The sequence below is a fragment of the Vidua macroura genome, chromosome 24 (assembly GCF_024509145.1).
Source record: "Vidua macroura isolate BioBank_ID:100142 chromosome 24, ASM2450914v1, whole genome shotgun sequence".
Classification (NCBI taxonomy): domain Eukaryota; kingdom Metazoa; phylum Chordata; class Aves; order Passeriformes; family Viduidae; genus Vidua; species Vidua macroura.
Genome location: NC_071594.1, coordinates 2,702,704 through 2,805,047, shown reverse-complemented (window position 1 = coordinate 2,805,047; position 102,344 = coordinate 2,702,704). Strand labels below are relative to the sequence as shown.

Below are 102,344 nucleotides of genomic sequence, written 5' to 3'. Positions count from 1 at the left end.
CCATCCCCGGGGTGTGTGTCCAGTCCCGGAGCTGTGGGTGTCCATCCCTGGGGTGTGTCCAATCCCGGAGCTGTGGGTGTCCATCCCTGGGGTGTGTGTCCAGTCCCGGAGCTGTGGGTGTCCATCCCTGGGGTGTGTCCGCTCCCGGAGCTGTGGGTGTCCATCCCTGGGGTGTGTCCGCTCCCGGAGCTGTGGGTGTCCATCCCTGGGGTGTGTCCAGTCTCAGAGCTGTGGGTGTCCATCCCTGGGGTGTGTCCGCTCCCGGAGCTGTGGGTGTCCATCCCTGGTGTGTGTCCAGTCCCGGAGCTGTGGGTGTCCATCCCTGGGGTGTGTCCGCTCCCGGAGCTGTGGGTGTCCATCCCCGGGTGTGTGTCCGCTCCCGGAGCTGTGGGTGTCCATCCCCAGGGTGTTAACCCCGCCGGGTGCCAGCTCCCCGGGCCGCCGGGCAGTTCGGCCGTGCTGGCCCCGCAGCCCGGCTCAGCGCCAGCTCGGGGTCAGGGCAGTGCCCTCCCGGCCCTCATTACCCATTAACGAGCCGAGCGGAGCCACCGGGCCCCGGAATCGCCCGCCCACATCCCCAGACCAGCGTGGGGGTGCTGAGCACTTTTTGGGAGTGCTGAGCCTGGCCAGGGCTTCCTCCCCCATTCCTCCTCCTCACCCTCCTGCAGCGGGCTCTGCCGGCTCCTGCATTCCAGGGAGGGTCACAACCAACCTGTCCCCGGGGCCAGGGACACTGAGGGGACACGGACCGCGGTCCCGGCTCCACAGAGTCCCCACACGGGCTCTAGGGACCATTCCAGGACAGGCAGGCAGGCGGGGGGCTCTGATCCCGGGCCACCCCACCCCGACCCCATCCCCAAACGCCCCACAGGCAGCAGGGAGGGGTGTGAGCCCTGTTCGCCTTCACTTCCCCGAGGCTGCTCCCTTAAAATACAAGCTGGGAAAACATCAGCGTGTGGGTTAAAACCCCAGGGGAAAGGGCAGATAACGGGTTTTAACCAAAATCACTTTGTCTGGCCACAAAACGGCCTCTGGCCACCTAAATCCTGCAGCAGTTCCTCGGCCAAAACCCTGTCCCGGAGCCGCCGTGCCCCAGGAACCGCGGCCTCGGGGCCTTTCCGCTGCTTCTGCCCCGTCAGCAGCTCTGCGGTGCCCGCGGCTGCTCTGGGGAGGCTTCCCAGGGTGGGCAGAGCTCTCTGGGGGCTCTTGGGAGGGGTCTCGGGACATCTGGGGGGGTCTCCGAGTGCTTGGGAGGTTTCAGGGCAACAGGATGAGCCTGAGATGTCCCAGCCCTGACAATGCCACAAGCAGCAGGGCTGTGGGGGCCCCCAGGACCCCCGGGGTGGGTGCTGGTGACCAGAGTCTGTGCCACCCCATGCCAGCCTGTGCTTCAGGTCCCGTGAGCCTCTTGTTAATGCTCCCCTCATCCATCTTTTCCCCCAAACCCCCTGTTCTCGTCCCATCAAAGCACCTTTTTGCAGTACCAACACCCATTTGGGACCCCCGGAGGGACCCCCGGGTGCCCCACTCAGTCCCGGGATGGGGGGTTCTTTTCTACCCTCCCCTACGAGTGCCGAGGGCCAGGGATGTAGCTCCATGGGACTCCTGAGTGGGGACTGAGAGCAGCTTTTGCCCCCCAGATTGCAGGGGCTGTGGGGGGGAAGGTGCCCGGGGCAGGGAATCACATCCCTGCTCCCACACAGGCCAGCCACAGGGTGGGGAAAAGGCAGCAGCTGGGAACACGAGGAGCACAGGGACCCTCCTGGCCCGAACCTGAGGGCAGGGAGACAGTTTGGCTTTTTCCCTGCATTTTCCAGATGCTTTTACAGCACACAGAGCATCCAGAAAAAGTCAGGGATGAGGGACTGTGGGGTGAGGGGATGAGAGACTGTGAGGACAGGGGGTGGGGACTGGTGCTCCTCACACTGCCCAGCAGCTCGGGATGCTCCCAGCTCTGCCCCCAGCTCTGCCACAGCTTCAAGCTGCCATCATCCAGCCCCAGCCACCCTCTCCAGTGCAGCTGTGGAGCTGCCTGGTGCATCCTGGAGCATCCTGGAGCATCCTGGAGCATCCTGGAGCAGGCCAGGGACCCACTGCCCTCAGCACCCCCAAACCCGGGCACAGTGCCCACCCCTAAGAGCAGCTTCCGGCCTCAAATACCCCCCAAATGTGACCATAATGACCGTGGCATGGATCCAGCAGGATATATATAGGTCCCACTTCCCTGGGAAGGGGATGTGGACCTGGGAAACCCCCGGCTGCTGCTGGGGAGAGGAAGGGCTGGGCTGAGTCAGCTCCCCTCGAGGAATCCTGTTTGTCAGCGAACAAGGCAGCAGCTCAGCCCTGGCACTCACAGAAAGCTCCCAGATCCCCTCCTGCCCTTGCCACCCCCTTGGATGAGCAATGGGGGTGTTCACCCTGCACACCCCATGGGCTGGTAGGGACCCAGGGTGGTGTGGGAGCCCCTGGCATCCCCCTGGAGAGGCTGGATCAGTGCAGGGGGAGCAGGGTATGGGGCTCCCCTGCTCCTGGAAAGAAGGAAGGAAAGAAGGGGGAGCGGTGTGGGGGGAGGAAATGCCTCTTCCAGTGCTGTCACTCTAAGCAAAGTGCTCCAGGAAACTTTGCCTCAAGTGTGTTTGCTTTAAACAGCTGCTTCCCAACCATTCACACAGATTTTGGGGGGCCACAGCACCAGAGACAGTGCCTGGAGTTCTCAGCGACGCCGGCAGAGCTGGGGCAGGAAGGGCAGATGAATCCCTCTGCCCTCATTCCAGTGGCCATGAACTCCCACAAGCATCCACAGGGAAGCAGGGCAGGGTAACACTACCAGGACTCAGCCCCAGTCACCCCCCCAGGGACCCCAGGGCTGCAACAGGGGAGCCACAAGCTCCAGTCCCCCCTTGCATCCCAGACTTACACCAAGTTACACCTCTCTGTTTATTAATAATATTAAATATACAAGTTGTTTTCCATTATTTTCTTTAAATAGACTTTTAAATGCCTTTGTATAAAATATTTCAGGATTTCATTGTATAAAAAAAAAATGCATCCCAAAACCAACAAAAAGCCCCAACCAAACAACAAAAAGAACAAAAAAAAAAAAAAGGCAAAATAAATCCAACATGGGTAAAGGCAAGTTTTCTCCCCCAGGAGCAGCTCCTCTACAGTGTAAACTGGTGACCCACACCACCAGGAGTTTGGCCCCAGACTTCCTGCTGCATCAGGGCTTTTATCCTGATTCACACCAGTCCCTCGCCCAGGAACCCCCTCCTTCTGCCAGTCATAAATACACACACACACACACACACATATATATATATATATATGTATATAAACCCCCAAATTAATAGTGATGCTTTCTTTAAAAACAGTTGGGTTTGTCCATATTTTCATCCTTCATATAAAAATAATGCTTGAAACTCCCAGAGCAGCGCAGGCCACGCTTCATCCAGGGCTGGAGGGAGCCGTTGGATTTTGGGGTATCTCCATGGCTGGCGCATCCCAAACCAGGCTCTTCCCAAAGCCGGGGAGTGGGGCAGTGCCAAGAAGCCCCAGGGTGCCCAGCTGGGGCAGTTCCAGCTCTTACACCCACGTGGATCCCATCCTTCCCAGCTCCATTCCCTTCTCCAAAGCGCAGTCACCAAAGAAATGGAATCCCAGCGAGGCCAGCTCGCGGCGAGGACCCTGTGAGGGGCACACGGCCCCCCCAGAACACTTGTGCAGGATAAGGACTTTCATTCACTCTACTAAAAAAAAAAAAAAAAAAAAGCCCTAACAACAGGAGGATGGGGAGGGACTGGGATGGTGCCAAGGGTCACCCCAAACCCAGCCCCGTGCAGGAACATGGGCACGGATGGGATTTAAATATTCACAGTGTGAGGGTTTGAGTTGCAAGTCAGGGCTGGGGGTCTCAGGATTGGCCCCCCCAGAATTCAGGATGCTCCAGTTGAAGCCTCAGGAAAGGCAGGGTGAAGGAGGCGATGGGTGCTGCTCCAAACCCAGTCTGCTGGGGTGGGAGAAAAGCCAGAGGATTCGGGGAGCTGATCCCATCTATCTTCATCCAGCTCTGGCCGTGTCCAAGTGGGGTCTGCTTCCATCATCCCACATCCAGCACCTCCACGGTCCTGTCAGCACCGCAGCGTCACACCAGCCACAGCTGCCGTCCTCCTGCAGTCATGGTCCCAACGCCTTCCAGCCCTTCACTTCCCGCTGCCCGGGGGTCCCACTCAGGGCACATCCCCCCATCCTTTTGTCCCTGCCAGGGAGTTTTTTGCAGTCTCTGGCCATCGGCACGGGGCAAGGGAAGAGGGAGTGTCAGCATCACGGTGGGATCGCGGCAAGGCTGGCGCGTGCCAACCCTCCTTCCCTCCGCATCCGTCCCCCGAGCAGCTTCACATCCTGCCTGGGGCCCTGGGAAAAGGAGGAGGGAGATGAGCAGGAGCTGGGGCTCTGCCAGGGAGGGCAGCGTGGGGTGAAACACACGAAAACCACAGGAAAAAATACTATGTATATTAAGAAAGTGCCAGTAATGGATTAACGAGCTGCGAAACCACATGCTGGCAGCGCTGGGGCGCAGACCTGCTCCTGTCCATGTCTTCCCACCCAGAATTTCCCTGCCCATGGCCAAGGCCAGCACCAACCAGGGACACAGTATTGTCCTCACAGCTTGCACCGGAGCCCTTCAAGGTCCCACCCAGCCCCTGATCACCTCAGAGATCCTGAGTCTCCAGCTCTGAACATTCCCTTGCTCCCTGCAGCGCCCTGTGACAGAAAGATGGGGGGGGTTAGGGCAGGGCTGCCCAGGGTGGGGGTCCCCAAAGCCCCCCCATGCAGGATGCTGTCACACCCACCTCCTCTCCGGCTCCTCGGGGTCACAGCCTCCATCCTCCAGTGACCGCTCCAGGACCTGTGTGGAGGCAGGGAAATGGGGAGATGAGCCCTGGGCAAGGGGAGGAGGCTGCAGCAGCAGGGTGTCAAATCTCCCAAATAACATCCTCCCACCGCACTCAACACCACCAATTAATTGTCCCCCGGTCTCAAAATTATGGGGGAAATGGGGATCAACCCACACTGGCCAAGAGACGAGTGGGGAAACTGAGGCAGGAGAGAATGTTGGTGCCCGGGGAGGAGACGAGGCGGGGATCTTACCCTGGATTTATACTTGTAGAAGAGCAGCCCTCCCGTGGCCAGCAGGACGGCCACCACACTGGCCACCGTAATGTAGATGAGGGGCTCCTGGCGGCCCTCCCTGGCGGGCGGCTCCTTCCTGCGCTGCTCTGCGCCCAGAACAAAGCCAGAGTCAAAGCTGGGCCCGGCCCCGCCGCCATCCTCGGGGCCCCGCAGCCGGCTGAGCCCCCAGCCCCACGCCCTCGCCCTGTCCCTGGGGCTGCCCGGGGCTCGCAGCTCTGGGGCCATCCTGGAGAAGCGGAGCTGCGTGACGGGCTCGGCCGCCGCCGCGGGACGGATCCTGGCTCCGCCGCCCGTCGAGCCAGCGCTGCGCGATGCTGTCGGAGGGGTGGTCCTGAGCCCGCCGGGCTGGTCCGGGAGGATGGAGCCTCCCCACTGCTGGCCTGGATCCTGCGGCAGGTGGCCGGTGTCCCACTCCACCAGCTCTCCATCCCCACGGAGGACGGGGACGTCACCCCGGGCCAGGCTCAGCGTCCCGGCCGGATCCTGGAGGGCTTCGGCACTGCTGGCTGGAGCTGTCTGCTTCATCCCGGGGGCCAACGCCAGTGCTGGGTCACCTAGCCCGGCACCCAGGACCTCCTCGGTCCCTGAGCCCCCGTCCGTGCTACTGGGGGGCTGAGATGGGGCCTCTAAGTCAGCGAGGGTGGTATGGAGGAGGCTGGAGGGGACTTGGGTGCTAGCGGGTGCCATGTCCCTGCCAGTGGCAGCAGAGAGGGAGGGCTGGGTGGCAGAAGGGAGGGCAGGGGACAGGCAATTGCAGTCAGGATCTGTCCCCACACCTGAAAGAAGGAGAGAGAAGAGACAGCCGTGGGGTCACCAGCCTCCAAGAGGAGCACAGCCAGCAGATCTGAGGTCGGGGCACTGTCCCCGTCCCTCCCCGCAGCCCCGGGCAAGCGGGTCAAACAGCCCCTCAAAAAATGGGAGAGCAAGGGAGCGGCAGGGAACAGGCAGGAGCAGGCAGGGCAGCATGAGGGTGACAAGCAGTGGGTGGGATGAAGCAAACCCGAGTCACCGGGTCCCCTGAGCTGATGGCAGTGGGTTATTGACAACTTGCAGGAGCCAGAGAGCCACGTTTAACGTCCCCACGGCACAAGGACATGGCACAGCTCTGACACGAGGATGACAGTGTGACATCTCCTCCATGCAAACACAGCACGGGCGCTCGCGGAAGCGCGGACGGCAACACGGGGCTCTTCCACCCTGGCAGCAACACTCTCCCCAAAGGCTTGGCCAGGGGAAACTGAGGCACGAGACAGCTGAAGTGACGCAGCCAAGGTCATGCAGCGTGTTGGTGGCACAGCAGTCCCTCCATTTCTCCGAGTTATGCTCCACCCGGCATCGGGGCTTTGAGACAGAGCTGAGCCTGATGCCTCCTTGGTCCCCCTCAGCATCTCTCCCTTGTCTTGCTTCCAGCAGGATTTAGCACAAATCCCACCTTCAAATGGCAGCCAGGCCCTTCTCCCCTGACACTGATGCAGAGCTTGCTGACACAGGGAAAGGAGCCAAGGTGGACATGTGCCACACCCACAGACACACGACTCTTAAGGTGCTCCATGCAGGCGAGCCCAAGCTCCCCAGACTGGCACAGGTTTACTGGGCAGAGGCCAAGCCTTGTCATCTCACCTGGTGAGGATCCAGCGTTCCTGGGTCCCGGGCACACCCTGCGGTACACTCGGCTGCAATCCTTCTCAAAAGTCTCCTGGTTCTGCAGCAGATGCTTGATGTCCTGGAAGAAATCCTTCACCAGCACCAGCATCTCGTAGGGGGACGTGGTGAACTCCTTGAAGCACATCTGTGAGAGCTGGAGGAAGCACCAGGCTCAGCATTAGCTCCATGACCACCCAGTGTCACCCCCACAGATACCACAGTGCTCCCAAGGCAGGATTTCCTGGCTTCTAGTGGCTCCATGCACACCCCACCTCTGCTCTGCTCCACGGCCCTGCCCACACACCCACCCCAGGATGCTCTGCACACCCCATTTCACCCCGGGATGTTCTAGACACCCCATTTCACCCCAGGAAGCTCTGCACACCCCATTTCACCCCGGGATGTTCTAGACACCCCATTTCACCCCAGGATGCTCTGCACACCCCATTTCACCCCGGGATGTTCTAGACACCCCATTTCACCCCAGGACGCTCTGCACACCCCATTTCACCCCAGGATGCTCTGCACATTCCATTTCACCCCAGGATGTTCTAGACACCCCATTTCACCCCAGGATGCTCTGATACCCCATTTTACCCCAGGATGCTCTGATACCCCATTTCACCCCAGGACGCTCTGCACACCCCATTTCACCCCAGGATGCTCTGATACCCCATTTCACCCCAGGATGTCCTAGACACCCCATTTCACCCCAGGATGCTCTGCACATTCCATTTCACCCCAGGACGCTCTGCACACCCCATTTCACCCCAGGATGCTCTGCACATTCCATTTCACCCCAGGATGTTCTAGACACCCCATTTCACCCCAGGATGAGGACCCAGGCCCAAACCCCCACGAGGCTGGGGTCACTGTACCATTCTCTCCTCATCATCCTCCTCCCTGATGCAGGGGTCCACATTCTCATCGATGCGGTTGTACATCTTGCGCACCATCTGCATCTTCCGGGCGTTGGACGAGTTCTCCTTGAACTCCGTTCTCTCCAGGATCTTGCCCATCAGGGGAAAGGCAGCTTTCACATAGCAGATGGAGTCGTTCTGCAAGTGACAAAAAGTGACAGCGGTTACCGGATGGGCATCCCGCTCTGCCTGGGGGAAACTGAAGCACGGAGGCACAAAATGCCTTTCTACAATCCCACAGGGTTCCCAAAGTGGGACTTGGAAGCCACCTGGCCAAGCAGGATGGGTCCCTCCTGGGCTGTCTCCTGCAAAGGGAGACCAGAGGGGAGGCTGGGGATCTGGGGACCTCCCAGCAGCCAGCCTGCTTCCCGTCCCCTGATGTCCCCAGCAAGAAACCACTCACCAACTGCATCTTGTCAATGAACTTGAAGGAGACCCTGCCCGGGTGCTGCATCTGGGTGTCAGCCTGGAAGGACAAAGCAGGATGTCACCCCACATCCCCAGGGACAGCGCTGGGGCTGAGCAGCCCCAGATATGCCATGCTTTGGGCATGGTGTGCCTGAGACCCCCAAATCCACAGGGCTAGGAGGACTTAGCTCCCATTCCTGCTTCATCCCATCCCATACTCCTCCTCCTCACACAGGCACATCCCTAAGGTTGATGCAGTGGCAGGAGTGAGCTCAGGATTCCTGCTCCCATCAGGATATTGTACTCCCCAATTCACAGACCTTCTCCTGCCTTTCCCTGCCTGCTCCCACCCCGCCTCTCTTCCTCCTCCTCCTCCTCCTCTTCCTGCCAGCACCACAGCAGAGCCCAGCCCTATTTAATTCTCCTCGGGTCTCCCCCGCACCACTCTCTCCTCTAAATCCAGGCTGCAAAAGAGCATCCTGCCGTGCAGGAGGTGGCTGTGACACCGGGGTCACACATTCTCTGGGATCACACAACGCCGGGGTCCCACACGCAGCGCCGCCGGCCGCCCATGCCACGACCCTCTCCAGTGGGAGGAAAAACCCACCCTAACCAAACGCTCTCCCTCCGGGCTGGCATCCCAGGCTGGGAGGGCGAGGGCTGGCAGAATTGCCGACCGGCAATTCTCCTCCTAGCCTGGGATGCCGTCCCGGAAACAATTGCTCCATTATCCTGCAGGCGCTGGAGCGAGGGCCAGCTCCTCCATCAGCGAGGAGAGGGCTGCAATCCCCAGCAGGAAAGCCACATCTTCCATTCAAACCTGCTCCGTCCCCTTTCTCCCACAGCCGCGGACCCAATTTTAATCCCCGGGCGGAGAGCAAAGGCTCCGGGGATGTGTTGTGCAGAGAGGGCTCGGGCAGAGGAAGCCGAGCTCGCCCAGAGCGGCTCCTGGCCCCGCAGCTCGGTGGTTAAAGAGGAAGAGGTGAGGCGAGCCCGGACACGGCGGTTACACAGAGCTCGGAGCGGAGCTCCCGGGGACTCGGAGGTGCCGCTCCCGTCTCTCGCCCGCACACCCCTCTTGCTGCAGGCAGAATTTAATCTGCGACAACCCTGCAAATCCCTGCGTGCCCCCGATTCCCGCTTCTCCCCTGAACATCCGCGTGATTCCCCGCTCGGAGGTGAGCCAAGGGCCACGAAGAGAGAGATACGGCCCCGGCAGCTGTATCCGCTGGGGCCAGGCCAGCACCCAGAGCTGCCCACGGGCCACACGGGATGACGGCCCCATCGCCCAGCCCGGTCGGCTCCATCGCCCGGCCGGGCCCCCCTCGCCGCCTGCCACCCACCCACAGCCCCGTTGCCAGCCCAGCTTCCAGGCAAGCAGCTGGACTCAGGAATGCAGCCGGATTCCTCTGCTTAACCCCTGCGCAGCCGCCCAGAAAGCACCACAGCCCGCAGCGCCGGCCCCTCCACTGCTTCCCCAGCGCCCCTGCACCCATCCAGCCTCACTCCTGTCCCCTTCCCGGCCTCGCTCCTGCTTCCGTCTTCTCTCGTTCCTCCTGTCGTCACTTTTCCATGGTCAGCCTTGATAAAGGCACGACATCTGTCACCCCTCAGTGCCCACTTGTCCCTTGTGCCCATGGATGCTCAGCTCCTGGGTACCATCACTTCACTAGAGGAGCTGAAGATCGCCCCATTTCCTTATTTCAGCACTAAAAAAGAGCTGCTTTGTGCCCATCTGGCCCCAGATGAGCCCCCATCCCACAGCACAGCCCCGGGAGGGCACTCACCAGCTCCTCCAGCTCGGCCAGGTGCCTCTCTGTGATGATCTGCTGGCAGTAGCTGTTCTGCTCCGTCTCATGGATGCGGAGCAGGAGGAGGAGGAGGGACAACAGCAGGGAGCAGCGGAGCAGGCACACCTGAGCACGACACAGGAAGAGTTTGAAGCAGGGATAACCCACACACATGCCAAACCCCCTGCCCCTCTCCACCACCCCCCAGCGTGACCACCTCTTTGGTAGCCAGCACTTGGCCACGGTCCAGCAGGATAATCCCACTGTGGTCCTCCAAGCCCGTGCCTATCCCCATCCTGCTATTTTTAGGAGCTCCAGGTCAGCAGGGAATTTCCCAAGGCCCGGTGACACAAGCCTGGATGTGGCTCTTGGCCACCTCCACATTCCCGATCCAGCCCCTCTCCCCTCTCCCGCACCATTTCTCCGTTGCTCCTGCAAATCTCCTCCTCCGCCCTGGCTCTCCAGAGCCCATCTGACACACTGACCCACCCATCCCCAAAAATCCTCTTCCCACCCTCCAGACCCCCCCAGCTGCACCCGCCGGGCTCTTTCCATGCAGCAGCTCTGGCCTCGTCCCAAATTTCCCTCCCAATCCCCCTCCAAAGAAGCGGGGAGGCCCCGATCCGTGGCGGGAACCCGGTGAGAAACGGGGCTTGTCCCAGAGCCAAGAATCCCGAGGTGGGGGTAGAGGGGACCCTCGGGTGGGTGTGCACCCCCGTCTCCCGGGGCACCGGCAGGGAGAGGGTGCCTGGGTGATGACTGGGGCGGGGGGGGGGAATTTCCCTTGGATGATATCCAGGAATCCTCCCCTCTTGTGAAACTCCAAGATGCCGCCCGGGCCACCGCCGAGATGTGGCCACGGCTGAACGGAGCCTCACCCCACCGGGAACGGGCTGGGGACGGGGCTGGAGTCGGGAACGGGGCTGGAGTCGGTGACCGGGACGGGGCTTCACCCCGCGGGTCCGGGGCTGGAGCCGGGCTGGGGATTGGAGCCTCATCGCGCAGGTCCGGGAATGGAGCCGGGGCTGCAGCATCCCCCGCCGGGGACGGGCTGGGGCCGGGGACCGGCCGGGGCTGAAGCCGGGGCCTCCCCACTCCCGGTCTGGGAACCGTGACGGGGCTGGAGAACCGGGAACCGGGGCTGGAGCCGCGGCTTCACCCCGCGGGTCCGGGGCTGCCACGCCAACAGAGGCGGGGCTGGAGCATCCCCCGCCGGGAGCCGGGACCCCCAGAGGAGGGGACCCACCACGAGGGCACGGGGACACCCGGGGCTGCCGCTCCCGCGGGGGCCCCGCACAGGTGGCAGCGGGCGCCGGGATGGGGGGGGGGTCTCCGCGGCCGTGGGTAGCGGGAGGGGCCGCCGTACCTTGGCTCCGAGGCGGGGCATGGGGGCTGCCGTGGGACCAGGGCCGGGCGGAGCGGGCGAGACGGCAGCGGCGGCGGGGCCGAGCGGGGCCGGGCTGAGCCGCCGCCGCGGCCGCGCTCCCCTTTATAGCGCCGCGGCAGCATGTGGTTTATGAGAAAGCCCTGGCGGGCGGCCAGGCCCCGCGGGGCCCGGCCCGGGCCAGCACCGGGAGGGCACCGAGCGGCACCGGGCGGCACTGCTGGGTCCCGTGTGCACGGCTGGGGTCCGAACGGAACCTCTCAGGTCCGATCGGAACCGCTCGGGTCGTTCAGTCGGTTCGACTCGCTGGGGTCAAATCGGCGCCGTTCGGGTTGGGCTGGAGCCGCTCGGTTACGATCGGATCGGCTCGGCTTTCCTGGAATCGGCTCGGCTCGGCACCGCTCGGCCCGCGCGTGCGAGCCCCCGTGGTGACAAACACACGCGTGTGTGCTCACCTGGGCACACACACACACACACACACACACACACACACACACACACACACGTCTGCATAGATGTGCCAGGGACAGACACCAGCCCCGGATGGCCACGGTCACCACGGGCACCGGTAGCCATGGGCACACACACAGCCTGAGCCTGGCACATGTGTGTACACACACACAGCCTGAGCCTGGCACACGTGTGTGCACACACACACACACAGCCTGAGACTGGCACACGTGTGTACACACAGACACACACACAGCCTGAGACTGGCACACGTGTGTACACACAGACACACACACAGCCTGAGCCTGGCACATGTGTGTGCACACAGACACACACACAGCCTGAGCCTGGCACACGTGTGTACACACACAGCCTGAGCCTGGCACACGTGTGTACACACACACACAGCCTGAGCCTGGCACATGTGTGTACACACAGACACACACACAGCCCTGAGCCTGGCACACGTGTGTACACACACACACACAGAGCCTGGCACACGTTTGTACACACACACATAGTCTGAGCCTGGCACACGTGTGTACACACACACACACACAGCCTGAGCCTGGCACACGTGTGTGCACACACACACACACACAGCCTGAGCCTGGCACACGTGTGTACACACACACACACACACAGCCCTGAGCCTGGCACACGTGTGTACACACACACACAGCCTGAGCCTGGCACACGTGTGTACACACACACACAGCCTGAGCCTGGCACACGTGTGTACACACACAGCTGTGCACACATGCACACACTGGGGACTCCTCGGAACGTGCACGTGTGCTCACACGCCCCCGTGTGTGTGTATGGTCACCCCTGGGCACTTGTATCTGTGTGAGCATAAACACAACCCCCCTGGATGTGCAGGGACACCCCCTCAGAACACACACAGAGCTCTGGGCCTTGCACGTGTGCGTGCTTGCTCATCCCTGGGCACACACATGCACACATGCACATATGATGGACACCCATCAGAACATGCGGGGATGGATGCATCAGCAAGGGTGTGCATGGACAGATCCACGAGCATTGGTCAGCCCACGTGTGCACAGGCAGATCCATCTGCACGGATGGACCCACACGTGCACAAGCAGATGCATTTGTAGGGATGTGCATGGACAGATGTCTGCATACGTGTGCATGACAGATCTGCACGGACATGGACAAATCCCTGTGCAGGGATGGGCCCACATGAGCATAGACAGATCTGGGGGCATGGATGGGCCCACACGTGCATGGAGAGATCCATGTTTGCATGGAGAGATCCATGTGTGCATGGATGGATCCACGTGTGCATGGATGGATCCACGTGTGCATGGATGGATCCACGTGTGCATGGATGGATCCATTTGTGCACAGATGGATCCCCACGTGCACAATCAGGTCCATTTGCACAGGTGCAGATAGATCCATGGATAGATCCGTGCACAGGGATCTGTGAGGGGCTGGATCCGGGGCCAGCAGAGCCATGCAACAAGCCCCATTCCCAGCTTTGGGATTTTCCTCTTCGCTGCCTGTTTGTTTTCCAGGCGACTGGAAGTGATTAGTGGCCACGAGGTGATCCATGGCGGTGCCAAGCACTCGGCACTCTGACAGGAAACCGAAAGCAAACTGCTCCACAGACACAGCGGGATGCGGCTGCAACCGGGGATGGTGACAACGGGGCCAAGTGTGGGTGACAGCCACCACATCCGAGCTTCCGAGGGGCCAGCGGGATCTGCTCCCCCGGGCCGGAAACCCTGCTGGGGTTGCAGAAGCTGCTGAGGGGTTTTCTTGGAGCTGAGAGCTGATGCCAATAGTGGAGGGCTGGGATCAGTGACCTGGTGGAGGAGATGGGGAAGAGCTGGGAAGCAGCCGGAGTTGGGGGCAGCAGTGACAGCCCCGAGATAGTATCAGACTTGCACCAGCACATGGGTGCCACAGGTCTTGTCACCCTCAGTGTCCCTTAGCAACAGCAACAGATAAACATCTGAGGGTGCTGAGGGTGACAGGCTGGGGAGGGAGGGCTCTGGTTTAGAAATCAGCTGTCCTCCCAAAATAACCCCTTTCTCCCCAAAACTCTGAGATATTTTTCATCGCGAGCTATTCTGGGAGCCTCACAGCCCCCACGGTGGGAGGACACCGGGGTGGACACCAAGGGACACGGCGGGTGACGCCAGCACCAGGGGTGACTCACGGGGACCCTGTGGCAGCGCGTGAGGCCCTTTCACACCGGCTGAGACCATGGGCTGCTCATGTCCCGCACACTCATTCCCCTCTGCTTTAAAGGGACAGGAAAAGTGTCATATGCTGGGTCATGGGACAAGCTATGGGGCAGTGGGACAGGAACAAAAGGAGAGCAGGACAGAGGGATGGCAGGATGGAGGGACGGGTTAATATTAATCTGCCTCATGCATGACAGAGGGCGAGAGCAGCATCCGCCTCTTTTTTTTTGGCAGGGAAGTGGCTTTTGCCCCTCCTCCCTTCCCAAACCTGCCGAAATCCCTGAGTCACGGGGCAGAAATGGGGCTGGTGGCAGAGGTGGCAGAGGTGGCAGCAGCTCCGCGCCCACACTGTAGCCAGAGAAACTGGGGGAGGCAAAATTTAGGGTGGTTGTCCCTCTCCCCATTGCAAACTGGGACCAATGGCACTGTCACCACGCTGGTGCTGTGCAGGAGTTGCCCCTCTCCCCCCACAGCCACTGTCAGCCAAGGGGGAAAGGTGGGATGAGGCTGTGGGGCTTCCTGGGCATCCCAGGGGTGCCCACGTCTGCTGGCCCCAGCACAGAAGGATGCAGGCTGGAGGCAAAGCAGGGCAGGATGGTCCCTGCTCCAAGGGGTCTGGAGCAGACACTAGCACCACCCCCATGCAGCCACATCTCCACCGTGGCCAAGGCTAGAGCATCCCTGGAGCTCAATTCCCTCTCCTCCCACTCCCCATGGGAGCGAGAGCACATCCCAACCAATCCCTCATTTCGGGAAGATTTTTCCAGCCAACAAGCCCCAAAGCAGGGATAAAACCTGTGGCATATCCAATCCCTCCAGCTGCATCCTAGAACCAGCCTCGGGCTGCCTCTCTGGAGAAAGTTATTTCCAGCACGAAAGTGTTGCAAGGTCTTAATCAGTTCCTTCCCGGTGATTCACCGTAGGGCCAGGATGCTCTCCCACAGTCTCCTGGTGCTGCAGCCGAGCCAGGATCCCACCAGCACAATCCAAGCTGCAGCGATGTGTGCCCAGGCTGGAAATCCCCGTGGGAAGGTCCCGAGCCAGTTCCCTCAGGAGTGGAGGAATGCGGGTTGGAAGGCACTTCCCCCCAGCCCGCGGCCAGCAGGGGGGACTCAGGATGTCATGATGAGGCTGGAGCCTTCATCCCACAGCAAATCCCCCACTTCCCCCCCTCCATCGCTCTCGTGCTGCCTGCTCCACACGGGGACACAGGAGCATCCCACCAGCTCCCATCACCGGGGGATCTCAGCAGCCCCCTGGCCACAGGGTCAGCACCCACGGGAGCAGAGCGCTGCCTGATGCAGGCCCAGGGAATTCAGCCAGGCTGGGAGCGAGGGAACCGCAGGGTCAGGCTGTGTCCGGCGCCTGCGGAGAACATCCCTCCTCAGAGTTATCATAACCCGGGCTCCCCGACCACAGAGCCTCTCGGGAGACCTCCCACCACCCCAGCACGTGCTCGGGGGTCCTTGGGCACAGATAAAGCCCAGCCCTGGGGTCAGGGAGGAGTGCCCATGCCAGGGGGGATGCAAGGTGGTGTCAAGGGACAAAAGGCAGGTGACAGCCCCGCGTGGGTCACTGCCATGTCCCCAGTGCTGGTGGCTGTGGCTGAGTCACGTCAGGCTCCAGCTTCACTCCTCCCTCCACCAAGGAATGTGGCAGGGCCAGAGCCAAAAACCTTCCCAGGCAGCTGCTCACGGGCACCCACAGTGTCTGGGGGAGACACAGGGCAGGAGGTGCCACCAGCTGTGGCTTCAGGGTGGCAAGAGGACGATGCCCACCCTGGGGCAATGTCCATGTGCTCATGCTCTGGGGGACTCCCCAGCATCCCCAGTACATCCTGAACGAGTGTCTGCAGGGCCACCGTGCCCAGTGTGCCCCATTCCCTGCTGGGCATCACCGGGAGCTCACGGCACAGCGCAGTGTGGGTGCAGCCCTGGCACCCTCCGGCTCAGCCAGGAGAGTCCTGACCCATGGCTGGGGGTTCAGGGGCTGTGCCAGGAGCAGCTGGGCACAAGTGGGGGCAGCTTGGGAAACAGCTTGGGAATGCCCCGGGGCAGCCAGGCCTCAGCACCACCTGGGTGCTTCCTGTCTGTCACCATGGCCAGGAACAAGGTGATATCCAAACGTGCCAAACCCTTTCTGGGATGCCCCAGCCCTCGGACCGTGTGATGGACGGAGTCAGCACTGCCCCTGACCTCAGCACGTGCCCGAGGGACTAAATCCCACTTTAACGCCCCAAACTGGGAATGTGATCCCCACACATGTCTGGCTGCAGGCTGATGGGGTGACAGCCCTGTGCCACCCCCCGGCACGGGGCTGGAGTGGCTGTTTGGAGCCATCAAGCCCGGGCCATGGAGCGGCTGCCGGGGCGTCGCAGGCAGAGTCCGGAGCCAGAACAGAGGAGCTGTTTGTGCTCCCGCCGGGGCCGGTTGTTTATCGGCAGCCGGAGCTGTTTACATCAGCCACTGGCCCCGATCTCTGCCACAGACACCCAGACGTGGGGGCCGGCCCCGGCTGCACCCCGCGGTCCCCAGGTGCCGGCGGGGCTCTGCTGGGAAGGAGGGGAAGCAGGGATGAGGGCTGAGGCTGAGTCACGGCCTTATCTTGCTCCACGCCCGGCAGCAGGATCCAGCCCCGGGAGCTGCTGAGCTCCTTTCCCTGCTTGCCCCCATCCTTGAAATCTGGAGGACCCCCAGCCCTAAGGGACACCCTTGGCAGCCAAAGGGACGCCTTGGGGGACAAGGACTGTTCTCACAGGGCACGGTGAGGCTTATGCCCATCATCTTCCTCACTGCGGATGGAGGGGGACAAAGATGGACAGACAGATGGACAGACCCCCAGCGGTGTGTAATCTCCACCATTGCATTCCCTGATCCCTGAAGGGCAGCTGGGGGTTAATGGGGACAGGGGGGACAGCAGTGCCTTGCTTGCTGGAGAAGGAGCCCTCGCCTCCCAAAAGGAAGCAGCTCCTGCCAGGAATTCGAGGCATTACTCAGCTAGCAGCCATAGATCAGCTGTTTGGCTGCTTGGAGCCTGTTTTTCATTAGCAGCAGTGATTTTAGCACCGTAGAGCTGCCTCCTCCCTCCTGCCAACAGCTCCAGGATGGCCTTGGAGAGCAGGAGCCCTGCCTGGCAGGTGGGATGCGATGGCAGGTCAGGAATGCCAGGAGTGGTTTATCCCTGATAAGCCTTGGCCGTGGGAGCTCACCTGGATTCATCCTTTCCCATGGCAAGGAGGAAGTTCAGGAGGGTTTTTGGAGGGATGGTGGTTCTGAGGAAGCTGGTTGTGGCTCCACACCTGGATTCATCCCTTTCCCATGAGAGGGATGAAGTTAAGACTGGTTTTTGGAGGAATGGAACTTGCAGGGAAGCCGCCAGTGGCTTCACACCTGGATCCATCCCTTTCCCAACACAGGGATGGTTTTTGAAGAGATGGAGCTCCTGGGGGAGCTGCCAGGACACACACGCTGCCCCCTCAGCTATGCTGGCAGCCCTGGCTGGGGCCAAGTGGTTCATTTTGGGCTGAAAACAGGAGATTTTGAATTGGCAAAGGCTGGTGGGGGGAGGGTGGTGATAAGGGGGTGAAGAGGTGTTTGGGGTCTCACAAAGCCCTCTCCAGCCTCGCACTTCTCCAGCTAAACGCTGCCCTTGGGAAGGGTCTGGAACCCACTCAGGTTCATTAAAAGCATCTTTTCACCTCTGAAAAGCCAAATAAATGTGATACAAGTATCAACTCCAACTCCCTGCTCCCAGGCAGCCCAGGTACCATGGGAAGGGACACACCAGGATGGAGCATGGACAGAGCTGCGCCAGCATCTCCCGGTGCAAATCCAGCAGCGCCTGCCGCTCCCACGCTCCCAGCCAGCGCCGATGCTAAATCCGGCCTTTCCCATCTCCCTCACAGCTGGACAAGGAGCTCCCGTCTCCATCTCAGTGGCCTCTTCTTCACTCCCAGGGGACATTCCCCATTCTCTTCCCCCTACTCATCACGGTTCCATCCCGTGCCAGAATGGAGCTGAGCGGCTCGCAGGAACGGGGTGAAATGGCTCCAGCTGCTTGTATGTGATTGGAGAGTCAAATTTTGGTGTGCTTGCTGCTTTCTCCAAGAGAACGAATGGTCCTTCCAGCAGGTGAGCTGCTTCCCTGCTCATCCAAGGATCAAAAGCCTCGTCCAGCTCTGGGTGGTATCGGTGCTGTGGATGCAAAGGGGTGGGTTGAGGACGGCTGAAAAGTTCTGCTCATGCAAAACTGGCAAGAAATAGGGTCCCACGGCAGTTTGGGGGGGCTGCAGTCATGGTTAGGACAGGAGATGTCTCGGGATAACCAGGATCACTCCGCTCCCGGCCGATAGCAGTGAGTGTGCCCGGAGGCCGCTCTTGCACCTACGCCAAGAGCATTGGATCATCTCTGGGACAGCACAAACAACCTTCAGCCACCACCAGAAAAACACAGGCTGATGCATCTTGGCATGTGCTGCTGCGCCTCCGCCCATCATCCCGCCCGGCAGCCCTGCCGGGATCGCCGGCTCCTCTGGCCCTCGGAACCTCGGAGCAACCTGCCATCCCAACGGGGGGAAATGGTGCCCAGAGAGGCTGAAGAGCACAAAAACATGATAAAAAACCTGCCTGGGCTCTTGGGGCCCCAGAGAGTGGGCAGTGCTCAGGGGAACCCTCAGCTGGACCCTGAGTATGGGGCATCTTCCACGTGCTGGCAGGGGGAAGGATGCAGGATTGGGGCTGGGCTGCTCAGGGCATCCAAGCCATGGAGAGTCAGCAGCTCCCAGAACTATTCCTCACACCCAGAGGAGTGTAATGAATCAAGGATCCCCAAGGGTCTTGGAAATGTTCAAGTTTAAGGCCTGAAATGAACCAGACAAGTCCCAGCTGCACAAGGAGAGCGTGAGGCAGAGCCATGACCCCCCAAACCCATTTCCAGCCAGGGAGAAGGGGCTCCACAGCGCTGCCCAGCACTGCTGCAGACTCGATCTGCTGCTGCCACCCCACTTCAGTGCTCATAATTAAGGATAATCCATCAGGATTTCATCCCATGGCTGCTGCTGCCACATCTGGAAGCCGGTGTGGGCTGCTCGTAGCTGTGCAGTATTTCCAAGGAACCACAGGAGTTTTCCATCCTCTTTTCATTAGCGTGTGGTTCCCGCCCCAGAGCTCCAAGCAGGGCCAGCAGCCCCACACTCAGACAGGAACCTCGGGCCTGAGAGGTCCCCAAGCAATCGTGGGCTATTAAAATTCATGGTGTCCCCGTGGCTGGGCTGTGCCACCCCCTGGGGACAGCTCAGCTCCTGCTGGAGGGTGGTGGCACAGGAGTGGGGACCTGGATCCTGTCAGCAAACGATCCTGCTTCCCAAAAAAACAGCCCCAGGATGGCAGTCAGCAGTGGGAATTGCCCCGTGCCCTCTGAGGCTGTGCCACACACCAGGGCTGAGGCTCCACAGCCTCTCCCCAAGGACTGGGGAGCCCCTGGGTGTCCCTGTCACCCCTTCCTTGGGAGCATCCCCCTGCAGAGAGCACACTGTCACCCGACAGGTGGGACAAAACCCCCAGGAGCTCCTGACTCTCAGGCCCCGGACACCGAGCAGGTCCCTTCTGCTGTCCCCGTGTCCCCGAGCCCTGGCCAGCCCCGCTCAGCAGCAGCAGCTGCTCGGCCACATCTGGGGCTGATTTTGAGCGCGGAGCCGCGGCCGCCGCTGGGAGGCTGAAACCGCGCTGGGAGAGGCGGCGGAGCGCCGGCAGCAGCCCGAGGGCTGGCTCAGGATGTGGTGGCTTGACCGGGAGGAAAGTGGCGCTGGAGGGGTAGTGGGGCCCGAAACTCCCCCCAGCACTGGCCAGAACCGGCTGTGGCCCTGGGGACGGGATTACGCCGAGCCGGAGGCATGTCCTGCGGCAGCCCAGCGCTCCATGACCTCACCACCACGTGCCTGCGACGAGGAAGGAAAAGAGGAAACTCTACTTTTTTTCAAGAGTAACTTTTGCCTGAGCTTTTCCTGGGGATGAGGGTGCGACCCGTGGCCAGCACCACTCACCTTTTCCACGAGAGCATCACTCTGGGGTGAGGGCCGAGCCTCCCGGCCCACACACATCCCAGGATGCGGGGATGGACACAAAGAGCTGCAATCCACTTCCCCAAATGCCCCTTGGCCTTGTCCCAGCAGCACAGCCACCCTTGTCATGGTAGGGGCTGCCACCCATGGGTGCTGCACCCCCGCCCACTGCACATCCTGGGTGTCTGTGGAGAACTTGAGTCCTTTGTGGGGAAACTCAGGCAGGGGAAGTTGTGCCCAGGCTCATAAACACATCGAAACCATCTGTGGTTTCCACATGGGTCACATCCTCCTTGTCCCATCCCTGCGTGGTGTCCCCAGGGGTCAGAGCCACTGGTTGAATCCCCATCCTTCCCCAGGGCTGGAGCCACCAGGATGCAGGAATTAAAAATAGGAATTAAAAATAGGAATGAAAAATAATGAAAATATTTAGAAGGGCACAGGCCTGGAATGGAGCACACCCCAGGGATGCAGCCCAGCTCCAATTCTAGGGCTGGACCCCACCTCCACCCTCAGGGCTGGATCCAACCTCCAACCCCAGGATGCAAAAGTTCCACCTGGCTGCAGCAGAGACCAGGATGGGATTTGGAGCAGAGACCCCCTGGTTATCCCAAGCAGCTGGAAGAGCTGTGAAAAAGCAGGACATGAGCTGGGATCCACTCCCTGGGAAAAGCCCAAACCACCAGAGCTGCTGGCTCCTGCTGCCCAGTGCCAGCTCTCCCGGCCAGGACAGCCCAGGCTGGTTTGGCTTCACGTCAGCCCTTCCCTGGCAGCCCTTCCGTGCCACTGAGGTACCTGATCCCAAAGCAGCACCTTCGCTCTGGCATGAGGAAAACCAAGCCAAATCCCAGGAAAGCAGCAGACATTGGCAGCAGCATCACCCCCAGGATACAGACTGAAAAAAGAACAAATTCAATCCATACTCAGGAGCGTGAAAATGAGCTGATGGCTGCTCCATGTGCAGGGCATGAGCAGGACCTGAGCTCATTGCAATAGGGAGATGGATTACAGTTGGAATTAGGATTGGGATAAGAACCCAACAGCCTCCCTTCAAGCCTTCAAAACCTTTCTGCTGAGCCAGGGAGGCAATTTTATCCTCCTTGGTATCAGGACTAATGACAGTTTTTGGCTGCTTTTTCCTACCTCTGTCGAGGTTGGGATTGAAGGCACTTGAGATGATATTTCATGTTCAGACTCAGGTGTTTATTGTTTTTTATCAGTGTTACAGTCTCCCAGCAGTGAGGTCTCCAGTCTTTCACTAACAAGGCACAAAATGGCCAACTATCCCTTGTTACAAGGTCTTTTAAGGCTAAACTATCCAATTAAGAAGTTACACCTAAATTATTTTCACTTTTAACCCAATAACTAATCACTCAAAGTCAGCAATGAGGACTTTTCTGTCCAACTACAAAATACCACCCAAACCCATGGAGAAGAAGGTGAAGAAGAACAATCAGCCACCACCCTAAAAGCTCCATCTTGCTTTATCTATATTACTATATTCAAAACCCTTAAACTCTGAGTTTTCCACCTTGTAATATTACACACTTCTATTCAAACTCCACCCCCACAATCCCAGTTCTACCATTCCATTTTGGAAGCCTTCTCCACGGCCTCAGGTCAATGCAGCGTTCTCTTGGGGGTCAGTGCCTGCCAGCACAGAAAGTGTCAAATTCTCAGCACCCAGAACTCCAACAGCCCAACCCCTGGCAGCTGGGTCCTGGCAGCTCCCGGGGATCAGCAGGGGCAGGATGCAGCCAGGCGCCACCAAAGCACTTCTCCCTTGGAAAGGAAAAGCAGATCCAGGGGGATGAATTTGGCCTTACCCAGGAAGGGGCTGGATTTGGAGGTGTCCAGGCAGGTGTGTCTGTGCCAGAGTCACAGCCCACCCTCAGAGCCCCAGGATGCTGCTTTTGGGTTGTTTTCCCCCAGTCCTGACACATTCTAGCTGGGCTGGGCATGTTTGGCTGAAGGAGGGACGTGGGACCTGCCAGGGGTCTCGGGACCTTCTGGCCTCCTGCCCCCACCACAGGAGGAGACCCACAGAACCTCCCCAGGGAGGAGCAGCACTGGGTACCCCAATCCCAAAGCACCCTCGTTAATGGGGCACCCTCATTAATGGGACACCCCAATCTTAGGGCATCCTCATTAATGGGGCGTGGTGTGGCAGGCACATTCTTCTCTCTCTCAGGATTTTTTCATAGAGGAGCATAGAGAGAATAAAAAGAAAACAATTTCTGTGTCTGCTCCTTGTTTGTCCCGTGTGGAATGTGTTTGGAGAATTGTTTACCTGGGGTGATTGCTTGGTTGGATTCTGGTGAGGATTGTTTGGGCCTGGTGGCCAATCCAATCCAACCCAATCCAATCCAATCCAACCCAATCCATCCAATCCAACCCAATCCAATCCAATCCAATCCAATCCAATCCAACCCACCTGTGGCTGGACTCTCAGAGAGGGTCACAAGTGGTGAGTGGGTTAGATATGGTAGTTAGAAAAAGTAGGTTTGTAGTTTTAGTATCACCTTTAAATAGCATATTAATGTATTATAGTATAGTTATAATAAAGAAATCATTCAGCCTTCTGAGCTGGAGTCAGATATCAGCATTTCCTCCCACCGGGTTCACCTGCATTTACAATAGTGTGGGAAATGGATTTGTAGAGAATTCTCAAAGCTTGACAGAAGGCTCACACAGTGTGCATCTGTATGGAAACCTTGAGATAAGAAATGCTGACTTAGAAATGCCAAGAAACACTTATAACATATTGCAATTAAGAAATAGTTGGCTTCTAATTGTAATGGCATGAAGTATAACATCTGTATTGCCTCACCCTTCACGTGAGAGTAAAAATGGAATAAAAGTTTTTAAAATGCCTCTCAGTTGCCCCATCTCTGGGTCAGAAAAGGGCTTAATCTGACAATGGGACATCCACATTAAACAGGCACCTCTTCCTTGGGGTGCCCTCATCTTTAAGGCACCTCCACTAAGGTGTTTTTAGGGCCATCCCACCTCCATGACACCCTCATTAAGAGGGCACCCTCATTAATGGGACAGCACCATTAACTGGGCACCTTTGCTTCTGGGGTTCTCTGGTTTCCAAGGTGTCCTTATTAATGGGGTGCCCTCATCTCTGGGGCACCCTCATTAATGGGGCAGCCACGTTAATTGTGGATCCTCACTTCTGGGGTGCCCCCTTTTCTCCAAGACACCCTCATTAATGGGGCAGTCCCATCTCTGGGCACCCCTATTAACAAGGCACCCTTATTAACAGGGCAGCCCGACTGTGGGACACCTCCCAGGACACCCACCCGTCCCTTGGCACCCCCCTTGTTTTGGCAGCCCCACAAGTGCTGCATCCCCACAGAGCACCCCATGGGAACGGGGCTGGGCACCCCAAAGGCAGACAGAGCCGTGCAAGGGGTGGGGGGCACCCATCACCTCTCTGCCCCCCCCATTCTGAGAGCTCCAGGCCTGGCTCTGTGCTTGTAGACCCGGAAACCAGCTGTGGTTTGGAAAAAAAAAAAAAGAGGAAAAATTGAGTTTTCCTCCTCTGTAGGAATGAAACTGGGGGAAGGAGAAGCGGCTCTGCGTCCTGGAGCTGTTGCTGGACTTTCCTCCCTGGGGGAGGATTTTATTCAGCTGATACAAACGATATCTGGGGCTTTTTTGATTCTGGTTTCCTCCCGGCAACGGGTGGAGATGAGTCAGAAATCCAAAATAAAGATAAATAAGTTTAAAAATAAAGGGAAGCAAAGGCACAACTCCCATCCCACTTGTAAATAAATGCCGGAGCTGCTGGATGGAGCTGCAGAGGCTGGAGGCAGAGCAGGAGCCCCGGGAGCCGGGCGGTGTCCCAGGACAGCTCCTGAGGGATGCTCGGTGATGCCGGGCTGCGTTCCGCGCTCCCTGCGGGCCGTGGATCAGGCACCGAGCGCCGCTCCTCAAGGGGAATACCCTGCCTGGATGGAGGTTAATAATCCAGGAGTTTGGACGACCCTGGAGCAGGAGTTTGGCAGGGTGCCGGGCTTTGCTCGGAGCCGCCTCGTCCCGCGATTCGGCGAGATTTAACCCTTCCGTGTCCGCGTCCCGGGCTGCCCGCTCAACATTCCCGCTCGCTCCAGCGCCACCGGACACTTCCACGGCCCAGGAACGCCCTGGGCGGGTGGTCCCGGCAGGGATTTGGGAACAGCAGGCATGGTTTGGCCAGACACACTGCCCGGCGCTGCTTCTCATCCTCACCGCCACCACAAACCCCTGGTGGCTCTGCTGAGTGACCCCGAGGCCGCCTCCACCGCTGGATCCCGAGCCAACATCTGGGCAGCGCCTCTCCCAGCTTCCTAATTAAGGAATTCATTAAAACACCTCCCGGCCGGGGGGGTAACGGCGCGGGTGGCGTGCGGCACCTCCAGTGACGCTCTTTGCAGCCCCAAAATTCGCACCACGGCCGTCGGCGCTGGATTTTGGCAGGAGCAGGCGCTTACGCAGTCTGGAAATGAGCCGGCCTTTCCCGGGGCAGAGCCCGCGTCCCTCCGGCCGGCCGGGCTCCAGCTCAGATCCATAGTCCCAGCTCAGATCCACAGCCCCAGCTCAGATCCATAGCCCCGGCTCAGATCAACAGCCCCGGCTCAAATCCATCTCCCCAGCTCAGATCCATCTCCCCAGCTCAGATCCACAGCCCCAGCTCAGATCCACAGCCCCAGCTCAGATCCATCTCCCCAGCTCAGATCCACAGCCCCAGCTCAGATCCACAGCCCCAGCTCAGATCCATCTCCCCAGCTCAGATCCACAGCCCCAGCTCAGATCCACAGCCCCAGCTCAGATCCATCTCCCCAGCTCAGATCCATCTCCCCAGCTCAGATCCATCTCCCCAGCTCAGATCCACAGCCCCAGCTCAGATCCACAGCCCCAGCTCAGATCCATCTCCCCAGCTCAGATCCACAGCCCCAGCTCAGATCCATAGCCCAGCTCAGATCCACAGCCCCAGCTCAGATCCACAGCCCCAGCTCAGATCCATCTCCCCGGCTCAGATCCACAGCCCCAGCTCAGATCCATCTCCCCAGCTCAGATCCACCTTCCCGGAGCCTCTTCCCTCGCGTGGGTGCCCCGTGGGTGCTGCTGGGTCCTGGGCACCTGCGATCCCGGGTTCCACTGCTGGAGCCGGGTGGATCCCGCTCCTGCCTGCAGCAATGGGATGCTGCTGGAGAATTAAATGCAGAAGAGGAAAAAAATCAGCAAAATAACAAAAGGAAACGGCTCTAATGGTGACGGCAGGGACGGTGCCGCATGGAGCATCCACAGGGGAGGGGTCCATTATGGAAAGGATCTGCTCTTCCTCTGCCCCATGGACCTGAGTCCGTGTAGTTCCACCACCCTGGAAGCTGGAAACAGGTTGCATTTTATTTTATTTTATTTTATTTTATTTTATTTTAATTTTATTTTATTTTATTTTATTTTATTTCTATTCCACTCTAAGTTATTTTTTTATTATTGTATTGTATTGTATTTTTAATAAAATTTATTTTTATTAAACTATTTTATTTTATTTATTTCATTTTATCTTATTGGTCTAATTTCTTTTTTATTTTATGTACTTAATTATATCTTTCTTCATTTCATTTCCTTCATTTTCTCTTATTTTATTTTATTTAAATGGCAGCAACTGCTCAATTTCAGCCTCTAGACCCAGAAATTCCTTTTTTAAGAGCTGGGGTGTCTCCGAGTCCAGACCATCCTGGCTGCTGCCCTCAACCCTTCACTAAGGGCCCCACGAGAACCCTGCACCTGCAGGGGCTGAATCCTGATTCCAATCCCACCTCCAGTGCCAGACCCTGGGATGGCTCAGGGATTGTCCTGGGTTGTAAGATGTGGTTTGGGGCTGTTCCATCCCCATCTGTCAGAGCTGGGGAATTCTCTGCTGTTCTTTGGGCAGTTTTCTTTATCTCTCCCACAGCCAATCCTCCCTCCAGGAGATCTCTTCTGTTCATGGCCATTAATTATTAATTATCTTCTGTTCATGGCCACTGAGTGTCCCTGCATGGCTGAGAAAATTCCATCATCCCATGGGGAGAGGCTCTGCCCAGGGGAGCAGCCAAGCATTCCTACCTGGATCCAATCTGCCCTTGGAACAGCACAGCAGCCTTTGCCCACTGCATTCCCAGAGGAGCAGCTTTCTGCCCCACTGCATTCCCAGAGGAGCAGCTTTCTGCCCCACTGCATTCCCAGAGGGAGCCCAGGCCCATCTCCAGCAGCCCTGGAGCTCCAGAGGAAAACTCCAGCCTTGTCCAGGATCCTGCTCCAGCAGAAGCACAGCTGGCACTGCAGGAGGGCTGAGCCCCCATGGAATGGCACTGCTGCCACCACCCTGACCCACAGCCTGCCAGGGCCTGCTCTGACTCTGGCAGTGGTTTGTTTTCTTTTTTTGTACTATTGCATTTGTATTTTTAATTTTCCTAATAAAGAACTGTTATTCCTATTCCCATATCTTTGCCTGAGAGCCCCTTAATTTCAAAATGATAATAATTTGGAGGGAGGGGGTTTACATTTTCCACTTCAAGGAAGGCTCCTGCCATCCTCAGCAGACACCTGGTTTTCCAAAGCAAGACAGGGACCCTCAGCTCTCTCCTGGCCCCTGGCCCAGCCTTGGCCAAGGTGTCTCAAACCAGAGCTGTTGGAGGGTTGAGGAAGAGGAGGCACCAGCTCGGGTCCTGTGTTCCCCCAGGACCACCCACATCCTGCAGAACGACCAGGATCCCCCTGGGAAGGTGCTGGGAGCATCTCAGGAGGCATCAGCCACATCCCAGCTCCATGGACCTTGGCCTTCAATCTTCGCTGTCCCTCAAAAGCCACTTTGAGACTGAGCCAGGACTGGGGGATGTCCGGGTGACAAATTCCCCCCTAGGGATGCAGATTCCTCTGGCCCCTCCTGACCAGGGAATGGGCACTCTCAGGGATGAGCTGTTTCTCAAACCATCCGTGAATCATCCAGAATCTTCCAAAGCAGGGTGAAAAGTCACAGGATTTGTGTTGGATTCAGGCTGGAGATGCTGCCTGGGCTGGCAACCCATGGACAAAGCCAGAATGAGTGTTCATGACTCCAGAAGCTGGATACTCTTCTTCAAAAAATTCACATTTTGGACCAATTTTAGGACCTGATCAACCTGTTCCTGGACAGAAAATGGTCCTGGATATTCACGTCATCCAAGGGCACAACCCTCCTGATGTCCAGCAGAAGCTGCACTGGCTGGAATAGGATGGGTTCCTCCTCCTGCCCAGCCTTCCACAGGAGCCAAACAACAGGGAAGGTCAAACACTTTCCATTCCTAATATTTATCAATGGAATTATGCTTTCTGGCAGGACACAGCTGCTTTTCGGGGGGAAAAACCAGCTGTTTGTATGCCAGTAAGCCTGGACCATGTTGGAAGCAATGCTGAGGGGCCTGGGACACCTGCACTCCCATCCTGTGACTTCTGTGGGGTGTCCAAGTGTGAGAGATGGCACCTGAGGGCAGGAGCAGCAGTTGGAGTTTTGCTAAAACATGTCACATGCATGTTCTTTGCTTCTTTTTGCCAGAGTCGGGATTAAATGTGTGAGATGGTGTTTCTTGTTGGGACTCAGATGTTTATCAGTTCTCATCTATGTCACAGTCTCACAAGCCCTGAGTCCTACAGCACTTCAACAAACTAAAAATGGAGCCCTGTCTCTCTCTCTACAAGGCCTTTTAAGGATAAACTGTCCAATTAAGAAATGACACCTAAATTACTTTTACTTTTAACCCAATAACCAACCACTGGTGCCTGCAATGTGGGCTTTTTTATCCAAAACCACAAAACCATCCAAACCCATGGAGAAGAAGGTGAAGAAGAACAACCAGCCACCACCCTAAAACCTCCATCTTGCTTTATAGATATTACTATATTCAAAAACCTTAAACTCTAAGTTTTCCACCCTGTGATGTTACACACTTCTATTCAAACTCCACACCCACAATCCCAGTTCTATCTGTTGTGGTGTGTGTTTTTGTTATATTATTGTTTTCCTTACGTGGTTTTGTACGCCCCTCCCTGAGGTTTTGGTTCAGTCCCTGCTGTCAGCCCTCCCTCATACCTACCCCTTGTTCCAGAGAATTCCCTGTCATTCATGTATCCCTCGCTGCCCCATTGGTTTAGTTAAGCTGTTCCCCTCCCCTGTAACTCCCTATTGGATCAAACATTGTAATCCCCACCTTATGTTCCTCCCCTACCACTTTGTTATTGGTTCCTAGTCCCAAGCTCCACCCTGGTCCTGTCCCTTAAAACCCACAGCCCTGGCTGTGTCATGGTCCTTGCCTCTGCTCTCTATTTGTGTTATGGGTGCTTTTAGTTTTGCCCTTTTGGTGTAATGAACGATCCTCAGATAAGCAAGCCAGGCCCATCTCGCCATTCCACCTTGATCCGTCGGTGACTGCTTGGGAAGCTCGGGGTCCTGGGGAGGTGTCGTGCCCCCTTCGGGCGCTCACACCCAGCGCCGCTGCAGCTGTCGTTCCATTTTGGAAGCTTCTCCATGGCCTCAGGTCAATGCAGTGTTCTCCTGGGGGTCAGTGCCTGCCAGCACAGAAAGTCTCAAATTCTCAGTATCCAGGGTTCCAGCAGTCACAGTGCTCCTCACCGTGTCCAAACAGCCCCCAAACACCTCCTGGGAGCTCTGTGCCTTCTGCAACCCCTTCCTGCCCAGCGCCCACGCCGAGGGAGGAAGGACCCACAGACAGTTCCGCTGACTTGCGAGGAGGAACCTCCCACCTGACTCCCTGGGAAGCTCCTCCGTGGGCTCTCCCCGCCCCACACCCCACTGAGGGCATCTGCTCCCCCTTTCACAACTTCCTCCAGAGCTTCTCCCTCGAGTGCAACACCCCTGACCCGTGCTGGGTGTCACGTTCTGCACCCATCCCCCTCCCAGGGACCTCGTGTGGGTTCCTGGCTGCTGAGAATTTCAGACTTTCTCTGCTGGCTGGCTCTGACCCCCAAGAGAACACACTGCATTCCACCTGAGGCTGTGGAGAAGCTTCCAAAATGGAATTATAGAGCTGGGATTGTGGGGGTGGAGTTTGAATAGAAGTGTGTAACATCACAGGGTGGAGAGCTTGGAGTTTAAGGTTTTAGATATAAGGCAAAATGGAGGTTTTAGGGCAGAGGCTGGTCCTTCTTCTTCACCTTTTTCTCCATGGGTTTGGGTGGTTTTGTGTAATTGGATAAAAAAGTCCACATTGCAGGCACAAGTGGTTGGTTATTGGATTAAAATAAAAATAATTGAGGTGTCATTTCTTAATTGGACAGTTTATCCTTAAAGGCCTTGTAGAGAGAGAGACAGGGCTCCATTTTTAGTTTGTTGAAGTGCTGTAGGACTCAGGGTTTGTGAGACTGTGACATAGATGAGAACTGATAAACATCTGAGTCCCAACAAGAAACACCATCTCACACATTTAATCCCGACCCTGGCAGAAAAAAAGAAGCAAATATTCCGCAGGTTCCCAACCCAATCCCATCCCCCACGGGGTCTCCAGGAATGCTGACTCAGCAGCACATTCCCATGGGAAGGGAACCCAGCCATTCCCCCCCACCACGGCATCGCCCTCCTGGCTGCAGCCTCCACAGCCCGACCAGCTCAGGGCCACGAGGCTCGGCCACCACCTTCATCCTCCTCCCTGGAAAGATGCTGTGGAAATGGTTTTTTTTTTCCCTAGATAAACTACCACTTGCACCCTTGATGCCATTCTGCTCCCCATCATGGCCACAAGCTCAGTGTGCCTGGGTTTGTCCATGGGGACGGTGGGTTTGGGGCTCTGAGCAGCTCCAGGTGCCCCATCCAGCCAAGGAACTCACCTTGTTTTCTTCCAGGGAAGAGTTGGGATTCCTGAGCTTCCCTGAGCACCTTTTGCTGCCATTCCAAGTCCCCAGTGGGTCACTCGGATCCCAGGATGGAGGATTTGGGGCTCATCCTTAAATTTTGGGGGATTTAGAGTTGGAGGAACATTCCAAGATCCCACTACTAGAGAGGTGCTGCTCTGGCAGAGCATGTCAGGAATCTTTTGGATTAGGTTTGCCCCTGCGTGTGGAAGCGATGAGGAGGAGGGAAGGGCTGGGAAGTAGGATGGAGGGGTAAAGAAGACACCAGCTCTTTCATGAGGGTATTCATCCCAAATGCCAAAATTGGAGGAGAAAAGGCCAATTTCCTGCTTTCCTTGGGCTCACTTGGATCCCAGCACATGAGAGGATCTCCAGCATTCCCCATGCTGGAGAGGAACATGGAATAACTGTGGAGCTGTGACCTCCCTGACCGCCCTCCTTGCCCTCTCCCACCCAGCCATGGCTCCCAGGCCGTGCTTACCCCAACATCCAGCCTTCCCTTGGCACCCGGAGCGTGGGAAGCACCTCCAAACCCTCTGAGGATTCTCAGGGGCTTGGCCACCCCCGAGCAGGATTTAACCTGCTCATTTGCATGCCCTCATCACCTCTAATTAAATCTGTGTGGTGCCACAGTCCTTTCAGCCCCCACTACCCCTGGAAATCCCCGGGCTGTGCTGCCAGGATGATGGATGGTGGGAAGGAAACAGGATGGGTCCCACACATAGGAGTGGCCACGGGCACGTTGGTTTTTCCCTCTTCACGCTAAAAATAAGAGGGTTGTTGCAGGTTTGTGGCCAGAGCCATGGGGCTGTGGAGGAAAACCAGCTCTTTTTGTGGCCATAGGGCTCCTGGCCTGTCCCTGGCCTGGGATCATATCTCAAGATCACCCAAGTGATGGGTCCCCAACGCTCTGCAGCACGTGCAGCTCCCTCACTGAAATCCAAAAAAATTCTATTTCAACCTCCTCAAAGCAAAAAATCAATGGTGTGAAGGTCACAGGGCTCCAGCCAGGAGTCACCAGCTGTGGACACCCCTGGCTGAGCCAGACAGGGGCACGTCACTCCCAGAGTGCCCCAGATGTCACCTGCTCACCACCTCCATCACCCTTTGGAAATGGGAGAAGGGAAACAAATCAGCCTCCAAGGATGTCACCGGGGGGCTGGGGAAGCCAAAGGGTTAAAAAAGCCCCACGGACTTTGTCCTGTTGCTCTGAAGAGACGGGATCAGCAGCACACTGGGAAAATCAGGATAAGCCAGAGCCATGTGGGCCAGGAGCCCACAGGCTCAGGGCTGAGACCCCAAGGGATTGTCTTGGGGTGACCCCAAGGGTGTTCCCAGGGAATGAGGGGTTTGGTGGCAGCACTGAGACGGCACCTTCAGGAATGGGAGATGCAACACCCAGGGACAGCCACCACAAAGGGACCATCGGGGTGACAGGGAGCAGCAGGGTGCTGGGGACCAAGCAGGGGGACAGGGAGCAGCAGGGTGATAGAGGCTGGCACGGTGATGGGGACCAGCAGAGCGACATGGGACCAGCACGTTGGCAGGGACCATCAGCGGATTGTGCCAGGGTGACCATGCCAGGGTGACCATGGACCAGGGCTGGACCAAGCAAGATGTATGTGGAGGCAGGATGACAGTGAGCTGTCACCAAGCATCCTCTGCCTTTTCCTGTGTCACCCCAAAACAGCGTGTGAGCCCAGCAGCTGTGACATTGGCTTGTCACTGCCACCACCAAGGAGTCCCCGTGGAGGGCAGGACTTGTGGATTTGAGCATGTCTGAGAGGCACAGCCCTGGGGCTGTGCTTTGTGCCATGACATCCTTGTCGTGCCACGCCACTGGTCTGACCCCGGAGACTGATCCAAGAGTTCCCAGCCCCTGAGGGGTTAAATGTCCCCAGCCATCCCCCAAATGACGAAGAGTCGCTGGTCCCCAGCAATTAGGTGACAGATCCGGGTACACCGCAGCCCGGGCTGTGACGTGAGGACGGATCCAGGCTGGCTGGTGGTTTGTCCCTGGCGGGCACCCAGCCCCCGGAGCCACAGCTGCTTCCCGGCCCCGCGGCCTCATGGCACCTGGCCGGGAGCGATGTGTCACCGGGAATTCCAGACTCTGCTGGCTCTGGGGTCCCCCTCTGCCTGGTGACCCCACAAAATGCCCCGTGTTGTGTCTGGGGTAGGGCAAGATCGGGTGTCCCCCGTGGGAACAGGATGATGTCCCCACGGCTGTCCCCGTGCTGGGTGCGGAGTGCCCTCCCCAGGAGCAGAACAGGGGGTGCAGCTTGAGGCCGTTTCCCTCCCCAAAGCGCTTTGGGGTTAATTCACAGATTTTGCACATTTTGATGCTGGGGGTTTCAAAGCCTGAAATGGGGAAAGATTTCTGTGATTCCAGAAGGCTCCGAGTCCCTCCCGGGCTCTTCCCAAGGGGGTTGGTGTCCCCTGGGGACTTCCCGAGCCTGGGGAAGGGTCAGGGGGATAGAGCCGGGTTGGGGGTGTGCAGGGAATTGTTGCCTCTGGCTGGGAACTGAGGAGAAAAACAATAAAAAGGGGGTTTGTAGTGAATCTGCAGCCCGTGCCGATCCCAGCTTGCCCAGTGGGGTGACTGGGAGGAGCTGGGACGGGGCGGGGCGAGCACTCTGTCCCTGCCGGGGGTGGGAATGGACGGGCCGCGCTCCTGCCGTGCCCTGGGCGCTGCCGGGGGGGTTCGCAGCACTAAATGGGGGGTGGGGGGCTTGGCTTTTGAGGGGATGCAACCCGAAACCTCCCACGGGGACCACAGGCGGCCCCTTGTGCCACCCTGCCCCGAGAAGTGTCACCCAAATGTCCCCAGCGCCAGGGACGCCGGTGGTGTCAGAGGCGCTGGCAGGACACGGGACCCTGCACATCTGGGTCCGCATCTGGGGGCGCCACATCTGGAGGCATCGCACATATGGGGGGGTTGCGCACCTCGGGGGGTCGATCACACATCTGGGGAGTGCCACACACCTGAGGCCCCCCATGCGGGGATGGTGGCTGCACCTCTGAGGGGGCTGCACATCTGGGGGGGTCCCACATCTGGCGCTCGCCCCATGCGGGGTCGCACATCTGGGGGGTGACACATCTGGGGGTGACACATCTGGGGGTGACACATCTGGGGGATGACACATCTCGGGGTGACACATCTGGCGGGTGACACATCTGGGGGATGACACATCTGGGGGTGACACATCTGGGGGTGACACATCTGGGGGATGACACATCTCGGGGTGACACATCTGGCGGGTGACACATCTGGGGGACGACACATCTGGGGGGTGACACATCTCGGGGTGACACATCTCGGGGTGACACATCTGGGGGGTGACACATCTCGGGGTGACACATCTGGGGGTGACACATCTGGGGATGACACATCTCGGGGTGACACATCTCGGGGTGACACATCTGGGGGGTGACACATCTCGGGGTGACACATCTCGGGGTGACACATCTGGGGGGTGACACATCTGGGGGGTGACACATCTCGGGGTGACACATCTCGGGGTGACACATCTGGGGGGTGACGCAGCGGGGAACGGGTGCGACGCGGGTACGTGCTGCCCCCTCGTGGCCGCAGTGGGGACTGCACCCTGCCCCTCCCCGACAGGGGAAACTGAGGCACGACCGGCACCCCTTCCCCGCCCCCTTTGGGGGGAATTCACAGCTCCCCCATAGCTGCTCCCCCCGGTTCTGCCCGCGCGTGTCTGCCGGCCGTCCCCGAACACTCCCAAAGGGGGTCGCCTGCTCCGTGTAACACCTGAGGGATGCCAGACGCCAGGGTGCCTCCGTGGGGGGGTCGGTTTTGTGCACAAACCTGGGAAAAAAAAGGGAGATTGAAGATGAGCAGGGATGTGACAGCCTGAGGGACTGGGGAGCACAGATGGGACCCTCGGGGACACAGGGGACACGGCCCAGCTGATCCATCGCCTCCTAAATTGCACCAGAGAAGCCAAAGGTCTTAAAATGAACACAAACCTCACAACCCCGTGCCGGGAGAGGTGGTTCAGAGGGTCACTCCAACCCCACAGACACGACCTCCGGCCACCCCGTGTCCCCCCAGCCAAGCTGACCCCACGGTTCTGGGGATGATGACTCCCTGCACCCATCCTTCACCCAAATCCTGGACTCTCAGCCTGAATCCGGCCCCTTCCTCGGTACAAACCACCCTGGGAGGATTTGACAGCTTTGGTGAGGCCGGGACTACCCCGCGGGCAAGGGCACAGAGTCCTGCGGGTCACAGGGCTGGGTCCTGCCAGGCGGGACGTCACCGACACCCAGCCCCGGGCCGGGGGACCTTGGGCTGGCGACACCCCGGGCCGCACTCCCCGCTGGATGCCCCGGGGCCAGCACGCCCTGCGCGGGGTGGGGGGGGCCAGGGTGATTGCGGAGGTGGTGGCTGTGCCAGGTGCTTTTGTCCCCGCCGTCCCTCCCCTGCTTTAACGAGAGGGCAAAGAGCAGCTGGGTGCGGTGCCGACGACAAGCCCTGTCCCCTGCCCCTGTCACCCTCCGCAGTCGCGGCCCGAGCAGCAGAGCCAGCCATCGAGGTGAGCGGGGGGGACAGCCCGGGGCAGCGGCCCCATCTCGGGACATGGGGATTCGGCTTCGGCCGCCGGGCGAACCCCTCGGGGCTGGGATGGAGCGGGGGAACTGGGGAGGGAGGGTCAGGGCGGTCCCGGTGGCCACCAGGGCGACGACACCGCCCGGGTGGGGGGTTGGGGACAGACTGGGGGGACACAAAGACCATGCTCAGTTTCCCACAGCAGGATCGAGACGCTCTGGCTGCTCCCCGGCAGCATGGGGGACCCCTTCGGCCGCTGGAGCAGCAGCCCGTCCCGGTGAGCGGCCAGCGGGGCGGGCGGGTCCCCACCCTGGGGACCCCCGAGGGCTGGGCGGGACAGGAGGGCAGGGGGTGTAAATGTCCCTCTGTCCGTCCAGGAGTGAATATGACGACCGGACCCCGCTCCGACATTCCAACAGCTTCATCCGCCTCACGGGGAAAAGCATCTACAGTGAGTGCACCCCAAAAACCCCTTTAGTCCCCCCCCGCTACCGCCCCCAGCTTGTCCCTGTCACCTCACCCTGCGTGTGCCCTCAGACCAGCGCAAGGACTACGGGCAGACCCTGCTCAAGCTCCAGAACGATTTCCAGCACCACGTTGAGGTAGAAGGCCCCCCCCCCAAACTGTCCCGCGCCCCCCAAGCTTGCCAGGGGCCCGTGTGACACCGTGTGACACCGTGTGACACCGTGTGACACCGTGTCCCCCCCAGCACCTGCTCACGATGCCCCTGGAGCGGGAGCTCCGCAGCGCCGAGGACTGCCTGGGGCGCCTGAAGGACCTGGAGGAGCAGGGGCGGATCTGGGGGCAGGATGTCATCCTGGAAGTCAAGGACCAGGAGCTGGTGCTGAGCGATGTGGAGAGCAAGGTACCCCCCGGCCAGGGCACCCCCAAAGCCTGGTACCCCCTGAATACTCATATCCCCCGAGCAGGGCACCCCCAAAGCCCAGAACTCCTCAGCCAAGGCACCCCTTGATTCTCGGTACCCGCCGGCCAGGGCAACCCCAAACCCCGGTACCCCCTGGCCAGGGCATCCCCTGAATCCTGGCACTCCCTGGCTATGGGAACCCCCAAATCCCAAACACCTCCTGTCCAGGTATCCCCAAACCCAAATACACCCCACTGCCCGCCACCCTGGCAGCTCCTATAGCCCTGGCACCCCCCAATCTGGGCAACCCCCCAGTCTGGCACCCACACCCCTTCCCCACCCCCAGACTCTGCTATCCCCCTCCTATGCCACCCCACCACCCCATTAAACCTCACACCCCACAAGCCCCAACCCCACAATCCCACTCGCACCCCTTTAACCCTTTCCTAGCCATTCGGGGACTGAGCACCCCGTTTTCCACCCTGCAGGAGGAGCTGGAGGCTTTCCCGCTGGGAAGCGTGCAGGGATGCTCCGCCGGCCTGGACAACGCGGTGCTGGCCGTCCGCGTCCAGGAGAGGAGCCCGCCGAGGAGCAGCGTGCTGCTCTTCCAGTGCCAGCGCCTGGGGGTGAGCCCTGAGGGGGGAAAAATGGGGGGCAGCCCCCCGGGATGGAGTCTGATGGCAGCGGGTCCGTGCCAGGCAGAGACGCTGAGGAGCAGCCTGGAGAAGGTGTTGAGGCAGAGGAAGGAGGAGCAGAGCAACCACTACGGGCACAGGTATGGCGGGTAAGTGGCCCTGCGGCCCCTCCCTGCAGACAGCTCGACTGGGGCCCCAAGTCTCGCCCCCCAAAGTCGTGGTGAGTCTGGCGATGGGGTCTCCTCGTGGGTCCACAGTGCCCCAAAGCCCCCCCTGCCCGTGGGCACACGCCCCCAGCTGAGGGGTGAGGGAGGGACTCTTTTCCCCAGTGCCCCAGCTCCCGGCTCAGCCCCCCCATCCTGCCCCACGCCATGAACACAAGCCCCCCACCCCACCCACGGGCTCAGCCTCCCCCCCCCCCACTCCATCTCCATGGGCCCAACCTCCTCACCCCATCCACAGGCTCAGTTCCCCCCCTCCCACCCCCTCTTCCTCATCCCCGCGGGCACAGAGCCCCCCCACGGCACCCACGGGCTCGGTGTCCCCTCCTCCCACGGGCACAGTGCGCTCCCCGCCCTGTTTCCCATCACTGCGCTCCTCCTCCCTCTGACCCCACAGCCCATTCTCGGAATCAGCCCCGCTCCCACCCCATACCCACACACAAACCCCCCTCCCCACCCCGCACGGCCCCCCAGGCTCTCCTTCCCCTCCCCATCCCGCTGGCCCCGGAGCAGCCCGGACTCGCCACCGAGCCCGGCCCCGCCGTACGCGGCCCCGGAGCGCTGGGCAGAGCCCCCCGAGCCCGACTCCTACGAGCCCCCCCGGCGTGGGGCGCCCCCCCAGCGTGGGCTCTCCTCGGACTACCGTGAGTCTCGGCCGGGGGAGGGAGGGACCGCACCGTGCCTCAGTTTCCCCGGGAGCAGGCGTGATGCTGGGGACCCTGTGGTGTTACCAGGTGCGCCCGAGCCCCCGCAGATGCCACGGAGCCGAGCCCCCGCCCAGACCGTGTCCGAGGCGGAGCGAGATGTTGTAAGTCCCGACCCCATCCTCATCCCCCTCCTCACGGGTGGGCACACCGCAGCTCCCACCCAGCACACACCGCCCCCCCCGCACCCACAGGAGATCCTCAACCACGTCCTGGGCGACTTGGAGCGCTTCATGGGCCGACTGAAGACGGCCCTGAGCTCGGCCAGCACGAAGAAGAAGCTGAAGAAGCCAGGTAGGAAGGGAGGGGGTGTCCCGGGGGGGCTGCTCGGGGTTCTGCCCGGTGCCAGCCCCCGGCTGTGCCCCTCCAGCGCTGCCCCCAAAGGATGCGTACACGGATTTCTTCCAGAAGGTGAAATACGCCCTCAACCTCCTGGTAGGTCCCGTTGGGCTGGAGGGGGCGGCTGGGGGTGGGGGGGATGTGGGGAAGGGGCTAAATGGGAATGGGGGAGGCTGTGTGGGGAAAGGGGGGCTGTGAGGGTGGGGGGCTGTGGGGATGGGGGCCCCGTGGGAACAGGGGCGGTGTGGGGATGGGGGATTGCATGAGACTGTGGGGAGTGGGGTTGTGTGGGGACGGGGGGCCATGGGGTTAGGAACGGGGAATCTCTGTGGGGTGGAGGGGCTCTGTGGGGTGAGGGAGATGAGGGTGAGCTGAGGGGCTCTGTGGGGACGGAGGGGATGTGTGGGGCGGAGGGGCCATATGGGGACAAGGGTCTGTGTAGGGATGAGAGGTGTGGGTGGGCTGGGGGGCTCCGTGGGGCTGGGGGGGCTGTGTGAGGACAGGGGGGGCTCCGTGGGGACACCCTTCCCCCCCCCACAGGGACGGAGCCACCACTCCGTGACGGACCCCGACCCCCTCGAGCTGCTGCGCCTCATCTTCTCAGCTCTGTCCTTCGTGAGTGCCCCCAGAGCGGGTCCCACCCCCCAGGACGTGTGACACGGGTGGGGATCACCCCTCACTCCCCCCATCCCGGGGGGACAGCTGCTCCATCCCCGTCCCCTCCAGGTGCTGGGCCACTGCCCCAGCCCCGGCCTGGCCCCGGCGGTGCAGAGCCCGCTGCTGCTGCCGGAGGCGCTGGAGTTCCTCGAGGAGGGCCTGGGCGATGACGACTACGGCGTCTGGAAGAGCCTCGGCCTCGCCTGGAACAAGTCCAGGTGGGCTCCAGCCCCCCGACACCGAGAAAGGGGGGTCTGGATTTGAGGGGGGTCACAGCGCCCACCCCGGTGCCCTCCCCGATGTTGTAGGGCCGAGTACCCCGACAGCGCCCTGGTGCCCGCGTACATCCCGGTTTTTTCGGACGGGTGGCTGCCCCCCGTGATGGAGCAGGAGCGCCGCAGGGGCCTCCAGGACGCCCCACCGCCTGCCTCAGTTTCCCCAGCTCACTTGCGGTACCCTTCCCCGTCCCTGCCCCCCGCACAGGCACCGGCCACCGGCTGGAGGGACAATCCCAGCCAAGAGTAAGTGTCGCCCTTTCCCCACGCATGCGGAGGGTCGGGGTAAGATTTGGCTCCTGGCTGGGCACTGATCCACGCCCTCACCGCTCCCAGATCCCCCCTCCCTGCCCAGGGGCTGGTCCGAGCCCTGTACGACTTCCAGGCTCGGAACTCGCAGGAGCTGAGCGTCAGGAAGGGGGACACGCTGCAGGTACAAACGGGGGCCCCTCCCTGGCTGCTCGTGGGGAGGACGCAGTTGGGACCCCCCCTCCGGGACCCTGGCCCTCCCTTGTCACCTCCCCCAGGTCTTGGACCAGCAGAGGAAGTGGTGGCTGGTGCAGGACGAGCGGGGGGACAGGGGGCACGTCCCCGGCAACATCCTGGAGCCCCTCCCGGAGCCGGGGCACAGCGCCAGGCAGGTGGGAGGCCTCTCTCCGCTCCCTTCCCCGCGCCCCCCACCAGGAGAGGGTGGCCGGCGGCTACCGCGATGTCCCCTCCCTTTGTCCCCCCAGGACAGTCCCCCCACCCTGGAGCCCAGCTCCTCGCCGGCAGAGGTGACGGCCTGGCTGATGGACAAGGGCTTCTCGCGGATGTAGGTGGTCCCTTGAGCCCCCTCCCCCGCCCAGAACCCGCGTGGGTCCGTTTGGGGCTGGGGGCGAGCCCGGCTCACGCCCGCCCGCCCGCAGCACGGTGCGGACTCTGGGGGTGCTGCGGGGCCACGAGCTGCTGCAGATGAGCCCGGCCGAGCTGCGAGGTGTCTGTCCCGAGGAGTGGCGGAGGGTCCTCTTCAAGCTGTCCCCCATCAGGACATCCCTGGGGGTGAGGCACTCTCACTGCCGTACCCCCACCCCATCTCGGGACCCTCAGCCCCGCGCCCCCTCCCCACCCCCGGGGCTGGCCTAGCGGGACCTCCACCCCCCGCCCCAGGGTGTCCCTGGGGGTACGGGACCCCCGGCCCCCACCCCCTCCTCACTCCTGTGGGTGAGGAAACCCCGCCCCAGCCCGGGCTGGCCATGGGGGGAAGGGAGGGACCCTCATCCCCACGCCCCCTCCTCTCCCCCCCCACTTCTCCCATCCCCTTCTCTGCAGATCGGTCCCCGGGACTGAGCCACCGAGGCCACGCTGGTGTCCCCATCACGTCCCCGGCCCGGATGGAGCACCCTGAGAACGGCTGGACTTGGGGGCGAACCCCAAATCCCCCCTGCCCCCCCCAAGACAGAGAACCACTCCTTGAAATTACAGAACGTCCCCGGCAAAGGAAGGAGGGGGGCAGGCACCCCCTCGGCGGGGTCAGGCGCTGGGACGTGACTTTGCACCCCCAAAATGTAAAGCGATTGACGTGGAGAATAAAAGTGACAGCAGTCGGGTGTGCGGAGTCTGGGGGGCACCCCGGGGGCAGGGAGGGGGACACAGCATTTCACCCCCCCGCAGCACCCAAGGCACACTCCTGGTGCCCAACTTTGCGAGTCGGTGGCAGCGAGGGGCCCCAGGGGACAGGGCTGTCCCCAGCCCAACCCGCTCAGCACCCTGGGTGGGCGGCAGGGCACCAAGGCTCCCTCCCCCCAGCCTTTGTCAGGGCTGTCTCATTAGAGCTCATTAGGAATGTGCTAATGAGGAGCGGGGGCGGGAAGAAGGGAGGCACGGGACTCCTTTCCCTTCCCCAGGGCAAGAGGGAGGGCTGTGGGAACAGCTGGGGCAGGGAGCCCCCCCCTCACCCCACACTCACCAACCCCCAACCATGGGTGGGGGGCCCCCAACACCACAAGGCTTGTGGGGGGCTCAGGGAGCCACATCTAAAAAGCATTTTATTGTCTTGGGGGGCGTCATGCCAGTGGTGCTGTCCCCCCCCACAAGGATGGAGGGTGCTGGAGGGGCTGGGTCAGGACTCCCCCCTCCCTCTGAGCCCCGTGCTGAGCTCCTACAGCTTCTTGTTGCCCCACTTGGCCATCTTGTTGTTGATGGGCATCTTCTGGAAACGGCTGGACTTCAAGTAGGCAGCCACCTTCTCCAGAGCCTGGGGGCACACACGGAGCGTCAGGGGTGCCCCCACCGCGGCAGCCCCCACCCAGGGGTGACCTCGGGGTGCCCCTGCTCACCCCAAAGCGCTCCACGAAGTCCTTGAGGTTCTTGAAGGGCTCCAGGCACTTGGGCTCGAAGATGCTGTTCTGGTCCAGCACGTCGAACATGAGGAAGTCCACGAAGGTCAGCTGGGGACATCGGGGGGACACAGTGAGGACAAAAACCCCCTCCCCAGCCCCTCAGCCCCCTCGGGGGTCCTGGCAATACCTTCTCCCCTGCAAACCACTTTCTGTCCCCCAAGAAGTTGGAGAAGAGCTTCAGCTTCCCCGGGAGCTGCTCCAGGTAACCCGGCTTGAGCTTCTCCTGAGGGAGAAAGGAAGGGATGAGGATGGGCAGCCCCAGCCTGCCCCCCTGGGGATCAATCACCCTCCCTTTATGGGGTCCCCAGTGCTGGCACGGGGTCCCCAGTGCTGGCAAGGGGTCCCCCAGCCTGCAGGACACTCACAAAGTCAGGGTTGTAGCAGACCATGACGAGGCTCATGCGGAAATCCATGATCTGGTTCTCCAGCATGTCCACACGCAGGATCTCCTCCTCTGTCTCACCACCTGCACAGGGGGGTCAGCACTGGGGGCCCAAACCCTCCCTGACCCCAGCTCGACTGCTGGCTGTGGGTCCATTTAACTTCAGCTCCAACCCCACGCTCACCCCGACTCCAGCCTGTACCCCAATCCAAGTCCAACCCCAAACCAAGCCCAACTGAACCCCAATTCAATTCCAACCCTACTCCAATCCCATCCCCAACACTACTCCAACTCCAGCTCCCAACCCAACACTAAGACTAACCGTACTCCAACCTCAATCCTACTCCAACCCCAACTTTAATCCAACTCCAACCCCAACCCAACCGAACCCTAATCTAATTCCAATCCCCCCTCCAATCCCTGCTCCAATCCCCCTCCAACCCCAACTCCAATCCCCCTCCAATCTTCACTCCAATCCCGCTCCAACCCCAACTCCAACCCCAACTTCAATCCCTCTCCAATCCCCACTCCAACCCCACTCTGATCCCCACTCCAACCCCAGTCCGATCCCCGCTCCAATCCCACTCCAATCCCTCTCTAATCCCTCTCCAATCCTCCTCCAATCCCAACTCCAATCCTCCTCCAATCCCAACTCCAATCCCACTCCAATCCCCCTCCATTCCCAATTCCAATCCCCACTCCAGCCCCTCTCCAAGGCACTCACACATGTTGTGCTTGCGGGCGATGTAGCGCAGGATGGCGTTGCTCTGTGTCAGCTTGGTGGGGCCGTCGATGAAGTACGGGAGCTGGGGGGACAGAGGGACGTGGGGACACGGGGACACCCCCAGTCACAGCCCCCCCAGCCCCAGAGCACCTACGTTGGGGAAGTCAAGGCCCAGCTTCTCCTTCTCGTTGATCCACTGGCTCTTATCGTAGTCGGGAGCTGGAAGGGAAGGGGGGTTGGGTGATGTCCTGTTCACCCCAAAAGAGGTTGAGGGTGGTGTGGGGACGCCCTGAGCCCCCCTCACCTTCCCCACAGCTGTAGAGCTTGTCCTCATAGGGTGTCTCCGTGTACTCCAGGAGCAGGCGGATGGCGTGGGCGAGCTGGGGAGTGGGATCGGTGAGACGCCCCAAAAACAGCCCCCAAACGTGAGCCCACAACTGGCTCACACGTGGGGAAACTGAGGCACAGGGGAGGGCAAACTGCACCCCCTTCCCAGTACCCCCAGTCAGCACCCCCTGCACAGGAGACCCCCCAAAAAGCAACATCCTCCCACCCCTAAGTGCAGCAGGACCCCACAAGACATCCCAAACCCCCCCCAAAGACCAGAGGGGCTCCCGCAGCTTCTCCCAAAGTTAGGAGGACAGCCCAAGGCCTCCCAAAAAAACAGAGGGACCCCCACGGACTCACCGCAGCCCCCCAAGGGTGGCCCCCTGCTGTCCCCCCCAAATTAATGGTCCACCCCAGCCGCCTCCCCCAAAACACCGGAGGGACCCCCACAACATGCCCCAAAGACACAGGAGACCCCCGAAGACCCCCCACAAACCCCCAGAAGCCAGGGGAGACCCCGGAAGACACCCCACAAGCCCAAAGCGACCTCCCGCAGCCCCCCACAAGATAAACGGGACCCCCGACGACCCCTCGCTGCCCCCTAAAAGCTCAGAGGGACCCCCACAGCCCCCCCAAGCCAAAAAGGAACCCCACAGAGCCCCGCAGCCCCCCCCAGAGTGCAGCGGAACAGCCACGGCCCCACCCCCAAAACCAGAAAGGACCCCACAAACCCCCCGAACATCCCCTGCGATCCCCGAAAGACCAAAGGGACCCCCCGAGACCCCCCCGTAACCCCCCCAGAGAACCTGGGGGAACCCCGAAGACCCCTGAAGTCCCCCCAAAAAGCGCAGGGGGACCCCCGGACCCCCCTCTGGGGTCCCCGCAGCCCCTCCCCCGCGCGGGGGTGCCCCTCGGGGGTGGGGGGTCCCCCCGGGGGTGGCGGGTCCCCACTCACCCCGCGGATGTCCCAGTACCCCAACACCGCCATGGCCGCGCGATCGCCGCCCCGCCCCCGCCGCACAGAGACCACGCCCTGCCGGGGGCGGGGCTTGGGGCGGGGCTTAACGGGACCGGGCCCCACGGGGGTTCCTCTCATCCCGGGGGTTCCCTTTATCCCGGGGATTCCCGTTATCCCGGGGGTCCCCCTCGTCCCGGGGGTTCCCCTTATCCCCGGAGTCCCCCTCATCCCCGGGATCCCCCTCATCCCGGGGATTCCCTTTATCCCCCCGGGATCCCCCTCATCCCGGGGGTTCCCCTCATCCCGGGGATTCCCTTCATCCCGGGGGTCCCCCTTATCCCCGGGATCCCCCTCATCCCGGGGGTTCCCCTCATCCCGGGGATTCCCTTTATCCCGGGGGTCCCCCTTATCCCGGGGGTCCCCCTCATCTCGGGGGTCCCGCTCACCCCGAGGGTCCCCGGGGGTCCCCCTCACCCCGGGGGTTCCCCTTCACCCCGGGGGGTCCCGCTCACCCCGGGGGTCCCGCTCACCCCGGGGGTTCCCTTTATCCCGGGGGTTCCCCTTATCCCCGGGATCCCCCTCATCCCGGGGATTCCCTTTATCCCGGGGGTCCCCCTTATCCCGGGGGTCCCCCTCATCTCGGGGGTCCCGCTCACCCCGGGGGTCCCCGGGGGTTCCCCTCATCCCGGGGGTTCCCCTCATCCCGCGGGTCCCCCTCATCCCGGGGCTCTGTGGCCCCCCAGGCTCCATGGGGTCCCCCTTAGCAGAGCGTTCTGTGGCTGCCCCCCGTCCCCACGGAACCCCCTTATCCCGGGGACTCCCCAACCCCCCAAACCCCATGGGGTTCCCCGAATCCCGAGAGTTCTGTGTCCCTCCCATCCCCATGGGAACCCCCTTGTCTTGAGGGTTCTGTGAGCAGCCCAAAGTCCATGGGGACCCCCTTATCCTGGGGTGTCTGCGGCCACCCCAAGTTCTATGGGGGTCCCCCTTAACAGGGGGTTCTCTGACCCTCCCCATCCCCGTGGCTTTGCGACCCCCTAAATTCCATGGGGTCCTCCTTATCCCAGGGGTTCTGTGACACACCCCATCCATCCCGACTTGATTCTGGGGGCACTGCAACCCCAAAAACTCCATGGGGTCCCCTTCTTCTGGGGCTCTGCAGCCCCTTAAATTCCATGGGTTCCCCCTTTTCCTGTGGGAAATTTGCACCCCCCCCCAAACTCCATGGGAACCCCCTTATGCTGCGGGGACATCACCTCTGTGACCCCCCCACTCAAGCTTCATTGGGGTCCCCCCTTTCAATCCCCTCAGCTGCAGGGGGGGGGTCTCACTATCCTGGGGGGGACAGGGACCCCACCTCGGTCCCCACAGCCTCCACGGGGGTCCCCCTTATGCTGGGGATGCAGGGGGGGGAGTGGCTCCCCCCATCCCGGGATCCGGGAGGGTCCCACAGCCCCCAGGGTACCCCACAAATGAGGGGCTCCCCCAGCTCCCACCGCGGCAGCTCAGCGCACCCCACACAGCACAGACAAGGGGGAGCCCCCCGTGATTTATTGGGGAGTTCTGGGGGTGACGTGGGGGCGCGGGGGGGCTCAGCCCCTCACTCCTTGGTGTTGCACCACTTGGCCACGCGCCAGAAAATCGGGGTTTTCATGAAGCGCCCCGAGCGCATGTAGGCAGAGACCTTGTCCAGGGCCTGGGGGGACAGGGACACGTGGGGACAATGGAGACACCACGGGGCAGGGGTGGGGCCACTGGGGTGTCTGGGATGGGCACAGGGACACCGGGGTGTTGGGGACAGGGATGGGGTCACTGGGATGACTGGGATGGGGCCAGTGGGATGTCTAGGATGGGGACAATGGGATGTCTGGGATGGGGACAGGGACACTGGGGTGTTGGGGACAGGGATGGGGACACTTGGATGGGGACAGGGACACCGGGTGTTTGGGACAGGGGTGGGGACACCACAGGGTCAGGGATGGGGATAGAGATGGACCCTGGGGTGTCAGGAATTGGGACAGGGGCATTGGGGTGCCAGGAATGAGATGGGGACATTGGGATGTCAGTGATGGGGACACTGGGGTGTTAGGGACAGGGACTGGGACACCAGGGGTCAGAGATGGGGTCACAGGGGTGACAGGAATGGGGATGAAGACAGAAACACCGGGGATTTAAGGATGAGGCTTGGGATGGGACAAGGACACAGCACTGAGGTGTCAGGGATGGTGACGGGCACAGCGGGGGTGCGGCATGGGGACACTGGGTGTCGGGGATGGAGATGGGGCCGGGACACCGCGGTGGCCCCGGGCTGTGCCCTGCCCCTGCTCACCTCGAAGCGCTGCAGGAACTGGGCCAGGTTTCCCTTCAGCTCGGGACACTCAGGCACGAACATGCGCTGCTGGTCCAGCACGTCGTAGGCCAGGAAGTCCACGAAGGTGAGCTGGGGGAGGGGCGGGGGGGTCAGACCCCACAGGGACTCCCCAAAACCCCCCAGCATCCCCCACCTACCTTCTGCCCTGCAAACCAGGGCCGGGAGCCCAGGAACCGCGACAGCTCCTGCAGCTTCTTGGGCAGCTGCTCCAGGTACGCCGGCTTCAGCTTCTCCTGCGCGGCCGGGGGGGCACAGTTCGGGGGGGGCTGCTCCCCCCAGCCCCCCAGAACCCAGGGGCATCACCCCCTGACTGCAGCCAGCTGAGCGATGTGCCCCAACGCACACCCCGTGTCCCACGGGGGGGGACAGCCCCGGGGGCTGGGGGGGATCCGTCCCCCCGTGACCCCCCCGGGGGCACTCACAAAGTCGGGGCTGTAGCAGAGCCGGGCGAAATTCATCCTCAAATCCATGAGCTGGTTTTCCAGCAGGTCCACGCGCTGCTTCTCCTCCTCGGTCTCACCGCCTGTGGGGTGGGGAGGTGTCAACCCACCCCCCCCCCCCCACAAACCCCGGGCCCCCCCCGGGCGCGGGGACCCCCCCACTCACACATGTTGTGCTTGCGGGCGATGTAGCGCAGGATGGCGTTGCTCTGTGTCAGCTTGGTGGGGCCGTCGATGAGGTACGGGAGCTGGGGGTGCCGGGGGTGGGGTCAGCCCCGGAGACCCCGCACCCCCTCCCACACCCCCTCCCACACCCCCCCCATCACCTACGTTGGGGAAGTCGAGCCCCAGTTTCTCCTTCTCGTTGGTCCAGTCGCTCGGGTCATAGTCAGGGGCTGGGGGGCAGAGAGATTTGGGGGAGGGCTCCCACAGACCCCCTGCCCCACTCGTGGCACCCACAGCAATGGGGGGATGCGGGCATTGGGGGTGTCCCCCCCCCGCCCGGGGCAGCCGGTGACCCCTCCCGGGACAGATAAGGGAGAACGTTGCCCCTGAGAGGGGTCAAGGTCCTTTTATTGGGGGGGTTGGGGGGGGGACAAAGGTGACCCCCCGAGCTGGCAGGAGGGGTTGGGGGTGGCGGGAGCGGGACACGCTGCGAAGTGGGGGCGTCGCCCCCTTTCTGCCACAGCAGGAACGAGGGGGCTGGGGGCGGGGGTGGAGGGATTTGGGGGTCACACCCCCTTGCCCCCCCCTCACCTGGGCCAGGGCGGTACTGGCGCTCCTGGTAGGGCGTCTCCGTGTACTCCAGCAGCAGGCGGATGGCGTGGGCCAGCTGGGGGCACAGCAGCCGCTTTTGGCAGCCCAAAGCCCCCCCGGACCTCTCCCCCACACCCTGGGGGACAGCACCCCCACATCGCCCCGGGACCCCCAGCACCCCCACAGCCGTGCCCACCCCCGTCCGCAGCGTGCCACTGTCACCCCTCGATCCCACTCACCCCACGGATGTCCCAGTACCCCAGTGTGACCACCATGGTGACACGCGGCTGAGGTTCTGCGAGCACACGGACTGGGACGGACTGGGACGGACTGGGACGGACTGGGGCAGGACCCTCCCCTGTCCCCTCCCCGTGGCGTCAGCGGCCGCGGGCAGGCTGCCAGGGCGTCCCGCCAGCGCTGGCGCTGCCACCGCCGCTCGGAATCCGCCCCCTGACCCTCCCACATCACCTGGGGACCCCCAAACCCAAGCCATGAGAGGACACACAACCCCCTTCTGTGCCTCAGTTTCCCTCTGGGGCTGCGCTCCCTCCCTCCCCTCACTTCAATTCCAGTGTTTTACTTAAATACTTTTATTTTTCATGCTTGGTTAGGTTTTTTTTCTCAGAACTTTGTTGTTTTTATAGTCGCCATTAGGTTTTCCCGGGAATGCCGGCTCCAGATGCAGATGAGCAGCACTGGGATGGGAGACTGCAGGGATAGAGGGGGTAATGCCCCACCGGGATGGGAGAAGCCTGGCCCAGCCCGATCTGGGCCACAAACAAACAACTCCTGGGAGTGCTGGGGACAGGGACACATGTCACCTGCTCCCCTTTCCCTTCATCCCTGAGGTGGTGAGGATGAAAGATTCTCCATCCCACCCCTTGCCTTCCTCCCTGTGGTGATGAGGAGGGAGCATCCCCCAGCAGGCACCATCCCCCTGTCCTCTGGGCCACTGTGTCCCCAACAACACCAGAGACCTCAGGTCTGGGTTCCTTTGGTTGTCCCCACAGGGTGGAAGAACAGGCTGAGAGGGCACCAGGGTTAAAGAGCATCAGGAGCCAGGTGGGGCTGGGCTGGGACTCCCACACTGTCACCACACCAGCACCCAGGACCCCCGACTTGTCACTGCATCCTCAGCTTGGGAGGTAAATCCAGGAACCCCTGGCTGTGCACTCCCCTGTGTCACCTCCTCGTGCCATCCAGCCCAGCAGGGCCCAAGCCAGCAAGGAGACACCAGTTAAAAACAACAGAAAAAGACAAAAAAACCACCCATAAAATGACCAAACCAAGATGAAACGGAGAGGACTCAACAAACCCCATCCCCTGCAGTGGCACCGGCGGCACCAGGACAGCAGCAGGAGCAGCCCCTTCCCAGGGCAGGAGGTAGCGGGTGGGGGGACGGCGGCGGAGCCCTGGAGGGCTCGGGGGGGATCTGGGGGGTCAGTGGGTGCCCAGGGAGATGGTGAGCACGTCCTCCTCCTGGATGGGCTCCAGCTCAGCGCTCTGCACCGCCTGCGTGATGAGCGTCAGCTCCTGGCACAGCGTCTCGAAGCGGTAGCTGACGCGGATGTCGGGAACGTTGGTCCGGCGGATGTCGTTCCCCTCCGGACCCTCCTTCAGGTAGTTGGGACCCAGCCAGTAGCTCTTCACCTGTGGGAGGTGGGAGAGGGTCCTGTGGCTGCCTGGCACTGCCCAGTGCTCCCAGAGCACGTGGAGGGGGAATGGGAATGGGCAAATGGCAATGGGGGAAGCGGGAGTGGGAATGGGAATTGGGAATGGGGGAACTGGGAGTGGGAATGGGAATTGGGAATGGGGGAACTGGGAGTGGGAATGGGAATTGGGAATGGTAGAACTGGGAGTGGGAATGGGCAAATGGCAATGGGGGAACTGGGAGTGGGAATGGGCAACTAGGTGTGAATGGGAATTGGGAATGGGGGAACTGGGAGTGGGAATGGGCAACTGGGAGTGGGAATGGGCAACTGGGTGTGAATGGGAATTGGGAGTGGGGGAACTGGGAGTGGGAATGGGCAACTGGGTGGGAATGGGAATTAGGAATGGGGGAATTGAGGATGGGAGTGGGCAAATGTGGGCGTTGGGGATGGGAATGGGGGAATGGAGGCAAATGGGAATTGGGAAGGGGGTTGGGCAAATGAATGGGGGAACTGGGGAATGGGGAAATGGGGGCAAACAGGAACTAGGAATAGGCAAACTGCAGAATTGGGAATGAGGGAATGGGCCTCACCTTGTGGGAGAAGCCGCTCATAAGGACGCTGTTCCGGGCCAGCTCACACATGTCGCAGGAGCTGAGCTTCCACACCTGGGTGGCGATGCTGTACTCCTCCATCAGCGGCTCCTGGGGACAGACACGCCTCAGCTCCCGCCACACAGACCCCTCAGGCAGGACGGGGGTCATCCCCTCCTCCCATCCCCTCCACACCATCAGCACCCTCCAGAATCCACCAGTGCTGCCAATGGCCCCGCCTCACCACCAGCCACACTGCACCACCAACCCCACCCCACTACCGACCTCATCCCGTCACCCAGCCCGCACCCACCCCACAGCCCCTCCTGGGGGTCACTGGCTGCTGCCCCCCCCAAATGCTCACCTTGGTGAAGTGGAACTGGAGGGGATCATCGGTGGAGAGGGAGACCATGAGCCCCCGCGAGAGGTACTCGGGCAGGGGGTTGCGGTGGTAGCTCAGGAAGAGGCTGTTGTTGCTCAGTGGGGACATGGCAATGCCAATCTGGGCCAGGTAGTACAGGTACTGCAGCACAGGGGCCTGTGGGGCACAGCAGGGTAAGGGGGGGGTCCCACCACACCCCAGCCCCCCAGGCACCCCGTTCCCGCTCACCTTGCGCAGCAACAACCCGTGGGAGATGTTCTCTGAGACCATGAACCCCGACACGAGGTGGTGGATGGGACCAGCCTCACCACAGTGTGGGCGCAGGACAAAGGTGTGGAAGCCCCTCTTCCTGCAACGGGTGTTTGACCGTCAGCATCACCCTCTGACCTCCCCAGGACCTCCTGAGGGCCGCGGGTTCCAGGCCAGGGCTGTCCTTACCGCCGGAGGTGGTTGAGCACTGTCATGTTGGCATACATGTAGTACAGGTAGTAGGAGTAGGGTGGGTTGTCCTCCTCCACCCAGTTGCCCGGCAAAGGGCTATCCAGGTTGAAGATGTGATGCTCTGGTTTGGATTCATCATCCACGCTGTCGAAGCCGTCCACCTGCAGGAGAGACAGCCCCAGGGTGGGATGCCACCCCTCGCTCCCGCTGGGTTTGGGTTGGGGTGTCCCCAGGAGCAGCAGGCAGCACTCACGTGCTCCAGGAAGAGGTGCAGCTCTGGGTGCTGGGCAGGGTGGATCGTGGCCTCGTAGAGCGGCAGGAAGATATTCTCCAGCATCTCCTGGAAGTTGGCCAACTGCTTCTTCGTCCGGTAGATGTCACTGCAGGGAATGGACCCCACTCAGAGCTGGCCTTCCCCCCAGCAGTGGGGTGGCCTGCATCTCCCCAGCCCAACTGAGGGTTTCCTGTCCCCCCTTACTCACAAGAGCCGGGGCACTTGCACGAGCCAGCGGACGTTGTTGGAGTGGACGCGGTGGCTGACGGCCCAGCGGGCCAGCTTGTCCCACTCATCCCGGGAGCGGCCGTAGATCGAGAGACGCAGCTCCGCGTTCTGGTACTTGCTCTCCTCCAGGTCTGCCATCACCTCCTGATGGGAAGGGACAAGTGACCACTGTCACTGCTTGGCCACCGGGGAGGGGACATGGGTTGCACCGCCACCACGAGGAGGGTGCATCATCACCTTGATGATGTGGGCAAAGTACTTCCCCGAGACGCGGTTGTCTGTCTTGATGAAGATCTCCCGCAGGATGGACTCCCCGATGGGGTTGTACTTGGCGTTGAACTTGTCGAAGCGGTGGAAGGTGTTCCGGTCCTGAACGTGGGACAGGTGTGACCTGAGAGTCCTCATCACCCACCCCATCCCCATCCACAGCCCCCACCAACCCCCCGTGCCCTGGGAAAACCCCCTGGAGAAGATCCCATGCCCCAGCCAAGGATGGGCTGGGGGCTCCGCTCATCCCCAGGGTTTGGGAGCCTCCCATACCGCATGGACATCCAGTGTGTCCACACTCAGGTCGTAGGCTGTGAGGTTCATCGTCTCAAACACCTCCTTGAGCGTCTGCTCCTTCCCCTTCTCCACATGGACAATTTCATCCAGGTGCTTCTTCATTGCCCTCTTGATGAAGCGCAAGAGATGCTTCTGGTTCATGCAGGACGAGGCATGGATGTGGGTGTCCACCTGCACCAGTGAGGTGATGCTCAGCCCTGAGACCCTCCAAGAGCTCCCCAGTCAAGCCAGGAAGCCCCTGGGACCCAGGACTAGCTCGGGATCTGCAGGTACCTTGCGGATGTTGTAGAAGTCCCGATGAGGCACCTTCTTCTGGGCTGCCAACTCCTTCATCTCATTGAGCAGCACATGCATCTGGAACTTGTTGCTCAGGTACTGCAGCCGGCGGTAGCAGAAGGATTTGCTGCCCAAAACAGGGAAGAGGAGCTCAGTTTGGGGGTGAGGAAGAACATCCAGCCCCAAAAGGCTGGTGCCCCCACAGATATAAGAAGTTGGACTCTTGGACACAGGTGAGGGTGGACATGGGAGCTGCACCAGCACCGTGTGCCAGAGTCACTGCCATGTCCTTGGGGCTGTCCCTGGAGTCCTGTCACACCCCCATCATAAGATCCCCCCAGGGTGGGTCCCTCCCATGGGACCCTTCCCCTTACATGGGCCCATTGATGATCAAAGCCATGAGGAAATTCATGTCGGCGATAAACTCCTGCAGGTCGGGGTACGGCAGGTCCAGCTCCGTGCTCCTGGCGGGGGACACACGTGGGAGTCACACAGCCCCCCCAAAAAACTCATCACCCCAGTGAGTAGGACTCTCTCCCTCACAAAACTCACTTGTCAGTGATGTCCTGCTTGGTGTAGACGTGCACGACACCATCCACCATCTTCAGCCCGAAGCCCAGGTCCGCCGGCATGTTCTGAGGATCCCACTTCTCATAGGGGTGCTGCTCAGCAAACGGGGGGTGCACGGGGACATCTGCAGTCAGGAGACACCCAGCATCACCCCAAAAGCTCCTGCAGCACCCCAGCTCAGCACTGAGACCCCCCCCACCGTGCTCACCAGCAGCCACGGGGGTCTCGGGCACCTCCTCGTAGCCACGGGTCTCCAGGGGCTTCTCGGAGAGCTCCTGCAGGTAGCGGGCCGTGGTCTTGCAGAAGCTCTGGAGTGACAGTCCCATGTACTTCTCCCGCACAAACAGCGCCTTCACCACGCTCTTGGCCGCGTCCAGCAGGTCGGTGAAGGGCACCTGGAGAGGGGACACCAAACAAAAAACCACCCCCCAAGCTGGGGTTGGCAGCCTGGAGACCCTTGCCTGGGTTCCAGGGGGGTCAGGGGGAGGCTCACCCCACATTTCTCCTCCCCAGAGATGGTGACCCGCTGGAATTCTCGCTCCAGCAGTGCCTCCCGCTCCTTGGGGACATGGTCCACCAGGCTGTCATTGTGCTCCTTGAAGAGCCTGTGGGGACAGACGTGGCCAGTGGGACAATGACAGGTCTGCCCCATTCCCGTGTGCGTCAACAGCAGCATGAGCCCCGCGCCAGGGACTGTGTCCAGCCCTGGGGTGGCAGGACGGTGACGCTGTCCCCAGGGATGCCACCACGAGGCTGTGGCAGCCGTGCCACCCGCGTCCTCTTTGGTGGTGGCATTGTCCCCCTTCCCAAAACACATCCCTCAGCCCTGATGAGCACAATGAAAAGTGGGGAGAGGAGGAAGGGCACAAAGAACAAAAAAACTCACGACAGAGACAGCTCCCAAGCGGAGACAGGAGGGAGGGGGACACACAGCGTCAGACCCCCCATCCAGGGGAAGACAGGGCCAGGACAGGGCTCCTGTGCCAGCAGCAGAGCTGGGACCCCCAGCTCACCCAACCCCCCTCCCCAGGTGCATTCAGTGTCAGTAAGAGTGGCTGGGAGGGACCTCTTGGCTCCATGCTTGGGTGTGCTGGGTCAGAGCGGGGCCAGGTGGGTCCCCGATCCCCCCCGTGGCCCCGGCCGGTGACACCGAGCCGGACACTCACTGTAAGTCCGCAGCACTGTCAATTTTCAGGAAGTCCTGTTTGGCTCTGAGCAAAATGTCGGGCTCAAGTCTGGGGACAAGGAGGCGGCGGTGGAGGGGGGGGACAGCCGGGGGGACGAGGGGGAGAGAAATGGGGGGGGCCGGGGAGAGAAAACACCCCGTTAATGCCAAAACAACAGAAACCAGACAGAAACCAGCCAAAAACTCACTGCAAAGGGGACACCAAGTGCGACACCCACGGGAGAGGGCACACAGAGCTGGCACAGAGACAGCCTCTTGGGGCGGGGAGGTGGCCTGGCCCCATGCAGGGCTCCCTTCCAGCGATTTGGGGCGCTACGGGGGAACCCCCCAGGCTTACTTGACGTCCTGGCTGATCTGGCGCTCCAGGCGCTGGCGCCGCTCCTCCAGCTGCTCGATGGGGCTCTCCTCGGGGAATTCATACGGAGCCGTGCGCATCTCGTTCTCGGCCAGCGAGCGGCAAAACAGCTCCTGCCCAGAGCAGCCGTGCCTTGAGCTGAGCCCAGAGCAGCCCAGCTGTGAGCTGAGCCCAGAGCAACCCTGACATGAGCTATGCCCAGAGCAGCCCTGACATGAGCTGAGCCCAGAGCAGCCCAGCTGTGAGCTGAGCCCAGAGCAGCCCTGACATGGGCTGAGCCCAGAGCAGCCCTGACATGAGCTGAGCCCAGAGCAGCCCTGACATGAGCTATGCCCAGAGCAGCCCTGACATGAACTGAGCCCAGAGCAGCCCTGACATGAACTGAGCCCAGAGCAGCCCTGACATGAACTGAGCCCAGAGCAGCCCAGCTTTGAGCTGAGCCCAGAGCAGCCCTGACATGAGCTATGCCCAGAGCAGCCCAGCTGTGAGCTGAGCCCAGAGCAACCCTGACATTGGCTGGGCCCAGAGCAACCCTGACATGGGCTGAGCCCAGAGCAGCCCTGACATGAGCTATGCCCAGAGCAGCCCTGACATGAACTGAGCCCAGAGCAGCCCTGACATGAACTGAGCCCAGAGCAGCCCTGACATGAACTGAGCCCAGAGCAGCCCAGCTTTGAGCTGAGCCCAGAGCAGCCCTGACATGAGCTATGCCCAGAGCAGCCCAGCTGTGAGCTGAGCCCAGAGCAACCCTGACATTGGCTGTGCCCAGAGCAGCCCTGACATGAGCTGAGCCCAGAGCAGCCCTGACATGAGCTATGCCCAGAGCAGCCCTGACATGAGCTGAGCCCAGAGCAGCCCTGACATGAGCTATGCCCAGAGCAGCCCAGCTTTGAGCTGAGCCCAGAGCAGCCCTGCAGTGACCTGGGTGCAGCCTCAGCCCTGCCATGGGCTGAGCCCAGAGCAGCCCAGCTGTGAGCTGGGTGCAGCCTCAACCCCTGCGTGGGCAGAGAAAGACTCACAGAGATTTCCACACTCAGAGCTGAAAAAGTGGGAAGGGAGGAGGGTTTGGGGAGGATAGGAGTGGGAAGGATGGAGGGGAGACCCCCCCCCCACTCCCCCAACATATGCTCACCCCCCCAGACCTGGCAAACTTGGTGCCCCAGACCCACCTCAGCGATCTCCTTGTATTTGCCATCCATGGAAGTGCGAAGATCCACTGGGAAATGCTTCAGGGAATGGGGGGTCCCGGGCAGGGACCAGGCTGACTGCAGGGGTCGGGCCCCTGGCCCCCCCCGCAGCTCTGCAGGGAGTAGGACAACATCAGCTGGAGGGGTCTGGAACCCCACCTGGGCTGGAAGGGGTTAATCAGCCCCTCCACAGCATGGAACTGGGATGCTCTTCCCAATGGGGATGATGGGGAAACTGAGGCAGCTCAAGGGCAAGAGGTACCCCCCCACCTCTAATCCCCCTGGGAGGGCTGCTGGCTCCATTGGGGGCTGTAAGAAGCCAACAGTGAGTGAGGGGCTTAGGGCTGGGCTGCAGGACCCCCTTGGCAGGGGGGGCACAACGCTGGGGGGTCCACTCCCCCTGCCAGTGCTGCCTCCCTGCCCCCTATCCCATCCTTTCCATCACAGGGGGGCACATCCCCACACTGGGGGAGGGGAGGTGGCATCGTCCCCCCTCAAACACACCCCATTGCCCCGCGCCCCCCTGCTCCCATCAGCACTGGGGCCATCGGGCTGGGGGATGCCCAGTGGCACCCCAATGCCAACACCCTCCTCTGCAACCCCAAACCCACCACACACCTGCCCGGGGGGCACTGAAATCAGGTCCCACTGCTTAAACTGGGTCCACCAGTAAGAGCCCCTGCACCCAGCACAGCCTGGGCAGAGGATCCAGGTCTCCTGACCCCCAAACTTGAGCCTCCACCCCAAGGGGAATGGGGGGGCTGAGCTGGTGCCACCCAAAGCAGGGATGGCACTGGTGCCATCGGGATGTGCTGGTGGTGCCTCACCTCGGGCACAGCGACACCAAGGGTGCCCTGTGGCCCCGGGACATATCCTGTGCTGCCCACGTGTGACAGGTGGCAGCCCTGGTGGCACTCCGAGATCCTCCCCAACACGGGTGCCAGACAGATGACAACCCCAAAGTGCCACCTCGCCCACCTCGTGCCACTATCCAGGACACCCTGTGCCGCCCACCCAGGACAAATGTGGGTCACCAGAGCCAGGAGCAGCCCCGGTGACGCCCCTAGACCCCCCAAAAATACCAGCCAGGTGACAACCCCGAAGTGCCACCTAACCCCGGTGATATCACCACAAGCACCCTGTGTCACCACCACCATTTGCCATCCACCTAGAACACGTGTGCCACCCACGTGTGGCAACAGCCCCAGTGACGCGCCGAGACCCTCTCTCAACAGTGCCAGCCGGGTGCCAACCACAAAGTGCCACCGTGCCCACCCAGCGCCACCGCCACCCCACGTGCCACCCGAGATCGGCCCCGCGGAGCCCCCCTGCCCCCTCCACACCGGGTCCTCCCCCCCGCATATCCCCCAGCGCTCGCCCTCCTTCCTCCCCCTCCTCTTCCTCCGCTCTCACTGCGCCACCGAGGCGCTGGCGGGAGGGGACACACGAGGCCCCCACCGCCGCTGCCACCCCTCCCGGTGCCGGGACACGGTGTTGGCTCCCCCCCCACCAAAAACCCTCTGAGCAGCAAGGCGCCATTCCCCCTCCTCACTGATCCCCACACTCGCAGCATCGCGCCCCCCCGCGCTGGGCGTGACCTGGGTGTCCCCGTGGGCTGTGGGGGGGGGGGGGGGTATTTGGGGGGGGAGGTCTCACCTGCGGGGCTGGGGGTCTGCAGGCTACCCCGCTTCTTGAAGGGACACTTGGCCGGGGGGGCAGAGGACATGGCGGCTCCAGGGGGGCCGGGGAGGAGCGGAGGGGCTGATGCTGGCGGTGATGATGGTGATGATGGTGATGATGGTGATGGGGGCGGGGGGTGACGGGGGGCGCCCGGGGGACTCTTACGGCGGCGGGGCCGCAGCGGCCGCTCCCTCCCCTGGTTGATGATTGATGCAGGAACCCGGGAATGGACCAAAGTCCCCGGCGGGGCCCGGCCGGAAACCGGGACGAGGAAGAGGATGGGGCGGGCGGAGGATGTGGCGAGGAGGAGGAGGAGGAAGGAGGTGGCTGCGGCGCTGGAGGGTGGGGGGGGGGAGCAGGACCCGGGATGGGGCTGTGACACCCCTGGGCCAGCCGTGCCCCCGCTCACGGACAGCCCTGTACCCCCCCGGACAAACGTGACACCCCCCGGAGGAGCGCTCTGTACCCAGAGCTGTGACACCCGGGACAGACAGCCCTGTGTTCCCCCGGCCAGCCGGGACAGCCCCCCCAGGCAGCTCTGTACCTCTGTGGGACCCCCGGGACGGCCCTAAGCCCCTTCTCGGTGACAGTCGTTACCCCGCGGGTTCAGCCTTAACGTCCCCCCCCAGGCGGGCATCGTACCCCCGCGAGAGATGGGGTTGGAGCCCCCAAAGTGACAGCGATGCTTCCAAAATAGGGTGACCAATCCCCCTCCGGGATGGACATTACGCCCCCCCAGTATGGGCACTGCCCACGCCCGAACAGGCGCTGCTCCCTAAAAAGACAGGGTGTCGTTCTTCCCCATCCCGAGACTGGCCCCGTCCCAGTGGGAATCCGTGTGCCCCCCCAGCGGGCACCGTCACCCCGGAATGGGCATCCCCCTCCCCAGGGCTGGCGTTGCACCCCCAACACAGACCGTCACACCCCCCCCCGTTAAACATTGCACCCCCAAAGGCACCGGGTACCCCCGAAATCATCCAATACCCCCCAAAAATGGGGCATCGCCTCCTCCACAATGATTCCCCCCCCCATATGGTACCGCACCCCAAAAGAAGGACTCACACTCCTGCAGCACTCCCCCGACTCACACCCTGCTGGGGGCTGCCCTGAGCCCCCCTAGGAATGTCCCCAAGGAGCCCCTGCCCCCCCCAAGTCCCCCAACTCACCCCCAGCCAAACTTGGGGCCACCCCAGAGGCAGAGCCCCGCTGCGGGGGTGCCGGGGGTGTCACCTTTGCCATCGCCTCGGTCTCCGCGTGTCCCTACCTGGGCCGGGGCTCCCGGTGCCGGGGTGGCTCTGGGTGCCTGTCGGGCTGTGTCCCCTCCGAGCGCCCCGAGTGTCCCCTAAGCTGCCACCGGCGCAGGGGGGTATTTTTAGCCGCTGTTAGAGCGGAGGGAATGTCACCCACCCCCCCTCTGTGCCCCCCACCCCTTGTCGAGGGGGTGAAGAGACAGCGAGGTGACACCACCCACCAGGGCCACCGCTGTGCCAGGCTGGGAGGGCACAACAGCCACGGGGGACAGTGGGGACCCCCAGCCTGAGTCATGTCCCCTGCCCAGCACTGTCCGCACACCGCGGGGAGGGGGGGTGGTGTCTGGTATTTTAATTGGACCCCCCTCATTAGCGCCGAGTTCATTAGAGGCTCAGAAAGGGCTTTGTGCCCGCGGGGACAGCGGGAACAGAGTGTCCCCAAGCAACGGCGCTGGCAGGGAATATGCGCCCGGTGGGACGTGAGGACACCGGTGCGGGGACATGGAGCCCCCAGTGGCCCTGTGAAGTGCGGGGATTTAGGACACCTTAAACCCAAACATCGGGGACCTGCAGGACTTTTGGGGATCCCAAAGCCCACCCCGGGGCGGGGTCTCCCCCTATGATGCCCACCTAACGCCAGCCTCGTAGGAGGAAGGGGGAGGCACCCACCTGTGCCCCAGGGTTTGGGGGGACCTGCTGGGCTGGGGGATGGGCTGGGAGGGGGGTGCTGAGCCCGGGAAGAGGAGGAGGAGGAGGAAGGCTGAGCCACGATCCCATTAAAGAGCTTAGGCAACGGGAGGGCAGCATCCAGCGGGGCAGGATTAGGGGGCCTCATTACCCACCCCAAGGGTAATTAGCTCCCTTTTCCCTGCAGGAGGAATCCCCCAGTGCCATCACTGTCCCCTGCCATCACTCCCCTGCCACCACCCTGTCCCCCTGTGCCCACTCAGTCCCCTGCCACCACTGTGGAGCACCCAGGGGTGGGGGACACAAACAACCAGGGGCAGATCCCATCCTCAATGCCCTCCAAAAGTGGGGTCACAGCCCACAGACAGGAGCGACCCCCCAAATGATCCCTACTTCCCAAGTCACCTCAGGGGACCTGACCCCACGGGCAGGGGGTGTCACGCTGATGCCCACCCTTATGTAAAGCCCCCTGCCCACCTCCCTGAGATGCTCCATCTTTTTTTTTCTCCCTGAGCCCTAATCTTTGCCATCTTGGGCTAATTGGATTTCCTGGGTCACATGGCGAGATAAAAAGTCCCCAAATCCCACGGTGAAAAAAAATCAGGTTATCCATGGGGAATTAAGGGAGAGAGCGGGGGGCAGCCAGCTGCGAGGACCCACCGAAGAGTGCTGCCGGCTTGGGGCACCCCAACATCAGGGTGTGGGGTACCTAGCTCACCTTTTTTGGAATTTCTCTTTCATCTCCCAGTGCCCACCTCGTCCCCGAGGTGTGCGTGTTATCTCCTTGAAGAGCTGGAAAAGCCTGGGGACCTAGAGGAGCTTGTGGAGTTATTGGAGGAGGAGGAGGACGAAGCCATGGGGAGCGGGGCCAGTGCCGAGGACAAGGAGATGGCCAAGAGGTCCAAGGAGCTGGAGAAGAAGCTCCAGGAGGATGCGGATAAGGAGGCCAAGACGGTCAAGTTGCTGCTGCTTGGTAAGGCTGGAGGGGATGTCCCCTGGAGATGTCCCTGTGTTTCCACTCCGTTGAGGCTGAGGGGATGTGGGGATGGGGAGAGGGACAGGGAAGCCATGAGCCCCTGGGCTCCTCCTGCCCTGGCTCTGGTACCCCTCGGACAAGCCACCATCAGCCTGGAGAGGTTGTCCCACCACCAGGACGTCCCCAGGGTTATCCCTGGGAAGGGTTGGATGTGGCATCAGCTCTTGGGGATGGCAGGCGTGAAGGGGACAGCGGGGGGATGGGGAAAGGGACCAAGACACTGGGTCCTACCGAGGATGTGCCACATCTCAGGGGGGTCAGGGAGAGCCTGGGGAGCTTCTGCCACCAGCACCCCAAAACCTGCTGGTGGGTGCCAGGCAGCAGGAGATGGTTCCTTGGGGGTCCCTCCACACCCCATGGGGGCAGGGGGCAACCCTGTGTGGCAGGGGTGTGACTCCATGGGGCAGGAGCCAGCAGTGGGGCCTTATCCAGGTGGGGGGGCTGGGGTCAAGGCGATTAACACCCTAATTCTAAGCAGCTTCCTGTGCTGCCCTAAGCCGCTTACGGCCCCAAAGGCATCGCCGGGCACTGCCCACGGTGGGCGGGAGGTGTGGCACCTGGGGGACCTGCACCCAGGAGGTTCCCACCACACTGGGGGTCCCCAAGCTGTGATCCCACACAGGGTGCCAGGGGTGACAGGAGTGTGGGGATGACAGCAGTGGTGGGAAGAGGCCAGGCTGGGTGTCTAGGCAGGAGATGGGTGGGGGACAGTGGCTTTGGTCCCCATGGGGTGCTCGTCACTGCGGCAACAGGCCCTGATGGGCACTAAGGTGTCCCTCCCACCTTTTTCCAGGGGCTGGAGAGTCAGGGAAGAGCACGATTGTGAAGCAGATGAAGTGAGTATGGCCTGAGCAAGATGGGGAGGGGGAAGCCATAAGGATGAGCCACCAACTCTTTGACATGGGGTGGCTGGACCCCCAGTCACCCCCGCATGTCACCTGGTGGTGGCACCTGTGATTCCCAGTGTGGGGTGGTGATTCCCACCCCAGAGGGGATGTCCTGGGTTGGCCACTGTCCTGAGGCCACTGTGCTTGCCAGGATCATCCACCAGGACGGTTACACAGAGGAGGAGTGCATGGAGTTCAAGTCCATTATCTACGGGAACATCCTCCAGTCCATCTTGGCCATCATCCGCGCCATGTCTACGCTGGGCATCGACTATGCCGAGTCCTCCTGCGCGGTCAGTCCGGGTGGTGTCTCTGTCCCCCCAAACCCCATGACGTGGGGCCAGGGCAGCCCCCAGAACCAGCATCCACAGCAGCCCCATGTTGTCCCCCCAGTCCCGAGGGCACTGTGGGGGGACAGGGGCTATGGGAGGGTTGGTGATGAAGGTCCCTCTCACAGGATGAAGGCCGGCTGCTCTTCAACCTGGCTGACTCCATCGAGGAGGGCACGATGCCCCCCGAGCTGGTCTCCTGCATCAAGAAGCTGTGGAAGGACGGGGGGGTTCAGGCGTGTTTTGACCGCGCCGCCGAGTATCAGCTCAACGACTCAGCTGCATAGTGAGTGGGGACATGGCGGGCACAACAGGGACCAGCCTGGGGACCCCCTGACAGCTCATGGCCAGCTCCAACCCAGCCTGGCAAAATCCATCTCCTCCCTGCTCCTGGGAATATCCCGAGCCTGCCATTCTTCATCCCACCAGCATCATCCTCCATCCCACTGGTACCATTCCCCAATCCCACCAGTACTGTTCTCCATCCCAGCAGTGTCATCCCCCATCCTACCAGCACCCTTCTCCATCCCATCAGTGCTATCCCCTATCCCACTGCTGCCATCCTCCATTCCATTAGTGCTGTCCTACATCCTCCATCCCACTGGTGCCATTATCCATCCCACCAGTGCCATCCCCATCCCAAAAGTGCCTCTGACCTGCAGCCCCACCACCCTTGATGTCCCTCAGCTCCCCCAGGGATGTCATTGCCCTGGAGTCCCAGTGTTTGGCAGAGCTCAGCCCCACAACCATCCCCAAAAATCTGAGGGAAGGGGGAGACATGGGCAGCCCCTTGGCAGCAGGTCACATCCCTTCCTGTCTCACCAGTTACCTGAACCAGCTGGACAGGATCACAGCCCCCAACTACCTCCCCAACGAGCAGGACGTGTTGCGATCCCGAGTGAAGACCACAGGGATCATCGAGACCAAGTTCTCTGTCAAAGACCTGAATTTCAGGTGGGTGGGAGCCTCCCCCACCTCCACGCGCACTCCTCCATGATTCCCCCCAGCCCAGATGGCGGGGAGGGATTTTGGGATGACCCTGACACTCAAGGGATCACCAATGCCCTTCCACAGACAGTGATTCCTGCCCCCCCCTCCCTGAGGATGTGGCACTGGAACCATCACATGGGGGGTGTCAGGACGAGGTGTGTGTGTCCCTCATCCTTGTCCCCTCCCCAGGATGTTCGACGTGGGAGGGCAGCGCTCCGAGCGGAAGAAGTGGATCCACTGCTTCGAGGGGGTGACCTGCATCATCTTCTGCGGGGCCCTGAGCGCCTATGACATGGTGCTGGTGGAGGACGACGAAGTGGTGGGTTGGGGTCCTGGAGACACTGGGAGCTAAGGGGGAGAGGAACAGAGCTCTGAGGGGGCTCTGAGGAGGGAGGAACAGCACTCTGCTCTGTCAGATGCTCTGGGTGATCCAGGAAAGGTGTGGGAGATGTGGGATGGAGCTGGTTCCCACCCACTTGCACCCGGTGAAGGTGTTTGCACATCCTCTGGGTCATGAATCCATGGCTCTGCCTACGAGGAAACCCCCAAGTGCTCCTGAGCAGATCCTGAGCCACCGGAGAATGGCCACACAGGCAGTCAGCTGGAGCAAAGCTAAAGGGAAGCACAGGAAGAGCCAGGAACCCACTGGATGAAGGAAAATCTGGTCCTGAGGCACCTCATGCCTTGCTGGGCCCTCCAAGGTGAGCAGAGGGGATAAGGAGGGGCAGCTCCCACCCTCCCAGTGTGGGGGCACAAGGATGTGATCCAAAGTGTGTCCAGTGAAGGATGCACCAGCAGAGCCCTGGGAAAGCAGCTTGGAGGGCACAGATCCAGAGAGAAGGAACACAGAAGCTCCATAATGAGTTTTTCTTTGAAGAGATACGGGGTGAAGACAAGAAGAGCAGGAGTGGTTTCTTCCTGGCATCTCCTCCAGGTCCCATGGCTGCTCCTTGGGATCCAAACACCTTCTGAAGGTGGATCAGGGTCAGGATCTGCCATCCCTGGGCCCTGCCATGGCCTGTCAGGAGCTCACAGCCTTTTCTCAGCCATGTGCAGGAGAGCACCCTTCCCATGGGAGCCCTTGGGAGAGCTGGAATGCTCAACCAGTGCAGGACAGGGCAGGATTTGGGCAGAGGCAGTGCTCTGCATACAGAAAAGCTGCTGTGATGGGAAGCTGGATGAGGGAAATCCATCCCTGGAGAATGCACCTGCTGCTCGTAAAGATGGAGGATCCCCCTTATATAAAGAAAACCTCCCCACTGGACTTGGCTCTGCCTAGATGGATCCTCATCCCCTCAGCAGCAAACTAAGAACTCAACATCTGCTCTAAAACTGGAGTTTTCCTTTTCTCAGCTCCTTCCTGAAGCTGTGGATAATGGCCAGAAGCCACGGTCCAACACAAGCATCCCCCTGATGACTGGAATGGTGCTCACTGAGCACCTTCCTCACAGGCTGCAAGGTTTCCATGGATAATTTGCTCAGTGAAATCACTACAATTCTTCATTTCTGACAATCCCAGGAGGGACCGGAGCCAGTCCCTACCCTGAGCATCACGTGGATTTATCTATGATTTCGGGTGGGCAGGAGAGACTGGGCAGGCAGCAGGAGCAGCTGCTGCTGTGGCAAACAGGGAAAAGCTCTTTTCTTGGGAATGGGGGCTTGGGGATGGGCTGCAGTGGCCCAAAGGGGTGTCAATCCATGATGATCTGCTTCCCTGCAGAACCGGATGCATGAATCCCTGCACCTATTCAACAGTATATGCAACCACAAGTTCTTTGCTGCCACCTCCATCATCCTCTTCCTCAACAAGAAGGACCTTTTTGAGGAAAAGATCAAGAAAGTCCATCTCAGCATCTGCTTCCCAGAGTATGATGGTGAGTCTTGACCTTTCCTGGCCTTAACCCTCCTCCTTGAGACCCCCAACTCGACCCTTCCTGGCCCCAACCCTCCTCCTTGAGACCCCCTTGACTCCCCCAAACCAGGGGTTGGGGAGTTGTGGGGTCCCAGCAAAGACACAGCAACTCGATTTTGGGATATGTTGTGATAGGGCTGGGGAAGGGAGATGAGAATGATGAGAACTGGCTCTACCCCAAAAAAAGGCTGGGGAAGGGGATGAGGATGAGCAGAAGCAGCTCCATCCTGCTCTGTGAGGTGGTGAGTCAAATCCTGGGAGACTGGAGCTGAGGAGAGGATGGATGTGGCCTCAGGAAGGTGTTTGGAAGAACAGAAATGGGGTAAAAAGGAGTTCTGTGCTATGCATGGTCACCACTCCACCCTTTTCCTCCAACACCCGCCCCCATGGGAGCAGCTTGGAAGCATTCCCTCCCTCCACAGGTCCAAACACATTTGAGGACGCAGGGAATTACATCAAGACCCAGTTCCTGGATCTCAACATGCGGAAGGACGTGAAGGAGATCTACAGCCACATGACCTGTGCCACAGACACACAGAACGTCAAGTTCGTCTTCGACGCCGTCACAGACGTGATCATCAAAGAGAACCTCAAGGACTGCGGCCTCTTCTGAGCACCAGCAGGTACGGGAGAGAGGCTGGAGCCAGAAAATAGAGATAGGAGAGGGCAGGAGGGTGGTCAGAGCTGGATCCACCCCAAAAAGGGCTGGGGAAGGGGATGAGGAAGAGCAGAGCTGGCTCCATCCTAGAAAAAGAGCTGGGGAAGGGGAGCAGAATGAGCAGAGCCAGCTCCATCCCAAAAAGGGCTGGAAAGGGAAGGGGGATGAAGAGGAAGATGATCAGTATTGGCTCCATCCCAAAAAGGGCTGGAAAGGGAAGGGGGATGAAGAGGAGGATGATCAGTATTGGCTCCATCCCAAAAAGGGCTGGGAAAGGGGAGGAGGGGAAAGATGATCAGAGCTGGATCTCTCTGAAAAAAGGGCTGAGGAAGGGGTCTGGGATAAGAATGATCAGAGTTGGCTCCATCCCAGAAAAGACTGGGGAAGGAGAGGGAGGTGAGGAAGAGTAGAGCCAGATCCATTCCAGAAAAAGGGCTGGGGAAGGGGTAGGGCTGATCAGAGTTGGTTCCATTCCAGAAAAAGCTCAGGAAGGGGAGAAGGAAGAGCAGAGTTGGCTCCATCACAATAAAAGGGCTGGGGAAGGGGAGGGACATGAAAATGATTAAACCTGGCTCCCTCCCATAAAGGGTTAGGAAAGGAGGACAGGGATGAGAAAGAGCAGAGTTGGCTCCATCCCCAGAAAAGGGCTGGGGAAGAACGAAAAGGAGGGGCATGATCAGAAACAACCCCATCCCCAAAACAAAGGGCTGGGGTAGGGGATAAGGATGACCAGAACCAGTGCAATCCCCAAAAAAAGGGCTGGAGAAAGGAGAAGGGGATGAAGAAAAGAAGAGCCAACTCCACCCCCTCCCCCCCAAAAAAAAGGCTGGAGAAGGGGCTGGAGATAAGGATGAGCAGAGTTGGCACCATCCCAAAAAAAGAGGTGGGGATGAGGATGAGGATGAGGATGAACAGAACTGGCTCCATCCCCCCAAAAAGGGCTGGGAGGGGAATAAGGATGATCAGAGCTGCCTCCATCCTGCTTTGTGGGGTCATGGGTTGTAGGTCCCCCTGATTTTGCCATCAAGTCCTGGAAAGCCTAGGAGGGGGGGAGGGGAGGATGGACTGGCAGCAGTGGGGAGGGGGAAGACTGGGGTCCCATGAGCCCAGGGACACGGCCACATCCCTGTGCTGAGCTCCCATGGGATTCAGTCCCATCCCACAGCGAGGTGGGCTCAGACAGACAATTCCCACCCTTGCACCCTGATGAATACAGATTCCCAAATCTTCCACCTGAGCTAAAGGGAATAATTTTACTTCTCTCCTATTGCAATTCCACCTGCCCAGCCTCAGTGGATGGAAACATCCCAAGGCACACTTTGCTGCTCCCAGCCTTTTAGCTCATCCTAAAACTTTAATTAGGGTTTATCACCCTAATTAGGGTTTATCATCCTAAATCTTGCAGTAATTCTGAGCAGCAGCAGGAATTCCATCCTCTCTCCCCTCTTTCCAAGCAGCTCCCAGCCACTCGCTCTGGCACTTTGCTTTTCAGGGAACCTCTGGTGCTTCCCTTATGGTTGAATATTAACAAAAAAGCAGGGAAAAGCTACAAAAAGAAACCAAAACAATCAAAAAAAGCACGTTCCCTGCAGGCAGGAGGCACCAAAAGATGACACTTGGAAGGGGGGGAGGGAGGGCATGCTCCATCCTCATCACCACGGAGGAAGGCAAAGGGATGAGGTGACACATGTCCCTGAACCCTACCTGAGTTTCTCCCTTGTTTCCATAAAAATTGCTCCTCTAAGCCCTTCCCTGGGTGTGTTTAACTCCCTGTTCTCTCTCCCTCCCTCCCAGAAGAAGAAAACATTCCCATCTCACCGTTCTGCTGAGCAGAGCCAAAGGAAGAACCACCCCACCACACGTCACTCGTTCCCACTTTTTCTATGACCTGCCCAAATCCGCCTCCTTCCAAACCCAAACCTGGAAGGGGCTGAAGCTCAACTTCCTGCTCCCTTTCATGGCCATTTCCTCTTTTTTTCCAAGGAAGAACCCCTGTTCTCAGCATTTTACAGGAGGTTTGACACCAGAGAGCACAGCAGGAATAGGAATATTGAGGGAATTTGGGAGGTAGATAGACATGGCCCCCTTGCCTGTCCCTCTGCAGCCCATTCCTGCCCTTGGATCGAAGCTGGATTAATCCAGGATGGAATTTCTGGGGAAGGTGGAGGCTGTGTTACCTCCAAGTCACTCCTGGGAACCAACCTCAGTCTTTCCTGAGAACCAACCTCAGCCCTTGGGCAGGACAAATCAGGGGTTTGTGGGGTTGTTTTGGGCCCTAAATGGAGGGAATTTCTCAGGCAGGAGGGGCTGGGGAAGGGAATCCCAACTCCAGCCCAACAATGGGCTGGATAAAGAGGAAATGGTTACTTGAAAGATTTTCATTCTGCTACTTAGAGCTGCATTTGCTCTGTCTGTTTGTAAATAATCCATAGATGAGCCCTGTATCCATCCTCTCCCTGTTTCCTGCAGAGATCTCCCATCCAGCTTCATTTAACTGTAGGAAAACACAATAAAGGAATACGCATGACGTGGATGTTCTTCCTTTCTCCCGCTTCCACTTTGCTCCATTCCTGTGTCCCAGAGGTGGATCAAGGGATATTTTACCTGCTTTGCACCCATTCTGGGGTGTATGGATCTCTGGATCTCACCTGGATCACCCCATGGCCACTGCTGGGCTCCTGGGGGGTGGGATGGGGGTCACCATGCCAAAAAAATTCCTGGCCAGCACCCCTGGATAAGATGAAGCTCCTGGATGAGTTTAAAGGATGAGTTATCCCATGGCTGGAAGGGAATTGTCAAGCAGACACAGCTCCAGACAGCCTGGAAAAGATTCCAGAACAGGCAATCTCCCTCAGGGCTTCCCCTGCCAGCACGCACCAGCCTCCCTGAGGAATTTATCCTGGATTTCTAAGCAAGTCTTCTGAGAACAGTCCCACCTCCATCCCACAGAAGTGCCCAGAGCAGAATTCCCATGGGGGTCACAGCAGCCAGTGAGATTTGGGCTACAAATAAGCAGTAATTATCCATCAGCCAATAATCCCACGGGCAGTGGGATTCCTGGCATGTTCCAACTGTGCCAGCACAACTGAAGTCTTTGGGAGCAGTGCAACACCACCAGTGGTGGGTGATAAAGCACAAAGAACCTCCCTGTCCAGATAATTCCACCCAATTCCCATCAAAGCTCTTCCTTTCCTTCTCCAGCAAAGCACAAAAGCTGGGAACACTCCTGGAAAAAGGAAGAATAAAGTGGAGAAAAGGCTACAGTCTTTACTCACCATTTTAATACTGCCAACAAGTCTAACAGATCCAACTGTACACATGACAAACTGGGAGGAGTCTGGGTGCAATCATGGATCAGCAAAGGAATGTAGGACTGGTTAGGGATGGCACTAGAGGGAAACAGGGATTTGGCACCACACAGACAAAGTAAAGGCATGCTCAGGACAGGGCTGGGCAGGGAGGGCCATGGGAAAGGCAGCACAGAATAATCCACCGTTTTCATCCCAAGAAATGCACAGGAACCAGTGGTTTGGGAGCTGGGAAGCAGCAGTTTTTCCCCCAGCGAGGGCTCAGCTCCTCTCCCCACCAAGCTAGGATTATGCTGAGCACAAATCCCTTCCCATACTGGCATAAAACTGGGCTCAAACCCCCAAGAGAACCTAAACCCTCCTGCTGCAGGAGCCTTTCCCAAAGCCTTGGGGGAGCAGGATGGTAACAGATCACACATGGAAAAAAAGCTGAAGCTCTAAGGATCCCTTAGTAGCTGCAGAAATATTAAATCCTGGCCATAGCAAGTGTTAAAAACAAGGAATTCCTGCTAAGAGGAATATTTTCTGCAGGATCTGCTCACATGTGCATAGTTAAGTGATTTTTTTTTGTTGCTTTTTTTAATTATTATTATTTTTAAAACAAGGTTTGCAAATAAAGAAATAAAGTTTAGTAAAGTTATAGTTTTCTCGATGGAAAAAAAAATAACCTTAAAAACAGACTAGTGGTAGCTTGTTAACCAAAGGAAGAGAGAAAGCTACATATCCAAGGTCTGGAATCCAGCTGGAATCCACCGCACATCCCGGAGATCACGCCGTCCAACGATGCCAGGAGGATCTACTCCCACTACATGGCTTCACTGCGCCCTAATTCCACATCCCACAGCAATAAAAGGTCCCTAAGACAGAAGATTGTGCTAAAGAATTCCAGGATTCCACATGTTCTCTGCTCCTGGGTCATGCTCGTCGCTGTCCCCACGAGGCAGCAAGAGGTTGGGGCTCACCAGGCAGAAACACTGGGAAGGAAACCAGGAATGTAGAAGGGAGCAGAGAGAGCCGTTCCCAGCGGGACAGCCAGAGCTGGATTTACCTCTCAGTAGAGCCCACATTCCTTGAGGTTGTTTTTGATGATGACGTCGGTGACGGCGTCGAAGACGAACTGGACGTTCTTGGTGTCGGTGGCGCAGGTGAAGTGGGTGTAGATCTCCTTGGTGTCCTTCCTCCGGTTCAGATCCTCAAACTGGCACTGGATGTAGGCAGCTGCCTCCTCGTACGTGTTGGAGCCTGGAAAGGAGAAGATCCCTGGCTTTGCCCACCGGCTCACGGGAGCTTTTAAGTCCATATTAAGCTGCTTGCAACCATCTGCCTTATCCAGCTACAAATCCAAATCCACCATTAACTCCTTCTGGGAGACCTGAAGTCTGTTCTCTGGGCAGTGACTCTGGACATGGGATCCAGGGATTGCTATGTGCTAGCACAGCCAGGCTCCACAAAGAGTAACAAATCATGGGAGTTATGGGCTGGAAGGGACCTTCAATCCCATCTCGTTCCACCCCCTGCCAGGAATAGGACACCTTGCACTACACCGGATTGCTCCCAGCCCTGTCCAGCCTAGCCTCAAGCACTTCCAGGGACAGGGAATCCACAGCTTCTCTGCGAATCACAGAAATCAATAGGTTTGAAGAGATTTGAAGGATTTTTTAAACATGTAAAAGCCTTGAGCAGTGCCCAGGTAAAACCTTCCACCTGTGTGGAACCACAGCAGGGATGGGTTCTGGAACAATCCACATTGAACATGGACACTCCAGGGTGGACAGGAGCCAGAACAAGATGTGGTTAAGTTCCACAGCCTCTACAATTGAATTTAAATGGAATTATTGTCCCAGTTAGGTGTGGAAATGGGGAAGTGACCTTGATTTGTTGGAGTGCAACATTTTATTCCAACATTTTGGACAAAGGTTGTTCCAAACCACAGCTCTTCCAAGAAAACAAGCTACCATCCAACTGAACAGGCCAGAACTGTCCAGGAGGCGCAGGGAAGGAATTGGGGGAAAAGTTTGTAACTGATTCTGGTTGTGCAAGGCTCTGACTCACTCATTGCTGGCCCAGTGACACAGATGATCCCTTGATGACAGTGAGCCCAGCCTACCTGTGTACTCTGGGTAGCAGATCGTTAGTGGGCTCTTCTTAATCTTCTCCTCAAACAGGTCTTTCTTGTTCAGGAAGAGGATGATGGAGGTGTCTGTGAACCATTTGTTGTTACAGATGCTGTCAAAGAGTTTCATACTCTCATGCATCCGGTTCTGGAAAAGGAAATCCAACGGGGGAGACGTTAGGGAAGGGTGGGATGGGGGACAGAGGCTCTGCTGCGCAGGCCAGACTCAAAATTGAGGTGTCACTGCCACATCCTCACTGCCATTGCCCCAGGAGGAGCACAGGGGGACAGGTCACCTCCTCCTGTTCCTTCCTGGACTCACATGTAAAGAACAAGGCATGACAAAAACTCCAGGAAACTCCCAGCAACCAGGAAGGTGAAAACCTCATGGATGGGGTTGTATTTATCACTTTGTGAGGGCAAGATTCCACTGGCTTATCCAAAGAGCGCTCGTCCTTGCAGCTCTCAGACAATTTAACAGGAGGAGTACGCCAGGAACGTTCCAGCCTGCTACAGGATGCAGCTAGGATGCTCCCAGCTCCCTTCCATGCAGCCATAAATCCCACAGCACGCACCATCTCCTCGTCCTCAGCCAACACCAGGTCGTAGTCACTCAGGGCCACGCAGAAAATGATGGCTGTCACCCCCTCGAAGCAGTGGATCCACTTCTTCCGCTCCGAGCGCTGCCCTCCCACGTCGAACATCCTGGCAGAGGCAGGAGAAGTGGCTCAGGGGCTGGGCACACCCCTCCTGCCCGGCCCCCGTGGTGTTCCCAGGGATGGAGAGGCTGAGCAGGGGTTGGGAACACGCAGGGTTTCGGGAGCTTCCCTCAGGAGAGGGGGTTTAAAAATTCCCTTTTTTGGGAGAGGGGATTTTAAATCAGTATTCTCTACTTTCTTTCAAGCTAGGGTGCATAGAGCTTGCAGCAACCTGGGCTAGTGGAAAGTATCCCTGCCTGTCTGGTTCCAGGTGTCCCTGGATGAGAGTTAATATCCCTTCCAAGCCAAACCATTCCATGAGTTTGGTTTTCAGCAGGAAGAACTGGAAGTCACCATCCAGAGCTCTGCTGATTTTGTTCTCTTTCCTACTTCCTTAGCAACAACTCATTTGCTTGACTGGACTCCAAACACTTTCTCACAGCACCTCCAGGGAAATGGATTATTGGGAACACACTACCTGCAAGCTCCTGCTGGGACCCAGGAGGAGATTAAGGGGGTTAAGAAATAATTTCATTTATTAAAAATAATCTGAGGTACCAGAGGTTAAAGGTTGAGCAGTTGCTTATGGAATTTCTGTATAAATTGAATTCATTTCTAATTAAATAGGAATTTGTGCCACAGGTAGTTCCAGCCCCCCTGCTCATCCAAATATTTTGATGAGTGCCCAGGACTGGGATTTAATTAAATCAAGTTAATATCTGAGTTATTAAGACATAGATATTTATTTTTTTCCCAGAGCAGACAAGGAGCTGTTCCGGGGGGATTTAATGATTCCAAACTAACTCCCATCTTCTATTTAACCCTCTGGTCTAGAAGGAAAGAGGGAAATCTGAGAGAATCCAGGATCTTTCCATGGCTTGGATCATTTGCCATTAGCACAGAGAGATTCATGAAGGAAGAGCATCCCTGACAACTCAGCTCATCCCAATTCCAGTCACTGCGGCTTCCCTATCCCATTATTAATGTCTGAGATGGAATATCACAGCAGAGCTGGCAGCACCAGGGTTTCTGATGGATTAATGCTTCCCTTTGTGGAGCAAATCCCTCTGGGACAGCACCTCGTGTGTCTGGGGCCCTGCACATGATCAATGGCTCCGGGCGGGATCAGGAAGGAGGGTGGAGATGATTAAAGAACATACTGGAGATGCTAATCCTGATCCATCATCACAGGAAGACAAGTTATTCCCTGGATGGACCAGAAGCTGCATAAATAAATCGATGATGCCGAGTATTTTGGTATTTTTGCTTAAAATGTTCTTAAATTGCACAGTTGGAAGTCAAAATGCTGTTATCCCAAAAGATGTGCAAAAGTTTCCTTCTCCAGAGGAGATCACGGAGATGCTCCAATGACTGGAGCCCGTCTGCTCCGGATCCAGGAGAGCTGGGAAGGAGAAGGCTCCAGAGAGACCTGAGAGTCCCTTACTGTGCCTAAAGGGGCTCCATGAGAGCTGGAGAGGGATTTGGGACAAGGGCCTGGAGGGACAGAACAAGCTGAATGGCTTCCCACTGCCAGAGGGCAGGGATGGATGGGAAGGAAATCCTTCCCTGTGAGGGTGCTGAGGCCCTGCACAGGGTGCCCAGAGCAGCTGTGGCTGCTCCATCCCTGGTAGTGTCCAAGGCCAGGCTGGACGGGTTGTGGAGCCACCTGGCATAGCTGAAGGTGTCCTTGCCCATGGCAGGGGGGTGGGACTGAGTGGGATTTAAGGTCCCATCCAATCCAAACCAATCTGGGATCCTGTTAAAACCCTTGGATTTTAGAAGCACCACTTGGATTTTGCTGCAACTCCATCAAAGTGTTTCACAGCCCATTTATAAATAAGCAAACACACAATTTTTAGGAATGTGAGCAGGAAAGACTCCAAACCATTGGCACAGACAGAGGGGATGGGGCTGAGCCACAGGCATTGCACTGTCCTACACCCTCCAGCACAGGAATGCTGTGGGGCTCCAGCTGTTTGTCAGGAGCACAAGTGGGATCTGAAGCAAGGAATTCCTAAGCAGCAGGAAGGGGAGCTACAGGGATCCGAGGTGAGGGACGAGGGATGCAGCCTCAGCCTACAGAGGCAGCGGGAGCCACTCTGAGGTTAGAGGAAGCTCGTTAGTGACATGTAAAGGGACACTGCCAGGAGCAGGCTGGATGCACAGCCTGGCAGGGACTGGATCAGCAGAGGGGACAGGGAAGTCCCAGCCCCTGCAGTGCCAGGCACAGGCTGGCAATTCCCAGAGGAACACATGGAGCACACCATGCATCCCGGAGCCACAGCCTGGCTACGGACACAGCTCGGTTCCTCTGCTCTGAGGAAAGGGTTAAACTCAAACTCAAACTCCAGTCAGTGTCCTTTTAGTATTATTTTTGGGATTGGATCCTGGAAACGAGCAGTCAGTACCTGTGTCTGCGATTCCAACATAAAAGCAGCTGAAAAGAACAGAAGGCAAATCAAAGTCAAACTGGTCTCTCCAGTGAGCGATGCCAGCGGAGAGGGATAACGGAGGGAAGGAGGACAGTTAAACCAGGAGCAAGTGTGGGATGTGCCCCCAGTGCAGGGCACGGGCAGAGCCCCTCACTCACTTGAAATACAGGTCCTTGAAGGTGAAGTGAGTCTCCACGATTCCTGTAGTTTTCACTCTGGTCCGCAGCACATCCTGCTGAGTTGGAATGTAGGTCGGCTGGGATATTCTATCCAAGTCATTTAGGTAACTAAACCAGAAGAGACAACACAAGAGGCTTTTTTTAGTCGGCTGCCTCACCATGAATCTTTTATAAACTGCAGAACAAAGCGCAGAATTTATTTATCTCCCTCACACAGCACAGCCCTCGAAGCAAACAACCCCCTGGGGCTGTCTTGAGGGATGTTTTGGGGGTTTGGGGATTTTAACCCCTCCCTGGATGACCTTGGAGGTAGTGCTGGTGGAGCTGAGCTGGCTGGGGAGGGTAGGGAGGGAATGCAGAGCTGTGCCAGGGCTGGATCTCCCAGGGCAATCCACAGTCAAGGTCTCTCGCTTCAAAGCACAAGGCAATAAATCCAAGGGTTTCCTGTTAAAGGGCAGGGATGCGTCAAAGGAGCCGGGACGGAGGGATGAAGCCTTAAAAACCATCCCAAACCAGGCACATCCAGTCACCTCCTCCTCCAACAAGCTGACTCGGAGGATACAGCCCTGGAAGAAGCCACATCCTGGCAGAAATTCTCCCATCAAGACCTCAACTAATTCCAGCCCCAGCACATTCCTTTTGGAGTTCAGTTCTCAGGCACATCAGCACGAGGTACAGATAATTCCCAGCAGGATCAGAAATCCCACTCCAGCCAGCAACACCTCTGAGCTCGTCTTCCCTCCTCCTCTCACAAAGATAAGATGGACCCCACAGCTCTGCTGGGATGACACAGGCTGTGCTCTTTCTTGGGAGCAGGTTTTAATCACCCCAGCCCTGTGTCACTGGGAGGGTAATAGACCCTCCCAAATCACACTTTATTATCACAGATCCATTGTCAGCCAGAAATTGCTTCTTCCCATGTGCCTGGAAGCTGTACTAGGAACTCCAGCAACACATCCCTCCTCCAGCAGCTCCAGCATCGCCCTGGCCAGGACTTGCAGTGCCCTGCCCTGTTTCCAAACTCCAGATTCCAGTGATCTGCCACAACTTGCCCAGTGCCATGGGGCTTTTCCCACAGAGCTAGGATCTGAGAGTGGATTTAGTCCAGGAAGAGCCAGTCCTCTCATCCCTCTCTCAACTCCAGAAGGATGGCAGGTTTGTGAGCTGCTGTGTGACCAGTGCTGGGCCTGGCTTTAGTTTCAGTTTAGTACAACATGATTTGGAAAGTATTTACCTTCCTCAGCTTCTACCAAGTAATATTTCTGCTGAGGCAGTAACATGCCCAGATTTTTTTTTCTCCTCTCTCTCCTACCAGGGTAAGTTTAGCTGAGACACAATGAATCAGAAGCCAGTGGGGAATGCTAAGAACTGACCCAGCAGCTCCTCAAAGCCTGGCTTTGATACAGGTCACACCACTGATATGATAAATCATGGAATTGTTTGGGCTGAGAAGTCCCTTAAGATAGAGTCCCACTCTTATCCCAGCACTGCCAAGCCCAAGCTGAAGCTGTAAAGCACCTGCTCCCAACAGCCAGTTGGAAGTTTGGGCACTGAAAGTGGCACAATTCCTAATTAAAGCTTTGGGAGCAACCAGGGAGGAGGGAATGGAGCTGGCAAACAAACTCAATCAGGGAATAAAGCATATCAGATTCAGTGGTGCTGCCTGAAACAATAAACGGTGCCAGACTAATTCCAGGGAGACCTAAAGGGCAAATCCCATGGAAATATAAGTGGTTGGAAAACCCAAAGGGGATTTCTGGGAAACCCTGGCAGTCTTGCCAAGTGTGGGCAGAGGAAGCAGCTGTGCCCTCCCAAAAATCCAGGCTGCGGAGCCCAGCTAGTGCCTCTTGTATTTCAGACTAAGTGGAACTTGGAAAGGATACCCCAAAAAGCTGGAAAAGCAGAGTCTGAATCTCTTTGTTCCCTGTGGCTCCTGGCCCCCAGCTGCCACAGTCAGAGACAGCCCCACAAACAGCTTTGAGAGCAAACACTGACCTTGCTGTGTCTCCCCTCATCCCATGCACTTCCAATCCCTTCCCACCACCTCCTTCACCTCCATTAGGCTGAGGCTGCATCCCTCCTTCCCCACCTGGGATCCCTGTGTTTACAGAGCCAGCTACTCCTCATCCTTCAACACCACAAGCTTCCAAAAAACCAACTTGGGTTTGTTTTCCTTCTTTTTTCATGCTTAAAATGAGGTCCCAAGTACAAAAAAAGTGCTGATCAAACCTACAGTGTCACTTGTTTGTCCTGCTGACTCTCCAAGCATTCCTGGGACATCCTGTGCCAGGCTGGCACAAGGCCAGCGTGTGCAGAGATCACTGAATCCCAGAATTCCAGGATGGTTTGGGTGGGAAGATGTGGGAAATGGATTTACAGAAAATTCTTAAAGCCTGACAGAAGGCTCACATAGTATGCATCTGTAAGTAAGTTTTGAGATAAGAAATGTTAACTCAGAAATGCCATGGAACAAGATAAACATTGCTGAGAGAGAAATGGAACTAGAAATAAGTTTCAAAGGATGGTTTTGTAAATAAGATTTAGATATTTTTGAGAAATAAAATTATAAAAGATAAATTGTAGTAGGACTTACAATGGATAATTTTAAATGATTGGTTTTAAGGTATTCACAGTATGGTGTGGCTAAAGCTGATAAGCTAAGAAATGTTTATAGTGTATTGTAATTAGGAAATAGTTGGTTTAAGATGGCAATGGTGTGAATTGTAACATCAGTATTGTCTCACCTTTCAAATGAGACTCAAAATGGAACAGAAGTTTTTAAAACACCTCTCAGTTGCCCCATCTCTGGGTCAGAAAAGGGCTTAATCCAACAGGAAGAGACCTTAAAGCTCATCTCATCCCACCCCCTGCCATGGCAGGGACACCTCCCACTATCCCAGGTTGCTCCAGGCCCCATCCAGCCTGGCCTTGGATGCTCCCAGGGATGGGGCAGCCACAGCTGCTCTGGGCACCCTGTGCCAGGGCCTGCCCACCCTCACAGCCAAGAATTCCTTCTCAGTATCCCATGTAACCCTGACCTCTGGCAGTGGGAAGCCATTCCCCTTGTCCAAAGCCCCCTTCCAGCTCTAGGTACTTGAAGGAGATCTATGGTCTCCCTTAGGCTGTACATTCCCAGCTCTCTGATCACACTGTATTGGGAATTCCAGTGTGATCAGGAAACATGCCAGTCCTGTCTCATCCCACACCCAGACAGCTCCAGGAAGCAGGGACGGCAGGACAGGGATGCTGGGAAATGAACAAGAAAGATAACAGAGTTCCCCTCCTCATCCTGCTCACAGCAGTGCAATGGTGGTTTTCCTTCCAATTCACTCCTTTTGGCGCTGAGAAGGATTTCAAAGCCACAAATGGCTCTGAAAGTCCTTAAGGGGGGAGGGAGGAAGAGGAGGATGGGAAAAAGAGGAAGGGGGGAAAAGAGGGGAGGGGAAAAAGCAGTGGAAGAGGAGGGGAGGAAAAAAAAGAGGGAGGGGAAAAAAGAGGGAGGGGAAAAAAGGAAGAGAAGGAAAAAACCCACTTAGAAATAATCTAGGTTTTATCCAGCATCATGTCAGGGAATTTAGGCCAGAACTGGCATTTGGGAACAAGAGGAGATGTGCAGGACTAGAGGAAGGTTGATCAGGAACTGTGCTAATTGCCCATGAGACTGCAGATAATTACCTACAGCTTCCACAGGCTGGGATCCGCCTGAAATCCAGGAAAAGTATGAAAACCAGGAACAAAAACACTTTAAAGCATTATGTGCTTGGTGACATTTCCAAGTATCCTAAAAATCTGGAGATGTGTGAAATGGAAATATCCTTCACATTCGCTCTGCTACACCCCAAACAGGGGTTTAGAGTGGATATTGGGAAGGAATTCCTATCTGTGAGTGTGGTGAAACCCTGGAATGGAATGCCCAGAGAAGCTGTGGTTGCCCCATCCTTGGAAGTGTCCAAAGCCAGGATGGACCAGGCTTGGAGCAACCTGGGATAGTGGAAGGTGTCCCTGCCCATGGCAGGGGGTGGAACAAGATGAGCTTTAAGGTCCCTTAATTCTGGGATTCCATAAATCTGAAGCCCCTCTGCTCTGGAGCCAGGCTGAGAGAGCTGGGAATGTTCAGTCTGGAGACAAGAGGGCTCCAGGGATGGAGACCTCAGAGCCCCTTCCAGAGCCTAAGGGAGCTGCAGGAGAGCTGGAGAGGGACTTTGGACAAGAGCATGGAGGGACCAGAGGGAATGGCTTCCCACTGCCAGAGGGCAGGGATGGATGGGATATTGGGAAGGAATTGTTCTTGTGAGGGTGGGGAGGCCCTGGCACAGGGTGCCCAGAGCAGCTGTGGCTGCCTCATCCTTGAAAGTTTCCACGGCCAGGTTGGACATGGCTTGGAGCACCCTGGGAAGGTGTGGAAGGTGTCCCTGCCCATGGAATTAGATGGGATTTAAGTTCCCTTCCCCAAGTGTGCACAGAGGTCCCAATGCTTCGTCACGGCCCCAGCTGGAGGCAAGAGCTGGGAGCCACAGATTCCTTGCTCACATCAGAAGGAAAGACAAATAGGAAGTTGCAAAAAGGCAAGTTAAAAAAAAAAATAAATGTTTGCAACATTCCACAAACCCCAGGGTAGCTGCAGGGGGCTTTAGCAGATGGTGCTGGGAAAAGCACTGAGCATTTCCACATCAACACCTTGGACCAGGAGCTACTCAAGTAGCTCATTTTTCTTTAAAAGAAAAAAGAAGAAAACATGGAAAACACTACGATTCCAGGATTCTGCTTGGATTAGTGTTATCCTCCACCTCCTCTCCTCCCATACCATCTCCAGCCTGCCAGGGCAGTGCTCTGACAGGCAGGATCTCTGCCTGCACAAAGGAGAAGTGCCCAGTGATGCAGGAAACAGCAGGAAGGGGAGTTTTTGGAACAATTCCATGCTAAAGTGCTTGGCTCTCTGCCACAGCAGCCTTGCTCTTGATGCTACCTGATTTTCACAAGCAGTTACTTGTCTGCTCCTCTCTTCCTCCATTCCATGTGTCTCAGCCCCAGAATCTGATGTGGAGCTAGAACTGGTCTGGAATCCCAGCACAAAGCTGGATTTCAGCTGGAAAACCAGCAAATGGGGCACAGATTTAACAGCTGCTCACACTGTGCTGTTTGTAAGAGGCAATGAAAGGAACAGGGAAATGAAATTCCCAAGAGAAGTGACACAAAGCCTGTGCCATCCCACCACAAAGAGGGGTGCAGCACATCCATCCTTGGTGGTTGGGCACTTGAACAGCTCCCCAGGGAATGGTCACAGCCCCAAGGCTGGCAGAGCTCAAGGAGCATTTGGATAATGCTCTCATCCATGGAAAACAATCCCCCCAAACACAGGGTGGGATTTTGGGATGTCCTGTGCAAGGCCAGGAGTTGGACTTGATGATCCTTGTGGTCTGTTCCAGCTTAGGATATTCCACAATTCTAAGCATGGACAAGAGAATTAATTGGGGAACACCAGAGATAAGGCAGGTCAGGAGTCATGTGTGGAAGGAGAGGAAAATCCTGGGAGTTCTGCAAGTCCTGTGGAAGAACCAGCCCTTTAAAAGGGTGAATTTCTCATGAAGAAATCAACCCACTGCTGGCGTTTCCCAACTGCGGAGCTGCCGAGCTGCAGATGCACCAGAATGTTGGTTTGGTGCAACTTCCTGTGGTTTTGGGACAGGAAGCTGAATTTTCTGGGGCACTTCTCAGGAAATGCCTGGGTGGCTCATCCCGGGTGTAACATCCCCATCCCAGGCTGTGCCAGCTCCCCGCAGCAGCCAGACCTGGACCTGGACACGGGTGCGTGGCAAATATCCAGGAACTGGAAGAACCCTCCAAAATCCCACCTCTGGAAGGCAGCTGGGTCAAGCAGGTACCTACAAAAGCAAGGTAACACCCTCTTTTCCCAATCTGCTCCATTTCTCCAGCTGCCTTCATCTTCCTCCTCTTCCAAAGCCATCCAGACACACACCAAGGCTCCTCCTTCAGCTCCATTCTTGCTCTCTGCTCAAGTCCTTAAGCTTTCCTCTTCTTCACATCTTTCCATTAAACCATTCCTTCCTTTCCCTCTCCTCATCAATTTATTTCCTCCCTTGGAACCTGAATTTTCTCCTTTCCTGCTGCAAAGTTATGCACAAACCCAAGAAAACTCCTGTCAGCCCTTCACTTGATCCAAAACCCTGCCAAGATGCTGCAAATTAAGAAGGATTCTGCCTTATTTTCAAGCTCAAATATGCTCTGAACAGAAAAACCCTGCAGGCAGTGAGCTGTGGTACAGCTAAAACTTCTCCACAAAGCTCTTCTCAACTCATTTTTCCAAGGTTTAAAGCTTAAACTGAGAGGAATTTTCAGCTGGAAAGGCTGAAAATCACCTTTCAGAGTGTCAAATAATTGTTGCAGAGAGACCAAGAATGTGAGTTTAAAAAAAAAGAGGAAAAAACCAACAACTGTTTTGCTCATCAAAGGAACAGTTTCCCCTTCCTGCACTAACCTGCCCTTGGAAAAAGATGAGGCATTTCATCAAAAATTCCATTAGCAGCCTGTTTATCTACTCAGGACCTTCCAGTTGTTCAGCAGCTGCACTGATTTTAGGACCAGGACAAGAAGATTTTAGAATCAGAACAGTTTAGAGGCAGCGTTGCCTGTGAGGTGCCAGGCACAGGGACAGGAGGAAAGGGAAAGCTGTAAGGAGAATATTTGGAATATTGACCTGCCAGGTGAGGGGATCCCATTTTGGTAATTGCTGAATGTCAGGGAAGTGGCAGTTTAAATTTTAAGACTGTTGCTCCCCTTTGCAGGGACAATGGAGGTGACACAGGCAGGCACCTGCCACTTCAACAGAATCCCTGAATCACTGAGCTTGGAAAAGACCTCCAGGATCCAACCCCTGACCTTGTCACCAGACCAGAGCAGAGCACTGAGTGCCACATCCAGTTGGTCCATGAACACCTCCAGGGATGGGAACTCCACCACCTCACTTGGCAGCCCCTGCCAAGGCTTGGCCATGAAGAAATTCCTCCTGATGTCCAAACTGAACCTCCCCTGGCACAGCTTGAGGCTATTTCCCCTCATCCTGTCCCTGTTCCCTGGGAGCAGAGCCCGACCCCCCCAGCTGTCCCCTCCTGTTGTGCAGGAGTTGTGCAGAGCCACAAGGTCCCCCCTGAGCCTCCTTTGCTCCAGGCTGAGCCCTTTCCCAGCTCCCTCAGCCTCTCCTGGTGCTCCAGACCCTTCCCCAGTTCTGTTCCCTTCCCTGGACACGCTCCAGCCCCTCAATGTCCTTCTTGTCATGAGAAACCAAAACTGACCCCAGGGCTGGAGGTGAGGCCTCAGCAGTGCCAAGAACAGAGGGACAATCACTGCCCTGGGCCTGCTGGACACACTGCTCCTGATCCAAGGCAGGTGCCAAAGTTTCTTCCATGAAACCAGCAAATTTGTCAAAAATCACATTTTTCAAAATTAGATGAAATCCCTCACTGTGAGGGTGGGGAGGCCCTGGCACAGGGTGCCCAGAAGAGCTGTGGCTGTCCCATCCCTGGAAGTGTTTAGGGTCAGATTAGATGGGGCTTGGAGCAGCCTGGGATAGTGGAAGGTGTCCAGGCCCATGGCAGGGGGTAGAATGAGATCTCGAAGGTCCCTTCCAACCCAAACCACTCCAGGATTAAATTCACCAAGGCACAAAACAAGGAATGTGGGGTTTTCCCCAATGCTCCACAGAGAGAAGACAAACAGCACTCAATTCCCAGTGTCACCCAGTCAGACCAGTGTAGACAGGACCTTCCCACCCAGTCCCGCCCCGCTCCAGCCACACTGGCCCCTCCTGGACCATTGTGGGCTCTGGGACAGGAAGCTGAATTTTCTGGGGCCAGGAAAGAGCCCAGGAGCTGGTGTTGGTTCCTTACTAGGATGCAGAATCGTTCAGCTGGTATTCCCTGGATCTGCTGAAGCAGGCCTGCACTCCAGGGTCTCTCCAGAGGCGTTTGATGACTCCAGCCAGCTCAGCCGTCATCATTCCCTCCTCCGCGCTGCCAGCCAGCACGAACAGCTGCCGGGCATCGTCCTGCAGGACAGGAACACATCTCTGGGACATCCACCCACGGACACCTTCCCCACCACCAGCAGCATCTCTGCATTAATTAATCACTGCTCTAATTAATCACAGTCCAGTCCATCCAGCTTTCTCCCAAAAGTCATGGAGTTGTTTACCTCCTGCAGCCAGAAAGGGAATTTCTGGGGAAGAAGCTCCAGGCTGGGAGGTGAGAAGCCCTGATCAGGAATGGCCACAGTGCTTCCATGGGGATCACAGCTCCAAAGGCACCATTCCCACCAAAACCATGGGATTTCAGTAAACTGGTGCAATGTTTCAAGAAAAGGTGGGAATGCTGATGTGCTACTACAGACCAATGAACTGAACTAGAGGTTTGACTTGGAAAATCTCTGTTGGTGTGGCACAGCACTGGGAAAAGGGAAAAAAGGTGAGTTCTGACAGATGATGGGACCAAAGCTTTGAGGATTTGCCTTTTGCTGCTAGAGCTGTCAGAAGTGAGGGAGACTGATTCCTTAATAAAACATTTCATCAGGAGATGGGATAGACTGATTGGGATCTGAGCATGAAAAATCCCCCACAGAAGCCAGAGCAGGATCACGCTCTTGTCCAGGTTATCCAGTGGATTAGGACAGGGAACCCCACGCTGCCCTACAGCCCCCTCTGCTTTTATTTCTACCCTGATCAGACCTGTCAGGCCCTTCTGGGACCTGTGAGAGACCTTCCACTATCCCAGCATTCTCCTCCTAACACCAACTCCTCTCCCCTGAGCCCCAAACCCTGCATGTGCCAAGCTGAGGGTGCTGATCCCAAATCCACCCTATTGAGGTGTTAACAGCCAAATGCAGAGGGACTCCAGTTTTGGATCTCTGTAGGTCACTCCATGGTTCGGCACATTTGGCCTTTTCCTGGGAAAGCATGGCAAGGTTTTTGCCCTTCAGAATGGTGGAAATTGGGTTTTTTGCCCTTTGGGATGGTGAAAATTCATGGCATTCAGCTCTTGTGAAGCCACCTCAGCATGGGCAGATAACTGAGAAAGGACCTGGATTCAGCATCTTCCCTGTTCCAGCTCCAAGATCCCAACTCAGCTTCAGCAAGCACCAAGAAAGGTGGAAGAGAACTCTGGGAAGATTTGAAGCAGCAGCTGAACAACAGCCTGGGTGAACATGTGAGTGAAGATGTGCCCTTTGTCCAGGACTTGGAATCATAAATCCAAAATAAATACCATAAATTCAAACTATCTGGGGCTGGATCAACCGCAGCACGAGGCAGAACAGTCACAGTGCAGCCCTGTGCTGACACAATTCCTTTCTCCTGCACATTTCCAGGAGTCCCTAGTTCCCACTCTGTGCCTTTCCCACCACCACAACCATCAAGGCTTCCTGACTTCCAGCTCAAAGTGCTGCACATAAATGCAAGAAATAGGCCAGGGAATGAGCAGAGTTAGAGGGGAGGGGAAAAGCAGGGCCTCAAACCTCCCAAAACTTCAAACTCAAAATTCCCAATAATTCAAATAATTTAGAGAAAGATTTGGGGATTTTTTTTTTTTTGAGCATTCAAACTACTAAAGGTTCTTACCCAGGACTTCAGTAAAATACTGATGTTTTTTAATGACAGTACACTAAAGTTATGACAGATTTTTTGCTACTTTATCTTGCAAAAAACATATTCTGGTCTGGACTGAAATTCCAGGATTCATTAACAAGTTCAGACTAAGGAAATAAATGCAATACTCACTGCTCTGGCAACTTCCCCAAAGTCTATCTTTAGCCTCCCCATGGCTCTGATGATGGCGATGATGGATTGGATGGTGTTGCTGTACACAACCACTTTATACTGTTTGCATTCCTCCTCTGAGTAGCCATCCTCATGGATAATCCTGGAAGGAAACCAGCTTATTACTCCCACGCCAAGCCAGAAGGGCACCACACATTTTTTTATCCCACAAATACAAAGGTTGCAGCCTGCACTCACTTCATCTGCTTCACAATGGTGCTCTTCCCAGACTCTCCAGCACCTGAAAAGCACAAAAACCATCCAGTTAACCATATGAAACTGAAAGGACAAGCAGGATGTGCTTTTTCCAGTTCCCACAGAGAAGCTGATGGGGTCTGGAGTAGGATATTCCTTGTGCATTGCTGCTGGTAGTAGAGTTCCACTGTACTGTCCTGGCACATCCTTCCCAGATGCCAACAGTCACCATGAGTTCATTGGTTAAAAAACCCTGGAATTTCTCAATTTCCAGAGGTCAGCAAGGGCAGCCAACTGGGAGACAAGTCTGAAGAACTGGGATGAGGATTTATTCAACAGAGCAGCTCCCATCCCTCACCCCAGGCCAAGACAGCCAAAGTGCATCAGCACCATCAGATGCTGCCACTGTTACTGAGCTGGGCAGGAGAAGCCTTGAACAAGCAGGTGGGAAGTGACCTCCTGGCACAGGGTGATTCCCGGGTGAAATCTCAGAGCTGCAGGCACATCTGCATCCCAACAGCCTTCCTTCAAGGAATGTCAAGAATACCTGGCTTTCAAACCTCTGCAGAGCTGGGGGGTGAGTTATCCCTGGGGGTGGGTCAGTTATCCCTAGACAGGGGTCAGTTATCCCTTGAAGAAGGGGCAGTTATCCTGGGGAGGTAAATCACTCCCTGAAACAGGGTCAGTTATTCCTGACTGCAAAAGCCAGCAAGTTCCCTGCTTTTCCTGTTTTTTTGTCCCAGATCCCAGAGCACTCCCAAACCATGTCCGTCCTGCATGGCTCAGGGCAGTGGACACCAGGGATTGCAAACCATCAGTTCTCCTGGTTTATGGAGCTTAGCAGAGCTGCCCCACATGACTATCCCAGCCAGGAGCATGTCAAAGGCAGAACAGTGTTCCTGAAGTCAGCAGAACTCCAGGACTTCACCTTGTGTGGCAGCAGGAGCTCAGCTCAGCTGGCTCTGCCATTGCCCGAGGGCTCCTTGGCCTCAAGACTCCCCGAGCTGCAGAGCTGGGCTGGCTGTAGGCAAGGAATGGTGTTGGGCCTGCTTGGATTTGGACAGATGACTCAGGTGAGCCCGGATGGAATAAATCACCCACAGAAGTCCAGGATGGTTTAGGTTGGGAGGGTCCTTAAATCCCATCCTGTTTCACCCCCTGCTACAGGCAGGGACACCCTCACTATCCCAGTTTTCTCCAAGCCCTATCCAACCTGGCCTTGGATGCATCCAGGGATGGGGCAGCCACAGCTGCTCTGGGCAAACTGGGCCAGGGCCTCTCCACTCTCACAGGGAAGAATCCCTTCCCAATATCCCATCTAACATTGCCCCTTGTCAGTGGGAAGCCATTCCCTGTGTCCTGTCACTTCAGGCCTTTGTCTGAAGCTCTTCTCCAGCTCCCCTGAAGTCCCTTTAGCTCTCAGGTGTCCCTGGATCCTTCCCTTCTCCAGGGTGAACATTCCCAGCTCTCCCAGAGCAGCTCAGTGTTTGCGGTCAGGTGTGAAAACATTAACACACTGTGGACTCAGCACTTCCACCCTGGGAGGATACAAAACCTTTTCATTTCCCACGCCCACCCCCCCACATTCCCAGGATCCAAGTGCTGGATTTCAAATCTCTGGTGTCCCCAAACAGCCCCGAATCCAGACTGAGAAGGGACTTTTGACATGACCTGTCTGCTTTTGCCTTCTCAGCATCATTTACTGTTGTTTCCTCAGATTATCCCAAAATAATCTCCCGCTGCAGCCAAGCTGCTCTACCTGTCACCAACCCCATCAGATCCAACCCTGCCAATACAGCGTTAATTCCAATCGGATTCCTTTAACCCCTTCCCTTCCCCCCTCAACCTTAAACACTGCCTGGTAGAGCAGGAATTCCCCTCTCCAAGGTTACTCACACCTTACTTCAGAGGGGGAAAGTAGGAACCCACCTCCTCTGAACTGTCTCCTCACCAACACAGTACCCCAGACTGGCTCCTCAGCCATGGCCAAGCAGTGAGCTGTTATTCCTAAAGAAGTTTTTCCTGTTGTTCCAGGTTCCCTCTCTCGGGCAAGAGCCACCCAGACAAGATACCTCATTAACACTCGCTGAAAAACATCTCCCCTGCAGCTCCAGCTCTGGAATGGAAGGCTGGAGCTCCTGCTGGGATGGCCCAGGAGACAGGCAATGCCAGGGGAAAAATGGGATTAACACTGCCCATCTCTAGTCTGACACAGAGAACAGCTTCCTGCTGACAAAAGGAGGATTAGATGGGATACCGAGAAGAAATTTCATGAGGGTGGTGAGATCATGGCACAGCATTCCCAGAGAAGCTGTGGCCCCCTCATCCCTGGAAGCAACCAGGTTTATTGGAAGGTGTCTCTGCCCATGGCAGGGAGTGAGATGAGCTTTAAGGTCCCTTCCCACCCAAACAATCCTGGATTCCATTATTCTGGAGCCCCTCTACTCTGGAGCCAGGCTGGGAGAGCTGGTGGTGTCCAGCCTGCAAAAGAGAAGGCTCTGGGGAGCGCTTAGAGCCCCTTCCAGTGTCTAAAGGGGCTCCAGGAGAGCTGGAGAGGAACTTTGGACAAGACCTGGAAGGACAGGATGAGGGGGAATGACTCCCCACTGCCAGAGGTCAGGGTTAGATGGGATATTGTGAAGAAATTCTTCCCTGTGATTGTGGCAAGCCCCTGGCACAGGCTGCCCAGAGCAGCTGTGGTTGCCCCATCCCTAGCAGTGTCCAAGGCCAGGCTGGACAGAACTTGGAGCACCCTGGGCTGGTAGAAGGTGTCCCTGCCATGGCAGGGGTGTGGAATGCGATGCCTGGAAGGTTCTCTCACTCCACTCCAGACAATCATTCCCATTTTACTCTTCCTTTCTGGACCTAATTTCAACATCTCTAGGTCTCACTCCTGTCCTTTGATGTTTCTCTAAACACTTGCAGATGTTCACACCAAGCTGCTATTCCTCTTTTCCCAAGCCACTGGAAAGGGTTTGCCTGAAGGGATTCATACTGGACTAACTCAGCAGCTTTCCTCCTGCACCCTCTGTTCCCATCTCTGGGGACTTCCATGTGGTGCTGATACCCAGTGTGGCTGAATCCTTCAGTAGGGGAATAAGAAATGGGAATTTGAATGCTACTAAAACACTGCCTCAGCCTACAGCAAACTGATGCTCCACACTAGAAATTCACATCAAGAGTGGATAGAGCTACACTGGAATTCTTACAGATTCCTCAGGCAAAGCCTTCAACTCTGGGACCTTAGGCAGGGACTAGATGGGGAGCCAGGAAGACCTCAAAGACCATAAGATGTGAGAGTGGATTCAAACCCATGGAAATCAGGATGTTCATGGGACATTTCTGCCTGTGTAAGGAGAAGCAAACCTTTCTCTTCTGCTCCCATGAGCACAGCCAGACAGGGATCACATTTTGCCACAAGAAACCAGGGCTGAGCTCAGCGTGAATGTCGTAACCCCATGGAAAAACTGCTTCAGAAACCTTAACTTCGCTTTTCCCAAAATAGCAGCGAGGAAGCTCTTCATCCCACCCTGGACACAAAGAGCAGCTCATCTGTTACAGGGATTGTCCCACTCCATGGACACATTGGGCAAGAATTCCACAATGTCCCTGTCCTCAATGCATCCTTCCACAAGCGTTCAGCTATTCCCTCTGGAAACCAGATGGAGCCAGGAGGCATCGTAGCTTCTGAAAACCCCCACACCTCACCCAGCAACATGCCAGAGCACGCCTGTGACATCCCCAATAACACCCCAAACCATCCCAGTAATATCCCAAAAACATCCCAGTAACACCACAAGTTCTTAGGGAAAAGCTCAGCATGTAAGTGCTGGAATTCCAGCTCCAAGGGTGGCAATCCCTGTACCCATTCCTACAGCCAGATTCCTTCTCTCTCTGGAGCAGGAGCAAACTGGAGCAGCTTTCCAGGTGTATCAGTGCTGGCCCTGGGAAAGCAAAGGATACACAGGGGAGAAATTATCATCCAACCACTTCCCCCAAGAAAGCCAGAGGATTTCCTGGAGCAGCAGATGGGAAGCAACTTGGCATGGCCATGTGCTGGAGATTATAGGGAAAAGAGCAACAAAACACAGCTTGGACTGGGAATTCCAAAAGAGGAATTCCACACAACCCTAGATTTTTGCTTTAAAAATTCTCCAAGGAGGTAGGTCAGACTCCCTGCATCTTCCAGACACAAGCATCCCGTTTCCAGCTCCAGAAGGTCCTAAAAGTCCTGTTTGCACTGGTATTTTTCCCCAAAGTAGTATCAAAACTACATTAAACGGTACTTCAGGAAAGGAATTCCACACACATAATTAAGGGGAAAAGCCCTGGATCATCTGCAAGTTTCTGAAGAGAAACCAGGTCACTGCTGAAACAAATCCTTCCAGGGAGGGAACAGGGATGCACCGGAAAATCCATTAAAGTACAAGTGAGGAAGAAAAAACTGAAGGGCCTGACACAGGCATGTGGCTTGGACCTCCAGCAACAGCCAGTTCAGAAACTGCAGGGATTTGGCACAAACTCCACTAGCCCACTTCTGAAGTGCTGCAGCCCTTGGTGAGCTCCCAGACCCAGGGGTGTTTCTCGGTAGTTCCAACATCCCCTGATAAACGGCTCAGGAATAACCCCAGGAGTTCACTTGAAGCTCCAGGGCTGAGTTGGGAATGTGACACAGACCTGGGAATGTGACAGGACCCTCCACGTGAGGAGCAGGCTGGAAGCAATGCCAGATCGTCTGGCTGTGGTTACAGTTCCCAAATCCCACATGGAACCAGCTCCCCTCAGAGAGGCTGCAAGAGGCCCAAACAGCAGCTCAACTAAGCTGTGAGGAGTCCAGGTCCAAAAATATCCAATGGCTTGGGAGCCACTGGAAGCATGGAACAGGACTGTTCAAATTACCCTAAATCCCAATGGGTATCTCCCTGATAAACACATTTTCTTTATTTAACACTCATCCCACCCCACAAGGAACATGGACACCTCCCCTTACCCACGAACATCCCCCTTATCTTTCCACAGCACTGCATTCCTGAATTGTATTCCATGAGGAATATCTCCCCAACAGCCTCCAGCATCCTGCGGACCTGTGCAGCCACAGCTGGGGAAAGCTGAAGTATCAAATCCTCATCCTCTTCATCACTTCCCTCCTTCCAACCTCATTGTGTGGAATCCCAACATCCTGACCTTCCTAGTGCTGCCATCCCTGATAACACAGATCCCATATTCCCTTGTTGAGGTTTTTTATTTCAGTGGACACCTAGAAAATTCTTGGATACCACAGAATCACATACAGCAAGAGAACTGCACTGGGAATCAGGAGAAAGGGAAAAACACTGGAGGAAGGAGCAGTAGTGTTGTACCACCAGGCTTGAGAAAACCAGTACTGTTGGAAAAGTCAACAGGAACCAGGAGAGATTAGGCTGACACTTGTAGTTCCACAAGAATGATGAGAAAAACAATTTATTCAAATAAAACAGGGCACATGGGCTGGCTACAGCCTCACTGCAGAGGGAACAGGAGCCAATGGCACAGGATAAACCACTTGAGGTTGTCACTGCCTCCAGAGGAGAAAAAAGCGAAGGCTTAGGTAAGGAAGGGCATATTGAAAACAGGAGTAACACTAACCCTGGGATCACACCAGTGAAATTCCAAGCACTGCTGGGCCTGCTGGAGCACTTGGGCTGAAGCTGACATGGCTTTTCCCACCAAAAGGTACCTGGGAGATGCACAGGAAGAGCAGCAGCCCTGATGGAAGATTTAGAATCATAGAAGGAATCCTGGAATGGTTTGGGTTGGAAAGGATCTTAAATCCCATCCCATTCCACAACCTGCCGTGGGCAGGGACATCTTCCACTGCCCCAGCCTGCTCCAAGCCCCATCCAGCCTGGCCTTGGACACTTCCAGGGATCCAGGGGCAGCCACAGCTGCTCTGGGCACCCTGTGCCAGGGCCTGCCCACCCTCCCAGGGAACAATTCCTTCCCAATATCCCATCCATCCCTGCCCTCTGGCAGTGGGAAGCCATTCCCCCTCATCCTGGCACTCCAGGCCCTTGTCCAAAGTCCCTCTCCAGCTCTCCTGGAGCCCCTTTAGGCACAGTAAGGGGCTCTGAGATCACCCTAGAGCCTTCTCTTCTCCAGGCTGAGCATTCCCAGCTCTCCCAGACTGGCTCCATGACAGAGGAGTTTTCCTTTTTGCCTTGAAACTATTGGACCCTCAATCCTGTTTTAATTAAACAATTACTTTAAAACTTAGAAACATCCCATGACCACTCAGAAGGTTGAAATATCTCCAGGAATTCTGCAGCATTCCTGGGAAACATCAGGCTGGAGGAACCTGCCCCTGTCCCTTACCCCAGACCTGAGTGACCACTGATGGTTCTGAGAAATTCCTTAAGGAGTTGCTGAAATAGCCACAAACCAGCAGCAAACACCCCTCTGTTCTGGACTCCTGAAAGTGTTTCAGGCCAGGCTGGATGGGGCTTGCAGCAACCTGGTCTAGTGGAAGGTGCCTCTGGCCATGGCAGGGAACAGAACGGGACAAGCTTTAAAATTCCTTCCAGCCCAAATCATCCCGGGATTCTACGAGCACAGACCTCAGATTTGAATTTGTTTTCACAGCTCTTTAATCTCCCCCAGGAGTGTTTTGAAGGAATTATGGCTGCTGTTGACCAGTGTGGCTGGAGACCCCCATGGAGAGGCCTTGTGTGGCTCTTGGCTGAACATCAAACCACCATCTCCAGCCTCCTGGGCACCCACAGCTGGAGCTGTGGTGATCCACACACACAGGATTACAGAATCGTGGAATGCTTGGGCTTGGGAGGGGCTGTAAAGCTCTTCCCATTCCACCCCTGCCATGGGCAGAGACACCTTCCACTAGCCCAGGTTGCTCTGAGCCCTGTCCAACCTGGCCTTGGACACTTCCAGGGGTGGAGATGCCAGAGCCCCTTCCAGAGCCTAAATGGGCTCCAGGGGAGCTGGAGAGGGACTTTGGACAAGGGTTGGAGGGACAGGACAAGGGGGAATGACTTCCCACTGCCAGAGGGCAGGGATGGATGGGATATGGGAAGGAATTCTCTCTGTGAGGGTGGGCAGGCCCTGGCACAGGGTGCCCAGAGAAGCTATGGCTGCCCCATCCCTGGAAGTGTCCAAGGCCAGGCTGGACAGGGCCTGGAGCAGCCTGGGCTAGTGAAAGTGTCCCTGCCCACGGAATGAGGTGAGCCTTAATGTCCATTCCAACTCAATCCATTTCAGGATTTCATGATAAATGGAGGTACTTGGAGATATGAGATAAAAAAGCCAAGTCTGGTGTCTCTGGATCCAAGTCTGGGCAGCGACAGCAGAGAAACAGCCAAGCAAGGCCTGTAAAACAGGAGCTGGATGGGAAAGCAACAGATAACTTGGAAAGAGAGGGAGCAGTGGGAAGACCTGGGCTTGGAAAAGATATTTCTTAGTTTTCCTGATTATCAAGAGTCACCTTGTGCTGGGCTCGTTTTTAAAAGTCAAACACCCTCTGAATTTCCTGCAGAAACAACAATCCTGAGCTGTTCCAAACATGCAGCCGGGCTCTCCCTGCCCAGCAGCTCCTGCTGAGGGATAAGCTCATTCCCCAAACACCAGGAGCTTGTAGGGATGGAGACCCCAAACCCCCGAGCTCCAGGAGGCCGCATTTGGTGTTTGTTTCCAAAGCTGACCCAGGCAGCAGCACCCCGGTAACCAGAGAAGGTTAAAGGATGCACTGAAGTGACCAAACACCAACTGGGAAAACATGAAACAAGAGCCAGGCATCGGATCCCCAGGAACAAAGGAGACAGCACAGGGATCACCACAAAGAGCGTGCTGGAAAAATAATCAGCATCTGTCCCTCATTTCAGCTCCAAACCCCATTTAAGTCATGAATTCCATTTTTCTATCCCACTTCTGCAGGGAACAAGTGCTGCATCCCAGGAGGTGCAGGCACAGCTCTGCTCACTCCAAACTTCCAGAAAATTAGATCCATGATCTAATTAAAAAATTCCTCTTTATAGCTCCCTCTGCTCTTCCGAGAAAAGTTATTTCAATGCTCTGCCTCAGAATTTAATGAAACTTGAATCATATCCAGAGGGCTCTTGGAGCATAGATGGAATCACAATTCCTCAACCAAGCTGTCTGCTGGAAATTGTCCATCCCCAAATGCCAGTGCTGGGCATGGACACTCACCCATGTGTCCTGACACAAGTACATGATGGACACATGACCCAGGGAACAGAAGAATTCCCATCCCACAGCTGGAAAATGGCATTGTGCAGAAAAGAGGGCATCTGACCCCAGTGGAACAAATTCTCTTTTCCAGGAGATTAAATAAATCATGGCTGATTCCTGAAAAACTCGAGGGGCTCAGGTACTCTGGAGATAAGGAGCATTTTGCCTGCCCTGCATCTGGTTTTGGCAGGAAAACGGCAAAACAGAAAATCAAGGGGAAGGTACACAGAGACCCAAGGGAAAGGTGGGAGAACTTGGGTAGAAGCTGCAGCTCCCACAGCTGAGGACAGGGAAATTCCAGCCTCCAGTGCAGCTGAGGAAAGACCTCCATGGAGCTCAAAGCCCAGAGAAGAGCTGCATCTTCTAAGAGATCTGACCTGCTGCCAAATGAATTATACTCATGGAATTGTTAAGGTTGGAAAAGCCCTCTGAGATCGAGTCCAGCCATATCCCAGCACTGCCATGTCCACCCCTAGTCCATGTCCCAGGTGCCATATCCACATCTTTTTTGAGCATTTCCAGGGATGGAGACTCTACCACTGCCCTGGGCAGCCCATGCCAGGGCTGGACAACCTTTGTCAGGAAGAATTTTTCCCTGATATCCAACCTAAATCTTCCCCTGCAATCTAGCCTGAACCAGGTCCTTGTGAACTGTGTGAGGAGAATCCTCCCATGGCCACAAGTCACCAGGAACATCCAGCAGACCCAGATACCTTCAAGATTAGAGAAACAACAGCTCCCTGCAGCTTCCCCAGCAGGATTCTTACGGCAGATCCCACAAGGAAGGACACTTGGAGCAGCAGCCACTGCTGGGACAACATCCTAACACCCCAGCACAGAGCTTTGTATCACCATTCCAAGGGCATCCAGTAGCTCCAGAGCCGAGGAGCAACCAGGTCTGACCCCCAGATGGATCCTCTGAAATAGGGATCCAAGGCACAGCTGCTGAGCTCTGAGAAAAGCCACTGCAATTAACAACATCATTAACTGCAGCACCAGCTCTGCCTGGGTTTGCATCCCCAGAAAACACTTTCCTACTTTAAACCAAAACACAAGCGAAACAGTGCTGAGGAAGCCTTGGGGAACTCAGGAAAGAAAAACAGTTGGAAAAATCAGTGTCAGAAAAAAGCTGAGGGCTCCTGGAGTAGTGGAGGAGGGTGAATTATGCAAATTAAGGTTATTTTAAAACAAACTTATGCTTTTAATTGTTTTTGCATTAATTAGCAGCACCACTTCAACGTAATTACACAGCGCATGCAAACGCAGGGAAGCTGGCCAGGCTGGATAACAGGGTGTTTTGGGCAAAAACAGTCCAACCTTGGTGCATCCACAGAGCCAGAGCACAAAACCACCATTTACACAGGGATTTGGGAATGGGACAGCTCTGGAATCCAGCTTCACCACTCAGGGTCACACAGACCCCTGAGACACAGCCCAGAACAACATGCCAGACCTTTGAAAAGACATTGCAAGCAGAGTGAAGCATCTGGGTTAGCTCCTACCCAACCACGACGAGCTCCAGCACCCTCCTCTATTTGGCTGGAAAAATCTGCCAGGTTTCCCCACCAGCAGAAGCCAGTGTGTGCCTGCTGAGGAGCCTTTTCCTGGGGGCAGATGGGAGGAGAAAAATGGGACTGAGGGCTCCTGGGCCATTCCCAGCTTGCTCCCAGCCTCCCTGGAGCTTCAGCTGCTGTTCCAGAGAGTGAATCCACTGTTGCCACCACTCCAACCATGCCAGTGCCAATGCCAGCAGAGCTGCTGGTGACATTCCAACATGGAACAATAATTACATCCCACAGGGTCATAACAACCAGGGTCAGTCATTATTCAATACTCAGGTTTTGTTTTCTAAAATATCCCCAGAACTTAGAATTGCTCAACAAACTTCAGAGTTGTGAAAGGGAAACACAACAGAGGGACTTGAAATCCCTGAGGAGAAGCTCCAGGATTAACTTTATCCCAGGAATTCTGCAGTTATCCAGGTGCTGGGGCCACTTCCTCCAGCATCCAAACCTTCTCCCAGGTGGAAGGTGCTGAAAAAGTCAAGCCAAAGCTCCCAGAAGAAGGGAACACAACTGGAATTCTCTCTCCTTCCTCCCTTGCTCAAGAGAAGATAAGGGTTATGGAGGAGAGAAAGGAAAACACACCCAAACTCTGATTTGGGGATTTCTGACTTCCTGTCCTTTCCCAAATCACCTGATTTTTGGGGTATTTGACTTCCTTTCCTCTCCTCAGATCTTCCACTTTTGGCTGCATTTTTAGTTCCTCTGTTCTCCCCAAATCTCCCAATTTTCAGTGTCTTTACCTTCCTCTCTCTCTTCTCTTCCTAAACCTCCTGATTTCAGGTGTACTTTACTTCCTCTCCTCTCCCACATATCTCCTGATTTTCATGTGTATTTGATTCCTCTTCCAAATCTCCTGATTTGGGCTGTATGTCACTTCTCCTCTCCCAAATTTCACTGTATTTGCTTTTTCTCCCTCTCCTCTTCCAGCCCTCCAGATTCTAGGTCCATCCCTGCCTCCCCAGCCTCCTCACACCCCAGCTGGGAAGGATCCAGCTCCCTCTCCACAGGCACAGCCCTTTCCCTGCTCATCACAACTCTGCAGATCTCAAACTGGGGCAGCTCTTTTAATGGAGCTGGGAAAGATGTGTGGAGTCCAAACTTCAGTAAAAATCCATTCTTTTTTTTTCACCAGCCCTGTCTGAGAGGGGCAGAAACCACTCAGGGAATGACATGAGACCCTGCAGATCCAGACAGTTTTATGTGGGATAAAAAATCCTTCCTCAAACCATGGAAAAATCCTCATGGACTTTTCCATCGGCTTCTAGTGCCTCAGTGAAAGAATTGTCCCACTGCAGATAATTTCTCCTGGGAATCTCCCGCTCTGCTTTACCTGCACATCAAGAAGGATGTGTGTGGGGAGATTCCAGCATTTCCTGGTATTCCCAGGAATCACCACACTCAGCTTTAAAGCCAGGAAATACCTGAGAGAGATTTGCAAGTGACAACCAGGTGCAAACCTGACCTGGGATCAGGTAGATCGAGAGGCAGGTCCAGATCAACATTCCAATTACTCCTAAAAAGCTCCTCACCTGCAGACACACCAGGAAGTGCAGGAATTTTCCTGCCATCCAAAGCCAACAGCAACCCAAAATCAGCTGCTGCTCTGAGTTCTAAAGCCTCACCTGGTTTTCCACACATTCCAACTGAGCACTGTACAATTTTTGGGATACTCCCCCCATTCCATGTTTGCTGATAAGATCGATCTCAGCCTCTAACCCTCGGTGTTTTGGAAAAAATGTCATACAAAAATAAGAGGAAAGAATTATTCCATTCCAGGGAATGTGCAAGTGTTGCTTATTAACACCAAAACAAACACCTGGAGAACAAAGGATTCTCTTGAAACACAGCCAAGAGCTTTTCCATGGACACACCAAGTACAAAGCTCGGAGCAGCTCCTGCAGGGAGCGAAGAAAAAGGGCTAAATGGGAAAGAAAAAGGATTCCTGGAGCAGGCTGGCTCCTTCACACATCCTGCTCTAACAGGACCCACTCAGTGCTGCTGTTCAGATCCTCACAGACTCCATCTGTCTCCTCCGAGACAGAAAAATCAGGATAACCAAAAATATATACTCAGACCTTGAAAAGAGAAATCAGCACGAGCAGATGGTTCATCAGCCCCGAGTGGTGCTTGTAAAATTGTGAGGATTTGAACAGAACTCCAGAATCCTACACTAGTTTGGGTTAGAAGCTCACCCCAGTCCATCCCGTGCCATGGGGAGAGACATGTTCCACTATCCCAAGTTGCTCCAAGCCCTGTCCAACCTGGCCATGGACACTCCCAGGGATCCAGGGGCAGCCACAGCTGCTCTGGGCACCTGTGCCAGGGCCTGCCCACCCTCACAAGGAGGGATTTCTCCCCAGTATCCAATTTCTCCCCAGTATCTCATCCTAATCTGCTCCCCCAGCCTTCAGGGAGGGCAGCTTGTGCCTCCTCTGAGCTCCCATCGTCACTTCCAAGAGCTCCAAATCACAGACCAAACACAGCAAAACTCCGCTAAAGGGAATCTGCCACCCCTCCTCAAGGGAAATCCTTTTTACCGTTTTACCCCCCGCTCCCTGAGTGGGAATTTAATTCCAGCGTTCCCTCCCTTCCACGCCGGGACCCGCGGGATGAGCCGTGCCTCTCCCAGGCTTGGCCCAGTCCCACCCGGGAGGGAGCACGGGCAATTCCATCGGGACACGGAGGGGACATTCCATCGGGAAAAGCCCATGGGCCGCATCCCGGGACAGCCCAGAACACCCTCGCCCCCCACCAGGATGGATAAGCAGTGCCCTCTCCCTCGGAAGGGGACCAGGGTCCCTCAGGACCCTCCTCAGCGCCCGGGGATCCCTCGGGATCCACCTCATCCCCCACAGGGATCCCTCGGGATCCACCTCAGCTTCCTCAGGGATCCCTCGGGATCCACCGCAGCTTCCCCGGGGATCGCTCGGGAACCTCCTCAGCCCCCACAGGGATTCCTCCTCAGCTCACTCAGGGATCCCTCGGGATCCACCTCAGTTTCCTCCTGAGATCCACTGAGACCCTCCTCAGCCCCCACAGGGATTCCCCGGGAGTCACCTCAGTTCCCCCAGGGATCCATCGGGAACCTCCTCAGCTCTCCCGGGGATCCCTCGGGACTTTCTGAGCCCTCCCAAGGTTCCCTCGGGACCTCCTCAGCCCATCCAGGGATCCCCCCACTTCTCCATTCCCAAACTCCTTCCTGAGGGCGGAGGGCCCGCTTTGCCCTCCCCAAAATCCCTCCGGAGCGCGGAAAGCCCCATTCCGCTCTGCCCCCCGGCCCCTCCTCACCGAGCAGCAGCAGCTTCACCTCCTTGGCCGCCTTCTCGCCGTCTTCCCGCAGGTTGCGGTCGATCATTTTACTCCTCTCCACCGCCGCCTTATCCTCGGCGCTCAGCGTGCACCCCATGGCGGCGGCGGGGGCGGCCGGGCGGCCGAGGGCGGAGGGGTCGGGATCGGGGCCGGGGCCGGGGCCGGGGCCGGGGCCGGGATCGGGACCGGGATCGGGGCCGCAGCTGCCTCGGCCCGGGCGGCTCCTGAGGCGGCGCCGGATTTCCGGTCCCGGCCGCAGAGCACGCCGGGAAATGAAGTCCTGCGAGTTGCTCGTGTGAGCACTTCCGCCTCGGTAGAGCGGGGCATGATGGGAGGAGACTTCATTTTTCCGCCACGCTAGAGCGGAGTATGATGGAGGGGGAAAAGCGCTTTACTTCCGCCTCGATAGAGCGAGACATGATGGGAAATAACCTACTTCCGGGCTCTGTTTGGCGGGCATGATGGGAGTTGTAGTCCTCCCGGGGGTGGGTAGAGTCCGCGGCGGCCCCAGACCCCCAGGCCTCCCTCATGAAGGGGCCCGGGCTGCGCACCCCCAGAGGGCCGGGGCTGGGCTCCGCGGCTGCGGGGCGGGCTCGGGACAATGGGACCTGCTCTCCGGGACTGAGGAGGGGTCTCAGGGCCATGGGGGGATGGAGGGGACCCCCTCCGCAGGCAGCCCCCCCTCCCCGCCCCTCCCTGGCTGCAGAGGGACCACCCCTCCTGGGGAGGCCCCAAACACGAGCCCCCCACTCTTATCCCTGGCCCATCACTGGGCTTGTGCCCCCAGCTGCTGCCCCCAGCCGCGGTGGTGCCACGGGACCCCCGATCCCCGCGGTGGCGGCCGTGCTGACCCCGCACCGCATCAGCCCAGCGAGGGTGGCGGGACCTCCCCCCGTCACCTGCGATGGCAGCACTGGGGACCCCCCGCTCCCGATGAGCGTGGTGGGACCCGCAATCCCCCACGGCAAAGAGAACCCCACAGACATCAGCAAGAGTCGTAGGACCCCCGATCCCCCGCTGTGGTGACAGAGACCCCCCCTCCAAACCTCAACGAGTGCTGTGGGACCCCTCCAATCCCCCACAGCAGTGAGAATCACTCCCACTCCAGCGCCATGAGACCCCCAGCTCTCCATGGCTGCAGCAGGGAGCCCCCACCCCACAACCCCAGTGGGCCTTGTGGGCCCCCCCAGTTCTCTGTGGCTGCAGTGAGGACCCCCCACCCTCCATGGCAGCGTGGTATTCCCAGCCCAGTAAGCACTGTGGGACCTCCAACCCTCCGGGGCGGTGACGAAGCCCCCCCTCAACGAGTCACTGTGACCATCTCTCCCCTCACAGCCACGTTTACCCCAAACCCCCCCAAACGCTACAGCCCCGCTTTGGCAGAGCCCGCCACGGGCACGAACACCCCGCTGCCCCCGCCCCACTCCATCGCCTCGGCCGCCTCCTCCTCGATCTGCCCTGGGATGCGGAAATCCACGGGGGGCAGGTCCCGCTCGCGGCTGGGGGGCTCTGGTGGGCGCCCAGTGCTCTGGAGGAACTGCAGGAAGTTCTCCTCGATGGAGCCCTCACGGCTCGGCAGCCGCAGGTCCTCCTCCGGGGGCTGCTTGAAGAAGCAGGTGAGGAGCCGGCCAAGCTCCCCGCGGATCTGCCGGTTGAGGCAGCCGTAGAAGAAGGGGTTGGAGGTGAAGCAGCAGAACCCCAGCCAGGTGACCACAGTCTCAGCCGCCGGCCCGGCCAAGGGCCGAGTGCTCAGCGCCATGTACAGCTGGAAGGAGAAGTAGGGCAACCAGCAGAAGAGGAATTGGCCACCCACGGCCAGCAGCACGGCGGCCGCCTTGCCCCCGCCAAACATCCTCTGTGGGGTGGTCCGAGGCGCCCCCGAGGTGGTGACCATGGTGGAGCGGCTGCTGAGCGACGCCGAGCGCCGGCGCGGCGTCTCCATCCAGGTGGGTGGCGGGCCGTGGTGCATGGCTGCCACCCGTGCCACCTTGAACATGCCGCAGTAGACCACGACGATGATGAGGAGCGGCAGGACGAAGTAGAAGGCGGCGAAGAAGACCACAAAGACCTTGCAGGATGGCCCACGGCTCCACTGCAAGGAGCAGCCGTGAGCGCCGGGCGCTGGTGGGCGGTCGGGGGACAACCAGCCCAGCACAGGCACCAGCGAGGTGGCCACAGCCTTGAGCCACACGCCGGCCAGCACTCCGGCCACCAGCCCCGCGGTCATGCGCACCTCGTAGCGCAGCGGGTGCACCACGTAGTAGTAGCGCTCCACGTTGACGGTGGAGATGGAGAGGATGCACATGGAGGTGAGGCACACGCTGAGGAACAGGTACACGCGGCACACGGCCTCGCCCAGCCCCGGGCTCTCGAACACGGCCGAGCCCGACAGCATCTCCAGCGGCATCAGCGTGAGGGCAGCCAGGAAATCCACCAGGCACAGGTGGAACACAAAGACGAACTTGCGGAGCGCCGGCGTCTTGGCGATGACCGTCATGACGGCGGCGTTGCCCACGATGGCCGTGAGGTCCAGCAGCACCATGAAGAACAGCCCCACAGACTTGGAGGCCACGTCCTTGGGCTTGGCCTCGGCAGTGCTGTTGGGGGGCCGGGACCCCCCTCTAGAGCCATTCCAGCCCCACGGGGAGGGCAGGAAGGGCTCCATCCTGTGCCGCCGGCCTGGCGGCGAGCGCGACACAGCCGGGCATCGCCAGAGGGTCACATCCTTGGTGGTCCGTGGGTGGGGGGGGCTGCTGTGGGGGTGGCACTCAGAGTACCCAAAGGTGTCCCCCAGCCCCGCTCATGTCCCCGCTGCTCAGCCAGGGGGTACCTGGGGGAGGTGGAGCTGTCACTGGAGGGGGCAGGACCCTGGAGGACCCCTGGGCGCTGAGCTGGACCCCCAGTTGCAGCCCCCAGGTACCTGGGGGGAGGTGGAGCTGTCAGAAAAGGGGGAGAGATTCTGAAGGGACCCCTGAGAGCTGAGCAGGACCCCCAGCTGCAGCCCCCCAGTACTTGGGGTGAAGGTGGAGCTGTCATGGGGGGAAACCCTGGGGGGAACCCTGAGAGCCCAGGAGGGTCACAGATCACCTCTGGCAGCCATGGCAGAGATCACAGCTGTGCTGGGGGGAACGTGGAGTTGTCATGAGAGGACACAACCCTGGGGGGACCCCTGAGAGCTGAGCTGGATTCCCACCTGCATCCCACAGGTACCTGGGGGCAGGTGGAGCTGTCAGAAGAGAGGGGAAACCCTGAGGGGACCCCTGAAAGCCATGGTGGGATCACAGCTGACCCTTCAGTGACAAAGGGTGGGTCTCAGCCCAGTTGTGACCCCCATCCACAGCCCCCAGGCACCTGGGGGAAGGTAGAGCTGCCAGAGGGGACAGAAAGTTCTGGGGGATACCTGAGATCCCAGGCAGGGTTCAGCACAGCTGTGACCCCCCCCTCACATAATCCCCATCACCCCCTATCCATCTCCACAACCCCCTACATCAAATCCCTTCCCCAACCAAAAGCTTTGTTCCCCCAAAAATGAGCAGTTCTGGGGTAAACCCCCCTAATTCCAACGTTTCAACCCAAAACACCCCAGTGGAGCCCTTTACCCAGAGTGTGGGGACCACACGGGGGGGCCGGGATGGGTGGGGGGGTCCAGAGAAGGAGGGGAGGGGAGGGCCCAGCACCCCCAAGTCCTGGGTTCACCCCTTGTGCTTGGAGGCCTTGCGTGACCCCCCCCACCCCGAGCTCACACCCCCTCCATGGGGATATGAGGGGGATGTGGGGGCTACCCCGGACCCCCGGGTGTTCCCCACGGGGGCGGGGGTCCCCACCCTGCCCCCCGAGGGAGGGATGCTGACGGAATGGGGGTGCAGCCGCGGCTCCCCCCTCCCCTTCTCACTGCCCATTTCCCTCGCCCAGAGCTCCGGAGCGATGTCACCGCTTGGGGACCCCCTCCCACCCCCGGGGGAGTCTCCCCCACCTCCCCGGTATCTCCCCACCTCCCCAGGCCGTGGCCCCGGCGGGGCTGCTCGGCCGCGGCACCTACCCTGGGGGTCTGCATGGAGCCGGCCTGAGCCCGTGGGTCCCCGCTCCGGCCGGGGGAGGGGTCGGGGCTGGGGGGTGTCCCCGGGGTGGCGGGGGATGCTCGGGGCTGGAGCCACTGCGGCGAGGCTTGCTCCGCACCGCCCGGCTGCTGGGTCCTAGTGCCGCCCGCCTCGCCTCGGTACCCCGGGAACGGCCCCCGAGCCCCGCAGCTGCGGGCCCCGCAGTGGGCTGCTCGCTGCCGCCCGAAGCCTGGCTGTGCCCCCCCAGTGGACAGCGGTGGGTGGGACACCCCCGGGTGCTGCCCCGCGTGTTGTTCCGTGCCTCAGTTTCCCCGTTTGCCTCCCGAAAGCGATGGGGAGGGCATGGGGCCGTCGCTGGGGGGGAGAAGCCCCTCGGGGAAGGGAAAGGGGGAGCTCGGGGGGTGTAGAGCGGAGGTGATCTGGGGGGGGGAGAGGTGAGAAGGGGGGATGGGGTGCAGATTCGCAGTGGGGGGCACAGGGTGGGGGTGGGGGTGCGGAGGGTGCCGGGGGGGCCGCTCAGAGGGGCCGCAGAGCCCCCCCAGTTCTGCCTACCCCCAGCCCAGCACCCTTTCCCTTGCTCCCAGTTCAGCAATGGAGCAAACGGGATGGGGTCAGTGTCCCTCCCCACCACGCCATGCCCCGTGCCTCAGTTTCCCCAGGACATGGCCATTCCCTTCCACGAAGGGGTGCTCATCCTTTCCGTCCCTCCAAAATCCTGCTCGGGCCCCGAATTTCCCCCTGCAGTGCCCTGGCCCCCATCCCAAGGGTGCTCGGGTGGGATGCGTGGCCACCAGATCCCATTCCCGGGATGGGGGGTGACAAGTGATCCGTGGGTGACGTGTGTCCCTGCGCGTCACGTGTCCATTGCCAGGCTACGGCCTCCCAAAAATAAATCCACCCAAACCAGATTAGAAATGCCCGACCTCGGATGAACCAGCCCCGGCATTCCGGGGCCCGCGGGCGGCTCCCGGTGGGACCCCGGGCACCGGGAGGAGGATTCCCGCTGAGCAGGAACACGGCGGATCCACGGGGCTCCATCCTGCCCGGGCTCCCGCCCCTGTGGCAGAAGTAGAGCAAGGGAGTGAGTCCTGGTCCACAGAATGGGGGGACACACGGAACCCCCCTTTTCCTGGGAACCCCTGTGGGCACCCTCCACTTGTGTGGAACACCTGAGGACACCCTGCCGTGGCAGACACCCTGCTCTGGTACCCCTGGTATCGCTGACACTGCTGGTACCCCAGCACCCCAGTTCCCAAGCACCCCACTATCCCAGCCCCTGGCATCCCAGTACCCTTTATTTTGGCACCCCAGCACCCCAGTCCTCAAGCATCCCCCTATCCCAGCACCTTGGGACCCCAGTACCCCAACATCCTGGCACCCCAGTACTCAATACCTTGGCACCCCAGTACCTCAACGCCTCAGCACCTCGGCATCCCAGTCCCCACAGTGCATCACCCTGGTACCCCAATATCCCAGTGCCCTGGCACCCCAGTGCCTCAGCACCCTGGCACCCCAGCAACCAAACATCCCAGTGCCCCTGAGCAGTGGAACCCCAGTACTTCAGTGTCCTGGCACCCCACTGTCTCAGCATCCTGGCAGCCCACACCCCAGTCCCCAAGCACCCCTCTATCCCAGCTCCTGACATCCCAGTACCCATTATTTTGGCAGCCCACATCCCAGTCCCCAAGCACCCCTCTATCCCAGCTCCTGACATCCCAGTACCCATTATTTTGGCAGCCCACACCCCAGTCCCCAAGCACCCCTCTATCCCAGCACCTCGGGCTCCCAGCACCTCAGCATCCCTTCATCCCGGTACCCAATACCTTGGCACCCCAGTACCCAGCGTCCTGGCACTCCAGGGTATCAGCACCGTGGCATCCTAAGACTGCTGACACCCCAACATCCTGCTACCCCAGCACCCCATTATCCCAGGACCCTGGCACCCCAGCAATCCAACACCCCAGTGCCCCAGGCCAGTGGTACCTCAGTGTCCTGGCACCCCAGAACCCCAGTAGTCTGGTCCCCCAAGTACCTCAACATTTTGGCACCCCAGCACCCCAATACTCCAGGCTGTCCATCGCCCAGCACCCCTGCACCCCAGCCCCTGGCATCCCAGTGCCCCAATACCCTGGGCTACTCATCCCCCAGCACCCCAATACCTCAATAGCCAAATCCTTCAGTACCTTGGCACCCCCAGCACCCAATGTCGTGGAACCCCAGCACCAAGACACCTCAGCACCCCAACACCCCAATAGCATGTCCCAGTACCCACCCCTGGCACCCCAGTACCCCCGTCCCTGTCCCCTCTGCAGAGCCCCTGCCAGACACGCAGGTAAGCACGTTCACACGTGTGTGTGTGTGTGTGTGTGTGTGTGTTTGCACACCTGGGTACACGCTTGTACCATGTGTGCCTGCCTGGGGGTCACACACATCTGGTGGATACATCTGTGTGTGCACACACGTGTGAGGGAGAGCGCACACACGTCCCTGGGCTGTGCACACACGTGTGTGTGTGTGTGTGTCTGTGTGTGTGTGTGTCTCTGTGTGTGTGTGTGTGTGTGTGTGTGTGTGTGTGCTGACACAGGTGTGAGGGGCACACACACATCCCTGGGCTGTGCACAAGTGTGTGTGTGTGTGTGTCTGTGTGTCTGTGTGTCTGTGTGTGTGTGTGTTTGCACACCTGGGTACACGCTTGTGCCATGTGTGCCTGCCTGGGGGTCACACACATCTGGTGGATAC

The 102,344-nt window shown here is 58.1% G+C and overlaps 8 protein-coding genes across 12 annotated transcripts; 2 read left to right on the top strand and 6 right to left on the bottom strand.

The window, feature by feature from the left end:
- Positions 1-2,923: 2,923 nt before the first annotated feature.
- Positions 2,924-11,396, bottom strand: CSF1 (colony stimulating factor 1). Of its 2 annotated transcripts, none has more exons than XM_053998427.1 (9): positions 11,319-11,396; positions 9,950-10,078; positions 8,158-8,220; positions 7,713-7,892; positions 6,811-6,988; positions 5,149-5,966; positions 4,851-4,906; positions 4,709-4,761; positions 2,924-4,410 (listed from the first exon to the last, which is right to left on the bottom strand). In XM_053998427.1, the coding sequence occupies exons 1-8, from the start codon at positions 11,337-11,339 to the stop codon at positions 4,710-4,712; spliced, it is 1,497 nt and encodes a 498-aa protein (XP_053854402.1). In that variant the 5' UTR covers positions 11,340-11,396; the 3' UTR covers positions 2,924-4,410; position 4,709. The 2 variants fall into 2 exon arrangements, with proteins under 2 accessions (XP_053854402.1, XP_053854403.1); XM_053998428.1 differs by having other exon boundaries at positions 5,149-5,276.
- A 23,324-nt stretch (positions 11,397-34,720) lies between these two features.
- Positions 34,721-39,772, top strand: EPS8L3 (EPS8 like 3). The gene is made up of 18 exons (XM_053997892.1): positions 34,721-34,795; positions 34,896-34,969; positions 35,056-35,120; positions 35,228-35,383; positions 35,872-36,009; positions 36,082-36,167; positions 36,714-36,883; positions 36,974-37,047; positions 37,138-37,237; positions 37,314-37,378; positions 37,823-37,897; positions 38,009-38,157; positions 38,248-38,460; positions 38,551-38,647; positions 38,742-38,851; positions 38,954-39,028; positions 39,123-39,255; positions 39,526-39,772. Exons 1-18 carry the CDS (start codon positions 34,755-34,757, stop codon positions 39,541-39,543), a joined length of 1,839 nt encoding a protein of 612 aa, XP_053853867.1. The 5' UTR covers positions 34,721-34,754; the 3' UTR covers positions 39,544-39,772.
- Positions 39,773-40,223: 451 nt separating this feature from the next.
- Positions 40,224-43,066, bottom strand: LOC128818624 (glutathione S-transferase Mu 1-like). Its single transcript, XM_053998134.1, has 8 exons — positions 42,984-43,066; positions 42,006-42,081; positions 41,856-41,920; positions 41,702-41,783; positions 40,961-41,061; positions 40,723-40,818; positions 40,533-40,643; positions 40,224-40,450 (listed from the first exon to the last, which is right to left on the bottom strand). Exons 1-8 carry the CDS (start codon positions 43,014-43,016, stop codon positions 40,355-40,357), a joined length of 660 nt encoding a protein of 219 aa, XP_053854109.1. The 5' UTR covers positions 43,017-43,066; the 3' UTR covers positions 40,224-40,354.
- A 1,442-nt stretch (positions 43,067-44,508) lies between these two features.
- On the bottom strand, positions 44,509-46,888 carry LOC128818662 (glutathione S-transferase 2). The gene is made up of 8 exons (XM_053998199.1): positions 46,793-46,888; positions 46,554-46,629; positions 46,128-46,192; positions 45,964-46,045; positions 45,780-45,880; positions 45,495-45,590; positions 45,316-45,426; positions 44,509-44,682 (listed from the first exon to the last, which is right to left on the bottom strand). The coding sequence occupies exons 1-8, from the start codon at positions 46,826-46,828 to the stop codon at positions 44,587-44,589; spliced, it is 663 nt and encodes a 220-aa protein (XP_053854174.1). The 5' UTR covers positions 46,829-46,888; the 3' UTR covers positions 44,509-44,586.
- Positions 46,889-47,127: 239 nt separating this feature from the next.
- Positions 47,128-56,078, bottom strand: AMPD2 (adenosine monophosphate deaminase 2). The gene is made up of 18 exons (XM_053998469.1): positions 55,915-56,078; positions 54,241-54,371; positions 53,054-53,184; positions 52,697-52,765; positions 52,024-52,135; positions 51,739-51,925; positions 51,513-51,654; positions 51,335-51,424; positions 50,958-51,087; positions 50,661-50,855; positions 50,358-50,489; positions 50,101-50,264; positions 49,872-49,998; positions 49,616-49,779; positions 49,406-49,526; positions 49,160-49,333; positions 48,796-48,906; positions 47,128-48,203 (listed from the first exon to the last, which is right to left on the bottom strand). Exons 1-18 carry the CDS (start codon positions 55,982-55,984, stop codon positions 47,994-47,996), a joined length of 2,460 nt encoding a protein of 819 aa, XP_053854444.1. The 5' UTR covers positions 55,985-56,078; the 3' UTR covers positions 47,128-47,993.
- A 159-nt stretch (positions 56,079-56,237) lies between these two features.
- On the top strand, positions 56,238-66,214 carry GNAT2 (G protein subunit alpha transducin 2). Its single transcript, XM_053998475.1, has 10 exons — positions 56,238-56,261; positions 58,624-58,848; positions 59,705-59,747; positions 59,950-60,091; positions 60,256-60,413; positions 60,953-61,081; positions 61,307-61,436; positions 62,838-62,991; positions 63,452-63,652; positions 65,482-66,214. Exons 2-9 carry the CDS (start codon positions 58,731-58,733, stop codon positions 63,640-63,642), a joined length of 1,065 nt encoding a protein of 354 aa, XP_053854450.1. The 5' UTR covers positions 56,238-56,261; positions 58,624-58,730; the 3' UTR covers positions 63,643-63,652; positions 65,482-66,214.
- A 732-nt stretch (positions 66,215-66,946) lies between these two features.
- GNAI3 (G protein subunit alpha i3) lies at positions 66,947-95,748 on the bottom strand. 2 transcript variants are annotated; one of them, XM_053998473.1, is made up of 9 exons: positions 95,527-95,748; positions 82,439-82,481; positions 82,202-82,343; positions 80,322-80,479; positions 72,397-72,525; positions 69,684-69,813; positions 69,103-69,256; positions 68,044-68,237; positions 66,947-67,969 (listed from the first exon to the last, which is right to left on the bottom strand). In XM_053998473.1, exons 1-8 carry the CDS (start codon positions 95,642-95,644, stop codon positions 68,047-68,049), a joined length of 1,065 nt encoding a protein of 354 aa, XP_053854448.1. In that variant the 5' UTR covers positions 95,645-95,748; the 3' UTR covers positions 66,947-67,969; positions 68,044-68,046. The 2 variants fall into 2 exon arrangements, with proteins under 2 accessions (XP_053854448.1, XP_053854449.1); XM_053998474.1 differs by having other exon boundaries at positions 66,947-67,852.
- A 77-nt stretch (positions 95,749-95,825) lies between these two features.
- GPR61 (G protein-coupled receptor 61) lies at positions 95,826-99,911 on the bottom strand. Of its 3 annotated transcripts, none has more exons than XM_053998470.1 (2): positions 99,587-99,911; positions 95,826-98,483 (listed from the first exon to the last, which is right to left on the bottom strand). In XM_053998470.1, the coding sequence occupies exon 2, from the start codon at positions 98,210-98,212 to the stop codon at positions 96,911-96,913; it is 1,302 nt and encodes a 433-aa protein (XP_053854445.1). In that variant the 5' UTR covers positions 98,213-98,483; positions 99,587-99,911; the 3' UTR covers positions 95,826-96,910. The 3 variants fall into 3 exon arrangements, with proteins under 3 accessions (XP_053854445.1, XP_053854446.1, XP_053854447.1); XM_053998471.1 differs by having other exon boundaries at positions 95,826-98,377; XM_053998472.1 differs by lacking the exon at positions 99,587-99,911 and having other exon boundaries at positions 95,826-97,639; positions 97,781-99,224.
- Between the last annotated feature and the right edge of the window lie 2,433 nt (positions 99,912-102,344).

Bases quoted from the DNA above. Each gene is read 5' to 3' on its own strand.
- CSF1 (XM_053998427.1), bottom strand. From the start codon at position 11,339: ATGCCCCGCCTCGGAGCCAAG. The intron at 8,221-9,949 runs GTGAGTGCCCTC...TTGTCCTTCCAG, and splicing joins TGGCCGAGCTGGAGGAGCTG to GCTGACACCCAGATGCAGCA. The intron at 4,762-4,850 runs GTGGGTGTGACA...TTTCTGTCACAG, and splicing joins CCCGAGGAGCCGGAGAGGAG to GGCGCTGCAGGGAGCAAGGG.
- EPS8L3 (XM_053997892.1), top strand. From the start codon at position 34,755: ATGGGGGACCCCTTCGGCCGCTGGAGCAGCAGCCCGTCCCG. The intron at 38,158-38,247 runs GTGGGCTCCAGC...CCGATGTTGTAG, and splicing joins CTCGCCTGGAACAAGTCCAG to GGCCGAGTACCCCGACAGCG. The intron at 38,648-38,741 runs GTACAAACGGGG...CACCTCCCCCAG, and splicing joins GGAAGGGGGACACGCTGCAG to GTCTTGGACCAGCAGAGGAA.
- LOC128818624 (XM_053998134.1), bottom strand. From the start codon at position 43,016: ATGGCGGTGTTGGGGTACTGGGACATCCGCGGG. The intron at 41,921-42,005 runs GTGAGGGGGGCT...CTTCCCTTCCAG, and splicing joins GCTCTACAGCTGTGGGGAAG to CTCCCGACTACGATAAGAGC. The intron at 40,644-40,722 runs GTATTGCCAGGA...CGATGTCCCCAG, and splicing joins AGTGGTTTGCAGGGGAGAAG to CTGACCTTCGTGGACTTCCT.
- LOC128818662 (XM_053998199.1), bottom strand. From the start codon at position 46,828: ATGGTGGTCACACTGGGGTACTGGGACATCCGTGGG. The intron at 46,193-46,553 runs GTGAGGGGGGGG...TCTGCCCCCCAG, and splicing joins CCAGTACCGCCCTGGCCCAG to CCCCTGACTATGACCCGAGC. The intron at 44,683-45,315 runs GTGAGCAGGGGC...CTGTCCCCCCAG, and splicing joins AGTTCCTGCAGCGCTTCGAG to GCCCTGGACAAGGTCTCTGC.
- AMPD2 (XM_053998469.1), bottom strand. From the start codon at position 55,984: ATGTCCTCTGCCCCCCCGGCCAAGTGTCCCTTCAAGAAGCGGGGTAGC. The intron at 50,490-50,660 runs GTATGGGAGGCT...TCCCACGTTCAG, and splicing joins ACACACTGGATGTCCATGCG to GACCGGAACACCTTCCACCG. The intron at 49,999-50,100 runs GTGAGTAAGGGG...CATTCCCTGCAG, and splicing joins GTGCAAGTGCCCCGGCTCTT to TGACATCTACCGGACGAAGA.
- GNAT2 (XM_053998475.1), top strand. From the start codon at position 58,731: ATGGGGAGCGGGGCCAGTGCCGAGGACAAGGAGATGGCCAAGAGGTCC. The intron at 61,437-62,837 runs GTGGGTTGGGGT...GCTTCCCTGCAG, and splicing joins TGGTGGAGGACGACGAAGTG to AACCGGATGCATGAATCCCT. The intron at 62,992-63,451 runs GTGAGTCTTGAC...CTCCCTCCACAG, and splicing joins CTGCTTCCCAGAGTATGATG to GTCCAAACACATTTGAGGAC.
- GNAI3 (XM_053998473.1), bottom strand. From the start codon at position 95,644: ATGGGGTGCACGCTGAGCGCCGAGGATAAGGCGGCGGTGGAGAGGAGT. The intron at 69,814-72,396 runs GTGAGTGAGGGG...TGCCTCTGCCAG, and splicing joins TTCAAGGACCTGTATTTCAA to GATGTTCGACGTGGGAGGGC. The intron at 68,238-69,102 runs GTAGGCTGGGCT...TCTCCTTTCCAG, and splicing joins CTGCTACCCAGAGTACACAG to GCTCCAACACGTACGAGGAG.
- GPR61 (XM_053998470.1), bottom strand. From the start codon at position 98,212: ATGGAGCCCTTCCTGCCCTCCCCGTGGGGCTGGAATGGCTCTAGAGGG.